The sequence below is a fragment of the Eleutherodactylus coqui genome, chromosome 9 (genome assembly GCF_035609145.1).
Source record: "Eleutherodactylus coqui strain aEleCoq1 chromosome 9, aEleCoq1.hap1, whole genome shotgun sequence".
In the NCBI taxonomy this organism is placed as follows: Eukaryota; Metazoa; Chordata; class Amphibia; order Anura; family Eleutherodactylidae; genus Eleutherodactylus; species Eleutherodactylus coqui.
In genome coordinates, this window is record NC_089845.1 from 42,230,771 (window position 1) to 42,374,949 (window position 144,179).

The 144,179-nt window shown below is 45.6% G+C and overlaps 1 protein-coding gene across 1 annotated transcript; it reads right to left on the bottom strand.

Annotated features, from left to right (window-relative positions):
• Positions 1–33,062: 33,062 nt before the first annotated feature.
• On the bottom strand, positions 33,063–99,178 carry PXDC1 (PX domain containing 1). Its single transcript, XM_066579284.1, has 5 exons — positions 98,616–99,178; positions 72,160–72,251; positions 68,238–68,355; positions 51,326–51,437; positions 33,063–34,063 (listed from the first exon to the last, which is right to left on the bottom strand). The coding sequence occupies exons 1-5, from the start codon at positions 98,869–98,871 to the stop codon at positions 33,946–33,948; spliced, it is 696 nt and encodes a 231-aa protein (XP_066435381.1). The 5' UTR covers positions 98,872–99,178; the 3' UTR covers positions 33,063–33,945.
• Positions 99,179–144,179: the final 45,001 nt, after the last annotated feature.

The following is a 144,179-nucleotide window of genomic DNA, read 5'->3' on the forward strand; positions in this document are numbered from 1 at the left end:
CCAGACTGGTGTGCCCACCAGAGTCTGTTTTAACCTGACAAAGACTTCCTCAGAGGCCCATCTCACTGGATCCTGCCGGCTGCAGCCAGAGGGTCATCATAGATGATTCTGGTAAGAAGCGCTGTCAGAGATGCAGAATTTGAGATCCAGGAGCTGTAGAAATTTGTCTGTTATGATCGTGTGGGCAGGCAAAGCACGGAACCCACATGATCATGACCAAAGGGGATGCACACAGGTATCACCAGGGTCACACGGAACTCACACCGGTTTCAGGCAACTGACCCTGTGCTACAAGGGAGGATGACAGTGGCCCTACCTAAGCGGGGACATTGCCCTAATAAGGGCAGCCCAGCGGTCTTCGGATCTGGGCCCTAGCTGATCCTAGGAGCCACACACCAGAACAGGATGCATTCACATGCCACATGACAGACCCAGAATACACTGCACACAACATACAACCACTAGTAACAGATTGGAAGCTGAATATAAATACCAGGTATTAGTTGACATGTTGTACAAGATGTTGAAAGCTAGCAGGCCACTTCACGGCTCCTGGTTATACTGCTAGTCCCTACACTAACCAGGAGTCTAGCAGAACCAGACAGCGTTCACACCGCACGCTGCAACAGGACAGGACACAGATAGCAGGACACACAGCAAGCTAACACAAAACTGACAGAATATAAACGTACAAACGGACATGAACCTGATCACACTGCAACCCTCACCAGACAAGCATTCATGACTGCTCGCCTGAGGGGCCATGCAGTGACTGACCAGGGGATTGGCTAGCAGACAGTACCACACCCAGCCAGCTCAATCATTAACCCTGTGAGTGCTGTGCTGCTGGAAACACAATAGAACAACAAATCCCAGCAGCACACGTAACATTGTCATTCCCAAAGAGGACATCATTTGCTCATAGTTTTGGGACCTCCAGAATTGCTTGCCTACCTTCATCTGACAAGTTATACCCCAAATATTTAACCGTTTGCTGACCGTATTGGAGTTTCTACATGTTTTACTTTTATGGCCTTGCTCATAAAGAAACCTCAAGAGTGCGACTGTGTCCCCCCACAATTCTCACCACTGTCTGCTGCTGGCTACCAACATACAGTAGTAGCTGACTACCTCTAAGAGGCTGGAACTGCGCTAAGTGTGCTGACATAGCCTGGGAGACAATTGTTGGAGGTTCACAGCAGCCCTGAGGTACTCTGGTGAAGGTATACCTAATTTTATCATAATATCTCATCTCAACACATTTACTGGACATATTCAAGACTACATAATCTGACATTCACAGGCTTATTTGTCTCTAGGTCTGTTATAACTGGTTCAGAGAGGGATTCCCTGTGGGTCCGGCTATTAACCCCTCTGACCAGGATATGACTATTAATACATTTTACATCAGGTACATCATTGGGATGTATTAATGTCCTAGTGGCTCCTGAGTCCACCAGGAAAGTAATCATCCGCCCATTCACCTGGAGATCTATCTCAGGCAGAGTAGAAATTGCCAAGAGATCCTCCAAGTGTTGTACATCCACCTCTTCTAGTCATTTTTCCCAAGGTGTCCGAGAGTATTCGTTCTCTGGACATCCTCGGGCAATATGACCAGATTTCCCACAATTCCAACACACAATTGAGTCCCTGAACGGCACCCGACCTCTGCTTCTCCCTCTACCTCTACTTCCACGTCCTCTCGCTGTCCAATGACCTCTCTGACTTTCCTGAACCATCGCATCACATTCTTCCCCCTGTATAAAAACTCTCACTCTCTCCTCCTTCTTTCCCTTCTCTTTGTAAAATTTTTCCGCATGTTTTGCATACTCCAAAACATCCTGCAATGATCCTGTTCTAAGGGTAACCATATGCTTCGTTATATAACCTCCTATTTCTTTCTTAAGTCCACTTACAAACGCATTCTTTAACTGCTGATTATATGCAGCGTTAGGATCATCCCTCTCTTCCTGATTTCCCTCTGGTGCCTCTAGTCCACTATAGATGTTAAATACTTCCTTCAGTCTGTGATAATACTGATCTACATCCTCATCATCTCTCTGAGTACATCTATTTATTTCCACCCAATTCGTCCTTCTAGCCCACCTATTCCTACATCTTTGAATTAAATTGTTTGTTCTCTCTATTAAATCCTGATTATCATGTGGAAGAGGTCTACCATCTCCTCCCCTCCCATTCCAATTGCCTTCTACAGAACTCCAATCTGGCCCTAGAATTCTTCTAGCTGCTCTCTCTATTTCTTCCCCATTCAATTTATAACTTCTCATTAACCCTCTAAATTGTTCATCAAACTGTCGAGGGTCTATTTTTGGATGCTTAATATGCTCTGTGGCTTTTACAACATCCTTCTCTGTCCATGGTCTGTATACTTCCATGGTAGCAGGATGTTGACCCCCCTGGCCATCATCTAGCCCACCCCGGGGGTTCGGGACATCAATCATAGGAAAGACATCCTTACTCTGTTACGCTACTCGTTGAATCATTTGTCTCTCATTCCTGCGGGGGCCCTGGGTCACAGGAGTCTTGAAATTACTATCATCTAACAAGGAATCTATATGATGACTTGGCAACAAAGGAGCATTAGGTGTGGAATTTTGCCCGTATGGGGGTGGTTGGACACTATCCAAACCCCCATATGCAGCTACAGGGATAGGTGGCACAGTTTGTACAGGGCAGACTAAATGATCATCTTCTTTATCTACTAGAGGCATCATTTCAGTCTTTGCTGCATTGGGTCTATTTTTTATCTGAGTATGGCGGGTTTGGGCTTCTTTTAACCAGGCTTCAGCAGCGGATAATCCGTATTTCTGCTGATCTTTAGTTGATTTTGTCCGTATTTTATCACATAATTCTTTACAACTATTAACTTTCAATTTATTTCTAAATCCATATTTCTTTTCCCACTTGTCACAATATTTGACATAGTCAGGATCTAACTTGTGCATGTACTTCTTATCCCCTTCAAGGACCTCCTGTTGTTGACAACAACAACAGAGACATGCACAGGAAAATGCCTTACAATTTGTATTTCCCATTGTTAGTAATTATGTTCTTGGCGCCGATTTACAAGACAAACAACATAAAACAAGCCTCTGGCCACTAAAATATATAGTGAAAATGCAAAGGTCCCTTACCAGAATCGCTGCTTCGCTTTATACACGAAGACCCCCTTTCAGTTTCACCGAGTAGGGCCTGTGAACATCGAACACAATAAGGGGCTTGTCCGAAAACAACCTGCGCAGCAAGGTTGGTCCTTAATGTGTCCTAGAGGTCAATGCCCACGTATCGGATCCACTCATCTCAATCACTCACACATTCAATATAAGACAGCAATACAAATATTACAATATGTTAGTAGGCGGCCGCCCTCTTCATATTCTTAGTTACTCTATAACACAATATCAAAGAGAAAGTAATAGAAAGATAAGAAGTAAAGTTCCTGGACACCCCTGTGTCCCATGACGTCATCTAACCACTTTTTACGTGTCGCACGGAGTTAATTCTTTCCTGTAGCCTTCTCACAATGGCTATGGTCTCACATAGACTACTGCTATTGCCCCTTTGGCAACCCATCCGTCTATACTTCTCATTTACCTTACACATTTCACATAGACTACTGCTATTGTCCCTTCGTCTATGATTGCCTCTCATTTACAATACACATTGTAAATTCTACTAACACTAAAGTATACAGAAGAAGAAGAAGAGAGAAGAAAAGTTTAACCATTGTTATACTTACTACACGTTATCTGGGAGGCTTCTAAATTCTCCGGCTAGTTCGGAAAAACGTCACTGTTTCAGACAGGATGCCCGACTGGCCTCTAATTACGTCTAAGCAAGACGGAGGTCTTTTAATGATCGGAGAGTACTTCAGACCCACCTTTTCACAGCCAGGCTGTCCTCTCCCTCTGCAGTGAGTGATTCCGGCTCGAAGGACCAAAAATGTGGAGAGAATTTGTTTTTTCAAGAAGAAGACTATCAGATTCCGTGTAGTAATCTGAGCCCAGGAGAAATTCAAATCAAACCAACTTATGTGGTATCAAATAATTTCTACTTTATTCTGAGGTGGACAAAGTATATATATCCTAAATGACATCACAGTAAAGATTATACCTCCAAAAATGGATAGAATATATGATAGGTTAAGATAAAAAATGATTAACATAAGTTACACCTTCTAGGGTGTATCTATTACATACAATGAGACCACTATGAATTCAGGAGAAAGGAATGCATGTAATGCTTTACAGACCTACCCCCTGTAGTGTATAGCTTCCTGTCTATAGATATGCATACATGGGGGGTCTAGTAGACTCTCATCTTTCCTGAGAAGACATGGAGGCCTAAAGAAGGGTTATATTTAACCCCTTCACTACTCATACTAGTATCATGCTCTACAATGCAATATAGAATAATTAACTGATACATTGATTTACAATTTTCTTAACATTCCCCACTTTAGATCAATACATCAACACAGTATAATAGTAAATACACATATATAATGACTCTACCACAGACCCCCTGGCTACGGCCCGAAGCTTTATTACCAGGACGCCTGGGTTCACACTTCAAGACTAAGTATATAATTATTTCATATAAAAGCATTACATTGATATATATATATATATATAAAGTCATTCCACCAATTGTACCCACAATTAGGCCCGCCCCCAAGAGAAGCTTGGCCTTGATTTATTATCCAATTGATGCTTCTTTCTTCATATATAAATGATTGTCCATCATGATATAAAATCTTACTTATCAAAGTGTCCATCAGTTATTAGAGCGATCCTCCGGTACAATCAGAACGCACTGGAATCAAAATTTCACACTTCAAAATCATCAAAGTAAAATGGCGCTTCCTTCATAGAACTTTTACCCATCACTTGTCAGACAGAGGTGGTCACCTGACCCAGTAAGTGATCTTGTTCTTTGTCATCTTGTATATTTTGGAACATAGTTTTGGTGATGGAAGTGTCAATAAGGTTTTGTAACAGTCCTCGGATACAGCAGCAACCGCAGAGTACTAGAATGGAGGCAAATACTGACATAGAGACTAATGTGGAGTATATGACTTGTGACCAGTGTCCGAACAAGTTTTCCAACCAGTCTGTGAATGGATTGTCTATTCCAGAGTTATCAGCTAGTTCATTTTATTATGCATTTAACCCTTCCAGTGCTCAGGTATCATCTGGTGCCGTGTTATTAGGAATGATAGTACAACAATGTCCTCCAATCATTTTACAAACTCTGCTAGTAACATAACAAGAGCCATTCTATTTTGCCATGCAATGAGTGTAAGGTGTGTCCTAGTTGTTCCTCCAGGCCCTTGATTGCATCTCTTGTATAATTAACAAATCTCTGTTGGTTATAGTATGTGTAATTAATCCAGTCTACATCTTTATTCACTGTTACCCACCATACGAGAAGAGACTTAAACCCCCTGCAGCCATCCGATTTCTCGTCCCATACTCGTCCGGTACCCCCCTTGGGACCCCGATGGGTCAGAGGAACCTTTGGGAGAGGTGTTCCTAGTTCTCCGGACACGGCCTTCGCTGTTGCCCTCGGAGGTCATGAGGTACACAGGCATTATCAGTTGTACCAAGCACAATCCCGTTAGGGCCTGTACCTGGCACCTGTTCTAGGCCCGGTCACCACACAACCATCACACGTCTGTGCGTGCTCTCTGTAGCTCAGGCCATATCCCAGAGACAGCATGCCCTTACGGTTCTCCTCTCCGCACAGCATCCCTCAGGCAGTCTCCCGTAGTCTGCCTCAGTCCCATTACCAGGTAGCGCGAAGCAAGTCTAACCCCAGGATCAGAGGCAACAGCAGGTATTTGGTCCCCGCTCACAGGTGGAAACAGCAAACTCAATGTATAACATGGATCACTTATCTGTGGGGGGTAGGTACAGTGAAGAAGCTTAATCACACATTTTACGTTCATCACAGCGTGAGGACTTGTCATTAACTTTTATCTATCGTGGGATCAAGTCTTTCTATCTCATATAATTATTAACATTCTCTATACACAATATTTACTGCATAACATTAAGATTCACACAACTACTACTACTCCAATCATCTGCAGTCGCTTGATCCTCCAACGTTAACAACCCCCCCTCGGGAATTTCTCTTATCAGGGAAAGGTGATGGAGTAAGATAAACAGAGCTTTAGCTGTGTCTGGACTCCTACAGCTAACTGCAGCATCCTTGTGCTATCCTTCCCGTAATAGGGACACTCAGCTCTCACATTATCAACAACTTCATTATTATTATATCTTACATGACATTATCACATTGAAAACACCATTTAACAATCAAAATCACTGCAAACCAATCACAGAACGGACATGTACACAAATAACAGCAAGAATGGACGTTCCCTATTCACACAGGTTTATACTAAACTTCATTCCTGATCATCTTCATTACAGGTCTATTCATATCAAGCAAGCAGAGCATGGCTAGAGTCAGTCACACTCCCCCCCTCCCTTTTTCTCGCTGAACTCTAAAGCTAAAAGGTGGGGGTGAGGGTGAAAGAAGCATTCCCATGTAACAGAGGATGTAACCATTTGTGAGCTGACCCCATCTTATAGCACACACTTAATAAGATAGACAACATATCATCAGCACCCAGAGGACAGTGATGGAGGCTGCTGACTATTCCTATGCAATTCAGAGAAGGCACTAATCACTGGTGTTGTGTACTACAAGTGCAAGCATTGGGATGCCAGGTAGAAGGTACAGCTATGGGATGTAAGGAGCCAAGATGACGACTGGGCGGCGGCCGAAGGCATTACAGCAGGTACTAAAATGGCCGCAGGCCATGACTAGCACTAAGATGGCCGCCAGGGACGTGGCCTGACTAGGAGTACTATCAAGCCAGGCAAGCATCTAGCCACGCCTTACCCCTTTGTGTGCAATGCCAACAAGTCCCTCATCTGACACACATCTATAATAATCTTTGTGTATAGCGCCAACATATCCCGCAGCGCTTACATAGACGGGGGATACAGAAAGACAAAAGTACAAACATTACAGAACCGCGGTTACATAGTAATCAGGCGATGCGAACAATAGGGGTGAGGGTCCTGCTCCAACGAGCTTACACACTACAGGTAATGGGGTGATACAGAAGGTAAAGGGCTGGAGATGTGCACAGTATGGCGGGGTGGAGATGTGCACGGTATGGCGGGGTGGAGATGTGCACGGTATGGCGGGGTGGAGATGTGCACGGTATGGCGGGGTGGAGAGTGAGGGATGCTATACACATAGACAAATGGTCAGACATTTAGCCGTGTGACGGCAGAAACGGTGTGACTGCAGGAGCGGTTTATGATGGCTAGCAGGGATTGCAGTCAGTAGGTCAGGGAGCAGATCTACCAGTATGGCGCTCGTCACTCCTTCTATAGAAGTTACACTCAGAGATCTCCCAGCATCCCCCATGTGTAGGACGGCGCCCCCTCCTGGTCTTATACTCCCTTCTGCATTGTTTAGCACAAATAATACAAGACAAAAAAATTTTTTTTAGAGTAGTTTGTAAACCCCTAGGCTGTGAACACTGTCCATATGAGTGCTACCATCCCCCCTGTTGAGACATGACACAGCCCATGGCTCAAAACTGCTGCACATCTGAAGAACAATTTAGGTAAGATAGCTTTTTTTTTTTTAACGGAGATGTACAGTCCATCTACAAGAGTGTATTCAGCATCTACAAGAGATACATCCTGCAGATCTGGTCTGGATAACACCTTATGTGCCATCTCTCCTAGACAGTTGTATGGGGGACCGTCTGAAGAAATAGGCAGTAAGGTAAATGGATGGAGCGTAGTACATCCCTAGGTTGTCAGATGTGGCTGTGAGTAGTAGTGTCCTGCAGGGGGAGGTCTAGAAGGACTAAGATATGAGTATAACTAACTGCGTGCGGTACTCTATGTGTGGGGGGACAGCACTATAGTGGCAGAAGGTCTGACTACCGCTTGTACACAGGCTGGGAGCGCTCGGCCACTGGATCTAGTCTGCTTCCCACCGTGTTCCTGAGTTAACACAGAGGTGATATATCCTTCTCCTGAGTCAACAGTTAGCACAAAGGCTTGCTCTAGTTCAGCAGCCCCCCAGACTGGTGTGCCCACCAGAGTCTGTTTTAACCTGACAAAGACTTCCTCAGAGGGCCCATCTCACTGGATCCAGCCGGCTGCAGCCAGCGGGTCATCATAGATGATTCTGGTAAGAAGCGCTGTCAGAGATGCAGAATTTGAGATCCAGGAGCTGTAGAAATTTGTCTGTTATGATCGTGTGGGCAGGCAAAGCACGGAACCCACATGATCATGACCAAAGGGGATGCACACAGGTATCACCAGGGTCACACGGAACTCACACCGGTTTCAGGCAACTGACCCTGTGCTACAAGGGAGGATGACAGTGGCCCTACCTAAGCGGGGACATTGCCCTAATAAGGGCAGCCCAGCGGTCTTCGGATCTGGGCCCTAGCTGATCCTAGGAGCCACACACCAGAACAGGATGCATTCACATGCCACATGACAGACCCAGAATACACTGCACACAACATACAACCACTAGTAACAGATTGGAAGCTGAATATAAATACCAGGTATTAGTTGACATGTTGTACAAGATGTTGAAAGCTAGCAGGCCACTTCACGGCTCCTGGTTATACTGCTAGTCCCTACACTAACCAGGAGTCTAGCAGAACCAGACAGCGTTCACACCGCACGCTGCAACAGGACAGGACACAGATAGCAGGACACACAGCAAGCTAACACAAAACTGACAGAATATAAACGTACAAACGGACATGAACCTGATCACACTGCAACCCTCACCAGACAAGCATTCATGACTGCTCGCCTGAGGGGCCATGCAGTGACTGACCAGGGGATTGGCTAGCAGACAGTACCACACCCAGCCAGCTCAATCATTAACCCTGTGAGTGCTGTGCTGCTGGAAACACAATAGAACAACAAATCCCAGCAGCACACGTAACATTGTCATTCCCAAAGAGGACATCATTTGCTCATAGTTTTGGGACCTCCAGAATTGCTTGCCTACCTTCATCTGACAAGTTATACCCCAAATATTTAACCGTTTGCTGACCGTATTGGAGTTTCTACATGTTTTACTTTTATGGCCTTGCTCATAAAGAAACCTCAAGAGTGCGACTGTGTCCCCCCACAATTCTCACCACTGTCTGCTGCTGGCTACCAACATACAGTAGTAGCTGACTACCTCTAAGAGGCTGGAACTGCGCTAAGTGTGCTGACATAGCCTGGGAGACAATTGTTGGAGGTTCACAGCAGCCCTGAGGTACTCTGGTGAAGGTATACCTAATTTTATCATAATATCTCATCTCAACACATTTACTGGACATATTCAAGACTACATAATCTGACATTCACAGGCTTATTTGTCTCTAGGTCTGTTATAACTGGTTCAGAGAGGGATTCCCTGTGGGTCCGGCTATTAACCCCTCTGACCAGGATATGACTATTAATACATTTTACATCAGGTACATCATTGGGATGTATTAATGTCCTAGTGGCTCCTGAGTCCACCAGGAAAGTAATCATCCGCCCATTCACCTGGAGATCTATCTCAGGCAGAGTAGAAATTGCCAAGAGATCCTCCAAGTGTTGTACATCCACCTCTTCTAGTCATTTTTCCCAAGGTGTCCGAGAGTATTCGTTCTCTGGACATCCTCGGGCAATATGACCAGATTTCCCACAATTCCAACACACAATTGAGTCCCTGAACGGCACCCGACCTCTGCTTCTCCCTCTACCTCTACTTCCACGTCCTCTCGCTGTCCAATGACCTCTCTGACTTTCCTGAACCATCGCATCACATTCTTCCCCCTGTATAAAAACTCTCACTCTCTCCTCCTTCTTTCCCTTCTCTTTGTAAAATTTTTCCGCATGTTTTGCATACTCCAAAACATCCTGCAATGATCCTGTTCTAAGGGTAACCATATGCTTCGTTATATAACCTCCTATTTCTTTCTTAAGTCCACTTACAAACGCATTCTTTAACTGCTGATTATATGCAGCGTTAGGATCATCCCTCTCTTCCTGATTTCCCTCTGGTGCCTCTAGTCCACTATAGATGTTAAATACTTCCTTCAGTCTGTGATAATACTGATCTACATCCTCATCATCTCTCTGAGTACATCTATTTATTTCCACCCAATTCGTCCTTCTAGCCCACCTATTCCTACATCTTTGAATTAAATTGTTTGTTCTCTCTATTAAATCCTGATTATCATGTGGAAGAGGTCTACCATCTCCTCCCCTCCCATTCCAATTGCCTTCTACAGAACTCCAATCTGGCCCTAGAATTCTTCTAGCTGCTCTCTCTATTTCTTCCCCATTCAATTTATAACTTCTCATTAACCCTCTAAATTGTTCATCAAACTGTCGAGGGTCTATTTTTGGATGCTTAATATGCTCTGTGGCTTTTACAACATCCTTCTCTGTCCATGGTCTGTATACTTCCATGGTAGCAGGATGTTGACCCCCCTGGCCATCATCTAGCCCACCCCGGGGGTTCGGGACATCAATCATAGGAAAGACATCCTTACTCTGTTACGCTACTCGTTGAATCATTTGTCTCTCATTCCTGCGGGGGCCCTGGGTCACAGGAGTCTTGAAATTACTATCATCTAACAAGGAATCTATATGATGACTTGGCAACAAAGGAGCATTAGGTGTGGAATTTTGCCCGTATGGGGGTGGTTGGACACTATCCAAACCCCCATATGCAGCTACAGGGATAGGTGGCACAGTTTGTACAGGGCAGACTAAATGATCATCTTCTTTATCTACTAGAGGCATCATTTCAGTCTTTGCTGCATTGGGTCTATTTTTTATCTGAGTATGGCGGGTTTGGGCTTCTTTTAACCAGGCTTCAGCAGCGGATAATCCGTATTTCTGCTGATCTTTAGTTGATTTTGTCCGTATTTTATCACATAATTCTTTACAACTATTAACTTTCAATTTATTTCTAAATCCATATTTCTTTTCCCACTTGTCACAATATTTGACATAGTCAGGATCTAACTTGTGCATGTACTTCTTATCCCCTTCAAGGACCTCCTGTTGTTGACAACAACAACAGAGACATGCACAGGAAAATGCCTTACAATTTGTATTTCCCATTGTTAGTAATTATGTTCTTGGCGCCGATTTACAAGACAAACAACATAAAACAAGCCTCTGGCCACTAAAATATATAGTGAAAATGCAAAGGTCCCTTACCAGAATCGCTGCTTCGCTTTATACACGAAGACCCCCTTTCAGTTTCACCGAGTAGGGCCTGTGAACATCGAACACAATAAGGGGCTTGTCCGAAAACAACCTGCGCAGCAAGGTTGGTCCTTAATGTGTCCTAGAGGTCAATGCCCACGTATCGGATCCACTCATCTCAATCACTCACACATTCAATATAAGACAGCAATACAAATATTACAATATGTTAGTAGGCGGCCGCCCTCTTCATATTCTTAGTTACTCTATAACACAATATCAAAGAGAAAGTAATAGAAAGATAAGAAGTAAAGTTCCTGGACACCCCTGTGTCCCATGACGTCATCTAACCACTTTTTACGTGTCGCACGGAGTTAATTCTTTCCTGTAGCCTTCTCACAATGGCTATGGTCTCACATAGACTACTGCTATTGCCCCTTTGGCAACCCATCCGTCTATACTTCTCATTTACCTTACACATTTCACATAGACTACTGCTATTGTCCCTTCGTCTATGATTGCCTCTCATTTACAATACACATTGTAAATTCTACTAACACTAAAGTATACAGAAGAAGAAGAAGAGAGAAGAAAAGTTTAACCATTGTTATACTTACTACACGTTATCTGGGAGGCTTCTAAATTCTCCGGCTAGTTCGGAAAAACGTCACTGTTTCAGACAGGATGCCCGACTGGCCTCTAATTACGTCTAAGCAAGACGGAGGTCTTTTAATGATCGGAGAGTACTTCAGACCCACCTTTTCACAGCCAGGCTGTCCTCTCCCTCTGCAGTGAGTGATTCCGGCTCGAAGGACCAAAAATGTGGAGAGAATTTGTTTTTTCAAGAAGAAGACTATCAGATTCCGTGTAGTAATCTGAGCCCAGGAGAAATTCAAATCAAACCAACTTATGTGGTATCAAATAATTTCTACTTTATTCTGAGGTGGACAAAGTATATATATCCTAAATGACATCACAGTAAAGATTATACCTCCAAAAATGGATAGAATATATGATAGGTTAAGATAAAAAATGATTAACATAAGTTACACCTTCTAGGGTGTATCTATTACATACAATGAGACCACTATGAATTCAGGAGAAAGGAATGCATGTAATGCTTTACAGACCTACCCCCTGTAGTGTATAGCTTCCTGTCTATAGATATGCATACATGGGGGGTCTAGTAGACTCTCATCTTTCCTGAGAAGACATGGAGGCCTAAAGAAGGGTTATATTTAACCCCTTCACTACTCATACTAGTATCATGCTCTACAATGCAATATAGAATAATTAACTGATACATTGATCTACAATTTTCTTAACAATTTACTACAGGCTACTCTGGATTTTAGATGAGTCTCACCCTACAGCGGACTCCTCTATGAAGTAAGTTAAAGGGGTTGTCCCGCGCCGAAACGGGTTTTTTTTTTTTTAACCCCCCCCCCCCCGTTCGGCGCGAGACAACCCCGATGCAGGGGTTAAAAAAACAACCCGCACAGCGCTTACCTGAATCCCGGCGGTCCGGCGTCTTCATACTTACCTGCTGAAGATGGCCGCCGGGATCCTCTGTCTCCGTGGACCGCAGGGCTTCTGTGCGGTCCATTGCCGATTCCAGCCTCCTGATTGGCTGGAATCGGCACGTGACGGGGCGGAGCTACATGGAGCCGGCATTCTACACGAGCGGCCCCATAGAAGACTGCAGAAGACCCGGACTGCGCAAGCGCGGCTAATTTGGCCATCGGAGGGCGAAAATTAGTCGGCTCCATGGGAACGAGGATGCCAGCAACGGAGCAGGTAAGTATAAAACTTTTTATAACTTCTGTATGGCTCATAATTAATGCACAATGTACATTACAAAGTGCATTATTATGGCCATACAGAAGTGTATAGACCCACTTGCTGCCACGGGACAACCCCTTTAACTTCATTTTTCATTCATTGTCCATTCACCTACAGTATGGGCATTTTATTTGCTTTTGTTCCGTTTTGTACTATTGAGGTGTTCCCTATACCCTGGGATCCCCCCTCCACAGTAAGGGGAGATAAAGGCTTTGATTGCACTGATCATCTGACTAGTGGAGCTAAAGTATGGCTTAAACAACCAGATGACAAAGGACCTCCTGAAGCAGCAGAAATTATTGCCAGAGGGGCAGACAATGTGCTTCTGGTGATGAAACCAGGACAGGAAAAATGGGAGCATGTCCCAGCAGACCGCTGTTATCTCAGAGAGTAACTGTGTTGTTTCCTTTACTTAGATGCTGCCACTGATCCAAACGCTGGGATCTCTGATACTTATGGTTCATTTGGCAAGTGCACTTACCCCCCAATGGACAGCTAACACAAATAAACTTTAATGGAACTTGGACATTCAGTTGGGGGAATGAGAGGAAAACACGGCAGCAAGGAAACGTTACGTGCCAAGATGTACCATAATGATGTTCACTCTTCAAGGAATTACTAAATTAGATGAAGCACAGCAAGGACACTTTTATGCACAAAGAGATAATGATCCAAAAATGCTGAATATGAGTAATACTACAGAAATAAAATGTTGTAATATTAATCAAGCATGTATGGGAGATTTGGAAAAAACTCTCTCAGGAAGATCAAAGGAAGTTTATACTGCTCTTACACAAGTACAAACATGTTATACTGAAAATTTGTTAACAATGGATAGAATTCATAACATTCCTAAAAATGTAACCAACGGTTAATAAAGAGCATTTGGTCAAAATTCCAGTCACATCAGAATGTATCCACAAAGTCACAAAAAATGTGATACATTTGAATATTTTATTCCCAGAAATCAAAAAGTGCATCAGGCAGGGAAGAGTTTGGTACGATACTTTACTAGGAGGTGTTGGTACAAGAATTGGAGTTTTATGTTCAATTGATATGGGAGTGATGAAAAATAAAGTATCTACAGTAGGATCTGATTAGAGATGAGCGAGTATACTCGCTAAGGCACATTACTCAAGCGAGTAGTGCCTTAGCCGAGTATCTCCCCGCTCGTCTCTAAAGATTCGGGGGGAAGGGAGCGGCGGGGGAGAGCGGTGAGGAACGGAGGGGAGATCTCTCTCTCCCCTCCGCTCCCCACCGCAACTCACCTGTCACCCGCGCCGGTCCCCGAATCTTTAGAGACGAGCGGGGAGATACTCGGCTAAGGCACTACTCGCTTGAGTAATGTGCCTTAGCGAGTATACTCGCTCATCTCTAGATCTGATATTTCTTAATTGGTTCATCTCCAAGCACAATGGATGCCGTCCATTCCTTCCACAACATCTCATGTTAGGATATGGTAGAGATGAGGTTTTCCATAAGGTAAGTGCTTTTATTAATTACACCCAATGCAGCTAGTAATACATGCTTCATGAGAAGAATAAGGCGCAATCAGACCTAATGACGAATAATAAGCATTTATGGAGAAATATCTTTAGGAATGTTATTCCAAAGAATGTTTGGATCCCAGAATGTCAATTATGAAGATTCTTACTGCGTTGGACAGTTTAGTTCCTTCACAATTCTTAATACAGATCTGGTGGTTAGATTTATAGTACTTCCTGTTATATTTGGTCCGCCATTATATGTTTATCAATATTGGTTGCCCAAATTTGGAGGCGAAATGATAGATGGTAGAAATCACACCCATGAAAAGACATGAGATGGATTAGTTTGTAGACAAGGCACAGCTATACATGAGCCCTGCCTATTGCAACATTCCGTTAGTACCTGTGATTGGACCATTTTGCCATCGACTTTTATTATGTTTTTTGAAGTAGGTCCACAATACATTTGTATAGTAACAAGTCAGCAAAATACCACCCAAATGGAAACATCCTTTCTCGGGATGTTTATGAAATGTATCGTTATTAAATTCGTGGGGGATGGCAACTGGATGCCATATACTATTCAGGCCTGCTATGGCCTTTGATCACTATTATGAGCCATAATGAGAAGCACTGCAATACATTATCATAGCAATCAGAGTTTTTATGGTTCACATCCCCTACAATGACATAAAAAATGTAAGAAAATAAAAATAGTGTAAAAAAAAACCGTCCACAAATCCTCCAAAATGCTTTTTTGCAAATATTCCCGTTTGTATAAAAACATGCTGTTGTGCCATCTCCAGTAACAGATAACATTATCCGTGCATCTAGTTTGTCAGTATATTATTTCCTTCCTAGTTTTCTCTTAGGATACATCCATACTCATCCCAGGCAGCTCGAATTCATTTTTTGTTGATTTTCCACCCACATCTGCTGGAAGTTTGTTCCGAACATCTAGTACTCTTTCAGTAAAAACGTTTTCTGATTTTCCTATCAACGAATTCCAGATTGTGCCCCCTTGTTCTTGTGTTTAGCTTCCTAATAAAAACACTTACGTCATTAACCTTAAAAAAAAAAAGAAACATAACCCCACCCCAAATATTTAGTATCATCGTCTCTGTTAAGTGATCAAAAAGTGATCAAAAAAGCCATATGTACCCCAAAATGGTACCAATAATAACCACAGCTTGTCACGCAAAAAACAAGCCCTCACAGAGCTCCGTCCATGGAAAACTAAAAAAAAGAATGGAACTTTGAATGCAATAATGTAAAAAAAATAATTTCCAAAAAGGGGGTTTTATAGTGCGAAGGTAAAAAACCTGAAATTTTTTTTGGTATCACAGTAAGCGTACCAAGCTGCATAATTAACTCCGTAAAAAAAAACCCAATGATAGAAAGAAAGTGTTTTCTTTCCTTGCCCTCCCAATACATTTATAAGAGTTTTACAATACACTATATGTACACTAAAATGGTACCAATAAAAACTGCAGTTCGCCCCGCACAAAGCCCTCATATGACCATGTTGACAGAAAAACAAAAAAGTTATGGCCTATGAAAAGTGTTGGACATTATTACTATATGGCACATAAAAGGGGTACTATTAGTGTGTGAGAGGACAAAGAGGGACATTTTATTGTGCGTGGCATGAAGAGAAGCACTATTACTATTAGGTTACTGAAAATGGCCCTTTTACTGTGGTGCATTACGATTTAAATTTTTTTGCAATTCTGTCATTTTAAAAAGTTTTTTTTGTGTGTTTTTTTTGTGTTCAGCAATACCCCATTGAGGCCCTAATCTGCTTACAGGACACATGGCTAGGCCTTTAATGGAGGGAACACTAGAGATGAGCGAGTACCCAAATGCTCGGGTCCGCGTTACTCGAGTCAAGCTTTTCGTAAAATTTGAGAGCTCTACTCAAGTAACGAACCCCATTGACTACAATGGGAGACTCAAGCATTTTTGTATGTGGGACGCCGGGTCCCGAGCTTTTTTTTTTCTCCTCGGGGAGGATCCAAAAACTGGGGCGGGGTCAAACACGGCTTGATGCTCGTTCGAGTAATGAGCACCATCGAGTACGCTAATACTCGAACGAGCATCAAGCTCGGCAGAGTACGTTCACTCAACTCTAGAGAACACCCATTGGATTTCAAGGCACAACTAAATAAATTCTGGGCCCCATTGCACACTTGTACAGGAAAATAATTGACTCCCTAAAATGAATCCCCCCTCTTTTTTGGCATCCCCTAAATCTTAGATAAAAGTAATAATGTAAAACTATGTGGTTTGTCTCAAAACAGGAGTAACCACAGAGGCCTGGTTAAGATGGGCACATGGGGCAATAAAAGACGGCACCGCTCCTCCTCCCATGCTTGCTACAAACCCGACACTTCTTTGGGGGGTATTTTTTGACCTCAGTGGCAGCAATGGGATGTAAAAAGTGGCACTCTGTGAGCCTTCGCACGTTCTCAGACCTACAAGCTTGCTGAGGTGCGGTGGTCTCAAACAGAAGGCGCTCAACAAGCTGCAGGAACATGAGTATTTCCGTGGATCTCTTGTAGATTACTTAGACATTATAGTTAGTGATCTGAATAAGGTAGATCATTTCCTTGTTAAACCATAGGATAAGGATGATCACATGACCAGAGACCGCTCACTAGTGCTCCGGTCACTGCCCCAGGCTCTCGGCTACATCTCTGATAGGGGACCGTACACCGTGGCCCCCTGTGACTGCTCAAGGCTTTTGGCTACCTCCGATGACATGGAGCTGTCGCACTCACAGACTCCGGGGCCTTATTCTACGCGGCCAACGTGTTTTCACAGCACTGTAGAATAAAGCTCAGACACCCATGATGTGAAAATACGTATGGATGGTCACTAAAGGGTTAACAGCACTCACTGTCTGCAACTTCGAAAGGTCATCATATAAACCTGACAGCCGCATACATATTGGACAGCTTCCTAAATTCAAAACAGTATTAAGGAAGACAGCAGATAAACAAGTATTGCACTGTACCAGCCCAGAGACTTTATCAGTAAAAACAAGTAATTTCCAAAGCAAACCCCCTGCTGCTTTCAAACTACTGCAGGTTTGGAAACAACACACTTCTGTTTCTCTATACTTATGTCACAATACATTCACAAGAATAAAATAAAAAACATTGGAATAGAAGAAATAGAGTAATCTTGACAGAGTCACTAAATGTAAAGGCCCTTTTACATGCAACGAATATTGCTTAAAGGGCCAAAAGATTGATTTAATTAACAACATTTTTGCATAACATTACTCACACCTAATCATCTCTGTTCTCCCTTTATTAGCTAAAGTAAACTCGGTAGCATGTGTTTGTTCAGATGGGCGTGTGTTTATGCCAGGGATTATCTGGCCAGCAGGATTCCATTATGTATGCAAGACAAACTAAAACCATCCTGCATCTTTTCAAAAGACTGAATGAAATGCATTCAAATGGAACAAATTTGGCTGGCTCCACGATGGATTTTATGTGGGCTAAAATCCAGCTGCAGATGAAAAGTGGACGGATGGTGCACGACTGTCCACATTTACATGTAACAATTATCGCTCACTTTCGGACGTTTGAATGAATTTTGAGCGATAATCATTGCGTGTAAAAGGGCTTTAAAGTTCTGCACATGGTCAGAGGAAATACATGTCACCATTACATACTAAATGGGAACCCACTGAAAAAAAAATACATGGAAAAGTATTTGCTAATGTTACTTAACTGTTAACTTAACTAGAGCAACCAGTGTCAGGCAGCTGCTGCCAAGGCAAATAGGATCATGGGGTGCATCAAAAGAGGTTTGGGGGTGCATGAGGAGAACATTGTTCTTTCTGTCTACAAGTCATTGGTCAGACCCCCATTTTTGGGCAGCGGTACTCAAGAAGGACATATCAGTGGATTTAAAGGCAGGCAATGAAAGTAATAAATGGAATGGGCGGACTACAATAGCCAGAGAGGTGATCAGGATTGGGGTTACTTAGTTTAAAAACAAGACAGCAAAGGGGTGGCTTAATAACTATGTATAAATATATCAGGGGACAATACAGAGATCTCTTCCATCAGCTAGTTATACCCAGGACTGTAAAAAGGGGGATGTCCTCTACGTCTAGAGGAAAGGAGATTTCTACACAACATAGAAGGGGGTTCTTTACTGTAAGAGCAGTGAGACTATGGAACTCTCTGCCTGAGGATGTAGTGATGATGAATTCGATAAAAGAGTTCAAGAGGGGCCTGGACGCCCCCCTTGGATGTAACAATATTACATCTTATATCACTGATTACTTCAGAAGGGTCGGTGATCCAGGAATTGTTTTGATTGCCAGATTGGAGGTGGGCAGGATTTTTTTCCCCTATAATGAGAAAAATTAGCTTCTATCTTATGTTTTTTTTTTGCCTTCCTCTGAATCAACCTTGCAGAATAATAGGTTGAACTGGATGGACATGTTTTTTATAAGTCTCTTCACACACTTTTTAAGTGCTCTCCTTGAGGAGAAATGATACCCTTCCTAAACCACATCTATAGGACTCTCCTAGCCAAGTTAGAAACCTACTGCACACTGATAAAGGGGGGAAAAACTGGAAAAGCTGTCTGTGTATGCATTCTGGCTTGGTTTTCAGATTCCCAGTCATTGTTATAAGTCTTGTATAAATAGTCTGACATTAACTTGCAGGAATGCAGCCTTCCAATAGGTGGCGCTGCAGAGGTATTGTTCCATCTTCATAATGCAGCAGCATGTTGTAACATGCCTTGCCTTCCTATAATCATCATTGGAGGAGGGCAGGGCACCGTGCCTTGACTATTCCCAAGCTCTTATACTTAGGAGAATATTATGACCTGCTCTTTGCTCTCTCCCCATAACTGCCATTTATAGTACGCTACCGCTCATGAACTCATGGCAGAAAATGCAGTTTCCTGGTCACATATCATGGAGATGTCTTAACTAAATGTTGTCTATGGGGAAAATGTTAAGTCTCTTCATACTGAACTGACCAGCACAGCAAAGCCTGATTCCATAAAATGACAATAAAGCTTTGAGGGCAAGACATGTAATTTGCTTTTAGCCTTCGGAAAAGTCTCTGGAGTTGCATATTGTTAAGGATTACTTAGAATTTAGGCTGTAAATTAACTTTGCTCAAAGGTTGATTGCTTGGACAGCAGTGAGGCAAATCCTTTGAGAAATAAAGTCAACAGAAATATTTTATTGTCTGGTCTGTGAATAATTATAAGCTAATAACGAAGTACTGGGACAAGTTCTACATCATAACCGTCAGTAAAATGCTTAGCTTGTGAGTATGGTTACCATTATGTACTAACAGTCGCTGTTCGTGGTTTACGTTACACATTGGAAACATACATTACTTTAGAAAACTGTTATATTTTTAAAAATATCTTACATTATGATAAAAGTATGTTCGTGATTTTCTACTTCCCATCACAGCCAGTTTTTTGTATTTCCTTTTTTCATCCCTGCCTTCCAAGAGCCATCATTTTTTTATCTTGCCCACCACTGGCTATTAAAGGGGCACTAACGTTTCAGACAACTTATTCTCATCTACTAGCTTGTGTTACTTGTAATAAATTTTTTTGCAGTTTTACCACTGTAAATCATGTTTGAAGTAGCTGCCACTAGGGGTCTCCCTTCCAGCTGCTCTGTAATCCACTGTCTGTCATTAGGTACAGAGCTTCTGTAGTAACAAGGACATTTCCTTAGCAATGTGGGGAGACGCTTTCTACACAAGGGTGCTACCATGATCAGAGGTTGCAGGCTGACAGATCAACAGACACTGTGATAATGATCTCCACAATCTCTGCCTCTCCTGGGGAAGGAGGGGGGTGACTGTCTGTGTGTACACAGATTGTATTGGGTTTACTCACCATTTGGTCATAATGCCTGAATTGTCCTGGAAGATCAGAGGGTGGGCATTCAGATACTGCCCTCCTGCTGATTGGACCACAGACTGCAATACAGCATGGGAGTCAGTGCAAGAAAGTGCCGGACAGTGAACTTCTGGCAGAATGCTAGGCTTGCTACAGGCTCCCTGAATGAAAGTGGATTGCAAACAGCAGGACAACAGAAAAATGGGCCTTCATAGAGTGTATAGGACAGCATTATTTGGTTTATAGTGGACTGCGGGATTCCCCTGCAATTGATGTAAGATAGCATACATAGAGCAGATTTCATATATATGATCATGCTCCAACTAGAAAGCTTTTAGAAAGGGAACCTGTATATTGTGTGTTAATTTAGCATCATATGTATGTAACCTTGAATGGTTCATGAAGCAACGGAAGAAGGTGTCCTGGTCTGATGAATCATATTTTCTTTTACATCATGGGGATAGCCGTGTGTGTCTGTGTCACTTACCTAGGAAAGAGATGGATGCACTATGGGATATAGGCAAACTAGCAGAGGCAGCTTGATGCTATGGGCAATTATCTGCTGGGAAACTTTGGGTCCTGGCATTCATATGGGTGTTACTTTGATATGTATCACCTACCTGGACACTGTTTCAGACCAAGTTCACCTCCTATTGACCACCATATTCCCTAGTGGCAGTGAATTGTTGAATTGTTTCAGCAGATTAATGCACCCCGCAACACCGATGTAATTGCTCATCAATGGTTGAGGACTGTGACAAAGAGGACAGCATATTGGCTTGGCTCCAAGTTCTCCAGATCTCAATCACATGGAGCGTCTGTGGGATGTAATGGAAAAACAAGTCCAATGCATGGAGACTAGAGATGAGCGAGTATACTCGCTAAGGCACATTACTCGAGCGAGTAGTGCCTTAGCCGAGTATCTCCCCGCTCGTCTCTAAAGATTCGGGGGCCGGCGCCGGTGACAGGTGAGTTGCGGCGGGGAGCGGGGGGGACGGGGGAGAGGGATATCTCCCCTCCGTTCCTCCACGCTCTCCCCCGCCGCTCCCTGCCCCCCGAATCTTTAGAGGCGAGCGGGGAGATACTCGGCTAAGGCACTACTCGCTCGAGTAATGTGCCTTAGCGAGTATACTCACTCATCTCTAATGAAGACCCCCATGGCAACTTACAGGACTTGAGGTATCTGCTGCTAATATCTTGGTGACAAACACCACAGGACACAAACTTTGGATAAGGGGAATGGTAATACTCAGTTATCAATGTTAACACAGAATGGTGGTGTTAGTATAGACTCAGTGTGGCAGTGTTCCAGTGGGGAAAGGGGAGGCCCAAGTGTAAGAGGAGTGAACGATACTTCACTCCCCTCTAACCAAACGGCAGCAGCTCTCGGACCTTCTGTCAGGCAAGGCAGGGGGACACAAAGGAGGACAGAGCCGTATGCCAGAATCAGGTGCATGGCAGAAGAATTTACATGCATGAAGCACCAGAAAGTTAGAACACCATGAGCCCTGAAGTGTCAAGCTCCACCCACTAGAGAACCAGCCCAAATCTTCTTGAAGCACTTCAGGCACCCGTTAAGATGGAATTTTCCGTTGCGCCACAGTGATAAAGCCCCCGGACCACTCAAGTGAGCAGAGGTGCCACCTTAGAGATGCTAAAGGTTGATAAAAGCAGCAGTGGAGAAATGTGACAGACGGAGAAGGGATTGCTGACTGAGGAGCCCAGCAGAACAAAAGGGAACTTGAGGTGATTTGGGTGCAAGGTTGTTCTTGAAGAGGGATCCCACAGTTTTGAGTGGAGAAGAACTGACCAATGGTGTCCAGGATATGGAGAGAGGAGAGCTATGAGTTCAACTGCAATGAGTTGTAAGTGAGGTCGATTTCATAAAAAATTCTAAGCATGCACACTACTAGAGACTAAGAGGTTAGTCAGCAGGGACAGACAGCAGTGGCTGTTCAGATGGCTTTTACTCCGATATAAACTAAGAAAGATATACTACCGTAACAGGAATCAAGCCTGAAAAACTCAGAGTTGTTGATACTAAAGTTTCTTTTCAATTCGATAAACACACCACATATTACAGTGTGTTACTAGTGGGCAATGTCATTGTCAAACAAAATTTGGTGAAGATCCATCCAGTGGGCGCACATTTTGTAACTACTACTCCACTTTTAAGGATAAAGGTTGCATCTGTGAGCAAAAATCATCCGGCTGACCACCAGTAAGTGTGGAAACAATGGAGTGGGTCCGTGCAAGTTTCACATGAAGTCCTCAGAAATCCACTGCACTGTTTGGCCACTGCACAGCAGTATTAGTTGGGTGCTGCATGGGACTAACATTTCTGCAATGTATGATTGGGATGTTTGCAATCTGTCAATAATGTAGCTGTGTAGTGTGTAGCTGTGTCTTTCTCTTTATCCCTGTTTTTTCCTATTCGTCCATTTAAATGACCTTTCACGCGGGCAGAATTACGCCGCAGGACACAGCAGTGGAATTCCACACCACAATCCACAGGTGTAAGGGCTCCTGCAGATGAGCGTAGGCACAGATACACCCGAGATAGCGCTACAAATGTGCGCTGTGAAAGAAGTGCTATCGCGCACGTATTGCCGCTTTTTATTGTACTTTTCTGCACTACACACCCGCGCCGTGATTTAACAGGCTAAGCAGCCTAATAAGTCCCCGGTGTTATCAATTTCCCTATGAAATTATGCAGTTCAGTGCGCAATTTCGCGAGGATCATGTGCCCCAATAGACTTTTATGGGGCCTTTGGTGCGCAAATGCAGACAAAATAAGACCATGTTGTGTATTTTTTTTGCGCAATTCCTTCAGGAAAGTAACAATCCTCCGCCGCGCCTGTCAGTTATCAATGGGGAGACCTTGCATCGTATCACATTGCACTGATGTGCACAAAGTACGTGGTGCAATGCTGCCGCCAGCCCCATTTAAAACAATGGGCGATGCGAGGGCATGCCCAGAGATAGCGCGATTTGTTTGCCACATCGCATCACGGGGCCGAAAAAATAAAAAAATCACTCATGTGCAAAAGAATGGGGTTCATATTTGTGCGCCTCGCAACGTACAATGTATGACAACGACCTTACTGTGGATTTTGATGCCAAAGTTCAGGCAGGTTTTATTCCATTTTTAATTACGTATCAAAATCTGCAGGTAGCCTGCAGATACGCGGCTTGTGGTGCGCCATTCCTTGTGAAAGGTCCCTAAAGCTTTCAAAATAGTGGGAGCCGCCCCTACCATGTCTCCCCAGGGGCCTGCTTTGTTCAAAACAATACCGCCATACATTTAAAATAGGATTTGGTATTTTTATAGACTTAAGGAAGCAAATAAAGTAGCGTTCTTTATTCATTTTACTCTCGTTGACATTTTAACCACTGAGGACTGTGATTTCTACTGATGCCCCCCTGCCTATTAGGCCTTCAGCTATTATTGCCTATTTGGACTTTACATTGAAACATCAAGTATGAAATAGAAGTGAAGTGTCTGAGTCAGAATTGTGTAGGCGGCTGCGCATAGTTTACTGAATGCCCTCCGCACTGAACTATCCATAGGTGAGGAAAACAAGTTTAATTGGCTGTTGGATGCCAGAAGCCTCCGACTATTCAAACCCGCAGTGCATCGGGGAATAGACACAAGTGTCAGTCTGCATGACAGTTTTCCCAAACCTTTCATGTGTGGACTCTCATTTCTCTCTCCCACATCATCTAATCTCCTTTGTCTCCAATGATGCTTTTAAGCTGCTCCTCTGAAGTGTAGACACAAGGCATCTCCTGTGACATTTGTGCTCAGTGCTAACGGGGGAAACATGACGACACTATTTTATGAATACAGATTAAGTTTATGGAAGTTCTAGAGAATTCAGAATTCTGCTCATATGCATTGGATAAAGGGAAATAACTATGCTGAGTAGATATGAGCGAGCGTACTCGCTAAGGCAGTGCCTTATGCGAGTACCTGCCCACTCGTCTCAAAAGATTTGGGTGCCGGCGTGGGGCGGGGAGGAACGGAGGGGGGGGGGGATCTCTCTCTCACTCCCCCCCCCCCCCGCGCTCACTCCCGCAACTCACCGCTCACCCCCTGCCGGAACCCAAATCTTTTGAGACGAGCGGGCAGGTACTCGCATAAGGCACTACTCGCTCAAGTAGTTTGCCTTAGCGAGTACGCTCGCTCATCTCTAATGCTGAGGTTTACTAATCAGATGCAGACAACATACTGATTGATACACAATATGTATTTGGACAAATATATGCTTCCGTAACAAAGATTTGATTTGGTGTAACTGACTTGTATGTCCAAATGGGAAGCTGGAACAATGCCTCTACAGCACCACCTATTGGAAGGCAGCATTCCTGCAAGTTGATGTCTCTTTGACTTTTTAACAAACCTTGTAACAAGGACTGGGAATTATGAGCCAAAGCCAACCATACACAGACAGCTGTTTCAGGCTATTTGCCCATCATAGGCGTGCAGTAGATTTCTGGCTTGGCTAATGAGAGGCCTATAGATGTGGGTCTGGAAGATGTGGGGCAATCATCCCAAAACAGCTGCCTGTGCATGGTTATTCTGGCTTTGGCTCATAATTGTAAGTCATTGTTATAAGGTTTGGTAAAAGGTCTGACATTGATTTACAGGAATGCTGCCTTCCAATAGGTGGTGCTGGTGAGGCTTTGTTCTATCTTCTCATTAGCATATATCCCAGAGGAGCATGGATGACCTTATAAGTCTTATACCTTCTAGGTGCTCTCCCTAAAGAGAAACAATACCCTTCCCGATCTACCTCTATGGGCCTCTTACTAGCCAAGCCTACTGCACACTGATGATGGGCAAACACCCTGAAACAGCTTTCTGTGCATGGTTGGCTTTGCTACAAGGCTTGTTAAAAGGTCTGACATTTACATGCAGGAATGCCATCTTCCAACAGGTAGAGCCATTGTTCCATTTTCTATTTATCCCTTAGAGGAGCATGGATGGTCTTATAAGTCTCCTCACATCTTCCAAGTGCTCTCCCTAAGGAGAACTGGTATCCTTCCTGACTTGTATATCCTAATATCATAGTATATCATCTCCAGTATTGCAGTCACTTTATGCTATAATTCTTTTCGATATCGCAGTGAAGTCAAGTTTACCCAAATATTATCTAATTAAAGGAAGTTTGCACTGCTAACTGCTAAGTAGGCAAGCACTATGCAGACAGGCATGACCCTACTTCACTTTGACATGAAAGTGCAGACAGATAGGGAGTATCAGCACTTACAGACGCTGCACATTGCATATAAATTAGTTGCAATCGGTCTGACTGGTGGTCTTGCAACTTATATTGGTCCAAGCTGTCTGCTGTTTGTTTCTTCACAGCCAGAGGCGGAACTTGAAGCTTCTGGGCCCCAATGCAAAATCTGTAACAGGACCATCAACTATAATGCTTTATTCATAGTACTGGGCTCCCTATATGGAGAAGAAAGACCTTGTGGGCCTCCTAAGGCTCCTGGGCCTGGGTACAACCGCATCCCCCATAGTTAAGCCAGTGGTCACAGCCCCTCCCTTGATTTATTATCGAAGTCTACAGCCCCAGTATACCGAGAATGGCATGACAAGGGCCAGATGGTTAGATGACTAGGTCGGAGCAGGGGCGTAACTATAGAGGATGCAGGGGATGCAGTTGCACCCGGGCTCAGGAGCCTTAGGGGGCCCATAAGGCCTCTCTTCTCCATATAGGGAGCCCAGTACTCTGAATAAAGCATTATAGTTGGGGGCCCTGTTACAGGGTTTGCATTGGGGCCCAGGAGCTTCAAGTTACACCTCTGGGTCAGATCATCTACAAAATAGCAGTTCTTGCAGGCAGTGGTTAGTAGCTACCAAAGGTGTTCCAAGGAATGACAACTAGTGAACCAGTGATGGGTCATGGGTGCCTAATTCTCACTGATGTGCATGGGAAGCAAAGGCTAGTCTGTTTGGCATGAGGCCACAGAAGATCTACTTGTAGCAAAAACTGCTGAACGAGCCAATCCTGGCTCTGATAGAAAGAACACGCAATACACTACAGTTTGCTGCGTAGCCATAGACCACTTGGAGTACCCATGTTGACCCCTGTCCACCAACAAAAGCACTTGCAATAGGCACATGATTATCATAACTAATCCATGAATTAATGGCAGAAGCTGGCTTAGTCTGATGAATTTAGGTTTTCTTTAACATCATGAGGACAGCCACATGCCTGTCTGTTAGCTGGTAAAGAGGTGGCACCAAGGTGCCCTATGGAACAAGGGCAAGCTGCCAGAGACAACCGACATCCCTTTGCGTTATGCCCTAATGGCAATTGCCTCTTCTAGCAGGAGGTGACCCTAACAGACTGCCAAAAGTGTCCAGCAATGGTTTGAAAACCATGGCAAAGACTTGAATGTGTTGATTTAGTCTCCAAATTTTCGAGATCTCAATCCACTTGAGAACCTGTAGGATGTGCTGGAAAAACAAGTCTAATCTTGGAGTTCCCAACTTCCAATTTATAGGACTTACAGGATCTGCCAAAATGTTGCTGCCAGATACCATATAATACCTTCAGAGTCCTTGTGGGGTCCGTGCCTTGATGATTTGGAGCCAAGGAGGACCTACATGATATTAAGCATATGGTTGTAATATTATGCCTGACTGCTCTATATAAGCTAATTTAAGATAGACAGCTAGAACTATAGCGGTCTGTGTCCTAAGTAACAGTGAATAATATTGATAAATACACTGTACTTGAAATACTTAGTGATTTATGGTGGTTTCACATCTACATCAGGAGTTCAGTTTTCCTGCTCCGTTCAGGAGACAGGAAAGGGGAATCCGCATGGCCTAATGGATCCATCTTATGATGGAACCGAACAGACCCCATTGACTATAATGGGATGTTTGGTTCCCGCTCAGCTACCTGACTTGTCTTCCGGTATGTTCTGCTGGATCTGCGACGGAACCACCAACCAGATGTGAAAGTGGCCTAATAAGGCTGCCTGTCCATGGGCGTTTTTGCATTGCGTCCCTTGCAGCGAAAATCCGTCCGTAGTGATTCTCCGCTCGCGGGCGGCAAATCGCAGCATGCTTCAAATTGACGCGATTCTCCATGGTGAGTCAGATGGGCTCACCACAGAGATCCGTCTGCTGGCTCCTGCTCCCGGGCGGCAGCTCCTGCGGCGAGATCTGCTGCGGGATATCGCAACGCCCGTGGACAGGCAGCCTTAGTGTATTATACAGGATTGTTTATAAAAACACCAATTCAAAAAGTACAACAAATTGAATGAACACGGATTCTCTGTCACAAACTCCCCGGCTCTGCTTTTATCATTGCTTCCCACAGATAACTCGGTTTCATGTGCCTGCATTTAACACAATCAAGATCAAACGTCTGTAAGAAGAGGTGTCTGCAGCAAAGTGAACAACAGATATACATTTTGTAAGATATTGGGAACATGTTATTTGGAGCCATTTTTCTGATATTTAGTAAAATGCTTTTAACCCGCCTCAATGGGACATTCTGTGCTGTAGATTACACAACATTCCAGACACTCAGAGAAAAGTATAATAAAACTTTTGTTGGGTTCACATCATGTTTTCGCGGCCTATTGAAATGTCCTTTTTTATCCTCTAAAGATACTTTATTGTACAGGGAGCTTTTAAGAACAGCAGAGTGTTATTTTTTTGATTGATCAGTTTCATCAGTCTGCAGCCGATTACAAAGGATTAGCATTTTCTTTAATTTATAATTGTTAGTTTATTGCAGAAAAAAATAAAGGACTTCAAACCAGACAGCACGGCGGGACGTCTATTCTGCAGCGTCCTGTTCCTATAGACTAGCATCGCAAAAAAATAACTCATCTGTCAGGATTAGAGATGAGCGAGCATGCTCGTTAAGGCGATTTACTCGAGAGAGTATCGCCTTTATTGAGCAACTGCTGGCTCGTCCCTGAAGATTCGGGGGGGGGGGGGGGGGGGGCGCAGGGGAGCGGGGTGGAGAGTGAGAGAGATCTCTCTCTCCCGATCCCCTCCGCAACCTCCCAAATCTTCAGGGACGAGCCAGCAGTTACTCAATAATGGGCTGCCTCTGATTGGTCACAGCCCTCAGCCAATCAGAGGCAGCTCTCACTCACCCATTCATGAATGGGTGAGTGAGTGCTGCCTCTGATTGGTTGAGCACTATGGCCAATCAGAGGCAGCTCTCAGCTATTGAATGACAGTCTCAGATTGGCTGAGGGCTGTGGCCAGTCAGAGGCAGTCCATTCAGCAGGTGGGGATTTTAAATTCCCGCCTGCTGAATACTACAGAAAGCAGTTCAGATGAAGAGCCAGCTGGACACGGCGGATCTCCGGCAGCTGCAAAAAGGTGAGTAAATATTTTTTTATTTTTTACACTTTTTTGGATTGTTTTCAGGGAAGGGCTTATATTTGAAGCCTTTCCCTGAAAATGAATACAGTGCTTGCCGGCAGCCCATTGCTTTCAATGGAGCCGGCTCCATTGACTTCAATGGGAGAACATCGTTCTTCTCTGCCACAGCTGTTACAGCTGTGGCAAAGGAGAATGATCTTTAGTATATGTTCTCAATGGGGTCGGCGCTGCTGCCGCCGGCCCCATTGAGCACGTATACTAAAACAACGATTTGCGCAGAACGCAGTTACATGCGTTTTGCGAATTGCTGTTATATAATATTCTCGGCACATCCGCATACAAAACGACCATGTGACCGATCCCATTGCAAAGCATTGGGTATATATATCTGCAGATCGCAAGCGCATCTGCAAATCGGGCAAAAAAACGCCCGTGTGACTGAGCCTAATTCCGTCCCGCGTAAATGCACCCTTGTACTGTGCTGAGCGACTAACCTCTGAAGGGCGCGTCTTGCTGCTTTCCCATTCCGAGCATTTGATTCAAACCCAAGGAGAATGAAGTGCTTTCCATCTGCAGCGGAGAATATCCTGACAGATTTCCCTTGTTGTCAAGGCTGCATGCGATGCAATTCAAAGCAACTAATACATCTTTATGGAGTTTTCTATTTTAGGTGCCTCGTCATCAGCAGACTCCTACTCGCACCATTTTAGAGGTCAGCGCACAGCAGAACTGCGCCGCTCATGAATTAAATATTTAATGGAGGCAACATAACCTTTGTTACATTCATTAAATAACATTCATTTCCAGGAAGAGAATTGAAAACTATATGGGATAGAGGTGAGAGAGTGAATGAAGGGACCGACCGGGAGGAATAACAGGAATGAAAAGAATTCAAGATATGTCTTTAATTATGTGTTTGGGCTTAAAATTCTGTAAAATTATCAAAGAATTATTTTATACCTTTTTTTACGTTATAATGGTAGAGCTAAACAGCATCAGCTGAATGTAGTGAGTGAATACAAACCTGCAGACTGCCAAAAGATATTGGACACCACAAATCTACTAGCCGGAAGTTCAATAACTTCTTTCCAATGTGCGTATTGTGTTTGCCAAAAAAATATACATCATGTTCTATTTTCTGCGTAGTGCAATAGCCCATTGAAATTAATGGAGTTGTGCAAATTCGCCAAGGATACACAGGAAGGGCTTATTCATGCGTACGTATATCGGGCGGGTTTTCACGCCCAGCCAATATACGGTGTCCCTTTCTGCAGGAAGAGGAGGCGGGCCGGGCCAAGAGCAATGCACTGAGCTTCCGCCCCCTCTCTGCCCCTTGCCACTGTTTACAATAGGAGGGTTGGGACGGGGGTGGAGCTAAGTTCCGCCCTGCTCACTCCCATTGCAAAAAGTAGCGAAGACCGGAGAGGGTGCGGGAGCTCAGTGCACTGCTCCCGGCCTGCCTCCTCCCCCTGCAGAGAGGGACAGCGTATATCGGCCGGGCATGAAAACTCGGCCGATATACGGACGTGTGAATAAGCCCGAAACCTGCAGATAAGGAGGGGTGGATATGAGATTATTTGAGGGTATGTATTAGAGAGATCACGTGACTATCTCTCCTCATACAATGTGGGTGCTGTATTATTACAGCCCACCCCTGGCAGCTCCAATCGGCTGCGTGGTGAATCAGTACGGTTTACCCTTTAAATGCCGCTGTCAGTTCTGACAACGGCATTTAAATCCCCCGAATGATGTTCGGGGGTCCCATACGGCACCCTAGTGATGAGATCGCAGGGAGCTGTGGGGGTGTCATGGCAGCCAAGGGCCTGCTGAAAAGTCCCAGATTTGTCTTGGCAGATGCCTATCCAACCGTCCCCGTGGGGTGGCTTGATAGACTGTCTGTCAGATTGCAGTTTGATGTAATGTTATGGCATTACATCATACTGCAGGAGCGATCAAAGCATCGCATGTTGTGGTCCCTTATGGGGACTAAAAAGAGATGTAAAAATAAGAACAATAAAGTTTTACTAATTGTTGAAAAAAAAAGTAACAAAAGTTAAAACAAATAAAACGTTTAGCCATATTTACAATAAAAGAATCTAAACTATCAAACAAAAATATATATTTGATATCGCTATGTTTGTAAAAGTCCATTCTATCAAAGTAATGCCTTATTTACCCCGCACAATCAACGTCGTCTGAAAAAAAAAGAAAGAATGCCAGACATTCACTTTTTTAGTCACTCTGTCTCCAACAAAAAAAAGCAACAAAAAGTCGTATGTATTTCAAAATGGTACCAATGGGAACTACAGGAGGTCCCTCAAAAAAAGTAGATGGAAAAATGAAAAAAAGTTATTGCTGCAGAAAATGGAGTCAGAAAATAATTTCCAAAAATAAAAAGGCTTTGAAAAAAATATAAGTACAGCAAAAAAACAAAGCAAAAACAACCTATAAGTTGGATATCATAGCAATCGTACTGACTAGAGATGAGCGAGCGTACTCGGTTCGGGTGTTTTTGGACTCGAGCGCCGGTTTTTCCAAGTAACTGACTACTCGGACGAAAAGATTCGGGAGGCGCCGGGGGTTGCAGAGGGGAGTGTGTGTGTGTATGGGGGAGGGGGGTAAGAGAGAGAGTGCTACCCCCACTGCTACCCCCCACTCCACCACGCCGCCCCCCGAATCTTTTCGTCCGAGTAGTCAGTTACTCGGAAAAAGCTGTGCTCGAGTCCAAAAACACCTGAACCGAGTACATTCGCTCATCTCTAGTACTGACCCGTAGAATAAAGTTACCATGTCATTTTTGTTGCAGTTTGTGCGCCATAGAAACAGGATGCACCGAAAGATGGCGGAATGTTGTTTTTTTCTTCATCTTCCTCCATTAATAATTTACTGAAAAACATTTTTAAAAATTCTATGGTACATTAAATAGTACCACTGAAAAATACAACTCGTCCGTCAAAAAACAAGCCCTCATACAGCGACGTCAATGGATAAATAAAGGAGTTACGATTTTTAAAAAAACAAAAGTGAAAAAAAAAAAGGGCGGGTTCACACGAGCGTGTTTCTGCGCGTACTTAGGTGCATACATACGTACGCACCTAGGTACGAGCAAAAACATGCGTGAACACAGCTGCATGCTTGTTGTCAATGGAGCCGCGGCTCTACCGGACCCCTGCATTCTTCCATAAGCCCTTGCCTGAAAAGCCATTTAAAAAAGTGTATTAAAAAAAAAATCAATACTCCCCACCCTTCAGCTGCCGGGGCTCAGCCGCGAATTCTGGCGCTGTCCCCGGCTCTGTAGTTCTGAGCTATCAGCAGCTGGGGATTTCAAATCCCTGCCTGCTGGTAGCTCTGATTGTCACTGGCTGAGCAGTTCAGCCAATCACAATCAGAGCTACCAGCAGGCGGGGATTTTAAATTCCTGCATGCTGATAGCTGAGATCTACAGGGCCGTGGACAGCGACAGAAGTCGCCGCTGAGCCCCGGCAGCCGTCAATGGCTTTTCAGGGAAGGGCTTCATAGTTTAAAAAAAAAAAAATTAAATACTCACCTGCTGGGTCTTAGCCGGGACTTCTGGCGTTGTCCCCTGGCTCTGTAGTTCTGAACTATCAGCAACCGGGGATTTAAAATCCCCGCCTGCTGGTAGCTCTAATTGTGATTGGCTGAGCACTCTAGCCAATCACAATCAGAGCTACCAGCAGGCGGGGATTTTAAATCCCCGGCTGCTGATAGCTCAAAACAGCAGTGCAGAGCCTGCTGGTCGCTCTGATTGTGATTGGCTGAAGTGTTGGCAGCAGCCGCAGCTCCATTGAAAACAAGGCGCGCATTCCCTGTGGTGCACGCATGTCCTATCTTTACAGGCACGCACCAACAGAGTACGGACATATGAACACACCATAGGGAATGTAATGTTGCAAACACGCTCGTGTGAACCCACCCTAAGGGGTTAAGCGTGACTAAACCCAAACAGGAAAAGCCTTATTTGTTGTCCAAAAATCCAAGTAATACAATTACAATATCACACAATTTCAATTCTCAAGTAACTGCTGTATTCCTCCGACTTTGCAGATGTCCGCCACGTTCTAGACTTCATTGGTGAAGACTTCCAGGACACGGTTGGGTAGTTCTGCTGCACTATAATTACAATAATTACCACGTAGCCATGAAACCTCCCACTGCAGATATTAAATATATTTATTGTGAGTAATTTTCCATTTCAATAAAATAGATTTTAAATGTATTGTATAAAAGAATTAGCATTTTCAATAATTTACTATTATTTACATTAGAATGTGCGGTTGGGACACAGAGCGGAGAAAAACGTGTTCGCTTTACTCGTAATCCAGCAAATGCGTCTATTCCCATCACAGGTAATTCCATACCGACAAAGTCCGATACCACCGAGTTATAAGGTCTTCCGTGGATCTCCACTCCATGCAGATGCGGTAAGTGTAACATACGCTGATGCTGGTTCCCATCTCACCTACATTTGGCGCATTCTTCACATACGGATGTCTGTAGTATCCCAATATACATACTCAACCAACTGAACCCTTCTGTATAGTCTTATGTCGTCCCCCGATACACATACAAGTCTACCCCCAAAACACCTAGTACACGTTCAGCTCTCGAAGAACATCCGGAGATATGGCTCTTCTTCTGTGGTCATCACATTGTAACAATTGTGCTTTGGAGGCCTCAGTTGTCTTCCGTGGCAGTGATACAAATGAAACGATACCCATGTATTGTTCTTGGTCTCTAGATCCTCGATGTTCGTACATCAAGTCAACGGGATGAATATGCGCTAAACTAGGAAAACCCAATGTTCATGCGGCAACAGGCAAGGTGAGTATTGTTATGTGGATGATAAGAACAAGCAATGTTCTTCTACCTCCTGTTCACATTACCGTGTACATCTCCTGGCCCTCCCCTTGCTGAGGTCTGTGTGCTAATTGCTAAGAGCATTGCATTTTAGAGTTTATAAAAGGCCACAGGGATAGCAGCACTCAAAGAGATATCACCTTCATGGTAAATAAACCCTCGCAGGTTCTCCATAGCTTCAGTCTAAAATGTCTGTTTCAAATGGAACCAGATGGTAGTAGGACAAGTTTGTAACATAAGCTGTTGGGTCATCAGTATCCTCCACCTCTGGGGGAAAGTCTGTTCCATTTCCAAATCTATGAGAAAGAACAAAACAGAAAGTAAATCAGGCTGGAAAGGCTGGAAATCACAATCAAAGACATGGAATCCACTACAGGGGTGCGTTAAAGTTATAAACTACAAATTAAGATTTTGGGGGTTCACTCCTGTACTTTACTTGCACTTTATGATTGCTACCCACGATGCCTGTTAGGAGAAACCTGCTGTGAGTAACAGAATCACTGAATGACAAAATTTATCTAGGAATATTATTTTTCAGATTATTTGTTTATTGGCTTTTATTGCAAATTATTCCATAATTGCAAGCAGTGAATTTATTACAGGGGTGTCATTAAAAGCCCATTTACATGCAACCATTATCGCTCAAAAAAAGCCATAGTTTGAGCAATAATCGTAGTGTGTAAATGCTCCCATCTATCACTCTTCGCTGAACGATGATTTTTAGGTGAGCATGAAATCCACCGTTCAGCCAGAAAGTAGATAACACAGACTGCATGCTGTTTGCTGTTCATGGTGCTGTATTCTCCACTGGAGCTGCTGATTACATTGTCTTCAGCACAAAGCCCAGCGGCAGAACAAAGGAGACCACCTGCTGTTCTCTGCATACAGCTCCGGAGGCTCATTTACATGCAAATGACAGTGATAAGCTGCTAATGGACATTAGTGTCCATTAGCAGTTTATGCAAAACAATCGCTCAAAACTTATCTTTTGAACAATTATCTTTGCGTGTAAATGGACCTTAAGGCAACTTCTTTGTATGAATGTCATACAGGAGTGTCTAATCTACTGCAAGATTCTCCTCTGTTGTCTCTACCAATGTTCTTGCACCCATCCAACTCTGCTGCCGGCTTATCCCCCTCTCCAGTCTGCCAATCCCTTCATTGGCTGCCTATTACCCAGAGGATCCAGTTCAAGTTATCATCAATGACATACAAGGCCGTCCACAACATGTCCATACATCTGACTGCTTCTCCTATCATCATCTCCAAGATATCTCCCATGTATCACCTATACTCTGGAACTACCTCAACACATCAGACTCTTTACCACCTCGGAAAGCTTCAAGAGGAACCACAAAACCCTTCTACAGACAAGCCTGCAGCCTACCATAACCCTGCTGCCATTACAAGATGAAGACCTTCTACCCTATCCTATTCTCTCCTCTCCCTTCTCCTGTATACTGTAAGGGACCTTTTACATGGGATTTTTCCAGCCCAGTTGCCCAACTGGTTGTCAAAGCAATAATTGTTCCTATGCTTTTACACAGGAACGATCATCGCTCAATGAATGGTGGTGGAGTGAGTCGGGATCATTTTGGGCCACCTCCATTCACAGTAAGCAGGTAGTCATTCAAAAGGAAATGACTGTCTGTTTATGAGGGACAATCCAACATTCAGTTTTCTGCATGCAGACCGTTCGGGTCCAGAGACCAACGGTCAGGCCGGGACACACTTCTGCATTCCATACGTGAAACGGAAGGTGCAGAAGACAGTGTGGTCGGCCTATCAGACTTGGACCAACAGATTATTTATGAGGGATATATTTACCTTCTCCTTTGCCTGCAGTGTATTACATATTATGCAATATCTTCATCACACATGTTCATAACCCTGTATAGGTGAATTTCAGGTTTCTGTGGATGATAAGGGTGCAGCAGGCTCAGAGGATACTCTACCATAAGGGAATGTGAGCATTATGTAAATACTGCAGAGGATCAAAAGCCTGGGACATAGTTCAACCTTGTGAAGGAAGAGAATGATACACGTCATGGACTGAAAAATTGACTTTTTTGTATATGCCACGTTTCGAGGCATGTCGCCTCTTCCTCTGGAAGAGGGTGCAAGGGACAGATTTCTGGGCCGAGCCCTACAGCACACAGGACAGTAGAAACAACATCTTTTACACGGGCAGCCGAGATATCAGGGTGATGACACCGACACTGAGAAACTTGACTTGTATCATTCTTTTCTTTCACAAGGTCGCTGAACATCCTAGCCATTGAAGCACACAACCCCATTCATCTTTATCACCCACAGACCAGAGAACTCTCCTGACCTTCACCTACACAGCGCTATGAAAACACATTCATGGATCCTCTTGTGAGCCCATGCAATTCTAAAAATTCACTAAAACATTCTCCAGCTGTTATTTGCAGCTCTCAAACAAATGAGCCATGGACACAGAACTAGAATTGTTGACACGTACAGCATAGAGGTCATTGATAAGTGCTTAAGATAGAAGTATGTTCAGTTGGCCAAGTGGAAGCTGTAATCAAGGAGAGATGTCGGGAATAAGAGGCCAACCACACGGTCTTCTGCACTATCCGTTTCAGGCATGTAAAGCAAATGTGTGTCCCGGCCTGACCGTTGGTCTCCTGACCCGAATTGGGGCATCATACGCGAGTTCAGGTCCGGAGACCAACGGTCATGCCGGGACTCAACTTCTACACTCCATGCGTGAAACTGATGGTGCAGAAGACAGTGTGGTTGGGCTCTTGCACTTGTACCAACGCACTATATATGAAGGATGTATTTACCTTCTCTTTTGTCTGCAGTGTATTACACATTATGCAATATCTTCATCACACTGTCTCCTACAGCATAAATTCATCTGGAAAGAACAAACAGCTCGGCTCTTCCTGCTGACTTGGAAGTAGAGAGTTGTTTGTAAAAGGGAAGCCCCATTTTCGCTGCTTAATTGAGAGAAGGAATAAATATAGAACTATGTGTATAACTGCAGAGAATCCATGTGGGCCGTGTTAAAAATATCAGATGTCTCCATTTATCACCATAGAGGTTGTCATGAGAACAATCTGAAGAATCGGGACGACCTACTTGTCAGCCTGGAATTTAGATGTGATTATCTTTATAAGAGATCTTTAAACAATACTTCGGTGCCAGATTTTTATCTAAACTGCGTTTCAAGAGGTAAATGGCATGAAGAAGTATTACTTATGAATAGAGATGAGCGAGTATACTCGCTAAAGGCAATTGCTCGAGCGAGCATTGCCCTTAGCGAGAACTTGCCCGCACGTGACTGAAGGTTCGGGTGCCGGCAGCGGGCACGGAGCTACGGGGGAGAGCGGGGCGGAACGGAGGGAAGATCTCTCTCTCCCTCTCTCCCCCCCTGCTCCCTCCTGCTGACTGCCGCTACTCACCGCTCCCCCGCGCCGGCACCCGAACCTTCCGTCTCGAGCGGGCAGGTACTCGCTAAAACCAATGCTCGCTCGAGCAATTGCCTTTAGCGAGTATACTCGCTCATCTCTACTTATGAACACCATCGATGTAATGTGCAGTCTGGGAATTCTTCAATCATCACACAGCGCTTTACCCGCAGTACCACCTTTTTTCATTGAAGTCACCCTACAGGAAAACAATGTGGTCGCATCTATATTTTACCCAAATTTATTGGTAGTACTAAAAATTCTTGGTTCTGAAGTCACAGTTGATACAGTGGCTGCCCTTTCCCCTTCTGACTGCAGTTTGTACTTTATGACAATCTATAGTTTGCAAAAACGCTTTAGACCGATTACATAAACTCAGCTAATCTGTGTCATGGCTTACTGGCCGTGTCGGATTAGGACGTTACGGAGTCAGCCTCCAGCCCAAGTGATCTACAGGCGGGCAAATGTTGTTTCATTTTAACACTGGACACCAACATGAGCACTTCTGTGGATAGACTGATTGGCACATTTATTCTGGATCCTCCTTATGGAGGACGCCGGTTATACTTCTTGTCTGTAGAGGTTTCTGGTCAAGTTGGCGGCTCCTGTCCTGCTCCATTGTCAGATAAGTCTGTTTGGTGTAAGGGCTCCTGTTCATGGACGGATTTGCACTGTAGAATCGCTGTGGGAGCTGCATCATCGGCAAATCGACGGTGCAGCGTCCTCTGTACTGTGCATGCGTGCCGGAGCGCAGGCCGGCACATTTGTTGTGCGGGGAAGAAGACGTGGGACAGGTACGCGAGGGTCACCAGCTGGGTAGCAGGACAAACTCCGCTGTGGGATTCCGCATGCCGGGTCTGTCCCGCCTGTGAACAGGCAGACGAAAGGATATCTTGGCGTGGGGAGGGTGTGGCCTGCATGGGGACGAAGATGGATTCTTCCTTCTGAGCCCTGCTGGGTTCTCTCCTTCTCCACAGAAATTTCAGCTTACCTGTGGGCATGTCATTCTCCTAAACCATCACATTTGTCCATGGAACTTCGTGATGCTCTGCATAAAGACTTCCAAACTTAAACACCTCACCAAATTTTTCACCACTAGCAGTTCCAGTCAAAACTTCCATGCTGAGGCCTACAGCTCTTTCTCGCTTGGCAACTTGCAAGACGGCAAGGAAATTCAACGCAACTTCCTACAAAGCTCACCAGGCTCTTCGCCAAAGCTCGTTCAACAATGCAGTCCTCCAGTTACGTCAGGCCTGATGAGTGAACAAAAGGCCTATTTCTCTTCTTGCAGCCCTACAAACTTGGCTAAGATGGCACCCAAGCATATGGCACAGGCCTCACATGTGGCTTCGGTCTCTTCACCCTCAGAAAGCCCTGAAAAGCAGAGACCTAGACTGGAGGACTCTCTACCAGCTCAAAAGCTTAAAAAGATCCATAATTTCCACTCAGGCAAACCTATTATATGCGGAGACTTCAACATTGTCCCTGACAGAGATTTAGACTCAACGGGTCATAGCGATAGGACTTCTCCCTCCTTGGCTTCATAAAGAGGCCCTATACAACACCTTTCACTGCCTAAATGTCTCTTCCAGGAAATGTATGTTTTATTCCACTCAGCACAAATCTCTTTCACAAATAGGCCCATTTAGACACAAAATTATCGCTCAAAAGATGTCTTTTGAGCGATAATCGTTGTGCTATTTACAGCTTGTCTTCTGCATCCAACTGTTCCTCGCTTGTCTTCTGCATCCTCTGCTCGGAGCAGAGCTCTCGGCTCTATAACAGCCCGCTTGTCTTCTGCATCCAGCTGTTCTCTGCTCGGAGCGCCCGGCTGTTATACAGCCAAGCCCTCCGAGCGGGGTATGGAGAACAGAGCTGGACCGCTCTGTTCTTCATACCCAGCCTGTCATCAGGGAGCGGGATACAGCTGAAACAATAGTATCAGCTGTATCCCGCTGTGAATCCCTGATAAGACTCATGTTTGTTTTTCAACAGCTGAAAGACAACGATGAGCGACGGCTTAACGAAAACCGCACGATGTCAGTGCACTTATATACAACGATTATTGCTCAAAAGATGGCTTTTGAGCAAATTTTGAGCGATAATCGTTGTGTGTAAATGGGCCTAATTGACAGAGTGACACTTCACTCGATAACCTCCTCATCAATTGGCACCTCTACCTGGTCTGATCATACCGCTATTTCTTTAACTGCATCTTGAGACATTCCACTAAATAATGTTAGGTCCTGGAGAAATAATGTCTTCCTTATGAAAATTCCCCACTATAAAAAAATTGAGAAACTTACAGAATATTTCCTACCTAATGACGAGCCCGAGACTGACTCTATCGATTTGGAATGCTCACAAAACTTTCATACGGGGCATTTTTATCTAAACTAGCTCACAACATAAGAAACTAAAACAATCCTGTATTAGATACCTCCATGTGCAAATTAACAAAACAGGACTTGAGTTGCAGGTCCTTCCCTCCAATTCTGGCCGTAATCAACGTCTTAGTCTGCGTAAGAAGCTTAGAAAGTTGCTTTTAGAAGAATGTGAAAAGATTTAAAATTCTTTCGTGCCTCATTTTATGCCTCTTATAATAAACCCTCCAAATGAATGGTGACTACAGTCAAACATGGACAGCCGAAAGCATCCAGGAGTTCAGTTACCAAGATCATTCATCCAATACATATTATGGATGAATTTCAGCGACTTCTACTCTAAACTGTAGAATTTGAAAGACGACCTTTCGACGTCTTAACCTACAAATTCTCTGATTAATGATTTTCTCCCAAAAAAAATCAAGCCCACCACTATTCCCCCAGATCGCCTTACATAGATAAATGCCCCCATTCTCACTTCAAAAGTTTCAAAAGTAATTAATTCTTTGAGGTACCACGAATCTCCGATGGATTCGCTAACAAGTACTACAAATTATTTGATCCCATTACTTCTCCGTATCTAGCTAAAACTCTTAACACAGCAGATTCTCATGGTTGTTTGCTAGACAAAATGCGCCACGCAACCTTAGTTACAATCCCCAAACTGGGTAAATCATTAGACCCCCCAGCTAATTTCAGACCAACATCCCTGCTCAACTGTGATACTAAAAGATATTCTAAACTGTTAGCACAAAGACGTCTAGTGGTGCTCCCGATTTAATTCACAATGACCAAGTGGGGTTTATGAGGGGGGAGACGAGCCCCAGATGCCACCAGATTATTTTCAGAGCAGGACACTCTCACTTGCCTTCCCTGTTTCTTGCTTTGGATGCGGAGAAGGCATTCGACAGAATCCATTCGGGCTTCGCTTTTTCTACTCTCCATAAATTCAGCTTACACGGCAATATCAAGCTCTATACTGTGCCCCCTCGGCTACGGTGCTGGTGGATGTGATTTTTTTCGAATTCCTTTCTAATCACTCATGGTACGCGGCAAGGATGTCCCCTGTCTGCTCTAATATTTTCCTTAATAATAGAGCCTCTCGCAGAAATGATCAGATCAAGCTCCAATGTTAAAGGGATTGTGGCTGGTCCTAGGCAGCATAAAATAAGCCTGTTTGCGGATGATGTGCTACTGATTCTTACAGACCCCCATTCATTCTTTAGGAGAAGCATATAACTCTGTTTCACTTTAGCCAAATCTCTTTTTATAAACTTAATATTAGTAAATCATTAATTGTTGGCATTAATATTCCAGAAGAACTTAAAAAATCCATTCAGCTTGAATCTTCCTTTCTTTGGCAACAAGACAATATTCCGTACTTGGGGATTAAGCTATGCTTTCCTCTACTAAATCTCGTTTCTATAAACTTCCTGCCTCTGTTGACTTCTATTCAAATAGAATTAAATCATCTCTTAAACGAAGAGATCTCCTGGTTAGGTCGTGTTGTACTGTACAAGATGCTAATTCTTCCCAAAATCCTCTAGTATTTCCGCACAATCACTGTCCCCATTCCCCATTCAATAATTAGAAAATTTCAAATACAACTTTCAAATTTTATATGGAACCAAAAAAATTAAGGATTGCTTCATCTATTTTTTACCTTCAACACAAACAGGGAGTGTTGTGGCTTGTCAGTCGCGACAGCGTCTTGGCATGGTGGCCTCAATGCAGGCCAAGTCCTGTCGCCTTGTTATGCAGGACAAGGGTTAATGTACCATGTGCAGAGACTGCTGGGTGCTGTTAGATGTGTGGTTCTCTAATTGCTCTGCCAGTCCTCAGGTGTGGAGTAGCTTTATATTCTCACCCCTTCCTTTGCTTAATGCTGCTTATTCTGCTCCATAGAGGAGCAGTGGAGAGTTGAGCTCCTCTGTGCTGGGTGTACTGCTACTTCCAGATAAGTTGCTGTGGTTTACTTTCAGTTGTATTTTCTGTTTTCATTTCTGTATAGCTTTACTGTTCGGTTCATCTCTCCAGGGGTCTCTATAGGATCAATCAGGGCCCAGGAAAAAGACTGTGGGGCCACTTCCTTTGAGGCGATTACTCCGCTTCTAAGCAGGGACCTTTTACCCCCCTGCTAGGTTAGGGCCTGGCTTCCTTCTCCCTGGAGTTCAGAATAGCGTGGTGTACGTCTCTTATGCCATGCTGAGTATAGTACTCTGGTGTTGCACAGGCTTTACATACTGGTTTTCGTACTCCTGTTGTGGTGCGCACTGTTCTACAGTGCATAGTATTATCAACTGCAGTGGTTGTGAACGTCAGCCTGCGTCCGTGCTGAGTATGGTGCTTGTGTGCCACACGGACGTGATAGGGAGGACTAGAAGTACCAAATTTATGTTCCTACTATTAAGCTACAGCTCTTAATCAATTAAAAACTGGGACTCCTATTCCTCAGACTCCAGTTGGCCTTCTACAGAATTGTACTTAAACAACAATAGGCCATTAAAACCACTTCCATATGCACACGCGATGACCTGCTCAAATGTAAAGGCTTGTACTCTCCCTTCTCCGGGACACTTTTACCCCCTATGTTGGCTATTACCCAGGCTTGAAATTTTTGTCTTTGGGGAAGGATTCAGGGCTTGGAGGGAAGTACTGTAAAAATCCTTTGGAGACTCTTGAGTACTTTGTTCCTGATTTGAGGGTGTCCAGTTGGGTTAAGAAAGGAGCCACTTTTATATCAGATCTTGTTCATACCGGCAGAATTAAGCCTTTTTTTGAAAGCAGTTTGGAATTTGGAATTTCAAGTAGGGATCTTTTTACATTTTTCCAGATTTCTTCCCTTTTAAAAACAATTGACATGTCTGAAGTTACCATCCCTTCAAAACTACATTGTATGACATCCAAAAAACGCTTTAGGCAGTCAATCATTTGTACCTAAGACATACAGTATCATGTCAGGAGCTATGGGCGAATCCAAAAAAGCTCATTTTCTAAATTGGGAGAGAGATGTATCTACTACATTTTATTTAAGCCACTGGTTTTCAGCGATGGAGTGTACTGATAAATCCTCCCTTGGCTCCTCTCTTATAGAGGTTCACTACAAGCTCCTAACTAGATGGTAATTCACTCCAGTCAAAATCACTAAATGTTCCTCAGGTCTAAGAAATTTGTGCTGGAGAAGTTGCAGTTCCTCAGGCTCCATAATCCACATTTATGGAGGTGTCAGGTTTTGACCTAATTTTGGGAAGAAGTACTATCCTTAATTAGGAATGTCAATTTCTAAATACCCAGCTATGGTACTCCTCTTGCTTGACTCCAGCTCTACTCCCCCTCTCCTCTGCTTTTGAAACACACATCGCATCACTGAATCCCTGGATGTGTATTCCCGCCAGAATACTGAGGAAGGGGCGCTGCGTCACCGAACACGTCTATGTATGTTGGTTAAAAGGAAACAAAATAAAAAACAACAGAGGAGTTGAACTAAAATGAACCTAACGTCTTGTGATTCTCTTAAAGAAGGTTGCACCTACACCAACTTTTTAATTCACATCCGAGTCTGTCTTTGCTACAATGTATAAGTCGGAAGTCCAGGCTATTTATGTCTGTGATATTCTATGAAGCCACTGCAAGAAAATGTGGATGCTCAACCACATGCCATGTTATGAAGGTATTCGCCCACGAACAATGCTCTTAAGAGTAGAATACAGCGCCTCAAGGAGGCACCGTACAACAGCGCACGGAGTTCCACAAATATCCGAAAAACAGAGCCGTGTGCCATCGTATGGCGTCCGTACAGCATTTCCCTGTGCATGAAGTGCCGTATACCATGACCAACCCTCGTTATTTTCATATGACCGTATCTCATCCTTCCCAAATCTGATACATTCGTCATTTTTTTCTCTTTTCTTGAATAGTATATAACTAGAATATAACTATCCACACTCCTTAATTGTACTCTTTGTGGGCAGCGGAGTAATCACTTCTCTCCAATCTGCTGCAAACCACTGACATTTCCAGCGGAAGCTTCTAAGATATTTCTGAGCACGTCAGCAGATGAAGAGCCGGAGATCAAAGGAGGAATGGGAACAAAGCGGAGGTTGCCTGGCACAGATAAGATTAGATTCTAATATTCCACCGTGTCACATTGTGAAGATCTCCTCTCTGGCACTTCACAGCGCTTTGTATGGGTTTATATCATTATGCTCAATTATATTTGCCCTTTAATAGGTCTGCTGCCAGTTATCCGGAATGTGAACTGTATTTCTAATCTACCCTACTTATCTGAACTTTCAGCTATATAAACACATGAAGCTTAGAGTAAGGGCCCTTTTGCCCAAAGTGACAAAGAATGTCAATTAGTGCTCGTTTAGATTTATTTTAGCCGGGCTAGAAAACCGCTGGCATGGGGGCAAACATTCGTTACTACCGTGTTTCCCCAAAAATAAGACAGTGTCTTATATTAATTTTTGTTCAAAAAGGTTTAACTTTTTTACATGTATAGCTGCTTGGACACTATTTAAATTGAGTTTTTTAATTAACTGTTAGCAGGGCTTAATTTTGGAGTAGGGCTTATATTTCAAGCATCCTCAAAAAGCCTGAAAAATCATTTTGCATCCTCAAAAATTCTGGAAAATCATGCTATGTCTTATTTTCAGGGTATGTCTTATATTCAGGGAAACTAGGTATGATCGTCATTGGTTGGCTGTACATCCCCCCATTTACACCAGGAGATATACAGCTGACCAGTCGGCATTTTCATGCTCACATCGACGAGCTGATCAGCTGACCAACAAGTGTTTGCTCATTCATTGGATGATCATTTGCACTTTTACAAAACCCGGTGATCGGCAATCGAATGTTCACGCCCCATAATCAGCCGGTGTAGAAGTCCTAAGAGTGATGCATGCCCCGAGGTGAATAGACAGTATTAGGGGTGTTATCGCCTCTTATTATACCTGGTAGACTAATATTTCAGCTGTGTATATAACTGTTTATAGCCTAGTTAGCAAACTTTTCGGATGTGAAGAACAAGTCTTGCCTTGACGTATCCGAGTCTCCAGGGGCCCTAGAGCCCAGGAAACAGGAACAGTGTATTGTCTATAAGATATCTTTATTCCTACTCTGTTACAGATGAATGATGCATTCAGCTCTGTGGCCTATTACTCACACCCTCTCCCGCTTAACATACTGCTGCTGCACTGGCCTTTAACCCCTTAAGGGCCAGGGTGATTTGGTCCTAGGGGACCCGTCACTTTTTAGGGATTTTACCCATACGGTGGTTTTACTGCCCTATTTTCACTGACTTTTTAGTTTTATTCGGGGTAAAAAGCAAAAAAAAAGTTTGTTTTTAAAAAAAAATTTATAGTTATTTAGAAAAAATAGCATATTTACGCTAAAATAAAGTATGGGAATGGGTTTCTCATTTTGTTTTGATATAATTTGTATAGTTTTGCATTACAAGGCACATACGGGCAACGGGTTTGGTTGGCATTGGCGGTGGGTCATTTTCCTTTATATATATATATATTTTTATTTTATTCTGTAATTATTTTTTTTAACTTATTTTTGTAACTATATTTTTTTACCATCTATGACCCCATGATGTCATTTAAGACCTCTAGGGGTCATTCACACTTTTTTACCCTTAAGGTTGTACTTTTTCCCTGTAGTTGGGGCATCCATAGGAGCAGCAGTCATTGGAGCCCCAGTTACAGGGGAAAACATCCCCTTGTAGTGACAATAGTCACTAACAGCCGATCAGGGTCTATTAGGACCCTGCAAGCTCTGCGGTAACAGGGAACAGCCGGTGGTCACATGATCGCTGGGTTGCATAGTGGAAGTAATGCTTCCACTTTCACTCTTTAGTACATAGCGCTCCCGTGTAGAGGCACTCTTACATGTCTGCTCTATGGAATATGGCCGGTCTCTGAAAGTACAGAATTATATCCTTGCATTTAGCCCTCTGCCCCACTCAATTCTAATCTTGACTTTATACATAGCCATCTATATTTGCCCAAGGTTGATTTTAATTAGAGCAGAGACTGCTGTACGATATCTACTCTATGTTCATTTTGTAGGCCTGTGACCCAGGAGAGGTGAGCCCATCAGTGTAGGGTCCCATCTACGTCGCCTGGTCAGTGCAGATGGGGGGGGAGGTCTTATAATTTGACCAAAATGTGTGCCGAGAACCCCAAACTCATATGCATAATAAATATATCACTAATGCAATTCAATATTCACATATTTAATGTTGGCATATTTCTTGGCGCTTGCAATGTGCCGTTATGCCCTGTTGGTATTTTTTTCTTTGCAATATAGCCACTGTAAAGCGCACACTTTGTTGGGGAGCTGTCCCAATTTTGCATTGACTTTCCATATGGGTGATCAACAGTTGACGTTTTCTACAACAGGAAGCACATGGCGCTGCCGCCAGATATTATATTGTTCCATGACAAACCTGTAAGACAAGCAGGATAAAGGGCAGAGGCAAGGAAGTCTATAAATTCTGCGCTATCTCTATACATAAAAGGTCCTGAGGGAGTCATTGTGTGTAGACCGCTGAAATAGATTTTCATTTGTCTTAATGTGATGTAAAAACCAAATAGCCAACAAATAGTATAGCTGTATAGTTATCTCCCTGTCTTACATATCAGGTTGTCACTAAGAACACAAGACTCTACTGTTACGGTATACTACCCATGATACGCCAGCCCAGGTGCCCTAGATCTTACCCACAACCCCTGTCCTTGCCTGCTTGTCTCCACTCCTGGGTAACCCCAGGCGGGCAACATGGCGGCGGTCCCTACTCTAACTAGGGACTGAAAAAGGGACGCTGGCGTTCCTGGATGGAAGGGTAGAATACTGACAGAAAAGGCAGATGTGAGGCAGATGGAAAAACCCGGCAGACAATAGCAAAGTATAGCAGACAAGCTGACAGAGGCAGGAGGCCAACAGAGGCAGACTAGCTAGCACACTGAGGGAAACCAATAACTGGCAGTGATTGCAAGTCTCTGCCCGACCTTTAAACAAAAGCCTCCGCCCAGGGGCTGAGAGAGGGAGGCAGCCAACTCCCAACAGAACATAATAAAAAGGAAGCTCGTGGATGGCAGCTGCACTCACAGGTGCGCGTGCGCCACCAGCACGACACCGGCCAGGCACCCGCGGCCCTGGCAGCCGAACAAGCCAAGGGGACACGCCCCGACCGCGGGACCCTGCACGCCGCCGCCCCGGGAGGACCAGCAACCACCGCATGGTAACATCTACATTTGTATCTGTTCATTGTTAAACTTATGGAAGAGGAGAACAGATTAAAAGGGTTTTCCCATCGTAGAAAGTAATGTCCCATCATTAGGATATTCCATGGCTTCCTGTTTGGAAGGGACAACCACTGATGTCCAACAATCTTCAGAATAAAGGTCTGCAGTGCTGGTTAAAGGGGTTGTACCAAATCAGACTGATCAGTAAGGGTCTCATCGTTGAGATCCCCACTGATCCTGAGAATGAGGGTCCCATGGCCCCCTTTCCTCCTCATTGTGGGCTAACTGCAGCCCCCCACAGAGAAGAGCTTGGATGGAGTGGCGGTCGCACATGCGTGGTGCTGATGGAGACAGCTGAGCGCTTGTGTTTTGGTATTTCTGTCAGCCCTGTTGCATACGTGTGACCGCCACTCTGTTCCATCTACAAGTCACTGGTGGGAGCAGGGATGAGAAGAAGGGGACACTGAAACCCTGTTCTTGGCATAGATGAGGATCTTACTGGTGGGTGCAGGGACAAGAAGAGGGGGACACGGAAAGTCTGTTTTTGGGTAAATGAGGGTCTCAGCGCAGAGATCCCTATTGATCATATTCCTAGGATAGGTGATAAAAGTCTATTTTAGTACAACCCCTTCAAGTCAATTTTTAGGACAAATGCTAGAAGGTCTTTGGTTCTTTCATTCTATGGACGACTGGTGGTATTATATGTTGGACCCCAACTGTTTCTAATGTTATGGCATATACTGAAAGATATAACATACCACTGAGGCCGCATCCACATGGGCTACCAAATCTCACTACAAAACATCACTCATGTGAAAGAACCCATCGGAAACCATGGGCTTAAGATACATGCTAGAACTTTCGAACGTCATAATATGAATACCCACTTATGTCTTACGACATCACAGCTGCAAAATTAGTGAAAAAAGATGATTTTAGGGGCATATTCAACCAGAAATATAACTCAGGCATTTCAATCAGATCTTGCAACAAAAAAACTAAGGTTCCATTAATGACCAGAACTCACAAAAAAATGCTCTAAACCCAGTGACGTCATCCAGCGCCCTAAGTTGTAGCCAATCAGATGTTACATTTCAATCAGATGTTACATAATTTAAGAATTCATTTCTCTCAAGTGCCAAAATGTGTATTGGCGCAGCGTGTGGCAGACATGTTGGCACCTTCATGATCAAATGATTTCATTTTGGGCAGCGGCCAAGTAAACACATTCTGTCCGGACCCATTTTTTGCTTTCTGCATCGGCAACGCAACTCAAGTTCACTTAGTGCAGAACTGCTCAGTGTGATGTCAAGGAGTTAAATAACATCCAAAGAATGTCCTGAATGCATCAAAGAGGTGACCTGTTGTTGATCCAGCAGGACTGGCACAGAGTATCGCCATGTCTCTTGCTGCGAGAGGCACATAACCCGCTCTGTAGTGTCACTACCCACCGCACTGCTCCAAGTAATTACACCAATCAATTGGCTACATTGTAATCAGCCAGCCAGCAGGTGGAAGGAATAATATTAAGCTAGTAATGCTATTTTGTACCTCTTCTGGAGAGCGCTGGCAGACACAAATCACTCCTCCGGTGTCTAACTCCTATGGTAATTCTTCCCTGTCGGCTGCAAAAGCAGGAATATCTTGGAGTCTGATAGCGGTCTGCCGTGCTTCGGTCTAGGAGAGCCCTTTAATGCAGTAGGACACATGCAGCTATTGAGCATGCATGTAATACTACACAGCAATGTTTAACCCCTCGGTGACAAAGCCTGTCTGTGCCTTAATGAGCGACTCATTTTTCAGTTCTTCTTATTGTAACATTCCAATACCATAACCTTTTCACTTTTCAGTTGACACAGCCGTATGAGGGCTTGTTTATTTGCGGGACAAGTTATATTTTTGAAGGGCATCATTTCTGGGTACATTTATTTGTATAACTTTTATTAAACTTTTTTTGTTTTCTTTAGGCTGGATTCAGACGAACGTATATTGGCTCGATTTTCACACCCAGCTGATATACGGCGTCTCTCTCTGCCTCCTCTCCGCCCCTCTGCACTATTTGGAAAGGGCGGGGTGGTGGTGGGGCTAATTCTTGGAACTTAGCCCCGCCCCATCCCGCCTCCTTTCATTGCAAGTAGTGCAGAGGGGCGGAGAGGGGGTGGAGAGGAGGCAGAGAGGGGGCGGGAGCTCAGTTCCTGCTCCTGGCTCTTCCATCCCCCCCGCAGATGAGGACGACGTATATCGGCTCGGCGTCTGAATCCAGCCTTAGAGGGATAGGGGGCAAAAATAAATTCTGCTATTTGTTTTTGTTTTTGGGACTTTATGTTTACGGCGTTCAGTGAGCAAAATAAATAATGTGATTCCGGAGATACCAAGTTTATACTTTTTTTATGTTTTACTATTTGTGTACACAAAAAACTTTTTCTTTAATAAAGATTTTCTCTTGTCGCCGCATTCCATGGTATTTTTAGTTTTCCACTGACAGAGCACTATGAGGGCTTGTTATTTATTGCAGGATGAATTTTAGTCTTCATTTATACAATTTTTGGGAACATATAACATTTTGATTGCTTTTTATTCCATTTTTATTTTCTTGAGGCAAGATTGACAAAATCCGCAATTCTGGCATGTTTTTTATTTTTAATTAAAACAGCGTTCACCGTACAGTATAAGGCTGCATTCCCACGAACGTATATCGGTTTGGTTTGCACGCCGAGCCGATATACGTCGTCCTCATGTGCGGGGGGGGGGGGGGGGGGGGGGGGATGGAAGAGCCAGGAGCAGAAACTGAGCTCCCGCCCCATCTCCGCCCCTCTGCACTATTTGCACTGAAAAGAGGCGGGGCGGGGGCAGGGCTAAGTTCCGCGAATTAGCCCCGCCCCCATCCCGGCTCTCCCAATTGCAAATAGTGCAGAGGGGCGGAGAGGAGGCAGAGAGGGGGCGGGAGCTCAGTTCCTGCTCCTGGCTCTTCCATCCTCCCCCCCCCTGCACACCAGGACAACGTATATCGGCTCAGCGTGAAAACCGAGCCGATATACGTTAGTGGGAATGCACCCTAAATAATATGTTAAATTAATTCTGCAGGCAAATACGTTTACGTCAATATAGCTTTTTTATTTTTTTGGAACTTTTTCCCAATTTTTTTTTTTTTAAATGCACTTTTTGTTTATCGCTGCATTTAAAGACCCCTAACATTTTTTTTGTCAACGTTGCTGTGAAAGGGTTCTTTTTTGTGGGATGAGTTGTACTTTTTAAATGGTACCATTTGTTGATCTATGTGACATTTTGATCACTTTCTAATCTGTTTATTGTAAGGCAAGATAGGCAAAATTAGCTATTTTTGCCATGTTTCTTGTATTTTTTTTTATGGTATACGCTGTGTGGGTTAGGAAACGTACTAACTTATTTCTTTGGGTCATTATGAACGCAGCGATACGCAGATGTGTGATTTAAAAAATGTTTTCTTTAACATAGTAAAGGGCGGGGAGGGGTGATGTTTTTTATTTTTTTTAACCTTAAAATATTTTTTAAACTTTTTATTTCTGTCCCACTAGGGAACATTACCACATTTTATCATTCACTTCAGTATAGCAGTATATTATATAGCCAATGAAGCTCAGTCAGAGGCTGAGTTTCATAGGCCACCGTACCTGGCAGACCCGGAGACCATATTTAAGTCTCCAGGTGCCATAGTAACCCATCGAAATAACAGGGGTCCGATAGGTGGAAGAGGGAGCCACTTCCCACTAGAATTTTACATGCCGTGGTCGCATTGACTGCGGCATGTAAAGGGTTAAACAGCAGAGATGGGAGATTTGTCTGGTCCCTGCTGTTATCTAACAGCTGAGCACCCATTTCCCCTGGGAGACCCGTGCTAGGTCACCTTTTTACAGCAGCTGCATCAGAATAATATGGCCGCTATTAAAAGATGTTTTTAAGGGGTTAAGTATAGACATGTCAGGCACTGAATATGTTAAATCAGATTTTACACACATGATGAAAAGCACATATGATAATAAACTATAAACACTACTACTGAACCTTCCTCTGTAAAAGCTCAAGAACGACCATCACTGGAACGGCCTATCAGGCATCGGCACCCAACAGGTGGTCCCGTGGAAAAGCACCCTCAGCCACTGCTGCGGACACATGGATAGCTTAACCAAGTGGTGTAAATATACGGCATTTGGTCCGGGGCTTTAATCCCGACTGATAGTGAAAACACAGCTTGGGTTTAACGCTCCAGCAATCTAGCAAGAACAGCTCAGGTGCTCGGCTGTCAAAAACAGCCAAAGACCCGGAGGAGGAGACAGTCACAGTTTAGAACCGCTTCTGCCTTCCCTCTTCTAACCTATATAGCGCTCAATGACTGCTATGTAGAGAATAGAGGAAGCAGCAGCAGAAGAGGTCCGGACTAGCAGACGAAGTAAAGAAGAAGTTGTATCACTATACACAGTGTGTGGCATACTCACAAGTGATCTGTTGAGTCTACATCCAAGTCGGGGTCTTTAACATGTGGAAGGCTGTGGTCGATGACTATGGTTTCTGTGTTTGCTAAGCAAAATCCATTGGAACGCATGATTTCTAAAAAAAAAGAAAAAAAACTTATGAAACTTAAAGACAGAAAAAAATCTTTTGTAACAACTCTGTATTAGCTAAAATATCCGCATCATCATGTATGTTCCTTAAATGGGGAACATTGGTTTCTACCTATTAGTTGTTCTTTTCTGCCTTCCTCTGGATCAACATTGAAGAGGAGGGGGGGGGGGGGGGCTGAACTGGATGAACATGTGTTTTTTTTTCGGCCTAATATACTATGTTACATACATACTGCGATGCCCTGTACAGCTCCAATCCCTGCCCGTATAATATGTACATGATGAGCTCTTACCCACCCAGAGAGGCAATTAGGCTCATTTCTACTCCCTGCAGACCCCCGAATTAAGGATGCTGTCATGCAGTTTTTCAGGATTTGCCTTCCACATCTGCTATGGAATTAGTTCTGTCATGGTAAATTTGTGGCCGGATAGCAAATGGGAAATACTAACAATTTCGATAGTTGTAAACAAGAGAAGGAAGGGTACTACAAAGTCACCGCCATCCTGAGTAACACTTTGCGGTCCTCCATGTAAACAGATGTGTTAGCCTCCTACAGAAGTAACATAAGTTTACAGACTCAGCGGAAATGCAAAGAAATAAATAATACATTTATTCAGCACATACAGGGGGTGGACATAAATATGGAAGTCCCGTACAAAAAGGCATTGAATTTTAATTAGGGATGAGCGAGTATACTCGCTAAGGCACTCCTCGCTCGAGTAATGTGCCTTAGTCGAGTATCTCCCTGCTCGTCCCGAAAGATTCGGGTGCCGCTGCGGGGCGGGGAGCTGCGGGGGAGAGCAGGGAGGAACGGAGGGGAGATCTCTCTCTCCCGCCCGCTCTGCCCCGCAACTCACCTGTCAGCTGCGGCGGCCCCCGAATCTTTAGGGACGAGCAGGGAGATACTTGGCTAGGGCACATTACTCGAGCGAGTAGTGCCTTAGCGAGTATACTCGCTCATCCCTAATTTTAATCATTACAACTGAGCTGACCTCTTGACCCCTGCTTGTCTGAGAGCTTTCCCATCAAATTTGTGTTTACTTCACCTCTTGCCCTGCTCTGAGAGGTTTTTGGGAGCCAGCTGGTTATAGTAGCTGAGTGGCTCAAACACCTGACCAATGGACCTTGTTGTTGGAGGAGATGTTCACTCCTGCCCGGCAGCACCTGTGTCGTATTACCTTCACCTAAAATCAGTCTCTACATGTATTATTGAAATAGGCTTTATAATCCCATGTAACTTAAGGCATGTATTCAGTATGGTGTTTCCGTATTTTTGTCCACCCCCTGTACATCTCTCAAAGTTACAATGGTTTACTGAAGTAATTTCAGACTGTATCCTGGTCTCATCTGCCAGACATCAAATTCTATCCGGGACTGACAGATAACTAGACTTGGTAGCTTCTTGGACCCCGGCAGAAGCCAGTCTGATTTTTGTAGAGGCCAGGCATCAACAACTTCTATAGACATCAATAGAAGCCAACTCAAAAAGTTACGCCCTACTTACACGAACAAGCCGATGACTGAACGATGTGCGAAAATTGTGAGGTTCTCACTCATCATTCAGTTTTGGCCAGTATAGAAACCAGCACCGGCTCGGGCCCTTATGGTGCCGTTTAAACACGGATCGTTCAGTGTTTTACATAGGAATGACAGGAGGGGGATCATCACTCCTTAAGGAGACTTATAAGGCCATGCATGCTCCTCTGGGAAATATATGCAAATAAGGAAAATGGAACAATACAAGTGCAGCGCCACCTACTGGATGACAGCATTCCTGCAAGTCAATGTTCGACCCTTTATACAAGTCTTTATAACAATTCCCAATCCCTGTTACAACGACCTGTATAAAGGGTCGGACATTGATTTGCAGGAATGCTGCCATCCAGTAGGTGGCGCTGCAGAGGTATTAGTCCATCTTCTTTATATGCATATAGAAATCTGAAACACTAAACAATTAGCGCTCGTTAAAAATCATGCAGTCTAACCAGGCTGCCCGAGATCAAACAATCATCTGATGAAGTAATCAGCGGCTTCCGTCAGCAAACGAGAATCGGGAGATTCTCGGCCCGTGTAGAGGGGCGTCAGGTCGGGTATCGCGGTTGCCAACATGCGATTTTCCCACAGATGCTAGGCGTTATTTTCAATGGAAGGCATCGCATTACAATTGTATGTACCTAGCACGCGGTGCCATACTGCCGCTGGCCCCACTAAAGACAATTGGAAATGCTCAAAGATAGGATGTGTTAGGATTTTTCTTTTCCTGCGCCACGATGCGGGGGGGGGGGGGGGGGGGGGGGGGACACAATCATGTGTATGATCCCATTCAAAAGAATAGGGTTCATATTCGTGTGAGATTCGTGCGTCTTGCAACGCACAAGTCTTGCTCGATTTTCTCGGCTGTGTGAAAATGCCCTTATAGTAAATCAGCTATACCAGCTATATTACATTATGGCGAGCGATCTAAGGCTAATTTCCCACGGGCGAGTGCGATATCAGGCCAAGACCGATATCGCGCTCGGGAGCGTTCGATTTTCTCTGGGGATGCGAGACATTTTTGTATCAAAATCACCTCCCATTACTTCAGGGAAGTAGTGCTCCTCCGACAGGGCAAGTGTTCGCCATTGTTTTCAGTGAGAAGCCCGGCATCGTACTTGTGCGCTGTGCGATGTCTTCGCCACCCTATTGAAAATAATGGGCAAGGCATTCAGAGGTAACGCGCAATTATAGGACATCTCGCGATTCTAATTCCCACACTGCAACGCGGGAAAAAAATCAAACGCTCATGTATTCCAAAGAGGTCACACGACGCACAAATCTAGCGCGATTATCTCAGCCGTGTGAAAGCAGCCTAACGTAAAGCTTGCGGGTGTCAATGGAAAATGTATAACAGTGCCCCCTGCCAATCATGTGCCACCTATATTACTGGTGCCTTCTTATATGGCACATGCGGCTTCTATGTCTAGCTATGCCTCTATTACTGTGCCACCAAACTAGAATGCCAGTGCTAGAATTAGAACAAATGAGGGCACGTTCAGACGTGGCAGGGAGGATGCAGAACATCCATTTGGAAATGCTTTGCAGAAAGCCATTCACTAGCTGCAGACACAACCCCATTCACAGGTATAGAAGGACTTCTTGCAACAAATCTGTGATGACAGCATTGCTGTTGGCTGCGTTATGGGGCAGTAAAGGGGGCACTAGGATGGCAGCATTGCTGTTGGCTGCGTTTTGGGGGCACTATGAGGGCAGCATTGCTGTTGGCTATGTTGTTGGGTGCGGCGATGGCAGCAGTATTATCTGCCCTCAATAAGAGGATCCATTGGTGGTATTATGCTGAAGAGGAAGGAGATGCCTGCCCACATGCCGGCACACTGCTGACGAAGGGAAGAAAATTCAAGTATTTCCTAGTGGACCTGAAACTGTTTTCCAAAATCCTGCCAAACAGGATCTCCCCCTTCCTACAACATGTGGTCCACAAAGATCAAGTAGGTTTTGTCCCACTTAGAGAGGCTAGGGATAATACAACAAAAGCAATAAATATGATACACTTTGCTCAAAAACTATCCGTACCAGTCTGCTTACTGTCTGCAGATGCAGACAAGGCATTCGATAGGGTGGATTGTGACTTCCTGTTTGCCACCGTGACTCATATGGGAGGTGGGTCCTAATATGCTTCAATGGCTCGCAGGTCTGTATTCCTGTCCCACGGCGTCAGTCAGGGTAAACAGCCAGCTCTGAGCCCCCTTTTAGTATCACAAATGGCACGGGACAAGGCTGTCCCCTTTCGTCTCCGATTTTTATATTGTGTCTGGAGCCATTGCTAGGACATATTCGTGCCAATCCGGACGTACGAGGGATTACATTAGCGGACACGGAACATAAGATCGTGGCCTACGCGGATGACCTCTTGTTTTTCGTCTCCAATCCGCGAATCACCTTACCCAATCTACTAGTGGAAATAAATCAATACTCTACTATATCCAATTTCAAGATCAATTATCAAAAATCAGGGGTACTTAATGTTTCCCTTCCTCAATCTACAGTAAATTAACTTAAAAACGCCTTCTCATTTTTGTGGGCAAGAGACCATATTTCCTTCCTAGGCATTAATCTCACACCAGGAGTTGAAGATTTATACTCTGCAAATTTCCCTACTCTCCTAAATAAGGTTAGGTAGGACTTTGCAATCCGATTTTGGATTCAGGTTTTCCTAGGGGGCTTTCTCTTTCTACCATTATACAATGGCGCCATCTGCTGGCTAGAGCCAGTGCTGCGGTATGGGACATGTTGGAGAGGCCCCCAACAACAGAGCGGCCAGTAATATACAGTAAGAATACCCTGCCGGACGTCTTCTGACATCGGAGCTGTACAGCCTTCAATCAGAATATCTTCAGACGTCAGACAGTGGATTGGAAAGGGTTAAGACGCCTGGACCAAAGGCACTTTTTCATGGTTCGGAACAGGAGCCATTATACATGTTTCAAGCCCATCCTATTCATGTCCCGATGCAATTTTTCTAACACCTATTCTCTCTGATGTCTAAATTTATATGGGCATACAAACCATCACGTATAACGCGGAATACATTGTCTAAACCAGAAAGGGAGGGGGACGTGGGCCTCCCAAATTTCCTGTGAAATTATCAGGCGGCTCACCTAGTATGCATAATAGACTGGCACAGACACCCGGCCCTCAAGCTGTGGATCGCCCTAGAACAGACATTTGCACCCATGCCACTTGTAGCGCTCCCTTGGACACATGGACAGGTACCAGCGGAGTTGGCAAGACACCCCACAATTGGCCCGACAATGCTAATTGCTACTAAAGTTTTTGCCAGGGCAGATATCTCTCCTAAACCATCTCCTATGTTACCGGTCCTGGGCAACCCGGTGTTCCTGCCGGTCAATGAGGATAGAGTCTTCCGCAACTGGGTCATGGGAGGTAGATTTTGAGCTGAACATTTTCTAGAGGATGGCCAATGGCTACCAGTGGATTTGTTAGTGGGAAAGACTAACCATAATCAGCTTACCTGAATCCCCGCGCTCCGGTGACTTCTTACTTACCTTGCGAAGATGGCCGCCGGGATCTTCACCCTCGGTGGACCGCAGGTCTTCTGTGCGGTCCATTGCGAATTCCAGCCTCCTGATTGGCTGGAATCGGCACACGTGACGGGGCGGAGCTACAAGGAGCCGCTCTCCGGCACGAGCGGCCCCATTCAGAAGAAAGAAGACCGGACTGCGCAAGCGCGTCTAATCGGGCGATTGGACGCTGAAAATTAGACGGCACCATGGAGACGGGGACGCTAGCAACGGAACAGGTAAGTGAATAACTTCTGTATGGCTCATAATTAATGCACGATGTACATTACAAAGTGCATTAATATGGCCATACGGAAGTGTATAACCCCACTTGCTGCCGCGAGACAACCCCTTTAACACACAGCCAGAGACCTCACCGCTAGGTATATACAGAGATGGAAAGAGGACCTGGGGATCACACTCACCCCTGAGGAAAGGGAAAGAATCTTTACAATCACACATTTCTCTTCTATATCTAGTAGGGTTCAGGAATCTGGATACAAGGTTCTCTCTAGGTGGTACAGGGTGCCCTCCCACTTGCATAAGGTATTCCCATCGGTCTCCCCCCTGTGTTGGAGTTGCGGGATGGAACAGGGGATCCTGCTACATATTTAGATGTAACCCGCGGAGGTGTGGCGGATTACATCTAAGTTCAGGCATTACCCCTACCTAAATCTCCGGCCTTCTTCCTCCTACATCCCCTTATTAACGTACAAAAGAAAAATCAGTGGTGTGCTATTTGGTGAGCGTGGCGAGATCCTGCATTCCTAGATTTTAGAGACCCACGGTGGCACTGTGGCTTAATACAATCAAATGGATCATGGAAATGGAGGACTTTACAGAGTCATTGAGAGGTACACAAGCGAAATTTTGGAAGACCTGGTACCACTGAATGGTGTTTCAGGACTCGGAGGAGTTCCGTTTGTTAATCAACCCGTGAGGCTTTAGGCCTCAAGTCCACGGGGAAAATCAGGCCCGCTACGGATTCTCCATGGATAAATCGGTAGCGGGTCCCTCCTGCCCCGCGGACATGAGGCATAAAAATAAGAATAAACTCGCCTCTCGCACGCTCCGGATCTTCCCTTCTTCGCGGCTTCATCTTCTCTCCGTCGCGGCCGGATCTTCTATCTTCGGCCCGGCGGATGTGCACGGCACATCGGTTGTGTGCCGCGCGCATGCGCCGGCCCGAAGAAAAAAGATCCGGCCGCGATGGAGAGAAGATGAAGCCGCGAAGAAGGGAAGATCCGGAGCAGGTGAGTATATTCTGATTTTGGTCTTCCGCGGATCCGGACGGCTTCCATAGGCTTCAATAGAAGCCTGCGGGAGCCGTCCCCGCAGGAGACCCGCACGAAAATGGAGCATGGTCCATTATTTTTCATGCTCCATTTTTTTAAAATCCCTTTTATTGACCATCCGCGGGTATTTATCTACCCGCGGGTGGTCAATGCATCCCTATGGGGTGCGGATTTGCATGCGGATCCTAATTCATAATTTGCCCGTGGACATGAGGCCTTATATTTTCCGCTTTTGTTGTTGTTTAAGTCTGCTTTTCTTTTTGTCGATCCCCCTAATGTGTCTTGTCTGTTATGCAGGGTGTTACACACGGCGATGTTTGGATGGCAGGTTCACAGTTATAAATGATAGTATAGACTAATTATAGGTTACAGGAGGGATGCTGACTTTTTTGATTTAATAAATGTGATATTATATGTGATATGGGGGGGGATTCTATCACTGTTATGTTGGTTCATACGATATTTGGTAAATGGTCAATTCCAAAATACAATTCATCTGCATATATTTGGAATGCTGATGGTGATAAATAAATAAAGAATTAAACAAAAAATGTATTGCCTTTTGAGCCTAGTTTTTATGGCGTTCACCATCTAGTAAGGATGGAATGGATAACTTTATTCTGTGTGTCGGTGCGATTACAGAAATACCAAATTTATAGTCTTTATTCTATTTAACTATTTAAAAAAATATATGTAATGTAATTGTGTATGAGCTGCGGGTATATGTAGTGGCCCAGAGTTAGTGGGGGCCCTCCATATTGTTATATGTAGGTCTCTTGCCATTGTCTTATGTGTAGTATGCATTTGATATGTGTATTGCACTTCTACAGCACTGAATGGGTTAACCCTTTCCAATCCACTGTCTGACGTCTGAAGACATTATGATTTAAGGCTGTACAGCTCCAATGTTGAAAGGCATCAGTCGGGGTTCTCTTACTGTATATTGCCAGCCTCTCTGCTGTCGGAGCCTATCCAACGTGTCACCTCATGCAGTACTGGCTTTAGCCAGCAGATAGCGCCGTTGTATAATGGCAGAAAAAGAGTAAGCCCCCTAGGAAAACCAGGATACAAATTGGACTGGAAAGGGTTAATGTCTGGGTTATGTCTGAAAGATGTATTATGTTGTGTGTCATGTGACTATGTTTTATATATATGTGGTTGCAAAGATGCTATGCTAGAGAAGAGTACAGTAAAGAGAGAGAAGTCAAAGAGAGGCAGTCTAAGAAAACCGCAACGCGACGCAATATACGCATCGCAACTTTGCGTTTTTAACATTAGGAAGTCCCATTGACAATTGGAAGAAAAAATAGGAGCAAATTTGCAGCAGAAAAAAACCCGCTAGTGGGTAGTCACCCTTAGGGCGCCCACCCACTGGCGATTTTTTTTCCTGTGATGTTTTGCGTTTTTTCTCAAGAACAATTAGTATAGAATGTGTTCTTGTCCATCTGGGGTTTTTTTTCCGTTTCGTGGGGTTTTTTCACATAGGAACTGTCAGTTGCATATGTGTCCTTATTTTTCTCTTAATGCACCCATGATTGTCAATGGAGGGCTGCAAAAAACGCGCAAAAAACGCGCAGAAAACGACGCGTTTTTCACGCACGAAAATCGGCAACGCAAGTGGGTAGGCGCCCTTAGAGTGCATTCTAGTCTGAGGCAGTGTTTCTGACAAGTCTGCTAATTGAACCCCACAGACATTGATCGGTCTGTGTGTAAAGAATGGAGGAAGCTGGGTGATTCCCTTCTGCTTGGCCTGGGCCTACTCTACCCAGAATGTGCCGGTGCTACCACTAAGCACTGAACGAGAGAGAAGGTCCGCTGCTTGAGAGAGAAAAGGCACCGGAAGCATGAGTGTTGACCGGAGAGTTGGAGAGAGAGTCTCCAGGAGCGGGATCACACAGATAACTAGGACTGTGGATTGTCTGGATTACCCCTAATGTCCTCCCTGTCACACCACCTTCTATGCGTGTGTTAGGGAAATTCAAAGGTTTCATTCATATGCTGTCGGGCTCCAAATTAAAGGGGTACTGACCGGTCAAGAGGATCCAGACACACAGAGACCATGCTATGTGCAAAGGCATTCTAAATTTATTACAAGTGTAACTGTGCCAAACTACTGTTGTAAATTGGGGTTTGCCGAAGTTTCAGTAAACGGACATTACTGACCATTCCTGGTTTGTCCAGTAACTTTCCCTGATTGTGGAAGTTATTTGCTTCACCGAGATTCCCCACAGAGGATGGAACAGTGGCGTCACAAGTGACAAAGAGCTTTAACGTAATTCCTGGTTACTTTTTCCTGTGACCTTCCCTAGCAGTAACTTGGACGGGTCCCGAGCTACCCCCAGGGGAGGAGATGGTAGCGCCACAGTGACATAATTATCCTTATCTACCCGCCATCTCCTCAGACGCTGCATATATACACGACCATAGAGAACAATGGGCTATATGTCGTGTATATTCGCAGTAAAATGGAACATACTGCGTTCTATTTTCTGCTTGCAGATTACGCAATTCGACACACAAAGGTGATCAGAACTGCGCCAGTCAATCCATTTAATTGCTCGCGTATTACAGTGGATCGTATACTTGCGGAGTCCACAATTCAAATCTGGTTGTGTGAGACTGGCTTAGGCTACTTTTACACGGGCGAGTGCGATATTGGGCCATGAAACTCGACCCAATAACGCGCTGACAGATGCGAGGCAGGTTTTTTTTTCAGTTCAGGGAAGCAGCGATCCTCTGCCGCAGCTAAAAGGATCGCAGAGTGTTTCCTATTGTTTGCAATGGGTACACTTTGCATTGCACTTACGTGCACCTCGCACGCTGTGCAATGCTGTGTCGCCCCAATGAAAACAATGGGACAGGTCGCAATGTTTTCCCACGCCGCGATGCAGGAAAAAAAAAATGAAAATCACTCATGTCTACTATCTCATTCAAAAGAATGGGGTCCATATTCATGCAGGATGTGTGCGTCTCGCAACGCACAAATGTCACGCGATTTTCTCAGCCATGTAAAGCCTTAGGGGGAACATTGCAGGTCACTAGGGATACATTGCCCAGCAACTACAAGACTTTTCAACTGGAAGTGGCATCACCTGACCAGTGGTGGCGGCACTCAGTAACGGTGGCGGTGCGCAGTGCTTTTGGGACTGGCAGCGAACGGTATTCCTTGTGAGAGGAGGTTTTTATGCAAGCTGAAATCCGTTGTGTAACTGCAGCTGATTCCGAGTCAAATTCTGCGGATTTTGATGCAAAAATGCTGGGGATTCTGTTGCGGAATTTTCCGTTACGGAAAATCAGCAGCATTTTCGTCCCGTGTGAACGCGCCCTTATTGTATAGTACATTGGATAGAAAACAAGAGTTGTCATCAATCATTCCAAGCCTCCTCAATGTAAAATCTAAGTAGTTCTGCAGAATCTGCAGCTCTTGTATACATGCAGAACTAGAGAGACTTGCTGTTGAACGCTCCGGGTGACAACCCAGCATTCCCAGCAGCAGATGAATGAAGAGAACAACTCGTGCTCATTAGGGATTTTAGGTGGAAATGCTATTTAAAGGCTCATAAAGATCTACTTCTGTGTCTGTAGAGGCCATTATTTTTGGTTACATAGTCCAGGATCCCGAGTGTTACAGTTAACAATGGTCAAATTATTTCCTATGTTTTAATCATTTCCAAACATTTATGGTATTAACCTATCCCAAATGTCCCTCACTTACCTTGGCTGGAGTTGTGAGATGTAGCAGTGACAGCGGATCTTGTGTTTCATTAGTACTGACATAATCACTGGAGAGATGAGCTTTAATAAGAACGTATCTGCACTGCCATCTAGTGGTGAGGTTCAGGCAGCACTGCAGACATCCGCACAGGCATTGGTCATACTAAGCTTAAAGAGATTATATTGCTAAAAATGATTTTTATTAATTAAAACCACATAGTGACGCGCGTTCCTCTTTTCCATTCATTTTTAATTTCCTAATAGAAACATTTGTTATTCTGCTGTCTGTACCTGACTATGGGGCGGCAATCTCTCCTGAGCTGCATTTAATAGCATTTAGGCCTCCTTCCCACGAGCGTGACGGGCTCCGCCGCGTAATATTCCGCAGTGAAGCCCGTCACGGCGCCCCCCAGAGCCCCTATACTTACCAGCGGACGATAGCGTGAAGACGCTTCCCCGCCCACCGCGTCGTGTGACACGCCCACCGCGTCACGTGACGCGCCGGCCGCGTCAAATGACGCTGCGGCGGTAGGCGGGGAAGCGTTTTTTCACGCTATCTCCCGCTGGTTACAGCGGGAGATAGCGTGAACGGACGGCTTCCATTGACTGCAATGGAAGCCGTCAGCGCGTACAGCCCGTCCTCACCCGCAGCAAATAGAGCATGCTGCGGGTGAGGACGGGAGAAATCACGGTGCGTAATTCCGCGGTGGAATTACGCATTGTGAGCATTGTGCTATTAGGTTCAATAGAACCTAATAGCAGGGGGCCACGCAGTGGATTTTTGCCGCGAATTTACGCGGCGTAAATCCGTTCGTGGGAAGGAGGCCTTAGGCCGGTGTGCGCAAAATGTATGCGCATAATAGGCAGTTATGTACACATTTGCACTCTGTTTTTCCTTTTAATCAATGTGTCTTTGGAAGCCTGTTAAGGTTGTGCTTCTGGGACCTGTGGTTCTACAGGCTTCCTTGTGCGTACCTTCACAGGTAGGGGTTAATTGTGCTGCATACTCCAGCAGCCAATCCTCCTGGTCAGCAGCAGATAAATAACAGCGAACTCTTGTGAGAGATTGCAGGTTATTTTAGTGCTGTACTCTGTGTTAATCCCACTCAGAGCTGGTGTGCATGCTTGTCTGTAGTGTCCCTCTCCTCCCCTGAAGACGGTCTGGACACCTGTAGCCCCCATCTGCATCCTATGCAGACCCTTTCTTCCCTTCCCTTTGACAGGTGCGGCCTCTAGATGTCTGATGTCTTATGTGTGTGACAGATGGGTGATGCCTAATACTGTCCCCTATGTCAGCACAGTGGCTGACTCTCTATTCCCCTGGTGTGAGGACACTTGGACTGGCTATGGTTTAGCATCTGTATACATGTGAGCTCTGTGTGGTGTTCCTGTTATATGCACAACCTGGTATGTAGGTGTGAACAGTGTGTTATGTCTGTGCAAGTGGTCAGGCATGTGCTCTATGTGCAGTCCTGTTCTGTGTCCGGTGTGTGTGAACAGTGTTGTGTTCTGTACTGTGTTTAGTGCATCTTCTCCAGGTTCCTTATCAGGGATAGCTAGGTCCCAGATGAAGACAGTGGAGCTGACCTTATCAGGACGATCGTCCTGCTTTCAGGCAGACCACTTCTCTGAGTTTGGTTATATAGGAACAGTGTTTCCCACATTTTGGTTCTATTTCTTGTTTTGTCATTTGTTCTTTTGTATTTGCGAGAGATCTGTCGGTAACAGATCCAACGCATCCAGGTTGAACGTGACAAGGCCTTTTTGTAATTGGTTTTCATTAAAAATGTCTGACTATACGACTTATATGCTTGTTTTCCATGGCGCTGCAGACTGGAGGACTTAGCATATTCTATCAGAATAAAGGGACCGGTCGTTTCTCGGCCCATCCTGCAGCCTGCTCCACTGCTGTAAACATGCATTCACTACCTTTCCACTGAGTTATTACATAGGGCTGTATGACACCGCCAGGGGATGGTAGATGAGAGCAGAAAAAGTTACTATTACAGAGGGCTGTAATTCACTTTGGGTTAATTGTTCCTTCTTATACAGTGAAGGGGAACAGACCAGCAGATACTCAGAGAGAGGAAGAGATAGATGTCTGTGTAGTATTGAGTGGGTGTGGTTATGCTACACAGCCTCTGAAAGAGGGGAGGAAAGCTGAGCTTGTAAATAATCAATGGAAGCTGATCAGGGCTGGGACACCCCCCAAGCCAGAAACATCGTTTGCAGGCTGCTCTCTTACATTCAAGTATGAGGCTTTCAAAATGTATCAGGAAAACTCAATGCAAAAAGACAAACAGATAAGTGTATTTTTTTTTTTCTGCAGGGACTTAGTATGATATATGTGTATTGATATTCATGCACAAACGTTTCCATAGCCTTTAAGAGTTGAGGTACACAACCGTTACTGTTCACAATGTGAAATTGTACCACAGGACTGCAACACAACTTACAGGGTATTACCCTCTAAGATATTTACTGTATATGTGGAATATATTGCATGAATATCTGATAGGTGCTATTCCACTTCCATTAACCTAAGGCTTCAATTTCAGGATGAGGGTCCCCTTCAGACTATTGGCACCCCAGAAAGGACAAGACCTTTGTAGTTTATGTGAACTGCTGAAAGAGCCAAGTGTTTTACAACTCCCATAAGACTACAATCAAGTCATTCGCACACATTTATGGCCACCTTGCCAACTAATTTGGACCTTATAGTAGTGCTACACAGGATGAGTCATAAACAGTTGATTGGCAGGGGTCTGACGCTTGAGATCCCTGCCGATCAGTTTATCCTTCGGTCCGTCCAATGGAAGTGATGCTTTCTATTACACTGCAGACTGAATGACAATATCCAGCCCCTCTACGATGACAGCAGGCCAGAAGGTCAGCTGGGACCCCTGGCGGCGGACCACCGCCGATCAACTATTGATGACCCATCCTGAAGATGACTTCTTAATAGTAAATGCCCAGAATACCCCTTTAACCCCTTACGCCTCATGTCCACAGGGAAATTCGGGCCCGCATAGATTCTCCATGCAGAATCCTGCTGCGGGTCCCTCTTTTCCCGCAGACATGAGACCACAAAATCAGAAATACTCACCTGTCCGGACGCTGCGGATCTCCCCTCCGGCGCAGCCGGATCTTCTTTCTTCGGCCCAGCAGATATGCTCGGCACGCCGGCAGCATGCCACCCACACTTTTTTTTTCTTTGAATGCCTGCTTTCCCATGGTCCCAAACACAGCACAAATACAGCTCCAATAAAAGCCGTGGGAGACCGGCACTAAAATGGAGCATGCTGTGGGTGATTTCCCGCACACGCAATCCGCGCCTCACGGGAAAATGACATCCGCAGGTATTTAATTACCTGCGGGTGTCCAATGCATCCCTACGGGGCACGGATCCACGTGCTGCACACCCACTGCGGATCTGTCCCCGTGGACATGAGGCCTTAGAGATATCCACAGTACATGTAGAGGGTTTGTATGCAGAGAGCCCACCCAATACATGCCGGGCATAGATAACTCCGATTGTGGCTGCCAACCATATAAATGCTGCTGATAATTCTGACACTGGCATTTAAATGCCCCAAACTTCATTTAAATGTCCCAAAAGGACTTTACTTCCTTACTGGGTGCTGCATAAACTTGTTAACACGGCCTCTATCCCTGGAAGTACTGCTGCAGCGCACCATCTTCCGCCCCAGTAGCATTAATTTAAAAAAAATAAATACATGTTTGGCATGGCCACGTCCGTAGTGACCTGTACAATAAGTGGAAGACCCTTTTATATTTATTCCCATAGGAAAAATACTGTTTTCAAAGATAAAAAGAGCCAAAAAAGGGGCCAAAATGCTTTTTTGATTCATTTCACATCCCAAAACACACAATAAAAATGATCAAAAAACTCCTATGCACCCCAAAACCGTAGCAAAAAACCCAAACTTTAGCTTGTCATTTATACCACATAGCGAGTAGCGTAAAAAAGGCAGAATTTGTGTGTTCTTTCCCACTGTCTGCCTCTGCTAGATAGGCTCACCGCTGAGACCTGTCATCGCTCCCACCTGCTCCCCCGCAGCGGTATACCGCCTCGGCCATGGACAGGGGGCCTAAAAAGTAAAGTGAATGGGCATTGCGTATTTGGCCATGCAACTGCATTTTTACTGTACTTTTTGAACATACAAATCATGCACATTGGCATGCAAAAAAAACCCCGTAACGATGCTCTCAGCCATTGAAATGGCCAATTAGTTTAATGAGTTCAATATATGCTCTTTCCCTGCGCCAATGTCCAGAAAATAAGAGCACGCTGGGAATTACGAATGCGAGATGCATGTGATCAAACCAACTGAAATCAATGGAATCTATTCTCTGCGCGTGCAACTCTTTTGTATGCAAATTAGCACGCAAATTCATCCGTGTGAACTCGGCCTCGAAGAGTCTGCAGCACTAGCATAACTTCCCCTTCAATCAAGCGGTGGACCCCCGCCAATCAGATATTGAGGGCCCATCCTGAGCATAGGCCATCAGTTTTAAAAAAAATTGGATTACCCCGTTAACGGCAACTCTAGGTCCAGTGTGTAATGAATATTAGACAGTACTAACAGAGTTGGCCTGTAGGTGGCGGTATTACACAACTTATTAAATCCTCAACTCTTCCAGAACTCATCACAAGACATGGCTGAGGCTGCACTCAGAATATAGTCTATATATTGGAATATAGGGGGCTGTGGGGGAGAGCGTCCGCTGGTAACACCGCCCGCCAAGGAGGAAGCGCTGGCAAGGGGAAACGGATCTCCAAACAATATATATGAATTGCTTTCACCTTTTCAAACACCCTAAAAGGATTTGAGGTCCTCTGCTAGGTTGGTCCTTTCAGTTCTATTTGTTTGACATGACCCCCATTATGCATTTTACCGTACTTTATTGCGCTGTGAGCGGTTTTGGCAGAGCAACAAATTATAGAAAAATGAGGGCCATGGAAGCGCCAAGTTTGAGTAGGCAGGCCTGCCTACTTAGTAAGTGGGTCAGCTGATTCGGCAAGTGGGTCAGATGACCTAGTAGGCCCAGATGCTATCATTTAGCCCCACAAAAATTTGCAGTTCCGTGTGCGATTTCATGCAGACAGGGGCCTTAGGTGCACAACTGCGCCCAAAAATACAGCATGTTGCATTTTTTCCCCGCGTGCTTGAAATGTGCAGAGACATGTGAAGGAATCCATTAAGTCAATGGGAGTTAAGTATATGCGGAGCATTGCGGGCGCAGATTTTGCCGCCAGGCTTAGGCTTTAATAACTAACCAATTTCACAAAGGGCGTGTGATGCGAGCCTGTGCCTGCGCTCCCAAAAACGTACAGTAATAAGCGCTGACGTGCGTGTAACACCCTGGTTACCTGTCTCTTCAAACATCGTTCATGCTCTGATACGCTATACTGAGCACATTTGCACTAACGCTCGTCTGAAGCCGCCCTCATACAGCGAATTTGAACGACTAAACGATTTCTGTTTTGAACGGGCCAATGGTGTATCTGCCGGTATAAACAGGCTGCATGAACGAACTCTGACGTCATCCGCTCGTTCTGATGATAATCGTTTGGTGTAAACGCACCCCCAGACTGAAGAAAGGATTAGTGCAAGCACTATATTCCCGGGGAACTACAGACGGGGTAGACTTATGGTAAACCCTCGCTCCGCACATCACACCGGGTAACACTGACTGAGCGTTCAACTGAATACAGTACTGTGCCAAGTGTGAGGCGGCATTAGGGACCGATCACACAGGGCGGAATCGTGTGCAGAACGCAGCGCAGATGCGGATTTAGTCAATTATTATGGAATTTGCTGTTCTTAACTATGGAATGCGCTCTGCGGAGTGTCTTGCGTAATTTATAGTGCTTTTTTAAATGCACACTTTAATTGCAGAATTCCATCGCCTGTTAGAAATCCGCAGCATCAATTCCGCAAGTCGTCCTTAATACCGCCACAGAAGTTAATCTTGCAGTTTTGAAGTAAAGACGCGCAAAATTTAACAGGTGCAGTATTCAGTAGGCGGAGCTCATGTACCCCACATGTACGAAAGCCCAAGATAGTGACTGTCTCTGTAAAGCAGTCATGGACTTGCCATAAAGAACGGTGCATTTTCACCTATTTATGAAAATGCACCATAATTACAGGTGCAAATGTGGTAAAACAACAAATGCAGGAGTACTCACCCGTCCGCTACTGGAGATCCAGCACTTCAGCTCCGTGGTCCTCCTGGTCTTTGTTGTCGTTACCCCGATCGCTGTCGTCAATTAAGAGGCCGCAGCGGGCATGTGCTGATCTTCTGGCATCACCACTCAGATGCTGGGGACCATGATGCCAGGAGAACGGCACCTGACCACTGTGGCTTCTGACTGGCTGCAGGGGGCAGAGGTAGCCATTCCCTAACAAAGACCCGTAGAGCCGTGGGCTGAGCTCTGACTCGTCGCGCAGAGAACGGGTAAGGACCGCTCTTTGTCTGATCCTAACAAATTTGCACTAGTAATTAAAAAGTCAAAAGGGTTAAAGTGTGATCTGCGTGGTTTCTGCTCAGCAGCCCGGCATTTGGCACTTTATTTTGTGCTGGATTCGAACGGAGGTTCCAGCGCCGATGTGAAACCACCCGGACACAACCTACCAGTCTATCCGTAACGCTGACCTTGTACAATCACTTACCGGAGATTTTTATGGGGCTTTGGAAGCTCGGCTGGATCTTGTGAACATTATCATTCTTCAACACCTGGTCCAGTGGGGATCTCTCAAAGAAGGTGAGAACAACCTCCGACCTGGAATACTGAAAGACAAGAGCTTATTAGCGTAGGAACAGACAACCTGGACTGGTAAACATCTGCTACATATTATTGTTGGGCTGCATGTTGCTACACCATCTCTGCCAACTTGTAGATACATTGTAACAAGAGCAGCTCAGGACAAACCCAGCAGAGGAGAAGAGCTTAGAAACTCCGGCATTTCAAGGCACATTAACTACCTGTCCCACGAGAGTTATCTAACCCCGGCGTAAATATTACATGGACTCAGAAATATCAGCAGGGCTTAATACGATTGGTCCCTCAATGTTGTTTGTCCCAGCTATAGAGCCACAAATAATGCGGCTGGTAGAGTCATATGAGGACAGGTAAGGCTCTTTCACATCTGCAATGGGGGTTCTGCTTGCCCGCTCCGTTCGGGGAGCAGGAAAGGGGAATCCTCTGGCTGAACTGGTCCGTCTTAGGACTGAACCGAACAGCGGCAAAAAGGACAGCATTGACTATAATGCGGTCCGTTTGGATTCCGCTCAGCTGCCTGGCATTCCACTGGTAGAAAAAGTCCCACATCAGTCCCGGTATTTTGTGCCGGATCTGCGATGGAACCTCCGAGCAGGAGTTCCTAATACAGATGTGAAGGCAGCCTGGGAGATTTAGTACATAGGAATATTTCATCTAAAACAATTCCACGGCTATTGTTGGATTTTTAAACACTGAAGGCAAGAAGTAAGACCAGCGCAGAAGACATCCAAGAAGTCGGGCAGCTAAGGCAGCAGGGATTTGGTTGGTGGCCCCTGACTTTTTGGGTTTTGTTTCCCTATAGAAGTACTGATTGTTTGGCTACTTAAACCAGTTTTTGGGGAGTGAAAAAAGTTCTGCAGGTAAGAATAATTAAAGGTAGAAAAAGGCGGCGGTTTCACATCGGCGTTGGACCCGCGGCCGGAGGTTCCGTCGCAGATCCGGCTGACAATACCAGAAGAAAAAAGGGCTGCATGCAGTGTTTTTCTGCCCAGCTACCCGGCTTTTGGTGGGAAGAACCCAAAAGCCGGGTAGCTGGGCAGAAATAAGACAGACCCCATTATAGTCAATGGGATTGGCCCGATGTTGTTCAGTTCCGTGCAGAGAGGGAACAGTTCGGCCGCTGGAATTCCCCTTTCCTTCTTCCTGAATGGGACAGGGAAGCGGAATCCCCGATACAGGTGTGACAGCAGCCTAAGACAAACTCATCTCTTATATGGCCTCCCTTCCCCGCTTCCTGCTGCTCTGTTCCCTGAAGAAGCAAAGGCAGTGAGGCGCCCCGTTCATTGCGCACATGACCACTCAGCCAATCACAGGCTTTAGCGGTCACATATCATTAATAGTAGAATCGCCGCTAAAGCCTAAGATTGGATGATCACATGCCAAATGAACAGTGTGTATTCTGTAGTTTCCCATTTTCATCCAATCCCTGTCCGTAGTAATTTTTTAAAAACTCCTTTAACCACCTAAAGAACCAGGCATTTTATATGCATTTTACCAACAGGTGGTTTTACTGCCCTTTTTTCCCCCTTTAGCTACCAAAATTTTTTTTTCTGCATTTTCCCCCCCGTGACATTTAGGCCTATTTTTTATTCACTTTTTTTTTTTTAATTTCACACTTCTCACTGAAGTTAGTGCATCCATAGGAGCCCAGTTACAGGGAAAATATCGCCCTGCAGCTCTGCCTTAGCAGGGGGCACCCGGCGGTCACGTGATCGCCGAGCTGAATAGTGGAAGTAACACTTCTGCTCTCTCTCTCTGCACTACACATTACTCATTGAGCGCTATATAGCCTGCAAAGGGACAAGGCAGAAGCAGTTAAAAACAGCTTCTTCTCCTGGTCTTTGACTGTGACTAACAGCCAAGGACTCGACCTGCACCTGCTACATTGTAGGTCAGAACCTTTAATCCCGTACTGCATTATTACCATCGGATGGGAATAAAGCCACTGGCATAACTATAGGGGATGCGGTTGGACCCGGGCCCAGGAGCCTTAGGGAGTCCATAAGGCCTCTCTTCTCCATATAGGGAGCCCAGTACTATGAATAAAGCATTATCGTTGGGGCCCTGTTACAGGTTTTGAATTTAGGACCAGAAGCTTCAAATTACGCCTCTGCATTAAGGGGTTAAAAGAAGTTGGGGCACCCCAAGATAAAGCCATGAACCTTTAGCTATGCCTCTGATTAGAGCCCAAGACCAAGTGTTGTTTGGTCTTTAAGAGGTTAAAAAAAAACCCTGGATCTTCTATCTTCTGCTTTCTGTCCTATTGCATCACCAACTCTCTGGCAACGAGAAGGGAAAATATCAATCGTTAACTTTTAACCAAGGCTGACGTAAGAGGTAAGACTGGACAATATACTATATACCCCGCACGGCTTGTGCTCATCAGTAATGCTGCAGGATTTGATGTTTTTTCACATTATGAAAACGTTGGCTATGCTACTCCGCTTGGCCAAAATACCGGAACCGGACGGAAACCTACTACAATGGAGACCAAAACGTGCAGCTCCGGTACCCCTTGTTACTATAAGCAGCTGTTGCGGGTCCATCTGGACACAGTTATCAGCCCTCCAGATGGAGTCTGGGGATGGACCCCCAAACAGGGGTAACGATGCCGTGTGAATGTAGCCTTAGCTCTTCTGTAATATTAAGTACTCCTTCACTCTTTGTATTCCAATTTTAGATTCAGGCTTTCCTAGGGGGTATTCTCTCTCTGCCATTATACAATGGCGCCATCTGCTGGCTAAAGCCAGTACTGCGGTATGTGACATGCTGGAGAGGCCCCCGACAACAGAGCAGCCAGTACAGTAAGAATACCCTGCCGGACATCTTCTGACATCGGAGCTGTACAGGCTTCAATCAGAATGTCTGAAGATGTCAGACAGTGGATTGGAAAGGGTTAAAGGGACGGTAATACCTTCATTTTATTTAGTGAACAACAATAAACAGATTGGAACAATATAATGTTTTGGTACCTGTTTAAATTTTACAGTTGTAGATTTTATTTAATTCTATTGTCTGTTCAGAGATATTCTTTACAGCAGCCGCATGGACCATAGAAAACTGTTGTCTGGAGATTACTTGTTGACTTCTGTGGAAGAGTGATTTAAGGCCCATTTACACGCAATGTTTATCACTCGAAATTCGTCCAAACGACCGCAAATGAGCGATAATTGCTTCGTGTAAAACGCTACCATCGGGTACTTCTCTCCTGAACAATTATTTTAAAGGCCCGTCTACACGCAAAGACAATCTTTCAAATGACAAAGTTTTAGCGATCATTTTGCAGAAAGTGTTAATGGACACAAATGTCCATTAACACTTTATCATCTTTATTTGCATGTAAATGGGCCTCCAGGAGCTGTTTGCAGAGCCCAGCATGTGACGAGAGCAATGCAGCTGTGTGCAGAGCCCAGCCCACATGCTGGGCTCTGCAGACAGCTCCCAGAGGCCCTTTTACAGGCAAATGAAGATGTTAAAGTGTTAATGGACATCAGTGTCCATTAACACTTTATGAATAATGATTGCTAAAGCTTTTTAATCGTTTGAAAGATTATTTTTGTGTGTAAATGGGCCTTTAGACATACTCTATGCAAAATCACTGTGCAGGGAGGGGGAGTAGGTGAGCTGTGACCATCACCTATTATGAATGATGGATCCTGTGTAATCAGCCTGTGAGAACATGAACGGTAAGCCTATAATGAGGCTCAGTGGCCAGAATAAAAACTGCAATAAGTTTAACATAAAAACACCCTTGATTTAAACAATAGGTCACTATCTGATGGTACGTTCCCTTCAAGCAGTGGCATACGTACTTTACAAGGCATGCTGATAACCGTCTTCAACAGTTTCTCCACTTCATTGAGTCTTGCCTCTATTTCATGAGAATCTTTAATGGTGATCAGTCCTAAAAGATAGTAATCATACAGCTGTTATAAGTACACGGTAACAAAACCGAATGCAACAAGTTTAGTTGTTGTATGTGACTTGTGAGACCAGGATTACCATTCAAGATGGGAAAGTACAAGGGGTACAAGATGTGCTTCAATTATAGGGAAGAGTAAAAAAAAGTGCAGTTTAGAAGTATTATTTGTTTATGGGGGGTTTCCAACATGGAGACTAGTTAACCGTTAGTCCTTAAAGGGGTCTTCCCATTAAAGACATCTATTCCCTATCCACAGGACAGGGGCTACATGCCTGATTGCTGGGGGTCCGACTGCTGGGAACTAAACGATCCCAAGATTTGCGCACCTTGAATGCCTCAAATGCTTGTCCACCGATCCAGTCATTTGTGTGGAAAGGAAGGAGATTGATGTACTTAGCAATCTCCTTCCATCCCATAGAAGTGAATGGGGTGGGGGGTTCACGCGTGTCACCATCACTCCATTCATGTGGGACATTCCCGTGGACAGGTAATAAATATCTTTGATCGGGAAACCCCTTCAGGGCTTCAACAGAGGGGCGCATGAACTGCATGAAACTCCGAACTATTGTGCAAAACCAGAAGGATAGGTCCTATCTGTTCCTCTGAATTATATTAATGCGCGCCAATCCCGCTAGTGAAAACGAAGCCATTGACATGAACGCTTTTGTCCCTTTATGTGCCCGTGATTTCCATGGCCGCATAATGGGATAAAACATGCCCATCTGTTCGAGCCCTTAAAGGGGTTGTCCCCATGCCAGGCATAGTACATATGGCTGAAATAAAGACACATCCAGTTCAGCCCATTATCCTGCAGTGTTGATCCAGAAGAGGCAAAAAAAAAACCCAATGAGGTAGAAGCCAATTTTCCTAATTTTAGGTGAAAATTTGCACAGGAATTCGCGACAAATCTTGTAAATGGTTTGAAGGCAGGGTTTCCGCGGCTGATCTGCAGTATAATGCCCGCTGCGGACATTCCACTGGAAATCAGCCCTGGGTGGACCAAGTCTAAAGCCCCGTAGGAGTCCATTTCTATCAGGAATTATGGAATTAGCAAACCAAAGCAGAAACCGAAGTTCCAATGGCTGAGGTCGGGCTGAGATGACACTGCAGACTTACCGCATGCCAATCGCCATGTACTATCTTGGCGTGTATACACGCGTAATACGTGCCAAGATAGAACATGCTGCGATTTTTCTTGCACACATATTTTGCACAATCCGTGTGAACGGCAACGGGGCAAAGCTTTTTTTTTAACCCATCGAGGAATCAACCAGCAAAACGTACGTCACGGCTTCAGTACGGTTTCCGTGTTGCTCAATGTGGTGACTCCGCTGATCTGCACTGGATTTCTGTTATTTACCTATTACGTTCTATCCATTGATTATGATATATTCCTCATATATGTGTTTTGGTAACCAGCCGTCACACAGACCTACATTATAGACATTGCATTCTTTACTCCAAATGTTTGCATGTAGTTTTAACTCTTTGTGTTCTTGAATAAAGTACTTTGTGTCTATACATTACAGATAATATGCGCCTAAAAAAGAACGCAGCGGGTTCTATTTTACCGCATATTACGCACGATAGAGCCCTATTGTTTTCTATGGGTGCGTGATAAACGCTGTACATGCGTAATTACATAGCGGTAAAATGCTGCGCCCATGTGAGCCCGGTCATAGTCATATCTTCTCCTAGTAACTCCCTTATACTAGAGATGGCCAGGTATTTCTCCCAGTCTCTGTGTAAGAGGAGATGACTCCAGATCAATTATTCAGCAGCTCGGAAGGAAGTTATAAAGCAGGTTTAATTATCATACGTCTGGCAATAGCCGAGACCGGCGGCTCCGTAAATCATGCATGGGCTCGCTGAAAGGAACACAAAAACCGCTTCACTGACACTAAATATAGTGGACCTGCACCGACAGAAGGTACAGCGGGCTACAAGAACTGACAACGTGTCGTGGCTACAGAGTACAAATCTACAGCTCGCCGATGAGGACATAAAAATAAATCTTGTTATTTGTATAGCGCCAACTTATTCCGCAGCACTTTCAGGTAATTTATTTATTACCCCCCACCAAGCTGGGTGCTCATTTTACTGACCTCGGAAGGATGGAAGGCTGAGTCAACCTTGAACTGGCTACCTAAATCATGTAGGGATTGAACCTGCAACCTTCAGGTCGTGAGCGAGAGCTTAGGGCTGCATTCTGCATGATCTGAAGAGTCCTGGGAAGGGATCTATGTGGTACGAAGGGAGAAGAGGCTTCACAACTTTATGGCCAACAGAAGCAACTTCATTTCAGAAGAAGTTTATTGTTATTATAATGTAACATTTCATCAGCTTCTCCGGAACTTCATAGGATTTAGGCCTCACGCCGGCGGACAGAGCGGGATACGCCCGCGGTTTTACGCCGCAGGAGTCCCGTGGGGTAAACAAAAAAGTCCCTGCTGGCAATCACGGAACAACATGCGATTTTCTGCGTTCTCCATTAATACTATATTAATGGGGGCCTCCCACGGCGGAAAAACGCAGCGAAATAGAACATACCACAATTTTATTCCCGCGGCAGAATCCCGCATGTGAGGACTGAGCTATTAGGTTCAAAAGAACCTAATAGCTGCGTTATTCCGCTGCGGGGAACGCGGCATAAATGCGTCCCCATCTGCGTTGCGGATTCTGTTTTCCGCCAAATGGACCCCATTGACTATAATTGGGTCTGTTCAGTTTCCGCTCATCTGCCCGGCTTTTAGATGGAGAATAAGTGCATTCAGCGCTTTTTCTTGGAGTATTTTGTGCCGGATCGGCGATGGTTGGAGGTTCCCACGCCGATGTGAGTACGTTGTAGCCGATACGATATGTTCTAGAAGTGCTGAATGAGAACCTAAAGGGCATTATGGCCAACATGGCCGATGGTAGGAGGGCAGCGTATAAAGTATCTGTATCTTATGTAGATAATTGAGAAACGCCAGTTGTAAAGACCGTTTATACAAGCAGATATTGATCTAAGAAACCGCCGGTACAATCGCTACCTAATGGCAATAACATAAGCGCATGTACACGCGACAGTCTCGGTATCTGCTCCAGGGGCTCCTGCACGCACACGCAAAATCCTTCACACAAGCCGCTGACGATAGAACCAATTGATTTCGTTGGGTTCCCTCGCACTCAGCGTTTTTTCACATGCATTTCCGGAAAGTGAAAAAAACATGCGACATGCTCTATTTCTTGCGCATTTGCGCACCCAAGGCACTGTAAGACTCTATGGGGTTGCACAAATGCGTAAGGAAATCTGTTAATTTGTTAATTGATAACACTGAACAGTGCTCAGCCGGTTCAATAACATCGCAGGATACACCCGCTGTAGACGGGCCTGGCAGCGCAAAACGTACAGAAGAATGCGTGAATACGCGAGCAAAAGCATGTAATAGCGCTACATTCACAGCACAATCCCGTTATGCTCCCCCCGAGCGTATATACGGCTACATTTGAGTGCGGGAGCTGTCAAGCCCGATTCACACAAGCGTAAGCAGCGTATTTGCGCATGTTTTAGCAGAATGAGTGTTGTGTATTTGCGTGCACGTTGCCGTATTTTACTGCGCTTTTTTGCACGCACCGCTGCTCTCGGTTTCCTGACTTTAAAATGTTCCCTTACCCTGCATAAATAGAACAAGCCTTTTTTTTGCGTGACTGACTCGCTCGTTTTAGTCTCACCATGCGAATGTGAAAATCACGGCCACATAACAGGACAAAACGCAACGCGACAGAGTGGGAAATAAAAAAAAAAAAAACGAAGGAGGACTGCGCATGACTGTGTGCGTGAGATACGTGGTCATGCACAAGCAAAAATAGCTGCCATACGTGGTGATAGGTGAGGCTCACAATAATCCGCAATTCCATTTACCCAGTGGACATGAGCCCTAATTGTTATAATCCTCCTAAGGGATTCAACAGGCGAACGTATGCGCAGATATGCTCGTCGCGACGGAGATTTTTGCGGGACAAGCTGTATTTTACACTGGTGCTATATAATGTACTGAAAAATTCTAATTGGAGTTAAACAGAAAAAAAAAACCAAATTCCGCCATCTTTGGGTGCGTCTTGTTTCTATGGTGCACACACTGCAACAAAAATGACCTGATAACTTTATTCTACGGGTCAGAACGATTACAGCGATACCAAATTTATGTTTTTTATTTTTGCTGTACTACTATTATTTATTTTCAAAAATATTTAATTTTTTAAATTTTATTTCCTGCCGCCATCTTCTGACAGTCATAATTTTTTATTTTTCCCTCAACGTAGGTGTGCGAGGGCTCAGTTTTTGCGGGACGTCCTGTAGTTTCCTTTGGTGCCACTCTGGAGTACATATGACTCTTTGATCACTTTTTATTACATTTTTTCTGACCAAAAGAAATTCTATCGCTCTTTTTTTTTTTTTTTGGACAACATTCACCATGCGCGGTAAATAATGCATGACTTTGATATATCAGACTTTTACGGATGCAGTGATACCAAATCTGTATTTTTGCTTTATTATTTAGATTCTTTTATTACAAATATGGCAAAAGTTGTTTTTTTTTACTTTTATTACCTTTAATTTTATTTTATAATTTATAAAACTTTTAAAAAACTTATTCTTACTTTTTTTTTTATTTGTCGCAAGAGGGAACAAGAACATGTGATGCTTTGATCACTCCTGCAGTATGATGTAATGCCATAGCGATCTGACAGTACATCATTATATCCCCACGGGCATGGCTTAATAGGCATTCTACTATGGCAGCTCTGGGGCCTTTCAGAAGGCCCCCGGCTGTGATGACATCCACACTGCAATCTGCAATCCCATCGCGGTCGGCGTACGGGACCCCGAAACATCGGCTGGAGGATTTAAATGCCGCTGTCAGAATTAAAAGGCATTTAAAAGGTTAACAGCTCCAATGAGCAGCGCCGCTTATCGGAACTGTTGTGGCAGGTGTATGAAGAGAGATCGCGGTCCCTTAGTGCTTCTTCACACGATCATATTTGCGCACACAAAATCTGCGTCCACTAAACGCAGAGAACAGAAGCCATTGATTGCAATGGCCTCAATCTCATGAGCGCGTTTTGCGAGCCAAAAAAAGTAGGACCTGCTCTATCTTTATGCGTTTTGCGCAACAAAGGCTCCCGTAGAAGTCAATGGGAGTTGCGAAAATAGGCAAGGGGATCTGTGAAACACTATGCAGAACGTCGGGAAAAGGACACATCTGGACCTCATTAGGCTTAATAGCCTTTTAATCCACGGAAAGGGTGTGTTGAGTATGTGTGAACTGCCCTGCGTGCGCAAACGTACAGTAATATTCACGGACATGCACACATCTATAATGTAGTGCGTCCCCCAGGCTGCCCGTATAGGTGTGCATCCGCCATCAGATGGCACAGAAGTAATCTGTGCAAATCAGCCACGAATTTCCCGCACTAGAACATCTGTTCGGGTGGGGAGGAACGAGCGGCTTCCAGCTGTGCAAAGACTTAGGAGCAAAGTTGAAGTTGGGAGTAAAGAGCATCCCCAGGCGAGCCGCGGGGTGCAAACAGAGGTTCTCTGTCAGCCGCTGGCAACTTCATGACACTTCCTTGCCAAGTATACAAGGTCTCCTTCAAGGCCACAACACAAGGGACAACACAAATTAGTAACATTAAGTTAAGAAGAAACTGAGACAAACTGCAAATCCGAGGCCGAAAACAACAATGGAAAAACTGTGAGAGAAGGACTTTTGGGGAAAAAGTGAGCTGAAAGTTATTACTAGTTATGAGAACTACGTATCTATGGAAATACAGACTAGAGGAAACTGTGCTGTATTTGAAGAAATTGTATGTCGTTTTAATTGATATCTCTTTAAGGCCCACAAGATATATATATATATATATATATATATATATATATATATATATATATATACTGTGTTGGGCAAATGTTTTAGGCTGGTGTGAAAAAGGCTGAAAAGTAAGAATACTCAAAGTCAGGGATGTTGCAGGATTAAAGGCCCATTTACATTGATTGAAATGATTGAATGGATCTTTAAGTTTAACTGGACACTAATGACTATTAACACTTTATCATCTTCATTTGCATGTAAATGGGCCTCCAGGAGCTGTTTGCAGAACCCACTCTAATCACAAGTCCTACTGTGCAAAGAGCTGCATTGTTTTCCTAGGGATTACCAGCAGAATACAATGCAATCTCCCGACTCCTAAGGAGAACACAGCATGCGGTCTGTTAACAGATACTTTATCTCTCTGCCGCTGAAGAATGGATTTTAAGTTCACCTTAAAATCATTGCTCAGACGAAAAGCGCACGACTGCCTGCGTTTACATGTAATGATTATCACTCATTTTTGGTCGTTTGAACAAATTTTGAGCGATACTTGTTACGTGTAAATAGGCCTTAAGTCAGGTGTATGATTAACGAAATATGCCAAGCAAGTAATTATAATCATCATTTTCATATACAGGTTGGAATACTGTCATGAACTGAAACAGAAGCAGCTGTGTAGGAGGCTTAAAACTGCGTGAGGAACAACTAGACTCTGCTACAAAGGTGAGGTTGCGGAAGACAGTTTCATTAGATCAGTCATACACCATGAGTACAGCCTCAAGACACAAGGTACTTATACTGCATTAGCAAGGTCTCACCCAGGCAAAGATTTCAAAGCAGACTGGGGGTCAAGATGTGCTGTTTAAGCTTTTTTGAAGAAGCACAAAGAAACAGGTAAAGTTGAGGGCGGTAGATGCAGCAGTCATCTAAGGAAACCTAATGCAGCAGATGAAAGACAGCCCAGCATGAGGTGCCGGGCTTAGTATGATTATACCTGACACACAGTGTGCTTCATACATGTGGAGGTGCACGTCTATTCTGTGTGCCTTCCCAGAAATGACATCGAGGTCCAATCTAGCGTACATTTCTGGTATAAATTTACGTCAGTTTCTGGTATACATTATACATAAATCTACTGGTCCGGGGTGACAATGCTACCTACTGGCAAGCTCCGCCTACTTTAAAAATAGTGGTGAGGCTACACAGAAAGCTAAAAAGTTGCAAGTTTTAGCGTAGATACCAGTTTACGCAAAAAATTGAAACTTTTTTACATTAGAAGGTGACATAAGGGCTAACAGCTGATAGAAACGAGTGGGACCAAAGTACACCCATCTATTGTTCATAGAAGTCTGCCCAGACGTGGTCTTCATGTAAAAACTGCAACCAAAAAGTCACTCTTTCAACATGGAAACAAGGCTAAATGACCGAACTGTGCACAAAAACATAGGAAATGGGGTGCAGAAAAATGGCAGCAAGTGTCTTGGACTGATGGGTCAAAATTTGAAATATTTAGGTGTAACAGAAGTCAGTTACTTCGCTGAAAGGCTGGAGAGCGACACAATAATGAGTGTCTGCAGGCAGCAGTGAAACATGGTGGAGAGCGGTACAATAATGAGTGTCTGCAGGCAGCAGTGAAGCATGGTGGAGAGTGGTACAATAATGAGTGTTTGCAGGCAGCTATGAAGCATGGTGGAGAGCAGTACGATAATGAGTGTCTGCAGGCAGCAGTGAAGCATGGTGGAGAGCGGTACAATAATGTGTGTCTGCAGGCAACAGTGTGGCATGGTGGAGAGCGGTACAATAATGAGTGTCTGCAGGTAGCAGTGAAGCATGGTGGAGAACAGTACAATAATGAGTGTCTGCAGGCAGCAGTGAAGCATGGTGGAGAGCGGTACAATAATTAGTATCTGCAGGCAGCAGTGAAGCATGGTGGAGAGCAGTACAATAATGAGTGTTTGCAGGCAGCAGTGAAGCATGGTGGAGAGCAAGCACAATAATGTGTGTCTGCAGGCAGCAGTGTGGCATGGTGGAGAGCGGTACAATAATGAGTGTCTGCAGGTAGCAGTGAAGCATGGTGGAGAACAGTACAATAATGAGTGTCTGCAGGCAGCAGTGAAGCATGGTGGAGAGCGGTACAATAATTAGTATCTGCAGGCAGCAGTGAAGCATGGTGAAGAGCAGTACAAGAATGACTGTCTGCAGGCAGCAGTGAAACATGGTGGAGAGCGGTACAATAATGAGTGTCTGCAGGCAGCTGTGAAGCATGGTGAAGAGCGGTACAATAATGATTGTCTGCAGGCAGCAGTGAAGCATGGTGGAGAGCAGTACAATGAGTGTCTGCAGGCAGCAGTGAAGCATGGTGGAGAGTGGTACAATAATGAGTGTCTGCAGGCAGCAGTGAAGCATGGTGGAGAGGGGTACAATAATGATTGTCTGCAGGCAGCAGTGAAGCATGGTGGAGAGCGGTACAATAATGAGTGTCTGCAGGGAACAGGGAAGCATGGTGAAGCGCAGTACAATAATAATCGTCTGCAGGGAGCACTGAAGCATGGCGAAGAGCAGTACAATGAGTGTCTGCAGGCAGCAGTGAAGCATGGTGAAGAGCAGTACAATAATGATTGTCTGCAGGGAGCAGTGAAGCATGGTAAAGAGCAGTACAATGAGTGTCTGCAGGCAGCAGTGAAGCATGGTGAAGAGCAGTACAATGAGTGTCTGCAGGCAGCAGTGAAGCCTGGTGGAGAGCGGTACAATAATGAGTGCCGGACCTGACCGCGAACGGCGACCCTGCGCACCTGTCAGTCTTTTTCTGTACTGCGGATGGTCCAGACAGCTCACCATCGGACATGCGCAGTACAGATTTTCTGCGTTATCACAAAGAAATGAAACGGGTGTCTGCGACCATTCTGCAATGTTAAATTGCAGAAGGGCTGCGGTTCGGACGGCTTCCATCAACTTCAATGGAAACCGTCCGCGCAGAATCTGCTCAAAAATAAAATATACTGTCATTTTTTCTCCTCGAGTGGAAATCGCAATTTACTACACGCTCGTGTGCAGGAAGAAGCACTTTTCCCTAGCATGCTATGGACAATGTTTTCTGCGGAATACGGAGGCGGACGCACGCCCCGGATTCTACAATGCAAATTTGCCCGTGTACAGGCGGCCTTGGCGTTCCAAAAGACTAATGGACTGCCCAGCTATGCCTTCTGACCCGGCTCTGCCTGTCCCTGATAAGTCAATGCCGGAGGTAAGGATAGTGGAGACCAGCTAAGGTACAAAAGAAAGAGGCTAACCGGTTGTTTATTTGTAGCAAAGGGCTCTTTTCTGAGAGACTGGGGCTGACAATGCTACAAATAGATGACATTAAAACACAGCCTGCGCTCTGATATGCATTGTGAGCTGCGAGACATGTTATAGACAGGGGGGGGGTGTCTTTTAAAATTAGATCCAATCGACTAAATTTACCACAGGTGACTCCAATCAAGGTGTAGAAACATTTCAAAGATGATCGAGAGAAAAGGAAGTGTTATACCAAAGGGTATGAATACTTATGTTAATAGAAAAAAAGTCTTTCGAGATCCAGTGAATGGAAGCCGCCCGTCCCGTTGCGAGTTGCCACAGATCCGCGCCATCACAGGCACGACTCTCTGCACTGTGCATGTGCAGAGGTGCGCCAGCTGGCACATCCGCAGCGCAGAGGGAAGGTAAGCCAGGGGTCACTGCCGGGAAGGTAAGCAAGGAAGGTAAGCCAGGGGTCACTGCCAAGGCACAGGATCTGATTCCGCTGCGAGATTTCGCAGTCTGAACCCGACTCGGCCGTGGACATTCGGCCTAAGGGTGCTTTCACATCTGCGACGGGAGTTCCGTTTTTTTGCTCCATTATGGAAGCAGGAAAGGGGAATCCCATGGCTGAACTGATTCGTCTTATGACAGCGCTGGATCTGCGAAGGAACCTCTGTCTAAAAGTTGGGCAGTGCAAACTTAGACTAGACAGTCTTCAAATGAGACCAGCTATTAGGTGTCTTACTTTATGCCAAAAATTGTGCCTAAACGTTAGCGCAATTTATGGCAATTTGGCACAGTGTAGGCCAGTGATGGGCAACCTTTTGAGCTCGGTGTGTCAAAATTCGCCAAAAAACCAAGCATAACTCGGGTGGTGCGTCACTTTGAGAAAAAAAACATAAATTCGCGATATTTATAGTTTAAATAACAAAAATGTATAATTGTAATGTATAACTGTATTTAAAAAATCCAAAATACCCATAGCACAAGCTCTCGCCTCTCGCTGTCTCCCCCTCACTTATCTCAGTAATGGTGAGCCCCCAGCAGTGACAGCGCCCCCTACAGCGGCCCCCAGCAGCAACAGTGCCCACCCACAACGGCCCCTCAGCAGTAACTGCTCCCCACAGCAGCCACCAGCAGCGACAGCACCACCCACAGTGGCCCCCAGCAGTGACAGCATCACCCACAGTGGCCCCCCAGCAGTAACTGCCCCCCCACAGCGGCCCCCAGCATTAACTGCCCCCCCGGAGCGGCCCCCAGCATTAACTGCCCTCCACAGCGGCCCCCAGCAGCGACAGCACCACCCACAGCGGCCCCCAGTAGCGACAGCACACCCCCCCCCCAGCAGTATCTGCCCCCCACAGAGGCCCCCAGCATTAACTGGCCCCCACAGCAGCCCCCCAGCAGTTACGGACCCCGGCAGTGACTGCCCCCCCCCCAGCGGCCCCCCAGCAGTGACTCACCCCCACAGCGGCCCCCAGCAGTGACTGACCCCCACAGCAGTGACTGACCCCCACAGCGGTCCCACAGCAGTGACAGTGCCCGCCGAGACCCACGTACTTACCTCCTGGAAGCTCTGCTCCTCCTATGCTTGGCGCGCCGCTAGCAAAGATGATCTCCGGAGCACACTGTGACGTCAGTGTGCTGTAGGACGCCTCCTTCCCTGGACGCTCTCGCGGAACCAACAGGTAGGAGACGTCAGGGGACGGGGGGAGGAGGATCCCGGCTGCACACTGACATCACAGTGTGCCCCGGGATCAGCGCTGCTAGTAGTGCTGGTTAGTGAATACGGGAAGGGGAGCCATGGCCCCTGCTGGTATTCACTAACGCGGTGAGCAGCCGCGTTACAGCGACTATGGCTACGCGTGTCATAGGTTCGCCATCACGGGTGTAGGCCATGCCCCTTTTTCATACAAGTCGGAAAAACCTGTCCAAATAGGTCTAAAAACACATGGTAAACGAATAGTAAAGAAGCCCCACTGTGGGTTCTTTATCTGATATTAAGGACTTTGGAAAGTGGGAATTGGCTGTATTTTAAGGGTACTTCTTTTTTTGCTGGCTCGGCACTATATGGCTAACAGACGGGCACAGTTACCATGCCGATTGCACTGTAAATATTAGATTATGTTAAACTCCTATTTCCTTTTACTTTGTCTTTCCATGGCAGCAGAAATCGTCAGGGAAATGGACTAGACGGTCCGCGAAGTAGATATACTGAAGAACGCGTGATTTAGCTGCTTGGAAAACAGGAAGTCATATGTTAAAACAAGTCAGTCCTTGAAATAGGAAGGGCAGGAACATCTGTGAGTAATGAAGTGATGCCAGCTGTCATTCCATTACAATGAGTAGCTGGAGACGTTTACGGTCTGCAGCTAATTAACATTCTGACACTCATGCATCTCAACTCCACTACTTTCAGCCGGTCACAAGTGGGCAGACCTGGCATCAGACATGGTACAGAGTGCCCAGTTACTGTCCCAGGCGGCGCATACCAATGGTGACATCACCAAGAGATCTGCTCAGGCCTGATAAAAGGGAGAAATATTTAAATACCCCCCTTTAAAGTTAGAAACCCAACTGAGTAAAGATGCCGATCACTGGGACTACAGCGCCAAGACACAAGGACCGCTGCCATCATTAAACTACCGGTTGAGTAATGAAGGACTTTAGAGGAGATCATAGTTTGGATAGAGGTCCACACTAGTATTAGCCAAATATCAAAAAAATAATACCGCCATATGGCCAATAGCAGGCAGCATTCAAAAGATAGAAGGACTCAGTGCCACTTGGGTTAATAGTAGAGCACACCTACCCCCATACTATCTAATGACACATCCACTATAAGTGCTCATTTCTGTTTTAACTTCCATTTAGTGCACCGCAATGGCTCTCTGCTATGGTTGGTAGCTGCGGACCCCATTACAGGACCCCTGCCTATTATCTCTACATAGCAAAAGGGATTTCTAGAGCCGGCCCTTTAAATCGAACTGGCAACCCCTAAAAGATTTAAAAAAATAATGCTTATTTCGGAATATTTCTTGGTTAACAATTGCAAAGAATTGTAGCATTTGGCCAAGAAAATACATGTGTAGTAATGTACAAAAACAATGATTCCGACGGTGGGAAAATAGTTCTCGTGGTGCCAAATATCTGTACAGATACGTGTCATGTCTGTTTAATCTTGTTGGCAGAACTGATAAACTAAAGCAGAGGCCGTGTGCAGGGTCAAGATAAATGACGTGTAAAGCATAAGGGATAACAATGAGGCTAAAAGTGCAAAACAATAAAACAGGCCAATAGAGTGGAGCACCCACCCAGAAAAGGGCAACCCCACAACTGAATTCTAACTAGATTCCATAACTGTCCCTAAAAAGGATGAACGGGAAGATATAAGGAAAGAGCAAGATAGATAAAATTAATAAACAAAGAACGGAGTACGAGACAAACAAGGTCTAGTTCCAGAGACAAACGGACGGTTGTACTCTGAACTCCAAAGCCTGATAATAAAAGTCACGAAAAGTACATAGAGGCTCAAAGGCCAAGTAACACTTAACCTCGGAGCCTGACCAGAAAACAAATGAATAACAAGAGCAGAACCGGCACCCTCTACACTGCGGAGCCGGAAGACCCTACCCCAAATGAACCACTGATAAGCTAGCTGGGATGACAGCCAGCCAACCATTGGAAAGACAGAAGGGAGATGTTTCTCCCCCAGCAGGTAACACCAAATGCCATGGAGCATGCACCAGACGGAGCATCGTGTGGTCTGTCACACCAGACCCATGAATGCGCCTGGAACTTGCCAATGCAGTGACAGTACGACTATTTCCAAAGCAAAGGTGCAGATGTTACTAAGCTTCTATCTTACAGACTATGGCCACCTAACAAGATGATGGATCGGCACAATCAAAGAAAAGTCCATGGTCTACTTTTTAACCCTTCATAGTTGTTGATCTTCATTGCACTGGTGATCTTCATTGCATTCTCCATGGCAGTTCGGTAGGGTCTGCTACATTCGCGCTTCAGTTAAAGGACCCTTGAATATAGTAACATAGTTCATAAGGCTGAATGAAGACAATGTCCATCTAGTCCAGCCTGTCTAGCCTCCTGTTTTGTTGATCCAGAGGAAGGCAAAAAACCCCAAGAGCAGAAGCCAAATAGCCCCTTTGGGGAAAAACTTCCTTCCCGACTCCCTAATGGCAATCAGACCAATCCCTGGATCAACCACTAATAGTTCCTACCTGCGGTGGAAAAAAATATGGAAACACCGTCCGAAATGCATGCCTTAAGTTACATGGGATGATAAATCATATTTCAATAAGACACACAATAAGAGAGTGCCCTTCACAGATATAGATAAAAATTAATAACGTTTATTGAGTTATTTAAAAGAACATGGGTTTACACTAACATGAACACACACACAAATGAAAAACAAAAACAAGAAGAAACCAAAGAATAAGACCCTGGTTTATAGTAAACTGGGAGATTCAGCTCTTTGATGATAGAGAGGTAAGTATATTTATCCCTTCTGGTGTATGATTGGATAACCTTGCGGGATTAGTGTGGACATAGCTTGTTGAGGAATGGATGATATCCAGTACGTCAGATCTAGATATACCGTTCGTGCTGGGATATCCTCAAGCCAAGTATGTATATGTCCTTAAATGATTGAGAAAGAAATATCAATCTAGACCTCTATTTGTATACTGGATCCCCAGTGGTGCCACATTAATTTAAAGGTTGTTTTACCCGGGGTCTGGTTATGGTGCACTTAGATAGTATTATTGACCAGATCCCGCAAAAACACACTCTTTAAATGCCAAGATTGGTTCTGGCGTACGGTAGGTGGAGATCCACCGATTAACCGTTTGCCAAAAAGTAATGTAGTGGCGTCTAAAAAGTAGACTTATGCTCGGAGATAGGCTCGACGCGTTTCCCTATCCAATTTTTTGGATAGTTCCTCAGGAGCAAAAGGTACGTATACCATCAATACATCTTTAGTCCTTTTACTGTGGACCATTCAAGACCAGGGTTGGTAAAAGAGAGAATTTCTCAAAAGTAAATTGATTTTTCGATGAATTATGTCACCGGTTTCTTGTTAAAAGAATGCCAAAAAGTATATAGTATGCATTCCAACTCTTTCTCTTCTGGCTAGGTGTACCCCTCAAATATCCACATTGGCTGTTAAGCCGATCGGTTTTTGGATATAACCGTCGGTCTAATCAGTCATTAAGTGAAATAGACTAGAGCCAAGTAACCCTTGGTATATATCAGTGGTTCAGCAGGAAATTGTCCTAGTCTGCATTAACACCGATACGACCTTGGTTTTCTATATATCTGAATGCTCAGTCTTTTAATTAAGCTATTGAGAGGTTGCGTAAGCAGGGCCCCCACAGTTTAGTGAATGGCACCCGTTTTATCGGTGATATGGCTATCTGTCAATTTCTATATAGCCAAAATATCACTCGATAATAATACTGCAATATTCAGAGGGCAGATAGCAGAGAAAAACCCAATTGGCAGTTACAGGGTTAACGCTCGGCAGAGCAGTTGCAGTTGTAATTACAAGCTCAGCAAAGCAATTGCAGAAAAAAGCCTAGACAGGGGGACTGCACCACCCCTAGAAATTAGCCCCATCCACAGTCAGATGGGACCTGGGTAAGTGGTCCAAATAGGGAGAGCAAGAGATAGTGCCTGCGGCTCTGGTGGTGAGCGGCCGGCTATAAGGTGGTGAAGCTAATGTCAGGGGTTTTAAAGGGATCACTCCTCCTCTAGAGGAGATGTTATTACTTATTGACATCTGACAGATACATATATTGAGAAGTATACAAGCGCGGATGGGACCGCCCCCCTAAGGCTCTGATAGGCTACCCAGTCCTCCCTCCTCCCCTCTAGAGGAGGAGTGATCCCTTTAAAACCCCTGACATTAGCTTCACCACCTTATAGCCGGCCGCTCACCACCAGAGCCGCAGGCACTATCTCTTGCTCTCCCTATTTGGACCACTTACCCAGGTCCCATCTGACTGTGGATGGGGCTAATTTCTAGGGGTGGTGCAGTCCCCCTGTCTAGGCTTTTTTCTGCAATTGCTTTGCTGAGCTTGTAATTACAACTGCAACTGCTCTGCCGAGCGTTAACCCTGTAACTGCCAATTGGGTTTTTCTCTGCTATCTGCCCTCTGAATATTGCAGTATTATTATCGAGTGATATTTTGGCTATATAGAAATTGACAGATAGCCATATCACCGATAAAACGGGTGCCATTCACTAAACTGTGGGGGCCCTGCTTACGCAACCTCTCAATAGCTTAATTAAAAGACTGAGCATTCAGATATATAGAAAACCAAGGTCGTATCGGTGTTAATGCAGACTAGGACAATTTCCTGCTGAACCACTGATATATACCAAGGGTTACTTGGCTCTAGTCTATTTCACTTAATGACTGATTAGACCGACGGTTATATCCAAAAACCGATCGGCTTAACAGCCAATGTGGATATTTGAGGGGTACACCTAGCCAGAAGAGAAAGAGTTGGAATGCATACTATATACTTTTTGGCATTCTTTTAACAAGAAACCGGTGACATAATTCATCGAAAAATCAATTTACTTTTGAGAAATTCTCTCTTTTACCAACCCTGGTCTTGAATGGTCCACAGTAAAAGGACTAAAGATGTATTGATGGTATACGTACCTTTTGCTCCTGAGGAACTATCCAAAAAATTGGATAGGGAAACGCGTCGAGCCTATCTCCGAGCATAAGTCTACTTTTTAGACGCCACTACATTACTTTTTGGCAAACGGTTAATCGGTGGATCTCCACCTACCGTACGCCAGAACCAATCTTGGCATTTAAAGAGTGTGTTTTTGCGGGATCTGGTCAATAATACTATCTAAGTGCACCATAACCAGACCCCGGGTAAAACAACCTTTAAATTAATGTGGCACCACTGGGGATCCAGTATACAAATAGAGGTCTAGATTGATATTTCTTTCTCAATCATTTAAGGACATATACATACTTGGCTTGAGGATATCCCAGCACGAACGGTATATCTAGATCTGACGTACTGGATATCATCCATTCCTCAACAAGCTATGTCCACACTAATCCCGCAAGGTTATCCAATCATACACCAGAAGGGATAAATATACTTACCTCTCTATCATCAAAGAGCTGAATCTCCCAGTTTACTATAAACCAGGGTCTTATTCTTTGGTTTCTTCTTGTTTTTGTTTTTCATTTGTGTGTGTGTTCATGTTAGTGTAAACCCATGTTCTTTTAAATAACTCAATAAACGTTATTAATTTTTATCTATATCTGTGAAGGGTTTCAAAATTCATATATAGATTTCTATACCACTGTGATTTCTCACACAATAAGAGAGTGATTTTAAGTGGAGGTAATATGACACAGGTGCTGCCAGGCAGAAGTGCACATCTGCCCGAGAAACAAGCTTCTACTGGTCAGGGGTTTGAGCCACTCTGCTGCTGTCACCAACCGCTCCCAAAACCACCCAGAGCAGGGCAAGAGGTGAAGTAAACACAAATTTGGTGGGAAAGCTCTCAGCCAAGCATGGGTCAAAAGGGCAGATCAGTACTAATGATTAAAACCCATGCATTTCATACGGTGTCTTCATATTGTTGTCCGACCCCTCAATATATCAGCTTTCTGGAGCCATATGAGCATATCTTAGGAGTGGAGGGATAAACTATGCTTTAATAAATCTATATTAGAAAGTAAAGGATGCACAAAAAGACGCAAACAACACATAAAACAAAACTAATAAACTATAACAGGTTCATCCAAATTTGGGACTGTGGTGTAGAAGTGTAGAAACTTGTTTTGAGAAGGGCGCATCTTCCACCCCCAGCTCTGAGGACTCTGTTTCCTACTCATTGTTGCGCAGGAGAAGGAAATGGGTTGAGTCCGCTCTGAGGCTCTGGAGCCATTCGTTTCTTTGACCGCTGGGTATATCCCTACCGTACTGTTCAGATCATGCAATCAGAGTAATAACGTGACTTTTGACAGTTGGGTTCATGAATGCCCAACAGCCGCCCCGCAGACAATCACTCCTGTGCTTTGACAAGAAGCGATAGTCCGTCAGAGAATATGGCGTAGCGCGCCAGAGATCTCTTCCAGCCATCAACCTCTACTTACAGTAAATAGCCAAAACTGAATGACTCCTGTTTATACCAAGGCTGGTTTCACATGGACAAGCGCGATATCGGGCGAGAGACGCGGCCCAATATCCCGCTCTTCAATGTGCGCTTTACCAGCGGATGCGGGGCATTTTCAGGCAAAACCGCCTTGCATCGCTTTCTGTAAAAATCCGATCCTTTCATGTGCGATAGAGGATCGGAAGCGTTTTTAATTGATTTCAACAGGAAACTAGATAACAAAGGCATGCCAGAGCCATGTGATGTCTTCAAGGTCCCATTAAAATACATTCTGAGGGACGCGAAAAAAATGGGACATGCAGCAATTTGTTTTTCCCTTGCAGCATCGTAGTGAGGGAAAACATTGCTCAGGTCTATGACTCCATGCAAAAGAATGGAGGGCATTTAGTGTGAGTTCTGTGCTTCTTCCAACGCACAAAACTCACATGAGAGTCACGATCGTGTGAAAGTAGCCATAGCAAGGAGGTGTTCAGTAGTCGCTCCGTTTAATGGAGCTGAGAAGAAACGATTCCTGACTCCTGAGCAACCTCTAGATCGGTGCCCTGTGGGCGGTGGTGTGCACACGGGTCAATAGTCGCCCATAATCCCTTGTTTGAGCAACTGTTGGCCTGTGTTATGCCCCAGTCAGATGGAACGATCATCCTTCAGAAAATCGTTCAAGCAAATGTACCCAAGGAATGTACACCCCTGAAGACTAGTACACAAGGAATGTACACCCCTGAAGACTAGTACACAAGGAATGTACACCACTGAAGACCAGTACACAAGGAATATACACCCCTGAAGACTGGTACACAAGGAATATACACCCCTGAAGACTAGTACACAAGGAATGTACACCCCTGAAGACTAGTACACAAGGAATGTACACCACTGAAGACCAGTACACAAGGAATATACACCCCTGAAGACTAGTACACAAGGAATATACACCCCTGAAGACTGGTACACAAGGAATCTACACCCCTGAAGACTAGTACACAAGGAATATACACCCCTGAAGACTAGTACACAAGGAATGTACACCCCTGAAGACTAGTACACGAGGAATATACACCCCTGAAGACTAGTACACAAGGAATGTAGACCACTAAAGACCAGTACACAAGGAATATACACCCCTGAAGACTGGTACACAAGGAATGTACACCCCTGAAGACTAGTACACAAGGAATATACACCCCTGAAGACTAGTACACAAGGAATGTACACCCCTGAAGACTAGTACACGAGGAATATACACCCCTGAAGACTAGTACACAAGGAATGTAGACCACTAAAGACTAGTACACAAGGAATATACACCCCTGAAGACTAGTACACAAGGAATGTACACCACTGAAGACCAGTACACAAGGAATATACACCCCTGAAGACTAGTACACAAGGAATATACACCCCTGAAGACTGCTACACGAGGAATGTACACCCCTGAAGACTAGTACACAAGGAATGTACACCCCTGAAGACTAGTACACAAGGAATGTACACCCCTGAAGACTAGTACACAAGGAATATACACCCCTGAAGACCAGTACACAAGGAATATACACCCCTGAAGACTGCTACACGAGGAATGTACACCCCTGAAGACTAGTACACAAGGAATGTACACCCCTGAAGACTAGTAGACAAGGAATATAAACCCCTGAAGAATAGTAGACAAGGAATGTACACCACTGAAGACCAGTACACAAGGAATGTACACCCCTGAAGAATAGTACACAAGGAATGTACATCCCTGAAGACTAGTACACGAGGAATGTACACCCCTGAAAACTAGTACACGAGAAATGTACACCCCTGAAGACTAGTACACAAGGAATGTACACCCCTGAAGACTAGTACACAAGGAATGCACACCACTGAAGACTAGTACACAAGGAATGTACATCCCTGAAGACTAGTACACAAGGAATGTACATCACTGAAGACTAGTACACAAGGAATGTACACCCGTGAAGACTAGTACACGAGGAATGTAGACCACTAAAGACTAGTACATGAGGAATGTAGACCACTGAAGCATAGTACATGAGGAAAGTACACCCCTGAAGACTAGTACACAAGGAATACACACACCTGAAGACTAGTACACAAGGAATGTACACCACTGAAGACTAGTGCACAAGGAATGTACACCCCTGAAGACTACCGTAGTACACAAGGAATGTACACCACTGAAGACTAGTACACGAGAAATGTACACCCCTGAAGACTAGTACACGAGAAATGTACACCCCTGAAGACTAGTACACGAGAAATGTACACCCCTGAAGACTAGTACACAAGGAATGTACACCCCTGAAGACTATTACATGAGGAATGTACACCCCTGAAGACTGATACACAAGGAATGTACAACACTGAAGACTAGTACACAAGGAATGTGCACCCCTAAAGACTAGTACACAAGGAATGTACACCACTGAAGACTAGTACACGAGAAATGTACACCCCTGAAGACTAGTACACAAGGAATGTACACCCCTAAAAACTATTACATGAGGAATGTACACCCCTGAAGACTGATACACAAGGAATGTACAACACTGAACACTAGTACACAAGGAATGTACACCCCTGAAGACTAGTACACAAGGAATGTACACCACTGAAGACTAGTACACGAGGAATGTACACCCCTGAAGACTGGTACACAAGGAATGTACACCCCTGAAGACTAGTACACAAGGAATGTACATAACTGAAGACTAGTGCACAAGGAATGTAGACCCCTGAAGACTAGTACACAAGGAATGTACACCCCTGAAGACTAGTACACAAGGAATGTACACCCCTGAAGACTAGTACACAAGGAATGTACACAACTGAAGACTAGTGCACAAGGAATGTACACCCCTGAAGACTAGTACACAAGGAATATACACCCCTGAAGACTAGTACACAAGGAATGTACACCACTGAAGACTAGTACACAAGGAATGTAGACCCCTGAAGACTAGTACACAAGGAATGTACACCCCTGAAGACTAGTACACAAGGAATATACACCCCTGAAGACTAGTACACAAGGAATGTACACCACTGAAGACCAGTACACAAGGAATATACATCCCTGAAGACTAGTACACAAGGAATATACACCCCTGAAGACTGCTACACGAGGAATGTACACCCCTGAAGACTAGTACACAAGGAATGTACACCACTGAAGAATAGTAGACAAGGAATGTACACCACTGAAGACTAGTACACAAGGAATATACACCCCTGAAGAATAGTAGACAAGGAATGTACATCCCTAAAGACTAGTACACGAGGAATGTACACCCCTGAAAACTAGTACACGAGAAATGTACACCCCTGAAGACTAGTACACAAGGAATGTACACCCCTGAAGACTAGTAGACAAGGAAAGTACACCCCTGAAGACTAATATCCAAGGAAAGTACACCCCTGAAGACTAGTACACAAGGAATGCACACACCTGAAGACTAGTACACAAGGAATGTACATCACTGAAGACTAGTACACAAGGAATGTACACCACTGAAGACTAGTACACGAGGAATGTACACCCCTGAAGACTAGTGCACAAGGAATGTAGACCCCTAAAGACTACCGTAGTACACAAGGAATGTACACGACTGAAGAGTAGTACACGAGAAATGTACACCCCTGAAGACTAGTACATGAGGAATGTACACCACTGAAGACTGATACACAAGGAATGTACACCACTGAAGACTGATACACAAGGAATGTACACCCCTGTAGACTATTAGACAAGGAATATACAACTCTCGTCTAAGAGGGCTGTCCGAGTGCCAACGAGCTGCTGATTATGTCAACTCGTTCCATAGGGCAAACGAGAATGGTGATATTCTCAGCGGGTGTAAAAGGACCATAAAGGTAACAATAAGCTATTGCTAATCACTGGTATAAACACTTGGGTTCACACAGAAAGGTTTTGGCCACAACAAGACTGATGGAGTAATACCGCTATCTTATCTCTCCATTTACACACAATATAATATGCTCATCTGAGCAAAGTACATTTCTGCTTCTCCTTACACGCAGTATGGCCCTTCTGCACTACTCTACTGCCGCTGAAGACCTACTTGCCACATTTATGCTTATGGGACCTGTGGTTCTATGGGTTTCCCAGAGCACATTGCTGCAGGTGTGAATGATTTGGCTGGCTGATTGTGTGGAGTTCTCCAGCCAGCCAGCCAATCACCACCAGTCTGATGCATATAACTACCAGTCCCGCTGATTAGCGGGTGCTGATCATTTATTCATCCTATCTCATTCCCACTCAGAGCTTGGTGTTATGCATGTTAGTCTGAGGTGTTTCTCCCACCTTCCCTGAGGATGGTCTGGACACCTGTATTCCCCATCTACATGTTTTACGGATGCCCTTTCTCTACCCCTTTGAAACACACAGCCGATGTCATGTGTGTTGTCAGGTGGGTGATGCCTGTCATGGTTCCCTTCAAGTCAGTTCAGTGTATGACACTCTAGGTATTAGTGTATCTTGACGCCACCGGAAGCTAGATTTTTGACAGGAAGAACGCCCCTCTCACACCCCTAGCTCAAAATAGGCGCAAGGAAGGACGTCCTTCTACAGTCAGGATACATTTCTGGCGGCTGTGGAGGGTTAAGCCTGATGGTTTCTGTTATTCTTGCACAATTTTTAAACAATAAAGCAGCAAGTTTCTCACACCAGTGCCTCCCCTTCTATGGAACTTATCTGCCCTTCAAGGACCTGCTGACAAATAACTTGTGCAGCCAATCAGTTACAGGGGGCGTCACCCCCACTCAATCTTGGCTCTACCAGGAATTCAAGATACACTAATACCGACACTCTTTACCCTCGGTGTGAGGACTTTTGCACTTGTTTTTTGTTGGACAAGTTGTAATTTTCAGTGGTACCATTAATGTACTGAAAAACTTTTTAAAATTCTAAGTGGGGTAAAATGGAAAAATTAAGTTCTGCCATTTTGGTGAAGGTTTTGTTTCTACGGTGTACACACTGCAGCAAAGATGACATCATAATCTGTTGTGCAGTACGATTATGGTGATACCAAATTTATACAATTTTTCTTTGCTGTATGACACTTAAAAACTAGAATATCTTTATGGGGAAAAATCATTTTTTGACAACTTTTTTATTTTGCAGTCAACATAGCTGGTACTAGAGGTGCACTGCGTAGCTATATCTGGGTCCCCTATATATTAGGACATGTACTATGGGTGCACTGTGTAGTCATGTCTGGGTTATCTATATATTAGGACAAGTACTAAGGGTGCACTGTGTAGCCATGTCTGGGTCCCCTATATATTAGGACAAGTACTAAGGGTGCACTGTGTAGTCATGTCTAGGCCCCCTATATATTAGGACACGTACTAAGGGTGCACTGTGTAGTCATGTCTGGGCCTCCTATATATATATTAAGACAAGTACTAAGGGTGCACTGTGTAGTCATGTCTAGGCCCCCTATATATTAGGACACGTACTAAGGGTGCACTGTGTAGTCATGTCTGGGCCTCCTATATATATATTAAGACAAGTACTAAGGGTGCACTGTGTAGCCATGTCTGGGTCCCCTATATATTAGGACAAGTACTAAGGGTGCACTGTATAGCCATGTCTGGGCCCCCTATATATTAGGACAAGTACTAAGGGTGCACTGTGTAGTCATGTCTAGGCCCCCTATATATTAGGACACGTACTAAGGGTGCACTGTGTAGTCATGTCTGGGCCTCCTATATATATATTAAGACAAGTACTAAGGGTGCACTGTGTAGCCATGTCTGGGTCCCCTATATATTAGGACAAGTACTAAGGGTGCACTGTATAGCCATGTCTGGGCCCCCTATATATTAGGACATGTACTAAGGGTGCACTGTGTAGTCATGTCTGGGCCCCTATATATTAGGTCATGTACTAAGGGTGCCCTGTGTAGTCATGTCTAGGCCCCTATATAATAGGTCATGTACTAAGGGTGCCCTGTGTAGTCATGTCTGGGTCCCCTATATTAGGACAAGTACTAAGCGTGCCCTGTGTAGCCATGTCTGGGCCCCTATATATTAGGACAAGTACTAAGGGTGCACTGTGTAGTCATGTCTGGCCCTCTATATATTAGGACAAGTACTAAGGGTGCAGTGTGTAGCAGTGTCTGGGTCCCTATATATTAGAACAAGTACTAAGGGTGCCCTGTGTAGCCATGTCTGGGTCCCTATATATTAGGACAAGTACTAAGGGTGCACTGTGTAGCCATGTCTGGGTCCCCTATATTAGGACAAGTACTAAGGGTGCACTGTGTAGCCATGTCTGGGTCCCCTATATTAGGACAAGTACTAAGGGTGCACTGTGTAGCCATGTCTGGGTCCCCTATATATTAGGACAAGTACTAAGGGTGCACTGTATAGCCATGTCTGGGCCCCCTATATATTAGGACATGTACTAAGGGTGCACTGTGTAGTCATGTCTGGGCCCCTATATATTAGGTCATGTACTAAGGGTGCCCTGTGTAGTCATGTCTAGGCCCCTATATAATAGGTCATGTACTAAGGGTGCCCTGTGTAGTCATGTCTGGGTCCCCTATATTAGGACAAGTACTAAGCGTGCCCTGTGTAGCCATGTCTGGGCCCCTATATATTAGGACAAGTACTAAGGGTGCACTGTATAGTCATGTCTGGCCCTCTATATATTAGGACAAGTACTAAGGGTGCAGTGTGTAGCAGTGTCTGGGTCCCTATATATTAGAACAAGTACTAAGGGTGCACTGTGTAGCCATGTCTGGGTCCCTATATATTAGGTCATGTACTAAGGGTGCACTGTGTAGCCATGTCTGGGTCCCTATATATTAGGACAAGTACTAAAGGTGCACTGTATAGTCATGTCTGGGTCCCTGTATATTAGGACAAGTACTAAGGGTGCACAGTGTAGCCATGTCTGGGTTCCTATATATTAGGACAAGTACTAAGGGTGAACTGTGTAGCCATGTCTGGGTCCCTATATATTAGGACAAGTACTAAGGGTGCACTGTATAGCCATGTCTGGGTCCCCTATATTAGGACAAGTACTAAGAGTGCACTGCGTAGCCATGTCTGGTCTCCTATATATTAGGACAAGTACTAAGGGTGCACTGTGTAGCCATGTCTGGGTCCCCTATATATTAGGACAAGTACTAAGGGTGCACTGTGTAGTCATGTCTGGGTCCCTGTATATTAGGACAAGTACTAAGGGTGCACTGTGTAGCCATGTCTGGGTCCCCTATATATTAGGACAAGTACTAAGGGTGCACTGTGTAGCCATGTCTGGGCCCCCTATATATTAGGTCAAGTACTAAGGGTGCCCTGTGTAGCCGTGTCTGGGTCCCCTATATATTAGGACAAGTACTAAGGGTGCCCTGTGTAGCCATGTCTGGGTCCCCTATATATTAGGTTATGTACTAAGGGTGCGCTGTGTAGCCATGTCTGGGTCCCCTATATATTAGGACAAGTACTAAGGTTACACTGTGTAGCCATGTCTGGTCCCCTATATATTAGGACAAGTACTAAGGGTGCACTGTGTAGTCATGTCTGGGTCCCCTATATATTAGGACAAGTACTAAGGGTGCCCTGTGTAGCCATGTCTAGGTCCCCTATATATTAGGACAAGTACTAAGGGTGCACTGTGTAGTCATGTCTGGTGCCCTATATATTGGGACAAGTACTATAAGGGTGCACTGTGTAGCCATGTCTGGTCCCCTATATATTAGGACAAGTACTAAGGGTGCCCTGTGTAGCCATGTCTAGGTCCCCTATATATTAGGACAAGTACTAAGGGTGCACTGTGTAGTCATGTCTGGTGCCCTATATATTGGGACAAGTACTATAAGGGTGCACTGTGTAGCCATGTCTGGGTCCCTATATATTAGGACAAGTACTAAGGGTGCGCTGTGTAACAGAAATTACAACAAACTGACACCCTGCAGTATTACATGCCAATCTCCGCATGTCTTTGGGTGGTTTTCCCGCAGCTCGTGGATATGATTCTCACCCTCTTATCGGCTTCGCTGCTCCTGTAAATGCCGCAGTATTTCCGTATCCAAAAGTGAATCAAAATGCGCACCATTGTGGCAGATTGTGACTCTGATCAGTTGGCGACCGCAGCGGATTTCAGAATATTCAGCGCTCACCTCTGAAGTTTTTGCCTGTCAGCGTTTCCTTCACCCAGTACCGGCGATCTGGTGAGCGGTGCCACATGATGGCGCTTCCACATGACCTGGCCAGCGGAACTACTCTCAGTACCGGGTGAAGAAGGTGAGCGCCGAATCTTCTGAAATCCGCGGCGGGCGCCAACTGCTCAGGAGTCACAATCTGCCGCAATGGTGCGTATTTTGATACAGAATTAGCCGTGGGCATTCCACAGCATGTCCCCCATGTGAGCACCCCTGAGGGGGCGACCAGTCTGTGTGAATGTACCCTGGGTGCCCCCTCTGCCCCGGCCTCACCCCCTCCCCAAGTAATGATGGCCCGTTTTTTTCTCATATTTGTGGACAAATATATATATAAATTTAACCCCTTCCCCGCTGCACTACCGTCCGGGCAGGAGGGCGCTCACGGCCGCACTGGCGGCCCCCCATACGACTCCCGGGAAGTTGTTAGCGGCGCTCCTGTGATCAGCACGGCGGGGTGCACGGATCCGGCTGCCGCCAGCAGCGCCCTGCTGATCCCGTAAGTGGCGCCTACAACTTCACGGTAGCGGGATGGGGCTGTCAGCCGTGCCCCCTGATAGTTCTGTTAGTCCGGTGGAGAGGGGGTTAAATCAAGATCACCAGCCTGGCAGCCCCGGCGCTCCCGACGGGTTCTTGCGGCACACAGGGCGCACTGGCATCCTGGGTGAGAGTCGATGACTTTGGCTATACCATTAATGCCTGGGATGGGAATACCCTCGGCGGCGGACAGTATGGCGATGTGCCCCCAGCCCAGAAGTTGTTGCAGGGTACAAGGCACAGCGGGTACAAGACATGGCATAGCGGGCGCAAGACAGCGGGCAGAGCGGCCCCGACCCACCTTCCAGCAGCGAGCACTGCGCCAGCTCCCCGCGGTCCTCCGGGAAGGACTCCAGCAGCCGCCTGAAGAGCCGCCCCAGGTCCGAGTAGCTGCGGTGCAGATAGAGGACGTTCCTGTCCGACCACTCCGTCCGGATCTCGTAGAACTCCTCCTCGTCCCCCGTGCGGTTGATGATGAGCCGCCGGATGCCGTTCACCCAGCAGCCCTTCACGAACATGTTGACCAGGGAGGTGCCCTCAAACACCGCCGATGCCATCCTGTGCGGCCCCGGACATCCCCACCGCGGGCACTACGTGGCGGCCGCTCCCCGGCGCTGGCTCAGATGCTGGAGGACCGCCGGCACATCCTTATCTGGGGCTCCTGTTGCCTCCGGGACAAAGTCCGCCAACTCCTCTAGTCCATCCCGACGCGTCCTCCGGGCGGCGCCACCGAGCTGCCGCTATGTCCCGGCATGGGAGACCGGCAGGCTACGTGTCCGCCGCTACTTGTCTCCCACCCCCGGTGTCAGAGCGGCCCTCCTCCCGCCCTCAGTGCCGGCGCTGCCAGCAGGCGGACTATGCGAGGAATGCTGCGGGAGGTCAGCGCCGCTCCGGGTGTCACATGCCGGGCGGTGAGCTGGCACACGGGGGCGCACCACTCGCTGGTCACTAGCTGCAGTGCCAGGGTGGCACATGGGGGCGCCCTCCTCACTAGTCATCAGCTACAGTGCCATGGTGGCACATGGGGATTTCCTCCTCACTGGTCACCAGCTGCAGTTCCAGGGTGGCACATAGCGGCGCCCTCCTCACTGGTCACAAGTTGCAGTGTCAGGGTGGCACACGGGGATGCCCTCCTCACTGGTCACCAGTTACAGTGCCAGGTTGGCACATAGGGATGCCCTCCTCACTGGTCACCAGCTACAGTGCCAGGGTGGCACATAGGGGCGCCCTCCTCGCTGGTCACCAGCTACAGTGCCAGGGTGGCACACAGGGACGCCCTCCTCACTGGTCAACTGCAGTGCCAGGGTGGCACGCCGAAGCGCCCTCCTCACTGGTCAGCAGCTGCAGTGGAGGGGTCGCTTACAGGGGTGCCCTGCTCACTGGTCACCAGCTGCTCTACAGTGCCAGGGTGGCACACGGGTGCGCCCTCCTCACCTGCCACCAGCTATAGTGCCAGGTTGGCACAAGAGGACGCCCTACTCACTGGTCACCAGCTGCAGTGCCAGAGTGGCACACGGGGGCGCCCTGCTCACTGGTCACCAGTTGCTCTATAGTGCCAGGGCGGCACACGGGGGAACCCTCCTTACTGGTCATCAGCTGCTCTACAGTCCCAGGGTGGCACCCTTTTTACTGGTCACCTGCTGCTCTACAGTGCCTGCGTGGTACACAGGGGCGCTCTCCTCACTAGTCACAAGCTGCTCTACAGTGCCAGGGTAGCACACAGGGGTACCCTCCTCACTAGTCACCAGCTGCTCTACAGTGCCTGGGTGGCAGGGTCATTGTCCCTGAGGGCCACATCAGCATTAGGGGGGCTTCACACAAGCAGATGCACAAAAACACTCTCCACAGCGCAACAGAATTGCGCATGAACGAGATTGAATAAGGTAGAGTCATGCGTGTCGGCGCATAAAACTGTATTTGGTGCACACGGAGCAGCTCACACACGCGTGACACGCCCCTTCCGTGTATTAAAAAGCCATTACCTTAATGAGGTCCAGATGCGTTCTTTTCTGTGTAGTTTTGCGCCATGTTTCACGCATTCCTCGCATATTTGCGCATCTTCCATAAACTTCTATGGGGTCTTTGCTGCTGAAAATAGTGCGGTCCGACTTCTTTCCGCACGCGCTCACGGGTACCAGCCCACCGCGCAAATCAGAGATGTGCAAATACAGTCGTGTGAAGAAGCCCTTACAGTCGCCCTCACAGGGCGGATTGGTGCTGTTTTACACATTTTAAGGACTTAAACACGCAACACGATTTTTCTTCTTCACTAGCTTGATTCTCGCGTGAGAGAAGATAAGTCGCGCCCGATCTTACAGCTTTTTTATTACTTGCGCAAAATAGTGCAGAGTTTGAACAGTTAAAAAAAAGACTTCTCACCGATTCGTGCACAATTACGCTCCATTTCGGCGCACATATTTGGGCATGTGCCCGTGTGTTTAACAAGCCTGAAAAAAATCGCAGCCTGTCGTATTCCGGTCCATATTACGGACTGAGGGCTTGTTCGGACGAGCGTATGCGTAAATATGTTCGCGGGTATGGAACGTATTTTCACATGAATGAAGTTAGGAGATGGCAAGAAGCAGGCTGGTAGTGCCAGCCGATCGTTATCTAAATGCCGCTTCACCCGCTGGCGTGTCACACCCTTTCCATGAAGCAGAATGCAATTAAATGCCTAATCAGCGCCAGCTGTCTTTTCCCTCTGTGTGCGCAGGGTAACTCCCCCCTCCCTTTTTTGATCCGCCATAGAAGTCTATGCCAGCTTCCTGTGCAACACGGACGAACGCAGGGCAGGTCCTGTTTTTTCGTAGGCAAAGATTTTGCGCGGAAAAAACACGTTCCTGTGAACGAAACTATTGAAATTCGAAGTCATCGCTTTTTCGTGTCATGCTGGCAAAATTTTCACGTGCGGAAACGCCTCCGTGAATACGTTCATGTGGAATTAGCCTGAAATTGACCTTTATGGCAATTCACACGGATGCGTGCGCAGTTGTGTACGCCTCAGAGCAGCGTATTTGCGTCGTGAACGAGTCTTTTTTGCGCACTTTGTGTACTTTTTCCGCCCACAAGGCGTGGTCTATTCACGCAGGGCACAACTTCACGCTGATTTAAAAGACTGATTCGTCTCATGTGATGCAGATATATTCTATCGCCAGCGGAATTGCGCAGAATTTCACGCATCGCCTTGCATATCACATGCGAATTTGCATGCCCCCCCATTGACTTCTATGGGGACGCCTGATTTCAATGGTTTCGTTTTCACCAGCGCTATTCTCGCCTGTTAATTTTATGGGCGAGAGAATCTAGGACTTGCCCGATCTTCCCCGCATGTAGTAGTAACTGTGTACCAGGGGCGTAAGTAAAGGCTCAGGGGCCCTGATGCAAGAGGTGAGCTGGGGCCCCCCTCTATCTGTATCTGTACCCGTACCCATACCTAAACCATGCTGCACAGAGACATAACTTGAAGCTTCTGGGCCCCAATGCAAAACCTGTAACAGGGCCCCCAACTGTAATGCTTTATTCATACTACTGGGCTCCCTATATGGAGAAGAGTGGCCTTATGGGCCCCCTAAGGCTCCTGGGCCCGGGTGCAACCGCATCCCCTGCATCCTCTATAGTTACGCCCCTGCTGTGTACGTGAAAGAGTGCGCAGATGTTCCCGCTGTTTTTTTTCATACTCCTGCACTACGGCGCAGAGTTTGAACAACCCAAGAAGAGGGGGAAAAAACGTTCATGCGCAACTCCACTCTGTAGTGGCGAATGTAGTGGCGTATAGGTCTGTATGCAGCCGCACTGCAAATGCATACGCCCGTGTGAGTGAGCCCTAAGGCCAGTGTCACATGCGTGTATTTGTGCACAAAACATTTGCGCATGGGAAACTCAGAAAATAGAACCCATTCATCTCAACCACAATTGCGTGGCGCAAAAGAAAATATGGCATGGTATACTTTCCTGCATATTTGCTGGGAGCATCGTTGCAGTTTTTTGCGCGCATAATTGTGTACAACTTGCACGTGCGAAAGCTACTGTTGAAAACGCTGTTGTGCACGCAAATGCGCAACACCCGATGTGCAAAAATGGGGTGCAAATACGCATGCAATACACTTGCTAATGTCGGCTTCTCGCGAGCGTATTTGCATGCGCAAAATGTACGCGCACAATGCGCAGCGAGTAGAACCCATTGCTTTTTTATGCACTTTTTGCTCATGCATGTCCTGTGTACTTGTACCCGCAAAAAAAAGCTCGTAAGCGTGATGCCGCTGATGTCAGTTAAGCTTGATTTGTTTATTATGGGCTGTTTTCGTGCGCAATACATACAAAAATGAAACTTGCTGCATATTCTTTCGCACAAACGAAATGCGCGCGCAAAATTTGCACGTGATGAAACCCATTGAAACCAATAGTTTCTATTCAATGCGTACTGTATGCGCAATTTTGCGTTCGTAGGAATGAGCCCTAACATGGCTGTGAAGCTCTATGCACTATGATGGTGTCAGCACCGAGCTGCCTACCTTGGGGATTGGCTAGGGTACCCAGGTAGGGATGGAACTTCACTTGTAGTTACAAGCACCAGCCACTACACAGAGGTCGGCGCAGAGACTTCCACTCCGACCTCTGTGTATTCGCAGCGCTGACAGCATGCGCCCGCTCAGCTGATTGGTTGGGGTCCCGAGCGATGGACCCCAGCTGATCAACTATTTGTAGTATTTTCGCTAGAAAACCCCTTTAAGCTGGTCTATAATACTGTTAACCATGTAACAGCCTCATGGCACCACCATGCCAAGGGTGTAAACACACAGGCGTGTTTTAGTCCCGTTATGTGAGCGTAAAAGTCACGGCTGCAAAACGGGTTAAAACGAATCCAAATACTGGGGCCTCCGCGTGCGCCAGAATGTTCATACATCCCAATTTTATTGGTTCAGTCCGACTCTTGGACACTCTGTAGGCTGCGTTTCTCTATGCTCGACTGCTGCCTTCAGTTGCCGGACATCTATTCCCGTGTCCTTGATGGTGTCCAGCCGCCGGGTCTGGAGCCCCATATGGATATATATATATATATGTTCCACACATCTGTAAGCTATCTGGTTGGGTGACGGGAGCTCCAGCTGTTCCTCAGTTCTGCTCTCTTGTCCACGAGTGAAGCGGTTCCGGAGAGCGTGGCACCATGTGCCCATCCCTGTGCTTACCTACTGATTTCCAGTACTGCAGATGCCGCATGATTATAAGGCTGCTTGCACACGAGCGGGTCAGAACCCGCAGCGGACTCCGACCTTGTGCCTGGCTAGCGTCTGCATCTACCTGTATTTTCCATACCTCAGATGGTCCGGACGGCGCGCCGTCACACATGTGCAGTGCAGATTTTTTTCTTTCACATCCTTTTTTCCCGGGCTCTCGCTAGGCGACGACGCGGAATCCCTGACCTTTCTGCAATGTCAATTGCAGAAGGGCCGCGGGTCAGATGGCGTCCATTGACTTCGATGGAAGCCATCCACGCGGAATCTGCATGAAAATAGAACATGCTGTGATTTTTTCTTCGCTCACGGAAATCGCAATTCGATTCCACGAGTGTGTGGGAAAAACTGCTTTTCCATAGCATGTAATGAACAGTGTCTGCTGTGGATCCGCGGTGCGGGCGCCCGATCACAGATTCCGCAATGTAAATCTGTTTGTGTGCAGCCGGCTTAAGGTACAGACTGCTGGCCACAATTGAGAAATAACTGATTATCAGGTCATTGTCACAGATGTAAGGAGGGGGATAAGCTTTACAATGGAGGATCTCCGGATGATAAGAAGAAGCTCAGTAACCTTCTTTATGTTTAATCCCTCACCATCTTCAAGATCTTGGTTTGCTATCAGTGAATAGAATTATTGTTTCGATCCGGAGCCTGAAAACCTTTACAAACCCAATACTTCTCACATTTGTAAACTGGCTGTAATTGTATCTCGTCTAGACAATCCTCTGTGACCTAAATACATTAGCTGCGCAAATCTCTAAATGTTCTGGTGTAGGTGAAATGTTGTCATTCCGGAGTCCAGGTTATTTAAGGCCTTCTGCAGGCCGGATGGAAGCCCTACAAGTTATAATGTGTACAGTACCGTAATACGGTCTACTGCATGAGGGCCAACTCTCAGGATAGATACAGCTAGGATATATAGCCGTGTTGTGTGAATATATATATATATACTAGGTGGTATACCCATGCGTTGTGTGTGTATATATATATATCAAAGGCGTAACTTAAAGCTCCCGGGTCCTGATGCAAAACTTGTAACAAGGCCCCGAACTATAATGCTTTATTCATAGTACTGGGTTCCCTATATGGAGAAGAGAGGCCTTATGGGCCCCCTAAGGCTCCTGGGCCCGGGTGCAACCGCATCCCCTGCACCCTCTATAGTTACGCCCCTGATATATATATATTAGGTGATGCACCTGTGCGTTGTGTAGATATATATATATATACACACACACACACACACACAAAACCTAGAATATATATATATACACACACACACACACACAGGTATAGCACCTAGTGTATATATATATATATATATATATATATATATATATATATATATATATTTATTTATTTATTTATTTACCCATGCATTGCACTGGAAGCGCAGGGATTGGTTATTGAAAATTGGTGTTTTAAAGTTATTTCCTGCTTCTACATCATACCGGAAGTTATTACGCCATTTTGCTGCGGTCCCAAATCATTCGTTCGTCAAAAATTTGATTATGCAATTGGCACATCGATCTTATGCGTAATCATCTCCGGTAAAATTTCTTTCACCTAAAATATTATTAGTTAGTACGTAAGTGCCACCAGCGGACACTGTTGGCGAAGTTGCTGGCATGCGAAAAGTTTGTTTTGGTGGCACACCGTAGACAGCAGGCGGCTCTGCCCGGCTTATGGTACGATTTGTGATCGTTTTCATGATGATGTTACAAACATGCAAACCCAAAAAGAGGGGCTCAGCTGGGCAGGGCGTGCAGTTTTCTTACAGCTAATTTCACTCAAATCGGACCAGAACTGTGGAATCGAACACAAACAAACAGATTTTGCATTTTATAGATAAGATTTTATCATTATCAGTCCTGGAATATACAAAGTGGTTTACAAAAATGAGCCCCGCACACACCCTGATGAAAGCTGTGAAAAAGAAAATCTGTGCTGCTCATAGCAACCAATCACAGCGCAGCTCTCATTTTACCTCAACAGTATAAGAAATGAAAGCTGAGCTGTGATTGGCTAATTGCTATTGGCAACAAAAATTACCGGGGAAGTCGTGAGCTTTCGATTTTTAATTCCGCCAGTATTCGCCGCCGGATGCTGAAGAACGCTCATGCAAAATGTCACTCAAATCGGAGCAGAACTGTGGATGTGTAGACCACACAGACAGACAGACAGATTTAGCATTTTCTATATAAGATTGCAGCAAGCCGATAGTTCTGAGGACCTCGGTAAGCACAGAATATAACAGCAAAGACCTCACTGATTGCCATCAGGTAGTTCTAGTTATGAGGCATATGGTTACACTGGAGGCCTTCAGTATCAATCTGGTTTTACAAAGTGAACAAGGTCAGAATTATTTTGTGAATTCTGCTTGTAACTTCTGGCTAATCTGGTAAACCTTCCTGTTTAACATGAAACAGTCATCCTGCATGAGGAAGAGATTTAGCATGATTGTCTATAGGAGGAAGAAGGCTGTGGGGCTGATGGTGACACATGTATCAGTTTCAGTGCAACAAGAATGGAAAGAAAGAAAGCAAGTAACACTCTACCAGTATTATTGTATCTTGTCACCACCAGAAGTGTGGATGGTGACAACATACAGTCTCCTTGACAGGCTGGGCACGCCCTCATGTCTTAATTGGCTGCAGGGCTGCCCCCCACTGCTTGCGCTCTCAGGTCCTGGCACTCAATAAGAACGGCTTCCTCGGCAGCATAGCGGCCTCCCCGTTCAGGGTCTCAGGTCCTGGCACTCAGTAACAGCGGCTTCCCCGGCAGCACAGCGGCCTCCCCCTGTTCAGGCTCTCAGGTCCTGGCACTCACTAACAGTGGCTTCCCCAGCGGCACAGCGGCCTCCCCCTGCTCGGGCTCTCAGGTCCTGGTAGTCACTAACAGCAGCTTCCCCAGCGGACACTGAGTGAAATTCTGCAGTGCGGCATGGGGGACCCGACAGTACATCACTGGAAGGGGGACGGGGAGGCTGTGGGGAAGGCTGGAGGATTAGGGGACAGCGGTGGGTGACACTCCGGTTACAGCGTTGGGTGACAGTGAGGGAAAGCGAGGGTGCGGTGGGGGAAGGGAGGGGAGTTGATGTTAGCAGCATCAAGAAGCCGCTGTGCTGCCAAGGAAGCTGCTGTTAGTGAGTGCCAGGACCTGAGAGCCCGAGCAGGGAAGGCAGCCCTGCAGCCAATTAAAAACTGAGGGCGTGCCCAGCCTGTCAAGCAGACTGTATCTTGTCACCACCCACACTTCTGGTGGTGACAAGATACAATAATACCCACTCTACCACCTGTAATCATAGCTTATGGAGAGGTAAGCTGCACAATAGGTATAGTTATATAAACCAAATCTATTATCATGATTGTAACCTTTTTTGTCACACTTAAGGCACTTTCATATGAGCGTATATCAGCCGCCGTTTTCACAGCCGGCCGATATACGCTACGATCTGATCCATTAGATTCCAATGCATCAGATCAGATGGCCATATTCTCGTGGCGTTAAAGCGACCAGCCAGGCCAATACAGCGCCGGGTGCTTTCACGCCGGGCGGAAAAGATGGTCCTGGAACTATCTTTCCGACCGGAATACATCGGCCACTTCGTAGACTCCTATGGGAGCCAATGACAGCGGTCGGAGAAGGGAGGTGGAACGAAGTTTAGCAGCGTGACTGCTAAACTACCCCCCTCTTCTCTCCTCCGCTCCGGCTGTTTGCAATGGGAGGGGGTGGGACAAGGGGTGGGGAGGGCGGGTGCGATTTGTTCAAAAAATAATTTAAATGAGTGAAAGTGAAGGATAATCATTCGGTGTAAACGCAGCCAACGATCCAATGACAAAGGATAAATCGTTCACTTTCCGTGCATTGTTCGTTTTATACAGGCATACAAACCATTGTTGGCTCGCTCACTAATCATTCAGCTTAAATACCGATCACTCCGTCCTTCTCATCACTTACAAGGAATGTGAGCGGCTGCATGATGTCTGAACAATGTATCTACTGTATAAACAGCTGCCTGAACGAGAGAGTGAACTCTGACATCATTCGCTCGTTGAAACAAGAAATCTTTTGGTGTAAACGGACCCCCACCAATCGATTGTATAGAGGGGGAAGCCACTTCTCGTCAGGCACCTCCAACACAATGTATGGAAGGGTGAGGTTCAGCATAGCAGTTCTCTATTTTTCACAATCCTATGCTATAATGTGGTGTATAGAAAGGGAATAGTATCCGTCAAGGATGCAGGTTTTTACTGGTCCAACAGTCACCAACCTGTTTCATACAGCACCCAGGGGTAGACCACCGAGATGACTTATTTCAAGCTCCATGGTCCTAGACTCATGCAAGATGGAGCCCAAATTGCACCATGCACGGTCTAGAACATGCCAATACACCTCACTGCCACCACTGTTTCTGACAGATAAGTCAGCCACCTCAGTTTCCACCTGCCGACACATAATGAGCATCATTCAGGGGTTAAGGTTTGCTTAAAGGGGTTTTCCAGGGAAATACTATTGATATACCTATCATCAGGATAGGTCATCAATAGTTGATAGGACCCCGACCAATCAGCTGAGTGGGCGCATACTGTCAATGCCGCAAATACACAGAGGTCAGAGCCTCTGCGCTGACCTCCATATAGTGGCCGGCGCCTGTAACTGCAGGCACGGCTCCCATTGATTTCAATGAGAGCTGTGCCTGCAGTTACATGCGCCGGCCACTACATGGTGGTTGGCGTGGAGGCTTCCGCTCTGACCTCTGTGTATTTGGAGTGAAAGTCTCCACGCCGACCTCCAATGCAGTGGCTGGCACTTGTAACTGCAGGAACGGCTGTCATTGAAATCAATAGTAGCCATTCCTCCAGTTACAAGCACTGGCCACTACAAGGACGTCAGCGTGGAAGCTTCCGTTCCGACCCCTGTGTATTTGCAGTGCTGACAGCATGTGCCCACTGGTCTGGGAAGCATTGAGTGGACCTTGGCAGATGGTCAAGTGTATTTCCTGCAAAGCAGAGTTTAGCAATATTAATTTCATTGCCTTTGACACCTGTACCAGACCGGCCTTGGATGTCACGTGCTCCTTCTGGGACCACCAAGGAATCCCTTTGTTGTAATAAGGAAGTTACCAAGTTACAAAGGGATGTGCATTGTTTCTATCTCTCTACCAGTGTCTCTCATCCTGCCTCCAATACGCATTCTATAGACTTGCTGACTGCGATTTCCCTGCACTGAGGTTTGACAAAGAAAAAAATCAATAAAGGTGGTTATGGGTCATTTGAAAACTGAGTAGTGTATTAACTCCCATCGATGTGCGATCCCCATGAAGCTAATCATTGTAATCTATCGCATATGTTTGGTATCCACGTGTAGGTAAATTCATGATATGAAATATAGCAGCCATAGCTTCCTTATTAGAGGGCCTCCTGGGGAAATAATGCTGACATCTTTAAAGGTGGCAGATTGACAGGCAGAGGTGGGTGACGATCTACCAGTATCATTTCTTCACATTATCCTCTTTAGGCATTTCATTGAAATTAAATTATTGTATGCAAATTCATAAAGATGAATTACAGATTTAATACCAGGAGCAGCAACAAGTTGAAAGGTCACAAGAAAACTTTTGATGGTGTCCAGATGGACTCGCCGGTCACAGTGTGACAGTCCAGAATTGTAACACCCAGTAGAGGCCTGTCTTCAGTGTAATTAATGGATGCGGACAGCATCCTTGAACGGCACAGGAAGCTTCCCTTCCGGAACACAAATTCCTGATTTTCCCTTTCTCAAGGAACCATTGTATTGTAATTAGTATTTGGCAGTTACAGAAGCATAGAATTCCCTGTCACATGATACAGCTCATATTTCCCAAGATTATAGCAGAGCTCAGCTACTTTCAGCATTTCTGGAATGGCTAGGATCACTGATTTCTTAGTTCGCCTTCTCACGTGGCGGAAACGCTGCAACGGAATTCCGCAAGACTTCCATGGTGGCCAAATCCGCACCTAAATGGTTCAGATGTGGCCATATTTTTACTTGTGAACCAGGTGCGTAATTTTACCCTTGGATAACAAGGGTTAAATCCCGCGGCGCAATTCCGCTGCATAAATAGACAAGCTGCGGAATTAAAATCCACAACTTTTTTTGCAAAAACACTGCGGATTCTTTGCGGAAAATATCCACACCGTGTGAAGGAAATGTTTTAAAATCCTCTCCGTATTTCTTGCACTGTAAGCGCTGCAGGATTTCCACAGGAATTTTGCTAGCGGGAATTCCGCAGTTCATATTTGTGCGAGTTTTTATGGCTCTCGCAACGCACTAAACTCCCGTGAGATTCTCGAACATGCTAATAAGCCCTTAAACTTTGCACCAGGCTTGCTTACTGTCTCCATTAGGGCTCAGTCACACTGGCGCCGATCCGCCTGTGTTCCTACACAATAAGACAGCCGGACCGCGTGCGGATGAATCTCCGCATGACCGGCTCCATTGCCGGCCATGTGTTCTTTCTTCCGGCCGGTGCGGAGAGTTGTCCGCACCTGCAATGCAGCGGTCTTATCATCCAGAAACACAGGCAAATCGGCGCCCATGTGACTGAGCCCTGAATCTGAACCATAGAAATACTTGCATCCCCTTGGATGGGCTTGTAGGTCAGAAAAGGAATATTTTTGCAATGGATTTAACCCTTTGCAATCCAATTTTGGATTCAGGGTTTCCTAGGGGGCTCTCTCTTTCTGCCATTATACAATGGCGCCATCTGCTGGCTAGAGCCAGTACTGCGGTATGGGACATGCTGGAGAGGCCCCCCCAACAACAGAGTAGTCAGTAATATACAGTAAGAATACCCTGCCGGACATCTTCCGACATCAAAGCTGTATAGCCTTCAATCAGAATGTCTTCTGACGTCAGACAGTGGATTGGAAAGCGTTAATGAAAATCTCACTTTACAGTCTTTTGAAATTCTCATGGTAATGCCATGATTAGGTTTTGTGATTAACATGACAGACTGATTTTATTACAGTGCACTATAAATTATAACATGCAGTATTATATAATATACAGGCATATACCGATCTGGGCAAATCCATTATGGAAGGATATGAAACTATGTGTGAACTAGTGTTGGAAAACATTTTTTGCATTCCATGGAAAGCAGTTCGGATTATTATGTTGCCATTCATTGCAACGTCCGTGCTGTCAGTATGACTTGAAGATGCAGAAAGCCCCTTCAGGGCTCATTCACATGGACGATTTTGCGCAGATAAGTTACACGCGCAAAAAAATTGTGACTAGTAGAACCAACGGTATGGAAATAGTATGACCGATTTTAAGCCGCGCGCAAAAAAAAAAAAGTATTTAAAGTACTGCCCCCTGCACACGGGCGGAAGTTCAACGGTGGGATTTCCCGCAGAATTTCCGCCCGTGCCCGCCTGCATAGGATTGCATTAGATAACGCAATCCTAGGCAGATGGACGTGATTTGTCCGCGTGAAATCACATGCAGAAAACAAACCGCGGCATGTACTATTTCTGTGTGGGTCTTGCAGAGGCCCGCACAGGAACATCACTGGTGACGGGCCGGCTGGAGCGGCAGCCGACACACAACGCAGAGAGGAGATGCCAGGAGTGGGTGAGAAGCAGGGCCGTGCAAGGGCACAGGACTGCATCCCGCTGCGAGAATTCTCACAACGGGATCCGACCCGGACATCTGCAGGCAGCCTACATCAGCGACTGTAAGGGGGAGTGGGATTGGCAGTGTTAGCTAAATATTGCCATTGTTTAGTTAATGCTGCTAAACAATGGCAGGGAGAGTGAGTTTGTGAATCAATGTCAGAGGGAGGGGGAGTGAGATTAGAAGCAGGTAGTTCTGATAAAGAAGTCATATGGGGGTATGGAGTGAGTTAAATTTTTTGTGCTGTCTGGATAAAAAAATCACTCTCAGCAGCGCATTTTTTTCGGCAACTTGCTGTTCCTGATCGTGTGAATGGGTGATTTTATCGCTAATGAGACCCGGGACCTGATCATAGAAAATCGTCCATTCACGCAATTTTGCTGCAATTTTTTTGCGCAATGAACTTTTGTGACGTTTTGACGCCCGACATTTTGAGTTTTGATTTGGAGGATACCAGAGACGGAAAGTAGTATAATGAGAAAGCCCGACCTAAACTCAGACATTATAGGCACAAGAAGACAATAACTTCCCTAATGTCTAATCATGGGTAGCTTGTCATCATATGTGGCACGGAAACAAACAGAAACAAAAGCAGCATGCCAGCATTCAGCTGCTCAGAGAAGAGGATGTGGTGGTGCTGAATGTTTAGTCAGCGCTGTATTTCTGTTGATGCGTCATCTTGTGGTATCCTGCTTTTTCCAGACATTTCGGTCACATGTTCAGCCACTACTTATTTGTCGATGTTGATTGCCATTGTAGAGTTCGTGCTCATCCCCTCTTTAGGACACTTTCTAAGTTCCATGAGGACTGTTTCACCTAATGTCAGTGTCAGTGTCCTTACGTTAATTTGCACCCTCCAACATTTTAAACAAACATATGAAAAGTATAAAATTGTCTCACCAAGCTAGGTTTTTTTGTCTGCCCCCTTTTTCATGTGCCCACAGTCAGTGACGTAACTAAAGGCTCAGGGGCCCTGATGCAAAAGGTGAGCTGGGTCCCCCCCCTCTATCTGTACCCGTACCCATACCTAAACCATGCTGCACAGAGACATAACTTGAAGCTTCTGGGCCCCAATGCAAAACCTGTAACAGGACCCCCAACTATAATGCTTTATTCATAGTACTGGGCTCCCTACATGGAGAAGAGAGGCCTTATGGGCCCCCTAAGGCTCCTGGGCCCGGGTGCAACCGCATCCCCTGCACCCTCTATAGTTACGCCCCTGCCCACAGTGCAGAGCAAGTCATGCTGCTGCTGACAGTTCCACCGACAGCTATCTGAGGCTTATGGGTAACATAACCCCTTATGGACACAGCCTTTTTTGGTCCAAAGGACGCAACAATTATTGGGGGATTTTCATCTCCACTTTTTAAAAGCTTTTTATTTTTTCATCAATATGGCTATATGAGAGCTTGTTTTTTTACATGGCAAGCAGGAGTTATTATTGGTACCATTTTTGGGTGCATGGATTGTAAAACTTTTAGTATTTTTTTTAGAGAGCAGGGAGAGAAAACACATTAATTCTGTCAGTTTTTATTTTCTTTTTAGGCTGGGTTCACACAGGGCAGATTTGCTGTGGAAATTCCATCCGGGATTTGACTGCGGCAAATCCGTCTGCAGCCGCTAATCCCGGGATTAGCCGGCCATGTGAACGAAATTTGCCAAAAACCTCGTACCCACGGGATGGCCAATCTGTCGCAGCAAAGCCGGCAGAAGGCGGAGCTGTGGCGCGGATTCCCGGCTGCAGCATGTGTATATATAAATATTAGAGATGAGCGAGCACCCAAATGCTCGGGTCAGCGTTATTCGAGCCTTTCGGAAAATTCAAGAGCTCTACTCGAGTAACGAGTTTTTTTTCCCTGGTGTTTTTATCTCTCTCTGTCTCTCTTTCTCTCTGTCTCTCTCTCTCTGTCTCTCTCTCTCTCTGTCTCTCTCTCTGTCTCTCTGTGCCTCTCTCTGTGTGTGTGTGTCTCTCTCTCTCTGTGTCTCTCTCTGTGTGTGTCTCTCTCTCTCTGTCTCTCTTTCTGTGTGTCTCTGTCTCTCTCTCTCAGTCTCTGTCTCTCTCTCTCTCTCTCTGTCTCTCTGTCTCTCTCTGTGTGTCTCTCTGTCTCTCTCTCTCTCAGTCTCTCTCTCTCAGTCTCTGTCTCTCTCTGTGTGTCTCTCTGTCTCTCTGTGTGTGTGTGTCTCTCTCTCTCTCCTGCTCTGCTTTCTATGGGGGCGCCGGCCACAATGGAAAAGCATGCAACCAAGCCGCTCCAAAACTCGCTGTAAAGTGCCAGAGGTTTTGAAGCTGCGCTTTCCCGGCGGAAATATTGTGGTTTTTTCACTGCAGCAAAACCGCAAGATTTCCGGCGGGATTCCGCTCTGTGAGAACCCAGCCTCATAGCATTAATCATACAGCATAAATGACATGATACGTTTTTTTCTGCCGGTCGGTATGATTACGACAATACCGAATTTTTTTATTTTTTTTCACTTATGCACAATAAAAACTCTTTTTTGAAAATATTTTTTTTTTTCATTATTGCTTACAAAGTCCCATAACTTTTTTATTCTTCCATGGACGGAGCTCTAGGAGTGCTTCTTTTTAGCGTGACGAACTGTAGTTCTTATTGATACCATTTTGGGGTACAGGTCACTCTTTTTATTGCATTTCTTGGGAGGCAAAAGAAACAAAATAAGCATTGTATCTCCATTTTTAGTGGTGGTGGCGGTGGTGGGGGGGTTAGCAGTTTTTGCCGTGCAGGATAAGTAATGAGCTCAAGTCATTGTACGGGTCATTACGGATACAGTTATAGAAAAAATATACGATATTTAAACATTTTTTTATACAAATAGGGGAAAGTGCACAAAAAGTTTTTTGTTTTTTTTTACACTGTTTGATTTTACACTTTTTATGTCCCTGTAGGGAACTTGAACCATAACAGCTATGATCACTATGATAAGGTATAAGTCCAATAATAGAAAAAAATCCCCTGCACTCTTTAGGTATGGAGATAGGGGTCACCCGGTGTAATCCACAATGTTGATTTATTAAATAATTGCAATGCATTTCAGACCTCTGGGCCTTTATCAAGCATGCTTGATAAAGGCCCAAAGGGCTGCTGGATAAAGGCCCAGATGGCTGAAACGCATTGCAATTATTTAATGAATGAACATTGTGGATTACAGCGGGTGACCCCTATCTCCATACTTAAAGAGCACAGGGGATTTTTTTCTATTATTGGACTTATACCTTATTCTACACCCATTGGACAGTGGGGATATACCTTCTGATGACTCTACTAGTTCTACTGGGATACAGACGAAATTGGAGTAACACCATTTACTATTCTAAGCGACCTTGGACTTCTAGGTGCAGGCGGGAATTCCATCCAGAACCCTATCTGGCACCGGGTAAGTTCAATTTTTCGTAATATTCTGGATCTGTCCTTATGATCTGGTGGATGTTGAAGTGCTGCCCGACATATTGTCTGTATGATCACTATGATAATGCATTGCAGTATGTCTGTGCTGCAATGACTAATGGCCCATTTACACGTAACGATTATCGCTCAAAATTCATTCAATCGAACGACCTTGAGCGATAATCGTGCCGTGTAAATGCATAAAAACTATTGGTGGATTGATGGGTTCTTGTTCCGTGTAAACGCTCCCCGCTCGGTGCTTCACATAGAAGGTGAAGCGCTGAGCAAGAAGCCGGTGAGAACACAGCAATAAAGTCTAAATGCTCTGCACGAGCACTAATGACCTTAGCGGCGACGTCAGCACTTGTGCAATCATTTACCCGACTGCCGTCCGCTATAAAAGGGCAATTAAAACATACAAAAGCGTTCAAAGGAAACGGCAAGCTGGGACACCAGTACCTGACATTCAGGTGCATTGGCAACCTATTGGCCCTTCGCGATTGCATTGCCAAAGGCCAGTGACGTCACAGAGAGAGGGTGCTCCCTCTGTGAATACTTTACATGCTGCAATCTACATACATAGGGTATCACTGTTCTTTCTGATCCCCGCTGTTGCAGCTAAAGGCTGGCTATCACAGCCGACTCCTGCTGCAGGGTGGCCCGGGCTCTACTTCTGGGCCTGTGCAATCCACAGGACAGAGGTTTACATTCTGTTGCATTCAGTACCTCGCAGCCAGGACGTAAACTTATGTCCGGTGGCATTGAGGTGTTAATAGTCAATTACCCCCATAACCAATCCACTTGCATCCTCCATAATAGTTCTTAGAGTTTCAATGACAGTGAGAACCATAATACCAGCCACCCTGTCTTGAGAAATTATACCACATTACCTTCATGAGGCTAATTCCACATGGGCGAGCACGATATTGGGTCATGAAACTCATTTCGATATCGCGCTCTCCAACGTGCGATGTCCCTGCGGATGCAGGGTGTTTTTGTGTCAGGTAGCGATCCTCTGGTGTGGCTTTCAGCAAAGCCGGAGGATCGACAAGTGTTTCCCATTGTTTTCAATGGGAAGCCTCGCATCGCACTTGCGTACTCCTCACACACCGTGCAATGTTTTTTCCAGCCCCTCGGAACGAAGGTAGAACATGCCATGATTTTTTTCCCGTATCATATCACTCATGTATATGACTCCATTCAAAAGAATGTGGTTCATATTCATGCAAGATATGTGCGTCACGTATGCACAAATCGTGCGTGATTTTCTTGAAAGCCGTGTGAAAGCTGCCTAAGTGTCAACTGCATAGCCCATGTGGGTGTCAGACGGTGCGCCTATAACAGTCAAAGCTTTGCCATAAATGCCAGTTCTTGTGTTCCCACTAAACTTACTTAAGCTTCTCAGAGCATTTGAACCTCACACAACCTTCGCCACCTTGAGCTAGTCATATTCATCGTCACGCCTTATTCACACCAGCGTTTTTACGTGCCGTATTTAGCCGCGATACAAAATTGCGAGCATCTGAAGCATTAGATTCCAATGTATTCGTTCAGATGTCCGGTTTTCAGCGGCGTAAAAACATTGCGTCCCCCATAATAGGACATTGGTGTCCAAATACAGTGGATGATTTTATACGCGTCCGGAAAAAGATAGGTCTTGCCCTATCTTTTGGCCAATATGATCTGGCGGCTCCTATAGGCTTCTATGGGAGCTGACGAAAAAGGGTGAAGGAGGTAGTTTAACAGCGGCCAACACTGCGGAAACATGACAGGTGCCTCTATTTAGGCATTCAAAGTAATTTTGAGGATTTATGAGGATCAAAGGAATTTCGGGCTACAGCATGTACACACCGCAGCCACCCATTTAGATAGGCGAAAGAACGCAATTTGCTATTCGCTGTTCATGCGGTTTTCGGCCACATAAGAATGCATCGCCCGTGTGAATGAGGCCTAAAGTGGGATTAGCTAAAAGGTATTGAGTCTGTTCCCTCTAATCAACCAATCTGAGACTGCCTGAAGGAAAGGCAGTAGTAGACCTGCACAGTAAAAACCTATATAAATTATTAACCCTTCCCAATCCACTGTCTGACGTCTAAAGACATTATGATTTAAGGCTGTACAGCTCCGATTTTGGAAGACATCTGTCAGGGTTGTATTACTGTATATTGCCAGTCTCTCTGTTGTTGGAGCCTATCCAATGCCTCACCTATCTGCTTTAGCCAGCAGATAGCGCCATTGTATAACAGCAGAAAAAGAGTAAGCCCCCTAGGAAAATCAGAATACAATTTAGATTGGAAAGGGTTAATGCTCCACCCAAGTAGACTCTCTGTGGAAGAGTTCTTTAAGGCCCATTTACACTCAACGATTATCGCTCAAAATTTGTTCAAACGATGGCATACAAGCGATAATACATATGTGTAAACACTGCTATCGTTCACTCTTCAGCTGAATAATGATTTTAAGGTGAGCCTAAAATCCATTATAGATGGATCGCTGGAGAGAGATAACAGGGACTTGTGTTCTGCATGGAAGTCAGAGATTACATTGTATTCTGCTGACAGCCCCTGCAAGAACAAAGGAGCTGTGTGCAGAGCCCAGACCACATGCTGTGCTCTGCAAACAGCTCCTGGATGCCCTTTTACACGCAAATGAAGCTGATAAAGTGCTAAAGGACATTAGTGTCCAATAACTCTTCATGCAAAGCGATCACTAAAACTGTCCATCTTTTAATCATTTGAAAGATTGTCTTTCTGTGTAAATGGGCCTTAAGGGTTAAATTAGTTTAGGAGTGAGAAAAAAATGCGATAAGATTTCAAATGACCATAACTCAAAAATAGATTATATTTAGCTAAACACTAGAGATGAGCGAGTATACTCGTTTCGAGTAATTACTCGATCGAGCACCATGATTTTTGAGTCCTACAGAACACGGGTGAAAAGATTCGGGGGGCGGGGGAGCGCGTGGCGGCACGGGGGTAGCAGCGGGGAACAGGGGGGAGCCCTCTCTCTCCCCCCCCCCCCACTCCACGCTGCAACCCCCCACTCCCCCACGGGGCCCCCCTGAATCTTTTCGCCCGAGTACGGAAGTACTCGAAAATCGCGGTGCTCGGGTGAAAAGGGGGCGTGGCCGAGTAGGCTCGCTCATCTCTACTAAACACCAATAAACTGCCTTCATATGACCTTTGGGATGTATAATTTCCTGGGATGATTTTTTCTAGATAATGTAACTTTAATTGTACAGAAACCAAGAGCTGATTATATACATTATAATATGAAAAATCAGTCAAAAAACCTCATCTACCCTAAATAATTGGCGTACTCTGGTTAGCGATGGTTCCTGATTCTTACATCTGCTTATTGACAGACTAATCAATCTCACTGCTCTTCTATCAATGCGTTCCATCAGTTTACACGACTACATCAATGAATGATTAATGAGTTGGATACAGAAGAGGTATACAAGACAGTTAAAGTGCTGCCTCAGCAATTGTATCCCGAAATGTATCCTGACCAAAATGATGTGTGCTGACAGCGAATGGTGAACTCAGGACACACAGAACTCAAGTATGCAATACTATGTACGTATTCACAAAGGGCCCAAATGTTTCACAGCGTTCTATCATTGGGGAACAAACTAGCAAAATGACCAGAATGAGGCAAAAGTTCTTGCCCAAAGATGGTTACAATCCACATGGGCCCTGCGTTTACATGGAACGACCATCAAACGAGTAAATGATAATCGCTCACTGTAGACGCGCGCCTGAACGACGACCGAGAATTGAGCGGTTCGCACTCGCCGTTCAGCTTCAGCTGGCATAAAAATCAGCGTCTGCTTATTCCCCTGCCGGGCAGTTTAGACTCAGACGTCATTCGCTCATTCAAATGATAATCGTTTGGTGTAAACGGACCCTTAGGGCGGTTTCAAAAGGCCAAGAAAATCGTGCAAGATTTGTGCATTTGGGACGCACAAATCTCGCACGAATGTGAAGCCCTTTCTTTTGAATGGAGTCCTATGCATGAGTCATGTTTTCCTGCACCGATGCGGTTTAGGGGGAAAATGCAGCATTTCCAATCTTTTTGAGTTTTTCTGAACACATTGCCCATTGTTTTCAATAGAACTGTAAAAACACATGGCACAGTGCGCGGTGTGCACGTGAGTGCGATGCATGGATTTCACATTGAAAACAATGGGAAACACTTCCTGATCTTCTAACGAGGCTGAAACTTCACAGAAGTGATGGGAGGCGTTTTTGCCCGCTACAGGGGAGTTCCTCCTTCTTCCCTGCATGGGAATCTCTCTCTTCCTGCTGTGGGAATTTCACTCCAGCCACGCTGCTGAGGAATTCCTCCAGCTCTGCTGCTGGGGAATTCTCCAGCTGCGGGGGGAAGAAGGCGGCAGGGGGATCCCTCCAGCCTCGCTGAGATTAAGCGAGTCCCCAGTAATGAAGGGGGTTCCCCCAGGTCTACCTTTCATCGCTCTCTCTCCCCGCTACGGGGAAATCCCTTCATCTCCCTTTGCCAGCTGGCTCGCATAGTCTCCCATAGGAATCTATGGAGGTTTCTGTGATTTTCTGCAACAAGATAGGTCAAGACCTATTTTTTCACGAAGCAGGGAATTTCAGTCGCTGTATTCCACTGCTGATGTCCTATCTTTTTTAGTGGGATTTTTTTTTCTTTTTGACGTGGCTACAAATCGTTCATCTGAATGTTTCTACAGGAAACCATTGGTTCTATTGGACGCAGTTTTTAATGCATGTAACTTTACTGCAGAAAATCGCCCATGTGAAAGAAGCCTAAGGGCGCCTACCCACTGGCGTTGCCGATTTTTGTGCGTGAAAAACGCAGCATTTTTCGCACATTTTCCGCACGTTTTCCATGCCTTTTTCGCGGCGTTTTTCGTTAATTTCCATTGACAATCATGGGTGCATTAAGAGAAAAATAAGGAGACATATACAACTGACAGTTCCTATGTGAAAAATTGCAACGAAACGAAAAAAAAAACCCAAATGGACAAGAACACATTCTATGCTAATTGCTCTTCAGAAAAAACGCAAAACGCAATTTAGCATCGCAGGAAAAAAAATCGCCAGTGGGTAGGCACCCTAAGGCTGAGGTCACACTGGATGTATTCCCGGCGGAAATCCCGGTCTTGCCGCAGCGAAAAAAACGCAAGATTTCCTCTGGAAAAATGCTGCTTCAAAACTCACAGCACTTAGCCGCGGGTTTGGGAGCGGCTTGGCCGCACGCTTTTCCTCCCATAGAGGAGAGTGCAGCCGCAAAGGAAAAAAAAAATTGACATGCTGCAGCCGGGGAACCCCGAGATTAGCGTCCGCATGCAGATTTGCCGCAGTGAAATTCTGGACGGAATTTCCGTGGCGAATCCGCCTGTGTGACCCCAGCCTAAGGAATTGCTGTCTGATATTTCAACTCTGGAATTGGCAGACTTGATTTGTGACCTACAAAAGGAGAAGGAAGGGCTCAATTAAAAACGGCTTCTGAAAAGAATTAGGTCAGAATTCGGGTGGACAGAAGCCTCCTATGTATTATCTCGAGTTAAACATGCGGAATGTTCACAGATATGTAAATTGTATTTATCCCTTTAAACTTACAATCAAGATCAAAGATAATCAAGGGCTGTAAGATTAGATTAACAAGGTTACTGGTCATAGCTGAATATACATCTGCAGGGTCTTAAGATGGAAAAGGTTGTACTAATATCTCACCAACCATCTGCTTTGTGTCTAGACGCAGAAACAGTGCACAGAAACAAATGCTATCAGATCTACATATATTATTCAGGTGTGCTTTAAAAGGAGTTCCAGAGATAGAATTAAGTACTTCAAGGTTAATGAGAGAAAATGTCATGGGGCGATTTCCAGTATCATGTGGGGAAGACAATCCAGTTTTGCTGCATAACTATGCATAAACTGTAAAGAGAAAACAATGGGAGTATTTGTAACAAGAACAAATACTTTAAAATATATATATAAATAAGTTTCCTGTTCCTTAAAGCCCATTTAGACCCAACGATTATCGCTCAAAATTTGCTCAAAGCCGTCTTTTGGGCGATAACAATTGCATCTACATACACGGACTTCGTGCACGATTCGTTCCTCGCTCAATTCTAGTTTTCTTGAATTGAGCGAAGAACGATTATCAGCGGTGCAGGCTGTTATCACAGTCGGCAGCACTGATAAGATTCTTTCAGCTCGTGTCTCGCTTGTAGTTCACAGCGGGACATGAGCTGTAAGCGTGGAGAACAATACAGCTGTTTGTTTGCGCAGAACAGCTGTATTGTTTGCCGAGCGATGGCGGCAGTGTTCCACTCTGCCTGCATTGCTCTTTAGTAGCTACTTGGCTACTATAGACTATCGTTTGAGCGACTTTTTAGTACTAGAAGTTCGTCTACAGTCCTCTACAGACCCTTCTATGTATTGCACTGCCACTTATCCACCCTCCTCCCCCTTCCCTTGATAAAGGCTGTAGGCCTTTTTACAGCGTTTGCCCCTCTGGCGTCAAAACACCAGGCTTGAGGGTTTCTCGCCTACGGTTCGCCAACCTATTGGTTCTGACATGGGCACCACATGTGCATAAATAGGCTCCAGGAGACTTGAATTGTTTTAAACTGGCACCTGCCAGCATTTATTCAGCATCGCAGCAAATGCATACAGCATATAACGCAGGCGATATGTACCCCCACCTACGGTGTGAGTCCAGGGTTTACAACCTTTGGGGTTCCCATCACTAACCCCGACCTAGAGGGCGTCCTCCTCTGTCAGATGGGGCGACGGGTCCCAAATTTGTATGCATCGGACCCCAGGCTTCCAGTTCCGGATGCGGCTCCTCTGACCGCCTGTCTCTTCCGGACAGCATCCAGCTCTCCTTCCCCATTTGACTGTGACAGGAACAGACTTATGTTGCTTCCTGCCACACCCAGCAAGTGTTAACTGATTCTTTTAGAACTAGAAGTCTTGTCTGCAGCCCTCTACAGGCCCTTCTATGTACTGCACTGCCACAACACACTTGTAAACAATTACACTGTATAAAACTATTTTGAAAATTGTTTTACTTTTTATTTTATATCAGTTGCAGTAGAACTATGAAAAAATCATGATTTTCCTAAATCAACACACACACACATACTTATACTATCATAGTTCAAAAGAATATTACTTTATATATGTGATGCAATTGTGAACTTTTTTTCACATTCACTTCTGCTGTGAGGGCTAAATTGAAATGTCAGCTAGATTTACGCTGCTCATGACCTATGGAGAATGATAGACTGCTTTCTTGAAGCACAGAACATCTGGCTTACACCCAGGATTCCCTCTGTTTCTTATCAGTATTAATGCCAGGGATGCCGGGATCTTGTTTTGTTTTAGCAATCTCTAACAAATGTCAATGTCTCCAATATCTATGCACAGTCGTGTCATTTTCTCAGCCCTATTCGCTAATGTTATTTTTATGTTTTTTTCCTGCAATAGAACATCTTACATAGCAAATTCTCCAGTGCTCCACCAAACTTGATATTCAATTATTGCTGAGAATGGGAAAATGCCAGCCACCTCTTAGAGCACAAAACTGCTTACTAGAGATGAGCGAACATACTCGATAAGGCAAACTACTCGAGCGAGTAGTGCCTTATGCAAGTACCTGCCCGCTCGTCTCTAAAGATTCGGGGGCCAGCAGGGGTCAGGGAGTGGCGAGGGAGAGTGGGGAGGAACAGAGGGGAGATCTCTCTCTCCCCCTCTCCCCCCCCCCCCGCTCCCCTCTGCTCACCGCCGCAACACACCTGTCACCCGCGCCAGCAGCCGAATCTTTAGAGACGAGCGGGCAGGTACTCGAATAAGGTACTACTTGCTCGAGTAGTTTGCCTTATCGGGTATGCTCGCTCATCTCTATTGCTTACAGATTGCTTGTCACTTTTTTAGGCACTGAGCCTTATGTGAGTGGGTTCAAAACAAAATTAAGCCCCTAAAAGCAGTTGTCATTTTGCTGCAAAACTCGGCATGTACCTACATCTCAACAAGATACGCAAATGAGTTGTGGTGATTAGATGACACCGGAGGCCCTAAAAGCAGTTCCCCCTTGGCCTATAAGAGGCTCTCGGAGGCTCCTTGTGTGTAGTGACCTCTTCTTCCGCTTGTAGAGCTTGTTGACCACTAGACGCCTCTATGACGCAGAGAAAAGTTTTCACCCCATTACCAGAGGGGGCGCATTATTGGGATGTGAGAAGCTGGATGGTCGTATCGATGAATTGTCCCCCACCGGCCGTTCTGACCAGACTGTTAGGAGGTGTTGGGACCAGTGGATGTGTGAGGGCACACAAGGTGACCGGGCTCAGGACACCCTCTACAGACCACCAGTAAAGAGGAGCGTCTGATCGTCCGACAAGCACTTGCAGGTCCATCATTACAGGCCCCTTTGTCTGTCAGAACCATTTCCAGGTGCTTGGCTGAAGGACATTTGGTCTAATGGCACCCACTACATGTTTATGTCTTTGATACCCACCTATTGTCGCCTCCGTTTGCAGTGGTGTCATGAATGACAAAACTGTACTGCTACGGGGTGGAATCAGGTTGTCTTCAGCGACGAATCCAGGTTTAGTTTGAACACTGACGACAGCCATGTTCATGTCTGGAGACCTCGGGGTGAGCACCTCAATCCTGCCTTTGCTGTGGAGCGGCACACTGCCTCCACTGCTGGCGTGATAGTCTGTGGGGTCATCACATACGACAGTTTGTCACCCCTAGTAGTGGCAGCTCAGCAATATGTTCAGGACATCCTGCAGCCACATGTGTTCTTCTCATGGCAGCTTCCAAGAGGCATTTTCCAGCAGGATAATGATTGGCCGCACATAGCAAGGAATGCCTCCACAACATGGCCACACTTCCATGGCCTGCTCGGTCACCAGACTGATCGCCAATAGAACAGGTATAGTACCATCAAGGAGAGCCTGCAAATGATCTAGAGGCTCAGTTACAGCAAATGTGGTCCAATATGCCGTAGGATACTATACGGAACCTGTATGCCTCCATGCCCACCTGTATCCCATCTTGTATCTAAGCTAGAGGCGGTACAACAGGATGCTAGAGCCTCCATACCCCCCTGTATCCCATCTTGTATCCAAGCTAGAGGCGATACAACAGGGTACTAGAGCCTCCATGCCTGCCCGTATACCATCTTGTATCCAAGCTAGAGGTGGTACAACAGGGTACTAGAGCCTCGCTTCGAGGGGTCCGTTTTCCACAATAAATTCTCCTTCTGCTCTGATATTGTAATCACTTACTTATATCAACACTACAATCACACAAAGAAAGTTTTATTAGATTCTGACAACTTCTCTGCGCTTGATTTTTTTTACAATGACTTTAATTAGAGCAGTGAGGCCAGATGCCCATTTACATAGGGATAATTCAATGAACAATAAAAATCTAGTTTAATGTTGATCTTCAACGATCGCACCACCATAAAAATGATTATTTATGGCACTATGAGAAATTGTACATGCCATTTGTAGCAACATTTCTATGTGATTTGCGTCTGATTTATTATGACTGCTGTATGTCCTGCGCCATCACTAGGCAAGAATGATGCTAATCGCTCAGCAGAATCGAGTATCGTCCGGATGGAAATGATTATTGGGTCCTTGCATGACTTTTCTTACTACTGACCATCTGAGGTTTGAGGTTGAAGTTGTTCCCTGTAAACAGACTTTAACATTCATACTACTTGGTTTAACCCCTTTAGTGGCACGCCCGGAAAATCTCCTTCCTCCAAAATTTGGAAATTATTTTCCAAAGTTGCTATAATAATAATCTTTATTTGTATAGCGCCAACATATTCCACAGCGCTTACAAAGACAGGGGGAATACAGAAAGACAAAAGTACAAACATTACAGAACCACGGTTACATAGTAATCAGTTGATGGAAACAATAGGGGTGAGGGTCCTGCTCCAACGAGCCTACATACTACAAATAGTGGGCTGATACAGAAGGTAAAGGGCTGGAGATGTGCACGGTACAGTGAGGTGGAGAGTGAGCGATGCTATACACACAGACAATAGTCAGACATTAAGCCATGTGACAGCAGAATCCTTATGACTGCAGGAGCGGTTTATGATGGGATTGCAGTCAGTAGGTCAGGGAGCATGTTATCAGGCGGAGTACAGAGAGGTTTGTTTAGGGAATGTGGTATGCCTTCCTGAAGAGATGCATTTTTAGAGCACGCCTGAAGTTCTGCGAGTCCTGGATTGCCCGGGTAGCCTTTGGTAGTGCATTCCAGAGGACCGGTGCTGCTCTGGAGAAGTCTTGGAGGTGGGAATGAGAAGTTCGAATTAAAGGGGCACGCAGTCTAGTTTTGTTAGCAGAGCAGGAAGCCCGAGCTGGGTGAAGGATTGAGATGAGGGAGGCGATATAGGGGGGCGCTGCACTGTGAAGGGCTTTGTGGATGAAGGTAGTGAGTTATAATGTATTCTTTCATTACAAAAAAAATGTTGCAATGTGATTGTTACATTCCTTAATAAATACTGGCGAGATTAAATTGCATTGTTGACTCTTATTTAAAAAACCTGCCCTGTGCGATAATAATAAACATACCACTGAAGGGGTTAAACTACATGAAAATTGGAATAACTTTTTTTAAGTAGTTGTCTTGTTTTTGTCCAACATGTGGATTTTTATGAGGACTTTCTGCGAATATTTACCTTTGCAAGTCCAATGCAAAACTAATCCATCCTAATGGAAAAAATACCTTCATAAGGATCCAACAAATGAGTTAATTTAGCTTTTATCACTGGTCTGGAGCAAAACTAGGCCAAGCATGAGCATAGCGGGGCTGTTACATCAACACTGATTTATAGCTTTAATTTTGTAGATAAATATAGTTTCGGTTTAATTTTGGACCCTCGGAGTTTATGTACCTATATTTCCCACAGACACACTATAAGTGGAACCATCAGGGACTAAATTACCGCTGTGCTGAACAAGGCGGTAAAAGTTTGTTATCGCTGTTTTATCATGTATACCAACTGCGCCACATTTATAATGCAGAAGATTGATGGTACTTTACAAATCTCAGTCATATAAACATCACTGAACAAACCGAGACAATCTACACCCTACTATAGTCTTCATAAAACAATATTGAGTGCACATTCAGAAAAGGCCCTCAACCTGGGGTATTTTCTGCATTTTGGCTTATTACATCAACACCCATTGGAATGGAGATGTGATTTTTATGTACTTTTTATGAATTAAGTTATGCAACCTAATGCCTCTTCGCACGGCCGAGAACTGGACAAAGAGTTGATGCCAAATCCATGTCAAAACCGCACCCCGTTATTTTAATGGGAATACTCCAAATATAGTGGAATTAAACAGAAGCCTTATCAAACGGACCCCAAAGTGGTGTCCATTTGACTAATAACAGTGAATGGTTTCATTCGGGGGATCTGTCACAATGCTATTTTTGGCAATTGTGGAAGAGTACATTCATGCGGGGCGGAAACACTGTGGAATGTCTGCTGTGAAAAATTCACAGCATTTCCGCATAAAAACCCATGTCAAAATTTACCCTGTGCAGCGTCCGAGGAGCGGGCCCACAGCCAAGGAGATAGCGGGGGAGATAAAGGCCTTGTCACGGGACTCTATTATCTATTCCCCTGAGGGTAGCTCGGGACCCGATCAAGTTACTGCTGGGGGAGGTCACAGGAAAAAAGTAACCAGAGGTTACCTGTAGTCTTCTTTGTAGTCATCGTTCCGTCCTCTGCGGTGAACCTTGACAGTAGAATAAAGTAGTCCACACACAGGGAAACATCCTGGACAAACCGGGAACGGTCGGTAATGTCCGTTTACTGTATCTTCAACAAAGTCCGCTTTACAACAACAGTTTGGCACAATTATAACAAGATAAGGTAGTGTGACAGGGAGGATATTCGGGGTAATCAGGACAATCCACAGTCCTAGTTATCTGTGTAATCCCTTCTCCGGCAACTCTCTCTCTCTCCAACTCTCTACCGGTCAACACTCACACTTCTGGTGCCCTTCTCTCGCGAAGCAGTGGTCCTTTTCTCTTACTCAGTGCTTAGTGGTAGCACCAGCACATCCTGGGTAAACTGGTCCCAGGCTAAGCTGAAGGGAATCACTCAACTCCCTTCTTTCTCTCCACACTCAGACCAATCAGTGTCTGTGTGGCTCACTCACTGACTTCTCTCACTTGCTAACTAACTGTCTCTTGCAGAAAGAACCAGAAGCATACTGACTTGCCATCCCCCTTGCAAACACACACGCATATATATATATATATATATATATATATATAAAAAACATAGTCACATGACACACAAAGTGATACATTTTCCAGACATAACCCAGACATTAACTCAGTCAGTGCTGCAGGGATGCAATATACATAATCAAAATGCATACTACACATAAGACACTGACAAGACAATGGCACGCAACAGATGTATAACATCATGGAGGGGCCCCACTAGCTCTGGGCCACTATACCTGTAGGTGCAGATTTGGACCATGAATCAGCTGTGTATCTGCAGCTGAGTTTGGTAGCTACATCATTCCCCCTCACCTAGGGCTATATGGCCCTGCCTGTCAGTGCACCCCAGTGCAAGCCCCTTGACAGCCTCTTGTGAGTGTTGAGAACGATATTCATGGGATTCCATTTCCGCATCACCTGACCAGCAGCTTTGCGTTCAATGAAGGTTGCGGGCCTGTGCCGGGGTGCGCTGACAGCGCCATGTATAACAAAGCGAGGGGGAGCGATGCAGCTTCTAAAGTCAGCTATGGATATGCAGATTTCAATGCGAGTTTTTACATGGAAATTCTGCAGAATTTGCCACTAAATTTTCTGCAGTAGACATTTCGCAGTGTTTCCGCCCTATGTGAGCAATGAGCATCCCCTTAATACTACTGAACTGCATAACATAGGCTACATAATGGAGATCAGTTACTCACATTCTCTGTACCACAATGCTATGCTGATATATTTTTTGACACCAGGCCTGTTGATTACTTACAAGTTTATAAAGCGTTGAAAGGGATTTTCTTTAACCTATCAGGACATGTGAATATGTTAGAAGGAGATCCGTGGTTGAGTCTCCCAATCTATTAGACATGGCTGAGAACAGCTTCAGTGTCTGCAGCTCCGTGGGTCTTCACACAACCTTTGTTACTCTTGAACTGGTGCCATATAATACTTTTCTTCTCTACATTAATTATTTGCAGACATCAGCAGCTTCTCTCTCATCACCAGGAGGATTCATCATGAGAAAGGGCTGTCCCATCATAAAGAAGATTAAGTTATAGAATTGAATAATAGAAGCCAGATTTAGGGAACTGTAGAAGCAGGTGATGGAATCCTTTGTTTCTATCTGTATCACTGTATTTCACGGAGTAGTCCCCACTGACTAACGAGCAGTAGCACATTAGATACACCACAGGACAATTTACACAATTCTGGCTTGACCTGGATTTTGACAGACAGGTTATAACTTTTTATTTGTTAATTAAAGAAAACCCTTAACTTTTGTCTCACAGCTGTATTGTATCCCATTGACAGGCGTACATGTAGAAACCTGTTGGAAGGCTTTTTTGTAAGGGCTTATGACCATGTGCGGGTTTTAATTCTAGTATCCGCGTAGGGCACCTGTGCGGATGATCCGGACTTCAAGCCGCCCATAGGCAATTCATGGGCGCCCACAGCTTAATTAAAACACGCAGGTTTGTTTTCCGGACCATGTTGTCCGGAAAACAGATCGCAGCATGCTGCGTTTTGCCGTGGGACCCGTGGGGACGGCTTCCATTGAAGTCAATGGAGGCAGTCCGATCTGCGGCACACCCGGAACTATGAGTGTGCTGTGGGTCCCGTAGGAAAGCAGGAGATTAAAAAAAAAAAAATCTCCACTGCGTATGGCAGGGGCGTGCCGGCCTACGGGCCTGCCCACATGCCAGCGCGCCCACCCACATGCACGGAGAAGACATCGGACGACTCACACATGTCTGGAATGTCCTCATGCCGCGGGCAGGGTGGGATCCCGCGGCGGGGCTCCCGCTCATGGAACCCGCCCCCCCCCCATGGACATGAGGCCTAAATGTAAGTTAAAGGGTCTTCCAAAGTCATTGGGGGCGGTGTGCGTGTGTGTCGGGGGGGGGGGGGGTTTATTTTAGTGAAGCTTCCCTTAGAATGTGATAGTGGATACATGGGAATACGGACACATCAGATGATTTTTCTTTGCTTTACTCCTTCGTTATGCTTGTACAATCAGGTACATAATACAAACAAGAACGTGTTTCGGCGCAATGCCTTGTTCACCTTAGAATGTGACCCTGAATTCTCTGATGTACACAACCTATGTGTGCCCTTGTCTCCCGGCTGGTGATTAATTTCCCAGGTGTTATTTGGAACATCCAGACAACTGTGCTTTACACAGGACTGATAGTGGTTCAAATGATAGGAGGTGGAGCAGGTTCAATAAACCTTAGGAGCAACATAAAAAGAAATTCTGTTGTGTGCTGTCCATCTGCGTACTTTGGAATATTGTGGAGTCTGTGACAGTGGGACTCGTGGACATCATACCACATCTTGGGCGCCAATAAGAGTGCTACCATTCCTTGCTTCGAGGATTGTGTATTGAAGCTCTTCAGTGCATTTATTATCCTCTACAGCAATTAAAGGAGCTCTATCTATGGGGGCTCAAAGGGGCTATTGTTAGCTGGTGGTGGGCAAATTGGGGACATTAGGGCAGGTTCACAAGGAAGAACTGAACAACTGCAAAATTGAAAGTACAAAGTCTGGTGAGAGTGTAGACATGAACATTGTTGAATAGAACCCATTGACAATAATGGGTTCTGTTCTACGCCATTATGCACTCTGACATTTCCACAAATCAAACAGTGTGTTGGGATCAGTGGAAGCATGAGGGCGCACACACAAGGTGATTGGGCTCAGGACTCCCTCAACAGACCACAGAGTGGAACTGGGTTGTCTTCAGCCACGAATCCAGGTTTAGTTTGAGCATTGATGAGACTAACGATGGTCATGTTTGTATCTGGAGACCTACGCGGGAGAGCCTCGATCCTGTCTTTGCTGTGGACAACCCCACTTCCCCCCCATTATATATGACAATCGGTCACCCCTATTAGCAGTACAAGGGACAATGACAGCTCAGGACATCCTGCAGCCACATGTGTTGCCGCAGCTAACGGCAGAGACAAATGAGGCAAGTGCAACTCATAACAATGAAACAACTACTGAACAACCATCCCCTTGTGTAAAAGCACACGAGCAAAAGTCATTCAAACATTAACAACTTGCTTTAGCAATTATTCCAAGCGACTATATGGATGATAGTTGTCTGTCGTAAAGCCATCCACAGAGGGGGTAATCAACATAAAAACTGCCCCTTTCTTTCTGAACTCCCACATAAATATGTACGCTCAGATTGGCCCGAGTACATATGTGTAAAACAGAGAATCGGGCTAATTAGCCATTTTACCATCTCTGTATTCCTCCACCTTCATTATCTAGCTATGTTTCCCTCTGTTCATGCTCATTCCTCTGATCTTCATTAATGAAAATGAACTTATTTTACTTATGTAACAGGTGTGAGATATGGCGCCATTGATAGGAAGACTTTACAGAAGTTCAGTTAAACACACGAGACTTTACTAAGTGCCTGATAAGGAAATCTATGGCAATGACATACAATAGTATTATTATGGACACAGTGGAACAGGTTACTAAATTAGCATTATAACTCAGTTTATGTATCCTATGAATGAGATACACTTAATGCTATGCACACGCTATTGGAATATCACAGTCAATTCACAGTTTACCCTGACCAAGGGTAAGTAGCTCCATGGTTAGTATTTGTAGGTGAGAGCACCCTCCTAAGCAGCTTACGCCCCCCTCACACAGGCGCTTTTTATCGCTCCCATTGTTTATAATGTTTGTATGGCTGTGATTGGTTCATCAAGCGCTGGCTCGAGAACCAATCAGAGCAATCTCTTGCTAGAGGCGGGGTTTTCAACCCCGTTACCAGCAATAGATGCTCTGTCGGCACTGACAAGTGCATGGGAAGCCTGCAGGAGCACCGGAGAACAGCGGGATGGACCTGGACAGGGCCTGCTACGTGAGTATTTTTTTCAGCTTCCTTAGCTGGGTTTTCAGCTCTGCTGAAAAGGCAGCAAAAACGTTGTCAGAAATGCATGACAAGGCTGCTGAAATCGCAGTAAACGTAGCCTTTCTGCAACTGCCTGTGTAAGGGAGGCCTTACTCATTCTGAATCTTTAGATAATCAGATAATGAAATGGAGATTATTATAATATTCAATTCACTGTCCACTGAACAAGCTGATGAGCACAGAGCCTTTGGGGAGGCTGTACACTGAAGAGTCCAATGCGGTTCAATCTATCGGAGACAACGTGGGGTGGTGGTACTCATGACTGCACACACTTCCGAAACTTGGCTGTTCAGATAGTTGCTGACGATTCCTGTGTCACTATTGTCATCCTTTGTCCTGTTGAAATCTTTGAGCCTGTTGTCGGTGACCACAATCGGGCAACTGAAGTCTCCTCCAGCCCCAGGTGAATTTGTCTCCGAAGCCTGGACGGTAACTATTGGCAAATGCTGCTCAACCACCTGAGTGTCCCTCTCTTTCTCTCTCTTGGGTACACAAGTCCAGCTGAAGGTCAGCTGTGCTGCAACTCTTAGGCCAGGTTCACATGAAAGAGTCGGATTCCGCATGCAGGAGGCCCACAGCAGATTCTGTCTGTGAGCCTAGTTGTTCACCCAGTGTACCTAATTTTCCTGTATTGCGGATGACTGCTGTGGCTCGCCGTCAGTCATGAGTAGAGATGAGCGAGCGTACCCGCTAAGGCAAACTACTCGAGTGAGTAGTGGCTTATGCGAGTACCTGCCCGCTCGTCTCTAAAGATTCAGGTGCCGGCGGGGGAGAGCGGTGAGTTACGGAAGTGAGCAATGGGGAGTGGGGGGGAAAGAGTGAGAGAGAGAGATCTCCCCCCCGTTCCTCCCCACTGCTCCTCGCCGGCACCCGAATTTTTTGGGGCGAGCAGGCAGGTACTCGCATAAGGCACTACTCGCTCAAGTAGTTTGCCTTAGCGAGTACGCTCGCTCATCTCTAGTCATGAGCAGTATGTTTTGGTTTTTTTCAATGTTTGTACTTCTCATGCTGTCGCTATGTGACGATGCAGTTCTCGCAGCCCGTACGCAATATTAATTGCAGATGGGCTGCGAGTCGGACGGCCTGCATTGACTTCAATGGAGGCTATCCGCACAGAGTCAGCGGCAAAATAGGGCATGCTTCGAGTTTTCTTCCACTTGTGGAATACGCAATTCGAATCTGGGAGTGTGAAGGAAAAAGCAAAAGTTCATTCCTTTCAATGCCCACGTTTTGCCACGGATCCTCTGTATGGACGCAGTTGGAATCCATTTGTGTGAGACCACCCTAACTGACACCACCCTTTCTGAAACTTGTGAGCCACCCAGACCTGGGAACAGGACATCATCTTCTACCCAATCCTTCAGCCAATCAGTGTACCACTCAGGTCCTGTCAGTCCATAGCAACATAATCAGAGTAAACAGAGTCATATGACCTCTCTCTGAAGGTCCTGGCAAGAATATAAATAAAGTACAGCAGTAACATATATATAATAATATATGCCAGACAGAACCGCACAGTATGATACTCCATTTTTGTCCAGTAACATGGCTGAGGGCATAACAGAAAACTACTGCACCCCATTATAGCTAATGGGACTCTTCAGGCACCGTTCCTGCCCATCATGCGCCAAATCTTGCATTTCACTTCGTGTTGGCTGACTCCTATGACAGAGCGAAACAACGGAAAACAATGGCGCTAGTGTAAATATACCATAAAAAGTATGTATTTTTTCTGCATCGTTTTGACAATTTATTAGAATACTGTGGTCGTTTGATGTTACTAACTGTATACTATAACTGCAAACTATGAAATCATAAAGTATTGGGAAAATTATAAGTGTGCATTGAGGGCAACTCAGTCCCTTAGGGGGTTGTAGAAGAAAATGCGTCACTTCTATCACTTCTGAGTCAGTGGGTCCAGACAGCATTTTCATCCATGGCCCTGACAAGTCAGGATATACGCTTCTCATTAAACGTGGTTGAGACCAGCAACTGAGAAGCCCAACCTCATTAAAAAAAGGTATAAACTGCTTGTAAAGTGAAAAAAGATCACTTTATTTGTTTCCCAACTAATACACCCAATAAATCATCTGAGTACGATATATCAGTAGAGCCGGATGACATCAATCAAAATGATTTGGGTTTTGGTCTTGATAAGAAATGTGACTAAATTACATGTTATGTTTTTAAAAAAAATCACAGAAAAAGGACAAATCAATAAAAATCACAGCCAGCGGCCATACTTACTCGTATACTACCATAATACAAAATACAAGGGCAGGTATAGAACCACATCCCTCAGCGTCAGGACAGACACATTGCTATGGAGGAGCATGGCACAGGTGCAAAGTACTGATGAACAAGCACTCATATAGGGGAGAGGCTGATAGTTGTACATAGATAAGGCATACAATGGGTGGAAGATCAACTGATACGTGTAGTGCACCATGCAAGCTTACAACCTATTAATAACGCCACATACGATTCAGCCCAATGGTTTCCCTAGACTCCCCCAGCACTTAATGCTTGCTGTAAAAATAAATTTGAGGTATTGGTTCATATTTTGGCCAAAATACACAAACTCACAACTTTATAATGCGTATTTTGGCCAAAATATTACCCAGTACCTCATATTTATCCCTATGGCAAATCCCTGGGCAGAATTCTCTGCCTCTTAACAAAATGCAATAAAAGTGATTAAAACAAACCCCAGTGGAACCGCAAAATGGTACCAATAAAAGTTACAGCTCGACCCACAAAGAGCAAGCCTGTACTTAGCAGCATGGATAGAAAAGTAAAAGTGTTACGGCTCAAAGAAAGATACTATTAAATAAATTGTTATTATTTATACTACACGGTGGAATTGCTGTGTTTTTTCACCCTTTCCCACCCAAAAAATTAAGAAAAATTATACATTATATGTTCCAAAAAAATGGTGGCATTAAAAAATGCAACCCGTTCCGCAAAAGCCGACCCTCATATGGTCATTGCAAGGGAAAAATAATGTGGAGATGAAAAAAAAGTTATATATAATTGTTCTGAGGACAGTCAGCGGTTGAAAATAACAAATGTACCAAACTAGGCTTTTTTTTAGGTCCGACATTACATAATGTTAATTTGATAGCATATTTTGTACCAGTTGGTCCCATCTTCCCTTAGGCTATCAGTGAGGGCCCGGCCTACAGGTTCCCTATCATTCAGCACAGTGAAAGGTCCCCGCGATCCCCTTGACTGCCCCCAGATATAAAGCAGCTGGTCTCTATGAGTTGTGATGCTTCCTACTGCAACTCCCCCATGCAATCGAGAACAAGCTGGGAGTGAACAAGGCAAAATTACAGTTTTGCAACATACTTACACAAAAATGTGTTGGAGGTGTTATTAGTTCAGGAATGTTCTATGACTTCAGTTGTAAAACCCACAATTGGCTTCCAGAAATGTTTTTCCTCCAAGATAGATAAAGTTTATAATTCAGTTAACCTGATGTTTAATGAACAAAGCATCCATTTATTGTGTTCTGCTACTAAAATACGCTGCGTACTTTAAAGTGGTTCATCATGGCTGAAGATCTCCGAGCACTACTTGAGGCATGAGTATGACATTTTATACATATTTGTGCACGCACAAGGACACGCGGTCGGGAGAAGCAGTTATCTGGGTAACATATGTCCTTAGACTATTTATGTATCCCGACTACTTCCTGGATGAGTATCCTTGTAGAGCGTGTAAATAGTCATTCTGTAAATACAGTAGCTAGCCCTGGATCTCCTTTTAGGTCCACACACTGGCGTAACTATAGGTGATGCAGCGGATGCAGTTGCACCCGGGCCCATGAGCCTTAGGGGGCCCATAAGGCCTCTCTTCTCCATATATGGAGCCCAGTACTATGAATAAAGCATTATAGTTGGGGGTCTTGTTACAGGTTTTGCATTGGAGCCCAGGAGCTTCAAGTTACACCTCTGCATTAAGGGGTAAAGAGAAGTTGAGGGGCCCCAAGATAAACTATTGCACACGGGCCCATGAGCCTTTAACTACGCCCCTGGGTCCACATAATAACTTAAAGTGGCTGTGTGAAGTATACTATGGCCATTGTACATATGCTCTATTTGGGCACATAAACGTCATAAAGCAGCGTCCCCTGCTCCGTACTACTCTCCATGCTTTGCAAGTCCGTCTTCCTTTTGGGTGGACTTTTGCAGTTCTTGTACAACAGGACGGCAAGTCATATGAATGGCCGTCCGGTAATACTACATTTCCCCTGAAGGAGAAATGTCTGCCTGGCCATAGCTTACCCTAGGAAAATCAGCTGTTTGCTGTGGGTTTTGGCTGTTACTAATAGCCGGCCTCCCACTGCAATACCAGGGGGTACATCGGGGCAATGACCCCCACTGTAAACCCCTTACGTGTTAACCTGTGTTATGTATAGAGATGAGCGAACGTACTCGTCCGAGCTTGATATTCGTGCGAATATTAGGGTGTTCGGGATGCTCGTTACTCGTGACGAGTACCACGCGGTGTTCTGGTTACTTTCAGTTTCATCTCTGAGACGTTAGCGCGCTTTTCTGGCCAATTGAAAGACAGGGAAGGCATTACAACTTCCCCCTGTGACGTTCAAGCCCTATACCACCCCCCTGCAGTGAGTGGCTGGGAAGATCAGATGTCACCCGAGTATAAAAGTCGGCCCCTCCCGCGGCTCGCCACACATGCCTTGTGAGTTAGCTGAGGGACAGTGCTGCTGTAGGGAGAGTGTTAGTAGTGAGTGTAGGCTTCAAGAACCCCAAAGGTCCTTCTTAGGGCCACATCTACCTGTGTGCAGGCTGCTGCTAGCAGTGTTTTGTTTTTGTTTTTTCTCAAAATCGGCAGTGCAGAGCATTGCACCCGGCATTAGGGACAGAAGTGGTGCTTAGGCAGGGAGAGTGTTAGGAGTGAGTGTAGCCTTCAAGAACCTCAACGGTCCTTTCTAGGGCCAAATTTAACCGTGTGCAGTACTGTGCTGGCTGCTGTTGGCAGTGTTGCATTTTTTTTTTCTTCTAAAAATCGTCTGTGCAGAGCATTGCACCCTCCATTGATACTGCAGGGAAAGAATTGTGTAGGCAGGGCCACAACACAGTTATTGTTCATTGAATATACGCAGTGGGGCCTTCCCTTTGCAAAAAAGCGAAAAAATTATATTTGGCCTGCCTGTGTCAGTCCTAAGGTCTCCGTGTACGTGTGTGCTGCGTGGAGAACGTACAAAAATCAGACGCAACCAGCTACGGTTTACTGCAGGCTTGCGCCATTGTCTTTCCTGACTGGCAAATACCTGCTCTGCCAGAGTTAATAACTCTGCTACACTAAAGTTGTGTGACACTTTTTCAGGGCCACACCACAGTTATTAAACGTATTGTTCATTGAATATACGCAGTGGGGCCTTCCCTTTGCAAAAAAGCGAAAAAATTATATTTGACCTGCAGGCTTGCGCCAATTTATTTCCTGCCTGTGAAATCAAATCACTGGTAATACAGCATGCTGAGGGGTAGGGGTAGGCCTGGAGGACGTGGACGCGGCCGAGGACGCGGAGGGCCAAGTGAGGGTGTGGGCACAGGCCGAGCTCCTGATCCAGGTGTGTCGCAGCCGACTGCTGCGCGATTAGGAGAGAGGCACGTTTCTGGCGTCCCCACATTCATCGCCCAATTAATGGGTCCACGCGGGAGACCTTTATTAGAAAATGAGCAGTGTGAGCAGGTCCTGTCCTGGATGGCAGAAAGTGCTTCGAGCAACCTATCGTCCAGCCACAGTTCTGCGCCGTCCACTGCTGCAAATCCGAATCCTCTGGCTGCTGCTCCTCCTTCCTCCCAGCCTCCTCACTCCATGAAAATGAGACATTCTGAGGAGCGGGCAGACTCCCAGGAACTTTTCTCAGGCCCCTGCTCAGATTGGGCAGCAGTGGTTCCTCTACCACCAGAGGAGTTTATCGTCACTGATGCCCAACCATTGGAAAGTTCCCGGGGTCCGGGGGATGAGGCTGGGGACTTCCGGCAACTGTCTCAAGACCTTTCAGTGGGTGAGGAGGACGATGACGATGAGACACAGTTGTCTTGCAGTGAGGTAGTAGTAAGGGCAGTAAGTCCGAGGGAGCAGCGCACAGAGGATTCGGAGGAAGAGCAGCAGGACGATGAGGTGACTGACCCCACCTGGTGTGCAACGCCTACACAGGACAGGTCTTCAGAGGGGGAGGCACGGGCAGCAGCAGGGCAGGTTGCAAGAGGCAGTGCGGTGGCCAGGGGTAGAGGCAGGGCCAGACCGAATAATCCACCAAGTGTTTCCCAAAGCGCCCCCTCGCGCCATGCCACCCTGCAGAGGCCGAGGTGCTCTAAGGTCTGGCAGTTTTTCACCGAGACGCCTGACGACCGACGAACAGTGGTGTGCAACCTTTGTCGTGCCAAGATCAGCCGGGGAGCCACCACCAACAGCCTGACCACCACCAGCATGCACAGACATATGATGGCCAAGCACCCCACAAGGTGGGACGAAGGCCGTTCACCGACTCCGGTTTGCACCGCTGCCTCTCCCCCTGTGCCCCAACCTGCCACTGAGATCCAACCCCCCTCTCAGGACACAGGCACGACCGTCTCATGGCCTGCACCCACACCCTCACCTCCGCTGTCCTCGGCCCCATCCAGCAATGTCTCGCACCGCACAGTCCAGCCGTCGCTAGCGCAACTGTTGGAGCGCAAGTACGCCGCCACGCACCCGCACGCTCAATCGTTAACCGTCCACATAGCCAAAATTATCAGCCTTGAGATGCTGCCGTATAGGGTTGTGGAAACGGAGTCCTTCAAAGCTATGATGGCGGCGGCGGCCCCGCGCTACTCAGTTCCCAGTCGCCACTACTTTTCCCGATGTGCCGTCCCAGCCCTGCACGACCACGTCTCCCGCAACATTGTACGCGCCCTCACCAATGCGGTTAGTGGCAAGGTCCACTTAACTACGGACACGTGGACAAGCACAGGCGGGCAGGGCCACTACATCTCCCTGACGGCACATTGGGTGAATTTAGTGGAGGCTGGGACAGAGTCAGAGCCTGGGACCGCTCACGTCCTACCCACCCCCAGAATTGCGGGCCCCAGCTCGGTAGTGGTATGTTCGGCGGTGTATGCTTCTTCCACTAAAGCACCCTCCTCCTCCTCCTCAACCTCTGTCTCGCAATCTAGATGTGTCAGCAGCAGCAGGACGTCGCCAGCAGTCGGTGTCGCGCGGCGTGGCAGCACAGCGGTGGGCAAGCGTCAGCAGGCCGTGCTGAAACTACTCAGCTTAGGAGATAGGAGGCACACGGCCCACGAACTGCTGCAGGGTCTGACAGAGCAGACCGACCGTTGGCTTGCGCCGCTGAGCCTCCAACCGGGCATGGTCGTGTGTGACAACGGCCGTAACCTGGTGGCGGCTCTGCAGCTCGGCAGCCTCACGCACGTGCCATGCCTGGCCCACGTCTTTAATTTGGTGGTTCAGCGCTTTCTGAAAAGCTACCCACGCTTGTCAGACCTGCTCGTAAAGGTGCGCCGACTCTGCACACATTTCCGCAAGTCCCACACGGACGCTGCCACCCTGCGCACCCTGCAACATCGCTTTAATCTGCCAGTGCACCGACTGCTGTGCGACGTGCCCACACGGTGGAACTCTACGCTCCACATGTTGGCCAGGCTCTATGAGCAGCGTAGAGCTATAGTGGAATACCAACTCCAACATGGGCGGCGCAGTGGGAGTCAGCCTCCTCAATTCTTTTCAGAAGAGTGGGCCTGGTTGGCAGACATCTGCCAGGTCCTTCGAAACTTTGAGCAGTCTACCCAGGTGGTGAGCGGCGATGCTGCAATCATTAGCGTCACCATTCCTCTGCTATGCATCTTGAGAACTTCCCTGCAAACCATAAAGGCAGCCGCTTTGCGCTCGGAAACAGAGCCGGGGGAAGACAGTATGTCGCTGGATAGTCAGAGCACCCTCCTGTCTATATCTCAGCGCGTTCAGGAGGAGGAGGAGGAGCATGAGGAGGATGAGGAGGAGGGGGAAGAGACAGCTTGGCCCACTGCTGACGGTACCCATGCTGCTTGCCTGTCATCATTTCAGCGTGTATGGCCTGAGGAGGAGGAGGAGGAGGAGGAGGATCCTGAAAGTGATCTTCCTAGTGCGGACAGCCATGTGTTGCGTACAGGTACCCTGGCACACATGGCTGACTTCATGTTAGGATGCCTTTCTCGTGACCCTCGCATTCAACGCATTCTGGCCACTACGGATTACTGGGTGTACACACTGCTCGACCCACGCTATAAGGAGAACCTTCCCAGTCTCATTCCCGAAGAGGAAAGGCGTTCGAGAGTGTTGCTATACCACAGGACCCTGGCGGACAAGCTGATGGTAAAATTCCCATCCGACAGCGGTAGTGGCAGAAGGCGCAGTTCCGAGGGCCAGGTAGCAGGGGAGGTGCGTAGATCGAGCAGCATGTACAGCCCAGGCAGTGCAACAGTCTTTAAGGGCCTGGCCAGCTTTATGGCTCCCCAGCAAGACTGTGTCACCGCTCCCCAGTCAAGGCTGAGTCGGCGGGAGCACTGTAAAAGGATGGTGAGGGAGTACGTAGCCGATCGCACGACCATCCTCGGTGACGCCTCTGCCCCCTACAACTACTGGGTGTCGAAGCTAGACACGTGGCCTGAACTCGCGCTGTATGCCCTGGAGGTGCTTGCTTGTCCTGCGGCTAGCGTCTTGTCAGAAAGGGTGTTTAGTGCGGCTGGGGGAATCATCACAGATAAGCGTACCCGCCTGTCAACCGACAGTGCCGACAGGCTAACACTCATCAAGATGAACAAAGCCTGGATTTCCCCAGACTTCTCTTCTCCACCAGCGGACAGCAGCGATACCTAAGCAATACGTAGGCTGCACCCGCGGATGGAAGCTACGTTCTCTCTCACCATCCAAAACGGGGACATTTCTGCTTCATCAATCTGTGTCTAATATTCCTCCTCCTCCTCCTGCTCCTCCTCCTGAAACCTCACGTTATCACGCTGAACGGGCAATTTTTCTTAGGGCCACAAGGCTCACTCATAATTTTTCTAAACAATTTTTATATGTTTCAATGCTCTTAAAAGCGTTGGAACTTTAACTTGAACCAATTTTTAGTTAAACTGGGCTGCCTCCAGGCCTAGTTACCACTTAAGCCACATTAACCAAAGCGATTAATGGGTTTCACCTGCCATCTTGGTTGGCCATGGCCAATTTTTTTGATGTACATTAGTACTGTTGATTCAGCAATTTTTGTGGGCCCTCGCCTACAGTGTAATGAAATGAATTTTTAGCCCACCTGCATTACAGCTGACGTTACATCCGCTGTGTTGGGCAATGCAATGTGATATTTCTGTGTACCGCCGGTGGCTTCCTGGGAGCCACCCATGCTGTAGGTGCACACGGAGTTTAACCTACATCTGTCCACTTGTAAAGAACCCCAGTCTGACTGGGGCATGCAGTGTGGGCCGAAGCCCACCTGTATTAAGCACAACATTACTACCTCAGCTGTGTTGGGCAATGCAATGGGATATTTTTATGTACCGCCGGTGGCTTCCTGGCACCCACCCATGCTGTGGGTCCACAGGGAATTATAAATGCATCTGTTTCCACTTGTAAAGAACCCCAGTCTGACTGGGGCATGCAGTGTGGGCCGAAGCCCACCTGCATTAAACATGACATTACTACCTCAGCTGTGATGGGCACTGCAATGGGATATTTTTATGTACCGCCGGTGGGTTCCAGGGAGCCACCCATGCTGTCGGTCCACAGGGACTTCACAATAGGGAGTTGTACCTGCCTGTGTCTATGAATTAAAAAGCCCGGTCTGACTGGGGCATGCAGACACCTTGACAGAATGAATAGTGTGTGGCACATAGGTTCCCCATTGCTATGCCCACGTGTGCAGCTCCTGATGGCGGTGGCACAGGATTATATTTCTCATTGCTTCTGTACAGCATTGTGGGCTATCGCCCCGCCCCTTTTAAAGAGGGTCGCTGCCTAGCCGTGCCAACCCTCTGCAGTGTGTGCCTGCGGTTCCTCCTCATGGCAGACACACTTATAAATAGACATGAGTGTGGCGTGGCATGAGGGCAGCTGAAGGCTGCGCAGGGACAATTTGGTGTGCGCTGTGGACACTGGGTCGTGCGGGGGGGTTGGGCAGCATGTAACCCAGGAGAAGTGGCAGCGGAGTGTCATGCAGGCAGTGATTGTGCTTTGTTGGAGGTAGTGTGGTGCTTAGCTAAGGTATGCATTGCTAATGAGGGCTTTTCAGAAGTAAAAGTTGTTGGGAGGGGGGAGGGGGGCCACTCTTGCCGGTATTGTGGCTTAATAGTGGGACCTGTGAACTTGAGATGCAGCCCAACATGTAGCCCCTCGCCTGCCCTATCCGTTGCTGTGTCGTTCCCATCACTTTCTTGAATTGCCCAGATTTTCACACATGAAAACCTTAGCGAGCATCGGCGAAATACAAAAATGCTCGGGTCGCCCATTGACTTCAATGGGGTTCGTTACTTGAAACGAACCCTCGAGCATCGCGATAATTTCGTCCCGAGTAATGAGCACCCGAGCATTTTGGTGCTCGCTCATCTTTAGTTATGTAGATTGCGGCATGCAAAGGGTTCACAGCGGGAGCATGCTCCCTCTGTGACGTCATCGGACCGCTGCAATGTAATCGCGGAGGGCCGACTGGTTGCCATGGCAACAGGATGCCAGATACAGGCATCATGCTTTGCCATTGCCTATGGTCGCTATAACTAGCGATAAGGCATTGCAGGACATAAATCCTGCAATGCCTTACCATAGCGATCATAGCTGCTATGGATCAGGTCCCCTGTCCCCTTCAGGGACATAAATAGTGTAAAAATACAAAAGAAATATTGTAATTAAAAAAAAAAAATTATTAAAAAAACTCTTTATATGAAAAAAATGTAGGAAAAACACCACCTATGTGGAATCATCGTGTCTGTAACAACCTGTACTATAGTTTGAATACACTAATTATCCTGCTCAGCACAAAACGTAAAGCTAAACAAAGGCAAAATGCTTATTTTATCCATTTTATCTCCAAAAAAGCGTAATAACAGTGATCAAAAAAGCCATATGTTCCCCAAAGTGGTACAAATAAAAACTACAGCTCCTGATCAGAGGCGTAACTTGAATATAGGACTTTGAACGCACCGGTGGAAAAGTAATTAGAATTTCCAAAAAAAAAGGGGTTTTATTGTGCAAAAGTGGAAAAACCTAAAAACTTATAATGTTTTTGGTAGCATTGTAATCGTACCGACCCGCAGAAAAAAGTATATTGTGTCATTTATGCTGTATGATTGATGGTGTAAAAAAATTTTTTTTTAAAACAATGGCAGAATTGATACATTTTCTCTCCCTGCTGTCAAAATAAAATAAATAAAGGGTTTACAATACATTATATGCACCAATAAAAACTATAGTTCGCCACACAAAAAAAAACAGCCCTTGTATGACCGTGTCAATGGAACAATAAAAAAGTTATGGCTCTTGAAAAGTGGTAATGAAAATCGTTGCGTCGTTAAGCCCAAAATAGACCACGTCCTTAAGGGGTTAAAAAGCGCTGCGAACACGGTGACAGCGGTAAAAATCATTGAGTCATGTTGAAGTAGTGTATCTTATAACATAACAATCTCCATTCCGTACAAGCGCTGGGTGGAGCGTACGATTCCCGGGGTAGATGCACATTGGAGTGGGGCATAGAGTACAGAGAGGCCAGAAGGACGAACACACAGTCTGCAGGTCCTCAGTTGTGAGGTGGAGGATTTGGCAAGAGATCACAGCAGTCTTATAAGTTGTTAGATTGGCCTCTCTCCAGACTTAAGACTCTTTTCCAAATGATGTCACTTCAAGTGTATTTCCTTTCTTCAGATGTTCTAGAATCCCACTTATCATGTCCGTTAAGTGATTTAACTACAATACATTATACTGACTGCAACCTGTAAATGGGAAAGGGAACGTCTCACGTAAATGTAAAACAAAATAACAAAATGAGAATACAACTAAGCCGTTATTATCTCAGAAGACACAACTCAGCAGTTCTGACAGAACACACTGACCTACTACCACCACAGAGATCCATGGGCTAAAGGACCTGTGGTGATGTCACTGCTGTCGGAGGAGCAAAGCTGTGTGTGTAATGTGTGGGGTGTAGTAGAGCTGTGTGTCTGCATGTACCATGTAGCAGAGCTGTGTGGCGCATTGCGCCAACAGAAACACTGCTACTATAATGTCCTAACAATGACTAGTCTTCTTACTTATTAATCAATTTTTCCTTGGAGGATTGTCCTTGAGCGCTTTGTGCCTCTTTTTGTTTTTTCATCCTACCTGTGATTCTGGACTACTGGATTGCATTCGACAGCTGAAACTGGCGCTCTTCACGTTTAATGTCCACGTTGGATGAGGATCATCTGCCACCCTTTGAGATTATACATTTACAGAAGGCTGTCCAGGCTGTTAGGTGTTATGGTGTACCACACAGGCGCAGGGCTGACCCCACTACACCAGGTGAGGGTGGTTTCACATCTGCAGGAGGGATTCTGTTTTCCCATGCCGTTCAGGAAGCGGGTGAAGGAAATCTTGACAGCCGAACCGCATCTTCTCGGGATGGAACTGAACAGCGCCTGACGGATCCCATTGACTATAATGGGGTCCATCCACCTCCCACCCACCTGGTTGGCTTTCAGACAGAAGAAGTGCTACATGCAGCACTTTTTTTTCCAGTATTTTCAGCTGCATCTGTGAAGATGTGAGAACGGCCTGAGACTATTCCTGTACATCCACTTGTTTTTCTTCTCATTTGGGGGAGCTGTTCTCTTTTTGACATTTTTTTGTGCAGAACACCATGGTTGCTGGGTTGTTGCTCTTGCCAATTGCCGGTACTGTCGGCCCCAGTTATAGGGATGCAGTTATAGTTAGAATGTATGAATCTCTATAACTATGCCACAATCTCTTTACAGCTTGCACATACTTTGAAAATGCCTTCCCCACATTGGCAGTTGTGTGTAACTAGATAGATTTGTTGTTACAGAGTCTACAAAACCCACAATCTGAGGGCTCTTTTACACGAGCGCATAAACAGCGCGTTTTTATGGCCAACTGATATACGCAACTATCTGAGACACTGGTTTCCAATGCATCGTTTAACACGGGCGAATGTACGGCGTGTAAATATGTCAGACCGTGAAAATTAGAACATACGTGACCGAAATACGTGTCAACGCACATACGGCAGACAAAAAGATAGTTCTGGAACTATCTTTTGCCCAGTATACGTCGGTGGCTCTCATAGACTCCTATGGGAGCTGG

What these genes read in the sequence shown, in the direction of transcription:
- PXDC1 (XM_066579284.1), bottom strand. Translation starts at nt 98,871, where the DNA reads ATGGCATCGGCGGTGTTTGAGGGCACCTCCCTGGTCAACATGTTCGTG. An exon ending in GCAGTGCTCGCTGCTGGAAG is followed by an intron (nt 72,252 to 98,615) that starts GTGGGTCGGGGC and finishes ACTATCTTTTAG; the next exon opens with GACTGATCACCATTAAAGAT. An exon ending in AAGCCCCATAAAAATCTCCG is followed by an intron (nt 51,438 to 68,237) that starts GTAAGTGATTGT and finishes CTTTTTTTTTAG; the next exon opens with AAATCATGCGTTCCAATGGA.